The sequence below is a fragment of the Solanum lycopersicum genome, chromosome 1 (assembly GCF_036512215.1).
Source record: "Solanum lycopersicum chromosome 1, SLM_r2.1".
Lineage (NCBI taxonomy): Eukaryota > Viridiplantae > Streptophyta > Magnoliopsida > Solanales > Solanaceae > Solanum > Solanum lycopersicum.
Genome location: NC_090800.1, coordinates 77,275,033 through 77,417,063, shown reverse-complemented (window position 1 = coordinate 77,417,063; position 142,031 = coordinate 77,275,033). Strand labels below are relative to the sequence as shown.

Genomic DNA, 142,031 nt, shown 5'->3' with positions numbered 1-142,031 from the left:
TAGATCATTTTTTCGAAATAATTAATTTCAACCCAAAAAGAGCACGAAATTAATCAATTCGGTCAAAGATGACGCGTAGAAAATTCAACAAAAAAGCAAAGGGAAGTGATTCTCCTTGCCAAGCAAGAAAATAGACATGCGCAACTTCCGTTGCTTTTTCTTCATCTTCCTTTATTTAATTATCAATTATATGATCGAAATCTCGCAGATACATTTGCATAAGTTTTGTTATTCTTTTAAGTACTTTTATAAATAATATTTCGTTTCTTTTCAGTATACGTAACACTTTTTTCTAGCCCAACGAGTATTGATAATTTTGTAAAGCTATCTGGTTGATAGTACATAGGTCGAAAAGAAATAAATATCATCTATAAAATAAGTTTAACGGTAATAGAACCTTAGTATAGTATAAGTGTGTCTCTTAAATTTCAGACATAAATTGAAGACACTTATATATTTTGACGCGAAATAAAATAAGATATTTTATGATCTAATTTAAGATTAAAGTATTATTTCATTTACTTTAAAATATAAATGAATTTGCGGATACAACATGACAAAAATTAGACAAGACGTTTTGCCATTGAAATATCTATTACAAAAATCACACTATAATCACATTTTTAGGAAAAAAATCGTTTTTGAAACTTATTTCCTTAAATGATGTGGACAGCATTTTTTCTTTTAAATTTTATATGAGATCAAACTAACACAAAATAAATTGAAACAAACGAAAAGCATTGGTGAAAGTGTTTCAGTCTTAACGAGATATTTTCTGTTTGAACTTTGAGTATGGATAAAATCGTGTTGAGAGCGTCATTCCTGAATGGATTCTGCGGTACGTCATTCAATTCAATCGGAGCTTCAATATAAGCTCCGAATATCGGCCGGAAAACAAAAAAAAAATCAAATATAACCAAAAGTACAAAAAAAATTGTGAAGGCAGTAGGAAGCACCAGAGGGATGATAGAGACTGATGAAGAAAAATGGACCTAGCTCTATCATTCATGCATTTTTTAAAATTTACTTGGTCAACAAGAAAATAAAAGCCACATAATTAAGTGTACATTTTTAATTAATTAATTAATTTTCCTATATATAGTTCTTCTTCTAGTGGTTCTATTAGCTAAAAACTCTCAATAGAATTTTTTTAAAAATCTATTTTATTAGCAAATAGCTAAAGAAAGATTGATTTTTTTTTTATAAGATATGACATTTTTTTCAAGTTTGTTGAGTTGTTTTAGTAGCAACAGTGTGTCTTCAAGAGTTTGTGATGATGCAAACAAGTCAAATTCATCAGTTGCAAAGACCAAAAAGAAATCATCATCAAGTGCTCCAATTATTATTTCTTATTTCCCTATAAACTCACAATTTTCGCGCTTGTAGTTATAATCAACTCCAGTTGATTAAATCAATCGCGATTAATTAGGGCTGTGCAAATGGATGGATTGGATCGGATTCAAACTTATCAGCTAAGAAGTTTGGAATATGAATGTTGAATTTACGTGTTAAATATTAATCTATAATATGATTCATATTTGACCAATTATTGCAGCGCGATTAGTTTAAATGAGTGAGCAACTTTTTCTAACAACTACAAGAGATTAATCAGTAAATTATCATGATTATTTTATTCTTCTACGACTATCGTAATACTATAATTTAATTGTTTGAGAAGAAGTTATTTATCATTACGTTAATCAATATATATCAACTTCTTAAATGAGTCATTAATTCTTTTTATGATAAGAAGGCATAATTTACAAAAATGAATAAAAAAATTAATGACACAATTAAGCAAAAGGAGAAGAAAAACATAATATGAGTAGATATGTTGAAGGAAATGAAAGATAAATAAAGTGAAAAATATATATATACAATTGAAAATGAAAACAAAATTAAGAGTGAAAATAAAGAAGGAATTAAAAAAAATCAAAATATTTAAACAAGTAACAAAATGGAGTAAAAAAGTAACTTGGAAAATACATCATGTAATTATTAATAATTCTCGATCTTAATAATTGAAAAAATATAATTGCTTTCTCTTTATTATATATTTAGTTACATATCGATTAAATATACTTTATCAAATAGATATATATGTAGAATTGTATAACTATATCTAATTATATTTTCAAACAATTGTTAATCATAAGCATAAATAAAAAAACTTTAAAGGTGTTCATAAAATTGACATCTTCAAAATTTTAATATTGTTTAGGAAAATAGCGTCACAAAATCACAAAAGACACCAATTTGTCACGACAGGAGCAAGAAAATGTTGATAATTTCGAAATTTTTGTGAAAAATTGAGGGTGATTAGATAATCTCATTAATTTTTTATACTCAAATTACCCTCAAAAGTAAAATCATAAATTTTATATTGCCCAAGAAATTTGATTTATATTTAATTTCATACTCTTTTACAATTTTTTTTTGTAATGTTCTTTTATATTTCTACTAATTTTGCGGTTACCGAGTTACATATGCATTGTAATTTTAACGTTTTCTTTTTTCAAAATTTTGAGAGGAAATCAATTCGAAAAAGAAAATTAATATTATTGTTATAATTATCATTTTTAAGTTTTTGTGACTTTGATAATAATACTTTTAATATTTTATGTCAGTTGTATTATACTGTACAATACAAATTATTGTTATTATTGTGTATTTCTTCCATCTTCATCAGTTAGAAAGTGAAAAGTTTGTGAAATGAATGGCCGCTGAAAAGTAAATGTAACAAAAAGTAAAAGTTCTATATTTAAATGGCTTTGGTAGGAACACGATTTATTTATTTATTTATTTAGGACAACTTTCACATATAACAAATAAAAAATTCATATTTGTATGCTATAACAAACTTTGCATAATTACGTTCCATAGCAAACATAAAACTGTATAATTTGCTGTACATATACAATTGTATAATTCACTGGCCTAAATTGTATAATTCGCTGGCCTATTTCGCTGCAATTGTATAATTTGCTTTGCATACAGTTGAATCGAATTAAAATGTATGTATATTGCATAATTATAAGTGTATAACAAGAAGATATATGTTTTTCTCGCTTTATACAAAAACAGAAACACAATATATACACTTCTGTTGTATAAAGTTAGAGAAAATTGTATTTCACTGCAATTATATAATTCGCAATTGTATAATTCGTTGGCCTTTTTCTCTGCAATATTTGAAGTAAAATGTTTGTAAATTGTATAATTAAGTGTATAACACGAAGATATACATTTTTGCATGTGTATATACAATTTTTTCTCGCTTTATACAAAACAGAAACAGAATTATACACTTCTGTGTATAAAGCGAGATAGGCGAGTGAGAATGGAGAGTGGCCAGCGAGATTTTTGGGAGAGAGACGCTAGCAAATTTTAGCTAATGTTTACTATAGAGCACAATTAAATCAAACTCTAGCTATTCCATTTAATTTAGGTTATTAGTTTGCTATTATATATAATTTTATTCATGTAGAAAATGGGATAATGGACAAATTATATCAATAATCAATGAGGTTATTAGCAAAAGCAAAAAAATAAAAAACATGGTCCAGTTTGTACGTAGAAAAAATGTTTTGGCTTAAGGTCTTAAAATTTTTAAAAACATCCGCTTTATTATATTTAATAGACTTCAATACGAGTATAAGAGAAGTTGTACAACAAGTTCCTTTAAAATTAGTGATTAAAAAGATAATTTTTTGATGTAATTTTCACATATCGCCATTTAAAAAATAACTGTGATTATGCTTTAAAATTATAACTTTTAATTACAATTCGTAGATGTTTGAGGGAGGAATGTGACGAGCAAAATTGGAAGAGTAAGTAGAGAGGCAAGTGAGAGAGGGTAAAGAATGGAGAAAGCTAAATTATATATATATATATATATAACAAACGATTATAGATACATATGTGATAAATCTATCAAATAATTATAAATTCAAAGAAGTAAAGTAAGAGAGAAAATAAATAAGAAATAAAAAGTCAAAGAGCGATTTTCTTTTTGGGAGGTTTTGAAGCCAAAGGGCTATTTAGTCATTTAACTATGTCTTATCAATTCATGCCAAAAAGTATCTTGCCATTTAGCACTACTCTTAGTTTAATATGTACGCCACTACAAGTCTGAAAATAATTTAAAAAATTCTGTTAGGTACTAAAACTTTATAATAATTATCCTTTTTTAAAAAAATTTTGATTCTTACAAATATTTTTTAAAAAAGATTAGTCAAATACAATTTGCTTATGAAATGAATTAGTCAAACATAAATTGTTATTAACATAATTATAACTTATACCTCAGTGACTCACACCTTATTAAAAAGATCTCCACTTCCCTAGTCAATATTGCTATAATCAACCAACAACTTAATTAGTAAGTTAGTAGAATAATTCATGAGAAAGACAAGTTGAAATTTAGAATTGATGGAAGGTTGAAAACACATGGACCTCATCATATATTTTTATTTATTAATTTACTTGGTCACCAAGCTTATCAAACAAGCTAAGACACCTTTTCACTAATATAAATACTTGTTGTATGGTTTATAATATATTATCATTATTTAACAAAAAACATTCATAATATGGCTTTATTTTCAGGTTTGTTCAGTTGTTTCACTAGCAATGTTCCTTCAAGAGTTTGTGATGATGAAAACAAGTCAAAATCATCAACTAAAAACACCAAAAAGAAATCATCATCAAAAGCTCCAATTCCTATTTCTTACTTCCCTATCAACTCACAAGTTTCGCGTTTGTAGTATCAATAACTTCTTACACTATCAAGTCATTCAAATAATATCTACAAAGTTAGTTAATTTCACGAAGAATATAGAGATCCAAGTTGCTGTAATAGCTAGCTAGTTAGCTCTGTGGAGCAACAAATAAGGTCTATCTATGACTCTCATTTTGATTCTAGTGGTAGTTGTGTAGAGAAAGGGGAAATTAATTTGTTACTTTTACATAATTTTGTATTATTTGATTTGATAAATTTGAGTGGTTAATTTATTTTTGAAGAGCTATAGAGTACTATTTGATGAATTTTAGTACACGAAATACTCATAAGGTTAAATTTAAGTAAAATATGAGGTAGATGCATTTGTTGATCTATTAACGTAAAGGATATAAGTATTTCACTTTTTAGAGGGCAAAGGACTTTGGTGTCTTAATAATATAACAAAGGGTATTCTTCGTCCACAATTGTTAGTCATGTTAAGATCATGCATACTTCTGTAGAAAAATTTAATATGAGATGTAATTGATTAATATAATCTTACTATATCAAGAATATCAAAAGTCGGCATAACTTTTCAATTGAACTATATTATCCTTAAGGGCAAATTTGAAAAAAAGTGACTAATTGTTTATTGATTATTTAAATTGTCAATTAATGTTTGCCGTCTATTTTTAGTATACCTGCCAAACAATTCTGGACGGAGGGATATTATTTCTGATAGTTTAAGAATATTTTTATCGTTTTTTCCTTACTAAAAATAGGTGCATACTTCAATTTATGTGTTTGAGTTAAAAAATCAAGGAGAGTTTTATTATATTTTTATCTTTTTTACCCTTACTATTAAATAATTATATAAAATAATAATAATCAATATAAAATTTTAAAATTTCACTAATAAAATACGCATAAAATTTCTTTTATAAATCAATGTAAACCAAATAATATGATATAAGAGGAAGTATTAGAGTTAATTAAGTAGGGAGAGGACGATGACTTGGGATATGATTAAAGTATAGAGTCTTTTTCATTTTAGTCAATAATATACCTTTAAAATACAAAGGGATTCCAAATACAAATTAATATACAATGGAGTGTGAGTGAGTCGATGTAAAGTTTGCACAATTATATATAAAAAAAATTATTAGAGTTTATTGACTAATGATTATTTGCAAAATTGTACACAAAAACCTATTGTCATTATCATACATTCACCTTTATATTCATTTATTTGAGTATACGAGACGATGATAAATGAAGGTGTTAAAAACGATATTAAATAATTAATTTTAATTATAATCACAAGAAATGATTATTCCTAAATTAACATACATAATCTCTTGAAATGTGTTTAATTTGTGGAGTATTTCATTTCAAGAAAGTTAGACATAGATGAAAAAAAATTCTCCTTTTTTCCTCCATTGAAATTTCTGGATTTTCTATAGATTTTGGGATAATGCACAAGTACCCCCTCAATCTATATTCGAGATCTCAAAGATGCACTTATACTATACTAAGATTCTATTACCTTCGGAATATTTCTGACATAGATTTATCGGTACTTGTGCGTTTTCCCATAGATTTTTATCACACTTCAATTAGGACTTGGGAGTAACAATTGGATCGCACCTATATATGTGAACCTTCTATGGAGAATAAAGCCCAACAACAAAAAAAGGTGGTACATGCTTTCAATGAAATAAGTTGGCTAGCCTTTTTTAATTTTTGAGAAATTTTTACATATAGCCACTTAAAAATAGCTTAATTACTCTATATAACTATAGTTTGATAATTACAATTCGTAGCTACATGTTATAGGAAGGAGAGAGGAGAGCCAGATTGGGAGAGATAGGAGAGAGGCGATTGAGAGGGTAAAGAATGGGAGAGAGGTGAATTGTATATGTATAAGGTTAGATAATTGTATATCATCCATATATATTTGTATGTATGGCAAGCGAGATTGGGAGAGGGAGGAGAGAGATGAGCGAGATTGGGTGAGGCAATCACGAGAGGGCAGAGAGTGGTAAAAAGGTGAATTGTATATCGGTTAGATAATTGTATATGATACATATATATCCGTGTATTCTAACGAATTATACATATATAAACGTGACTAATTTATACAAATTCGAAGTTAGCCCACGTAATTAATGTATAATATTAGTCACAACTCACAAATGATAATATAGCAAAACTATAACTAAACTGAGTAATTATGTAGTATAAATTTGCTTAACCACGTAATTTTTTCTTTTTTAAACTTTTTCAACCTCTTCTTTTTTTTACATTCTTTTTCTATTTAAAAATGTACCTTAAATTTGAGATAATAGTTCGGACTTTGGATACTTGCTCAAAAAATTGTCTACGTAGGTATGTTATTTGTCATTATAAAGTGGTTCCTAGTTTATGATGCTCATCCTAATTTCTTTTAAATTGTTTTTTTAGTTGAATAATATAAATATCAATTAATATTTTAAAATATATTCTTGCTTATATTAATATGAGAAAAAAATTCCTAGTACTATTTGTATTTTTTTTAATTTTAAAATTTCGAATTAATTAAATAAAATTTAGATTTTAAAATTAGTAAAATTTACTTTCGAACAATGAAATATGATAACTATCTTCAAACGGAGAATGTATAATCTAGTACTCCCTCCGTTTAAAAAAGAATTTCTATATTTTCTTTTTAGTTTATTTTTTTAAAAAATGACCTCTTTTCTTTTTTGCAACACTTTAACTTTAACTTTTCACATAGGATTATTAAAGCCACAAGATTAAAGACATTTTAATACATTTAACATAACTTTAATTTAGAACCACAAGACTAAAAAGTTTCTTTCTTTTTTTTAAATTTTGTTTCAAATCAAACTAGATTAATTTTTTTGGAACGAAGGGAGTATCAAATTCGAAATTTGCAAGATAGATCTCATAATTTTAATTTTTAGTTGAATGCATTTGGTCGACATTGAGGCCTTCTTCATAGTGAGCAAGTACAAGTTTATTTGCCTCGTCTTACCCACCCCCCTCGCGCCGCCTCCTTCCAAAGGTCAAGATATCCTGGTTGGGGCTTTAAGGGGCTCAAGTTGGCTCATTTCTTGATTTGTTTTTGATGGTTGTCTCTTTCAAACCATCAAAAGCTACTGAAAATTGCCTTCTCATGACCCTTTAAAGTTCATAAATTAAAGGTTGTCCCTTTTTGACACATATATTATTCCCTCTGAAATCTACTCTACATTTTAGAGAAAAAAAGTTTACACCTTTAACTCTCACTGGGGTGTGTGTCCCTCATCTTCTTGAAAAGAAAAGGGTATGGCTCTTGTGAGTAGAATTCCTTCAATTTCATCTTCTTCTGGAGCAACCCAATTGACAAAAATCAAATCTTTTTGTGTTAATCCTGTTTGCTGTATTAACTATGCATCATCATCTTCTTCTTCCCCTTTTACTGAGAAGCATTCAATTGAGAGATACCAAAGGGATAGTTGGATATACAAGAATGAATTGGAGCAACAATCTAGTTCTTGCCCAATTTTACCTGATCCTAGCTACGTGAGGGACTATGACATAGCTTTGCAGCTGCCTGAACTGAAGAAAATGCTTCAGGTTTTGAGGGAGAAGAGAGAAGGGGAAGGAGGGTGTGATAGAAAAGGGCCTGGGAATGTGTTCTTGGTGGGTACTGGACCAGGTGATCCTGAGTTGTTGACTGTTAAGGCTTTGAGAGTTATTCAGAATGCTGATCTTTTGTTGTATGATAGATTGGTTTCTAATGAAGTCTTGGATTTGGTTGGTCCTGATGCTAGGCTTCTCTATGTTGGTAAAACTGCTGGTTATCATAGCAGAACTCAGGTTTGTGCAATTTCTTTGGTTGTTATTGAACATATCTGCTTATGTTTGTTTGATTTGAGGATTTTAGATTCCTTAAAGTGGACTGAGTTCTAGATTTATAGTTGAAAATGCATCATAAATTTGAGTGATGTTGGTCCTTGTATGGACAACTTTAAGTCTTTCATTGATGCATGAATTTCCTTCAAGTGGAATGATGCTTTTGTTGTCAAACTGGTGACATTTGGGCTGCTAATAGTGGGAACTTAATCATTTAGAAAATGCTTGGGATGGTTGGATGAAAACTATAAAGAACTTCTATGTGAAAATTGGCTTTCCAACCATTGTTCTCAGTGCTGGGGTATTCTCAAAAAGAATATATATAGTTCTGAAAGGCAATAGTGGGATTGGCTTCTATGGTAATGGTGGAAAAGCTATAGCCTTTCTACTTTTCTGTGTGTTTAGCTGATACCTGAATTAGCCTAGATATGATATCTCATGGCTCAAGTGGTATAATTTAGTCTATGCATTATTGGTGGCATTGATGGTTGAAAATCTAAATGCTACAAGCTTCTTAATTTGCTGAATATTTTTCTTCTGCATGTGATCATGTTAACAAGTCAGCTTGCAATTTGCTTATGACATCTTTGTGTATTTTGCATTTCACAGGAAGAAATTCATGAGTTGCTTCTGAGTTTTGCTGAAGCTGGGGCCAATGTTGTGAGACTAAAAGGAGGTGACCCATTGGTATGTCTCTGGATTAGGTGTTTGGTGTATGCTTATACATTTCTATATAGTGGGTTTTTTAATAATTACAGAGTTGAAAGTTTGGAGCATTTGTTGGAATATCAGGTATTTGGACGAGGAGGAGAAGAGATGGATTTTCTCCAACAAAAGGGAATTCAAGTTAAAGTTATTCCAGGTATGATAAGTTTGTGAATCCCGCAAAGAACTTGATTGAGCTGAAAACTGCAGATCTTCCCAAGTGTCACTCAGTTGGCTTGCAAACTCTCACTAAGAATATCTTTTAATGATGGAAGATGTTTCAATTTAGAGGAGTATGTACATACTGGTCGAAGAAAGCAAGTTTTTGTCAGTATTAGTTTAGGGAATAAGAGGCAAGTTCTCTCCGTGATAAACATAGGTTTGCAACTTCAAGTAAATCACGTCTTTTTTTCAAATTCTATCTGTCTTTGCAAGATTTTCCATTTAGTTTAGATGTCAACATTTAAATCTTGGCCTCTGTTGAAGAGGACATTAGTTTTTCTGAAAGAACTTTACAGATTCTCCCTTGAGAAATCCTATATCTTTACTTATTATAAGCCGATTCATAAGCTAAACTATGTGTTCTCCGAGAGGCAGCAATTGCTGCATCTGCCAACATTCAAAATCACTTGTGCAGTTAAATGTTTACCAATATTTGGGTCATGGGTAGTCCCTTTAGTCTACTAAAGGATTTAATTTGCTTTCAGACTCCACCTGCACTTTCAAGTGTAAATTTTTATAGGTGAGAGTGGGCTAGTTATATGTTGTGTGTAAGTAAATATATAATGGAAGAAGTGTGATATACTGGTCAAAGTCTGATACTGTCATACACAACTGGAGGTAGGCCTCATTCTGGTCATTTCATTTCAGGTATTACTGCAGCATCTGGGATATCGGCGGAGTTGGGAATTCCATTAACCCATCGGGGTGTCGCAAATAGTGTTAGATTTCTCACTGGTCACTCGAGAAAAGGAGGAACAGACCCACTTTTTGTTGCAGAGAATGCGGCTGACCCTGACTCTACATTAGTTGTTTATATGGGCTTGTCAACGCTTCCTTCCCTGGCCTCAAAGCTCATACATCATGGGTTGCCAACTGATACACCAGCTGTTGCCATTGAGCGAGGAACAACACCTCAACAACGCATGGTAAGCGAGCCCAGTTGCTTATCTTTCACTTTTCCCTCGTTATTTGGCTGGGCTGCTGCTTTTGTTTGCTACCTTTGAGAATAAATCAATTGTTATTTGGTTTCTGCAAGCGAGAAGTTAGAACAGTAATTCATAGACATGCATTTATGGAGAGGATGTTTAAATGAATATTTCCTTCTTTATGAAACATTTCAACTCCCTCCTCTCTATAAATTAGATATGTTACTTCAGTTTATAAAAAAGTTAGTAGAACAGAATGGATGTTGCAACTAAAGGTCCTTCTGCCAAATGGACCTTTACTTTTCCCCTAGGTTTTGATATTTTTCTGATGTTAACCTTCCAAATGAGACTAAGCACTTTAATTTGCACAGAGATCGCAACAAAATAGTGCTAGTATCCTTGGTCCCTAATGGGGTATATTGACATCATTAGAATCAATTTGATGGCCTCTTTTAAAGATGTAGTTAAGCTTGACCTTACATGGTATACAACAGATTTTTTTTTCCGTCACATGCCACTCCATTGATTTCAGAGCTCTAGGTTTTTAGGAATACTACATTCATAGGCTTTGCCTTAAAGCTACCACCTCTCTCACATCATGTTCAACTTCATTGGTTGGTATGGTCAACATTGTCGTGAAAGCAGCACTTGCATAAAGTTTAGAAATATGTTGAGAGGTTGTTTCAGATCTCTAACTTGGAGAAGCTATTTGAAATAATGCTTGTTTTTTTTTTCTTGGAAAATAGCGACTGTGCATGTAGTGTTTTATCACATGGGTAAGCAATTGGACTAGGGGTAACCTTCACAATTAGACCTGGTCATTGTGCTTATTACTGTAATATCCAAAACAACCGGAGGGAAGTGTATTATTCTATGCTAGTTTAGCCATGTTTCTTTTCTGCCTAGTTAAGCATTCAGCATGACGAGGATGTGGGATTGCATCACTGATACAGTTTCCATGTAATTCATTCAGGTGTTTGCAGAACTGAAGAATCTTGCTGATGATATTGTATCTCACCAGCTAGAGTCGCCAACTTTGATTATCATTGGGAAGGTGGTAGCTCTTTCACCATTATGGCCACACTCCACTGAAGAGTCTCCTGTCTTGGTTGAGACCAAATCTTCAATCAACACATTGCAATAGGCCAGCCTCACTGAATGGGATGATCATTTGTGATGCCAAAACCTCATCTCTTTCCTGCAGCCAAGCTGAATACTGCTGCATGCTAAATGATGTGCAACTATATCAATTCTCTTTCAGATTGTGCAGTGAAGTCTAGTACAATAAAGGTGATTTTACTTCGTGATGCTAATGGCGATGCGTAGAGGAGAATCTTCAGCCAGCATGGACTCAACGGGGCGTATCTTTACTCTCATTCCAGTAACTTGACAACTCTGGCTCTATTTTCAAGAGCCAACAAGTGAACTAAGATTTTGACAGTGTCCGATTCTTTAAGCAAATACTAATCCGTAAGCATTTATCAAGAGGCGCGATATGTTTTATCGAATAATTGATAATTTTGTAAAATGAGTTGGAAGGATATTATGTTGATGGTCTTCTTGGTGGTGTATTTTTTTATATATAATTTGCCTATTTCTATTTTAGTTTGGTGCCATCATTGCCATTGATTGTTGAGCAAAGACTGCCTTTGTTATGAGGTGTTTCAGTTGATTTCTTTATACAGGGAAAAAATGTGTTTTTATGTTAAAGCCAAGTCCAAGCTCCCATTGTTAAGGCCCAATGTATATTTAGGCCTAACTCGTAACCTATCCGATAATGATCAATAATCGATACTATTTTTATTTTTTTTAGCTCTTTTAATGGTTTATAGCTGTTTTACCAACTGCTGCTCCAAAAGTTAAATCGACTGACCGATACACAACTCTATTTGGTAGTGTTTTGACTTCTCTTAAGAATTGGAGATTGAAATTAACCTTTTAAATTATGCTTAATTTTGTGTTGATTAAGTAATTACTTTGACCAAACAAATATAATTAGACCAAATTATATTAAAATCCAAGTATAAGATATGATTTTGCAAGCATTGATTGAACATCACTACTTTCATTCAGATAGGAACTCAAGAATAGGTCAAACAACATGCTTCCAAGCTCCTTTGTTGATAATGTACAACTGGAAGTCTATCTAAACCATAATTATTATGATTTAAATTCTTATTTGCAATGATTTGTCAATAAAATAAGCTAATTCCGTAAGATAAGCCTGAAAGAGAAGTCCAATAAGTAAACATTAAACAAATAGGATGTAATAATAAGTGAATTATTCTGTCTCCTCTTATTCTTATCTTGTTTGATGGAATAGGATTTCTTAAACTGAAAATAAAATAAAATAGATTTTAAAGAATGTATGTACTTAGCTCAGAAAGAAATACAACCAAAATGGCATATATACCTCAAAAATTTGTATGATTATATACATTATTAATACATATATATTACATATACATTGACTATGGTAGATTACATTGATATTTTCTAAAGAATGAATTGAATAAAATGAAGCTGTGGTTCATTTAAACATTATTAACATACAGTACTAAGAAATAGGATTGGACTTGTATAAGATGTTGCTTTTGTATTAGAGATTCATTTTCCCAGTTCTGTTGCATCAGTCTCATGTTACCACAAGTTATAACCACCAAGGATTCACCTCTAAACATAGTCGAAAAAAATTGTATTGCACCTCTACCAACCCCGTCTGCTCGTCTGAATCACAGTGAGGCTTAATCCAAAGTTCTCAGGATGTTGTAAGAATGTATGATTAGCTGCAGGGGTGCTTCATCACATGTTATTTCACCGATATGGAGTTATGTCGATGAATGGTTCATAGTACCATTGCACATGCACTCTGGGACAGGGTACTTTGTTACATCCCTTCCTGGTTTCCTCAATTCTGGCTGACCTAAGGAATCTCTATGCAAGTCCAGTATTATTCTGTTGAATTCTGTTTCAGAAAGTGATGAGTTCAGAAAATGTCGAAGCATCTGTCTTTTGTTGGGAGTGATAGTCTTTTTGTGCCCTGCATAGGCCCTTTGTCCCTATTGAAAAAGTAAAATACAGCCAATAGTTAGAGAAAAGCTCAGACATGTTCAGATAATCCTATTAGCATTATTCTGTTCAAGAAAGTGAAGTATAGTGGAAGGAGAATCAATACCTGGAGAGCATGTCCCATGTTTCCACCATGAGATGGCATGAAAACATTGCTATTTTCGGTTACTATGTAGTCGAGAGCAGCCATAAGGGATGCTTTCTTGGAAAATGGCTCAAGTTCCCCGGGCAACGCAAGATCCTCTTTGTTAAAAAAGTGAGGGAATTCACTTGTCAATGGTTGCAATGCTTCTTTTCCACCCAAAGGAATTCCTCCAGCCCAATAGATTCTTGCTCTCTTTGGTGCTCCCAATGCTTTGAGCAACCTAATCAAAAGAACGTAAATTTGTTAAGTAGGGAAGTATTTTCAAGTGCAACAACAAAACAAGGAAATACATGAAGGCTAATATATGCTAACCTTGTAACCTCCAAAGCATTCAAAGGGCAGAGACCAGCAAGCTTTCTGTCATGGTAGGTCATGTTTGAACGCGAAGTTAAGAGCTCAGGCCTTTGCTTCCTCTCATTATTTATCATCTCATCAATCTCATGGCTTAAACCAGGAAGACATCCTGTTCTCACCCACACATCCTTCTCCATTCTCAAATGAAGAGCAACATATGGTCCCTTGCTCCTCATTCTCTCAGTAAGTTTGTTACCAAGTTCTAAGATTGATGGCGAAAACCTTAAAGCATGAAACGCCACCTACAAGATCACAAATCAGTATTTTGTCAAATTGAATGCTAATGCCAACAGAAGGAATTAGGTGGGGTTCCTATAAAAATTAGTAGTGGGTATAAATAAATTAGTTATACAACATAAAAAAGGCAAAGTTCCTAAATTTAGAGAGCTGTTTTATTCGAATAATTACATATAACAACAAAGCATTAGACAGAGTTAGTTAAATAGGACCAGGTTATTATTGCAAACAAACTTTGCCCTATTTATAGAAAGTGACATGTCCTAGACTGCAATACATGGTATGTCCATGTCTACGATTAAAAAAAAAAACATCCGATGACAAATCAGATAATCTAGTTATTATTGTTGCCGTATTGCATTTCATGTATCACTTTCTCGTGAAGCAAATGTCCCATAAAAGATTTAGTTTTCATTATTCCATTAAAAACCATTGCGTAATCTTTGAGTGGTCTAAATTAAACTCAGTTACAGGACAAGGAGGATTAAATTTACCTTGCAACGAAGTTTTTGAAGATCAGAAGGAAGATCCTTAGAAAGCCTTGAGTCAAGGCTTCGCAAAAGTAGAACACCATCCCTCCTAAGCTGCAAGAAGATCAATTCAACAATCAAAATAAGATCCTCTGTGATATCCCAAAACTTGGTTCAACTTCAATTCACCAACCACTCCTCTTAGATAAAAACAAACAACAACAACATAATCAATATTTTCCCACAAGTGGGAATGTACGCAAACCATACCCTTATCTTTGTGGGGTAGAGATATTGTTTCCGAAAAAACACAAGTAAATATCCTTATAAACAAGTCTAGAAGAGTTGAGTTGGTATTTGCATTTTTTTGGTTTAGGTATCAATCAAAGAGTGTAGAAATTAATTCCAGCTGCCATGTAGTCAATTTCAAGACTTTGTCCAACTTAAAAGATACTATTTCAATATCTTCCAAAGATATCAACTTTAGTATTAACCAAATAAACAAGCAATCTTGATTGTCTCTAACCACAATAGAAATTTCAATAGCCATCAAGTTTAACTTGAACATGCTAAAGAGTAAAGACCATCCATCATACAATGAACATCAATTCCCAAAGAAAATAAAACCATTTAATCATTTTCACTTCCCATTTCTGTTCTCTTGCTTTCAATTATATTAGGCTGTTGGACCATCCATTAAAGGAGTGGTCCTTATTATTGAACCAAAACCAGGAAAGTAATAACTTCATAGGTTAATTGAATTGATTCCTCTTTACCTTTCTGGTATAATGTGAACGAATCCATTCGGGGGAGGCATGGAGAGGAGTCCTTTTCTCCTCCACAGGTCTAGTCATTACGTGCGTTGACGGAAGTGATGAAACTATTCTTACATCATTTGCTAATACTTCCTTAAAGTGATCCAAGTCAAATATATCGGAGAACTCACTGCAACCAAAAACCAACAAAGAACATAAGCTAAGAAATCAAAAACACCTTAGAATAGCATAGAGATCTAACTTATTAAAACCATATACAATGTTACACTAAGTAAATAACAAGTTATCCACCAAACTATTGAAACATTTCTATAAATTGATGTTCTCAAATAGATGAAATTGGACTAACTAACTATTCAAACTCCAAAATTAGAAGTTAAGTCAAGTTCAACAAGAGTTGCCTAAGTACAGATAATTAAACAGTAATAACAGAACTTGTGAGCTGGAAATAAAGAAGAATTCAAGAAAAGCCAAACCTTTCATCACCCCAGATGACATTAACTTGCAAAATGGGAACAACAAGAGCAGCACCAAGAATCCTAGCAATCACCACAGCATCAACAATCTGATTTCTCTGCTGATTCATTCCACCAGAAACCACAACCATCAAATACCTAGTCCTTCCTTTAACAATATCCGAACTTGTTTTTCTATACTCTGAACTAAAATCCAAACAAGGCTTATAACCCAACCCATCAGGTTGTTTCCAAAACTCATTCTTTTCATCCCCTTCTTCTTCTTTTTCTCCATTTCCAAGATTCAGAGCTCCAATACTGAGCTGAGAAACTTGATGGTCATTTAAAAATGAAGTCTTTTCTTGAAAAATCCCACATGGGTTTGGTGCAAAAGGAAGTAAAGTTTCAAAATTGAACCATAACTTCAACATACCAACAAACCCAAAAACAAAAAGAAACAAAACCCAGAATCTTGGATTATTAAGCAAAAGTTTGAGCTTTACAGAAAAAGATGGGTTCTTTTTCTTTGGAGACAGTAACAGAGACTGAAGCCCTGAAGAAGAAATTGAATTTATTATTTGAGATGGTACTGCTATGTAACACTGCTGCTTCTTCTTGTTAGTTTTTGACACTGCCATTTCTTCACAAACAAATGGCTTCTTCACCTCAAGAAACACAAAAATAGTGAGAAAAAAATGCTCTGTTTTTTTTGTTTATTTAAAACATGATTTTCTCAGAGACTTTCTAAGAAAGTTTCTGAAAAAGAAATGGTGGAAATGATCGGCAGAAACACGAAATACAATGATCAATGCGCGTTTAGTATTGGATGAAAAATGGTACAAGTCAGAGAAGGTGTGTCAGATGGCTAATGGGTTCTTTTTTGTTCTTAATTTTCTCTCTGTGGAAGAACATAGGGTATTTATACAACTTGTTTGGAGTAGGGGAAGGAATTATTTATAGCTCGTCCAGTTTCAAAATAAATGAACTTTTGAACTATGTCATGCGATTAAATATGAGATTACGAATTACTTATTACTTTCTCTATTTCAATATAAATGAACTTTTGAAATTGTCATATGAGTAAATTTGGAAATATGAATTATTTATTACGTTGTTCGTTTCAAAATAAATGAACTTTTGAAGTATGTCATATGAGTAAATTTGTGATTAAGAATTATTTATGACTTTGTCCGTTTCAAAATGAATAAACTTTTGAATTGATTTTTTTTGTATTTTTTAGTAATGAACTCGTATTTTAATTTCAAATCTACTCGTATGATACACTTTAAAATGACGATGAAAAAAATTATATAACCCTGTGTTTGATCTAAGTGTACAGTAGTGTTAGGAAATATTTATGTATCTAATTTTATGAGAGATAACGAATTTATATGCCTCGTATTTTAGTTTATAAATTTATCTCGACACACCTTACGAAAGTTAATTAAAAGATAATTTGTTAATTTAATCATTTTTCTTTTCTTTTCTTTTTTATTTTAAAAAAAGAATTAGATATAGTTTAAAATAGAATAAAGAATGAAATGGGAAAAAACCAATATATGTTCGAATATTAAATATTTTATTTATTTTAAATTTTTTTAAAAAGTGACAGAAATTTAATTCTATATTAAAAAATGGAAGGAGTAATGTATTTATGCTAACTTCTTGTTTTTTAATATTGTGGAAAATAATTATAGGCGTGTCAAATGACAGTATTGCTCTTGGTCAAAAGTAGAATAAGAATAATAAAATAAGAAAATCTGAGTCCATGAGAGAATTTGATTGTTTTTTTTAAAAAAAAAATTATTTTTTTAATTTGAAGTGGACTAGTATTACTCGTGAAAAACGAATAAATTTTGTAAAGCTTTGATAACGATATCTGTCTTGATTTAATTAAGAATTTTCACATTTGTTCCAGGTTTAGAACAAAATTTTAGAGTTTATTTACCTATTTAAATTATTACTCTATTTATAAGAGTTGAATAAAAAAATTTATTTTGTAATAATAAAATATACACGTGAAGAAATTAGGAAAATTTAATATTTACTATACAATAAAAATAATTTTAATTTTATATATAGATAAAAATATAAGGTAACATTTTAACTATATAAATTTAAATGAATTCTATACGAATTAACGTATCTTACTGAGCTATTAATTACGAAGCTATTGATGGAACGAAATTTTTCTTTTTTTCTTATTTTTGGTGGTGGAATTTGGATTCCTAAAATTCGAACTGTTTTGGATGGTCACATTTGGAAATTAAAAGGTAATTCTAAATATGCAATCATCACCTGAGTATTTCTGAAAATGCATCATCACCAATTTATAACTAATTTCTATGACATCCATCCACCACCGCCCAACATTTTATTTAATTATTACTTCCCCGTTTAAAAAATAACGATCTAATTTAATTTGAAATGGAGTTTAAAAAAAAAAAAGTTTTTTTAATTTTGTGATTTTAAATTAAAGTTATATCAAATGTATCAAAATACTTTTTAATTTTGTAATCTTAAATATATATTACATGAAAAATTAAAGTTAAAGTATTGCCAAAAGATGAAAAGAATCATTCTTTTATAAACATATTAAAAAGAAAATAGAATCATTCTTTTTTAAACGGAGGGAGTATTTTTTATAATATAGTTATTATGTGTTGTAAGATAATTTGGTATAAAAATTTTAGTTATAAATATTTTTTGTAATATTTGTGTGGTTATTAAAAAATTATAATTATTAAATGAAAAGCTTAAGATTAAATCATCTTTAAATATAAAATATATCATTGCTCTTAGAACATGACGATAATAAGAATATAATATTATTAAATAAATAATTGTATTATTTTAAATTCTTTTTTCTTATTATTGTTATGTGTGGAAAATAAAATGTCAATCAGATAAAATAAGAAAGAAACAGCGGGGTACACCATCTACAGGACATTCCATGCATTTTGAGTATTTAGTTTTAAGTCAAAGAAAATGAAAATTTATTCTAAAAAGATAGTTCTCAATATAAATTTCTCATAAATGTAATTTAAAATTACTAGTTTTTTCTTAATAATTTTTTGTACGCATATAAATATTGAAACATATTTATGATTATAATTTTAGATGATTTATAATTAAATAAATATGATACTATTATATCAAAATAAAAAAATAATAAATCCAATGACTAAAATGCACGTTGATGAAGTCAATAAATAGTAAATCCTAACCAAACAATTTAATTAAAACAATTAAATTCACCGTAATTCGTAAGGTAACGTGTGGGGCCAAGGCTTTGTTGCGTTGCCTTGTGGGCTCGTGGGTTTGGGGAGAGAAGACTTTTATTTTTTCACATATATAGCATTATTTTAGTTTATTAATATTTTTATTTTATATGACACGATATAATTTTAGTTTATCAAAAAAATAATGATATAAATTAGATTGTTACGAATATAAATTAAAAATAGAAGATTAATAGATAGTAACGTAATATTTAACTATTCGTTCGTACTAGTGGTGGTAGTATTTGTTTTCGTAGTTTTTTTCCCCTTCAAATTGTGTTACTTCTTTTACTTCTAGTGTTGTTTTGTTATAGATACTGTTAAAAGATACTCACTCTCGTATGCTTTTATTTTTGTTAATTCTTTTTTTCTTCTTAATTGCTTTGGATCATTTTATTGTGTATAGAGTCTCTATCGAGAAAAAATCTTTCCATCTTTTTAAAAGGTTTAACAAAATTATCAGCTATAAAATATTTATTTCACTCTTAGAAATAATAACATGGAATAAATAATTTTATCTCAATTTATGTGGCATATGATAGTTGGATAATTTAACCTTAATTGTGTATTTGCACAAATTATTTTTTATTTTTAAAAATACATAAAGTACTATAAATTATTATTATAATTAATAACTCAAATACAAAATTTATAGAAAAATATAATTTATGATATAAATTAAGAAGAAGAAAATAATAATAATATAGATATGAAAAAACTTATTCACATCAGATATTTATATCAAATCAATATAATTTCTATTATTGTGTAATTCAATAAAGTAGAATGTACTATAACTTTAAACGCATGACATACATGTATTAATTTAATATAGATATTCGATACAGATAAATTTTATCTACGTGAATATTAATATAGGATGGAGGGAAGGAAGTACTATTCAAAATTCAAAAATGGTGTTGAAATGTCACGAAAATAGGATAATGACCATCTCCAGTAAGAATTGGTGTCGTGTAATGAAATGGCCAGCTGGACAATATAAACAAATCAGGAAAAAGCCTCATGTGACCTGCCGCCTTTGCCAGCCTGTTTCTTCTCTTTTGCTTTCCTTTCGGAAAGGAAAAACCCCGCAGCCGATATCCTACTAAATCTACCAATTATATTCTAAAAGGTTCGTAATATTGGTATAGGAAATAAGAGTAAAATATTTTAAAATTAAATTTATGAACATATTTGATTTTAGTTAAGATAAATATATAAATTATAATTTTGAAATAATTTAGCGTGCGATCCTTGATAATAGTGATTCGCTTTTGTATGCCAGCTAGACGGTAGCAGTATCTCACACGCTGGCATTCGGGCCACCGTGTACGACACTGACCTTTCAACATCGTGCCACGTTGGAATTAAAAGGCTAATGATATAGGTCCCTTTACGCATTCAGTTTTGTCTTTGTTTTAGGGTGCATGGCAGGAGATGAGGCATATTTAGGGACTACAATTTCAAGAAAAAGGTATTTTACCTCTCGATCACCGAGCGGAGGAATGTATATGAGAGGAGATAGGATATTCGAATATATATATAAGATGGAGAGAGGAGGGATTTATCAAAAAGGAAACAAAAAAATTATCCGATAAAAAGCTTTTGAATTTTTCTTAATGGTAGAAAATCATAGAGATTATTATAAAATAAGGCATAATATATAAATATATATCCTTTAACTTGGCTTCAAATTACATTTATAAAATGAGATACTTAAACTTGTATAAAATTGAATAAATAGACACACATGTCATCCTACATGTCATTTTTTGTCTTACATGTACTTTGTTATGTAGGACTCATGTGTTTATTTATTAAAAAATTGGATAGTTAAAGTGTCTCTTTGTGCATTATAAAAATTACAGGTCAAAGTTAAAATTTGAAATTAAACTTAGAGTCCAATATATGTATTATGCCATAAAATAAATATATATTTAGGCAACTTTTCCATACTAAAAATAAATATTCATTTGTATTTGTTTAGATTTAAGAGTTATAATATTTAATTTTTTAAAAATTTGATCCAGTACTACGCTAAAGGCCTAAATATGAGTGTAATTTGCAAATTATTAGGTGTTTTTGGTTGATGTAGGACAAATTAGTCAGTCGAGACCAACAACAAGTGTTCAAAAAGTGGGGCTTATTACTCTCTATTATTGAAAAATCACATCTTTAAAACCAATTATTTTTCAGAGTTGGCTAAATCTATGAACTATAGTAATCTCTTCTCTCTTGGAACTACTAATAAAAACAAATTAGGTTTTACATTTCTATGGCCATGCTAATTAAAACTTTTTTGATTCTACTTGTATGAGATTTTTTTATATCTCACAAATTGGTAAATCAAAATCTTACACCATCGAATTTGTTATAGTTTGTATGACAAAAGAAAAATTCACTCGACTTGTTTTAATTGTGTATTTTACTGGTATAATGTATAAGTTTTATGATCTTGAAATTAGCAATAATTGTTGTTAGTAGAAATGGTGTGCGTTTGAAGCAAAAATCATTATTAATTTGCTGTCACACAATTGGTTAAGAGGATTTAATACGTCCCCTTCGACATGTGTTTAATTATCATATGCTCTTGTTTCTTTTTCATTTTTTTTCTTGGCCCAAAGGAGGGACACTCTACACTGTGTATTGTGACATTCCTAGTGTCTTTAATGATAAGATAAATTCGTAACATATCAGTATAATACCATAAGTAAGGTCGAGAAACGATTTATAAAGATTACAAAAGATAAGAATATATAAAGATAAATTATGTTTACAAGATACTTATGAATTCTGTCTATAAGAGATTTTGGTATATAAGTTCAATAGAGTATGTTCTCTTGTTAAACAGAACGCAGGGTATAATTTTTTCGATGCCTTTTAATTTCTCTTAACCAAAAGAAATCCAAAACATGCAATAGTATGTATAATATCGCAAGCATAGTCTAAAAGGACGAGGTGCACGCATATCTCATCTCAATCCCGTTATTTTAGATATCTTGCAATATTATAATTGGAGAAAAAAAAAATCTAAGAAGAAAGAGTAAGGACATTTGTGTTACTTTCATAAGACTGGGTAAATATAATTAACAAATAATAACCTCAATGTTTAAACACTTTAATAATTGTGCTATCTAAGTCATCTCTTTTGTACTAGCAACAAACTTTATCATAATTTTGGATTAATCTAGAAGTAAGATTCTGATTAGACTAAGCCAAAAAGGCACAATCCATTTTTCTTCCTAAAAACTCAACTATGAAACAGTATTTTTAATTTTAAGTTGCTTTTATTTTAATGTATATATGTATGAATTCTAATGATGTTTCATATTATTCAAAGTGTCATTATTTTAATTATTGAAAATCAGAAACTCTTTGGCTGCTTTAAGGCTCCAACAGGGACTCCAGTAGGTCCTATGCTGACCAATTTCCAGTGTTGGCCTTACCCACTTATAGGCCAATAAGAAAAGTAGGCCAATAATTATTATTTTTATTTCCATCTCGCATTTATTATTTATTTGGATTTCGATCCTAACTATCATAAGGCTCAAACTCGAGATTTCTGATAGGGGTGAGGATAGCGAAATTATATTTATCCTATAACAATCCTTGAAATTCCATTCTATGTAATTAGAATTTATACTAATGGGAAAGATGTATACTACATTATTATTACTACTATACTTGTAGACATTATTGATTAGTTGCGTTTACTTTCAGAAAAGCACAAAAAAAAAAAAATACAAAAGGATTTCACTATCATGAGACCACATTTTATATTTCATGTTTATTTGAAAACGATTTTTTTTAAAAAATAAAATAAAATAAAATAAAATCAGAGAAGCAATGTATAATTAGGTTCAAGGAAAATGACTTGCTACTTTACCACAATTATTTTCAATATATGGTGATATATATTGGTAACTAGAAGTCAATTACAATATAATTTTGAAGTGGATCATTATTCATGGTAGATTGATTTTTATTCAAGCAATTTCTTTTTTATAAATTTGAATTATTATGACTGAAAATCATGAAGATCCATTAAAAAAGCACTCAATATCCAATCAAATTGTAAAATTATACTTCCTTTTTGGGACCAAAATGCATAAAAGTTGGAGTAATATACAAATAGTATTTTTTTTTAACTTTTACGTTTCTCTTTTTGCAAAATTTGCTTAAACTAAAAGATAATGTGGAAATTATTATTATGTAAATAACTTCTTTTTATTCCCATGATTGAAAGATTACACTATCTTATAAAACTAGCAATCGAACAAGTTTTTTCTTTTCTCCGATACTGTATTTGTTTCAATTTATATAATTTATATACTTTTTTGTTCGTTCCGAAAAGCATAACATAGTTTAATTACTTTAATTCAACTTTCAAAATATATTTATTTTATCTCAATTTTTTTTAAAAAAAAAACTTCATCTCAAATTAAACTATGTCATGTAAATTAAAACGAAGAGCTTAGAATATTTTTTTTTGAGTTAGAAGAAATGATATAACATATTAAGATTCCCATAGCTACATGACTCGTGAGTAGTAGCTTAGTTGAGGGCAACAACATCTTGCATGTGATAATTAACTTCATCCATGCAAATTGTAATTAACAAAACCTGAAATTAAGGTGGACAAATATTTTCTTCCTTTTATTTTTTTTTAAGTAATTATTTAATTTCAACTTTTCATGTGTGATATGCTAAATATCACAATATTTAATTATTTTTTTTAAAATTTTTATATCAAATTAAAAGCAGACAATCAAATTAGAACGAAAAAAAAAATATTTTCCTATTTCATGGGTTCAATTCTTATCCTTAACTAGACGCATGCTTTGGACGTGCAGAATTATTCCGTCGAAATAAAATAAATTCAAAAAACTGTATCTAAAAGTAAATTTCATTTTAGAGGTGGCAGTCTCAATAATCACCAATTATTCCCTTTTCTCTTTTATTTCATCAATTTTAATTTATTTTATCAATTTTGTAAAAATTCGTTATAACTAAAAAAGATCTCCTTTTTTTTTAAATAAAAAATATTTTATAAAAGTCAATTTTTCATTCTTATCTGTATGTCTAGTCAAATTTCGTCACATTATATAGTAGATTCTTTCATTTTATAAAAGTAAGAGAGTAAAAAATGCCTTTAAATTATGTGAAGGAACAAAAATGTCTCCGTTTATAGCTTGACTCAAAAAAATATCCTTACCGTTAATACATTGGCTCAAAATTATCCTTGTAGTCAATACTTAGGTTCATAAATGCCCATATAGTTATAAAATGTGTCAAAAATTGTCCTTTTCCCGAATAAATATATATTTTTTTTCTTTTTAAACACATCTTCTTTTTAATTAAAATATTATCAAGGAACACTATTCTTGTTTTCTTTATTCTAAAATCACTTTAACAAATAAAATGTAGGAAATATTTTTTTCTTCTTAATCTCATTTTATCAATTAAAATAGAATAATTTCATGCACCCTTTCGATAGATAATATATGCCATATATATATAAGATTGTAGTATATCCATCATTAATTTATATAACGATATAAAATATTTTCATTTTTTATTTTTTGTGAATTAATTTTAGATAAACATTTGCTAATTTTAAAAAAATATTAATTGAAAAAAATGTGTCAAAAAGAAAATAATAATATGTTTATTTGGAAAATGAACTTTTTTGACCTATTAAATAACAATAAGGGTATTTTGGACAAAAATATCGATGACGAACATATTTGGACCAAACTACAAACGAGGGAACATTTTCGTTTTTTTTGCATAGTTTAAGACATTTTTGAATCAAAATACTGACGATAAAAACATTTTTGAGCTAAATTATAAACGAAAGACATTTTTATTCCTTTTACATAGTTTAAGGACAATTTTAACTCTTTTTCCCTTTATAAATAATAGCTTTTGCAAACAACTCAGGCAAACACAATTTGATGCCTTTTTTTGGCAAGTGTGTTCGTTTTAATTATAACAAATATATATATATATATATATATATAAATACACACACAAAAGTACAGCCAAATTATGCCTTAACCACTTCAATAATCTGTGGCTTTTAGTTGTTTAATAAAATAAATTATTTAATTAATGTTGAATAATATTCTCCAAATTCAAATAATTGACACCTAAACTTAATTGTTTCATGCATAATCCCTTTTCTTAGGTGGATGTTTGGTGTGTATATGCTTCAAATTGCTGGCCAGCGACCACACCAACTTTTACATATATGTCTTATTAATTAAGTATTAATAATATTTTTAAGCCACCAATTTACGAAAGATTAAGTGATTAATTTACTTAATTAACTTGATGATATTCTGTTTTTTTTTTTAATTCATAGCATTTGAAATGTAGAATTTATACTATTTTTATATTGGAGTTCTCTTCAAAATTCTATATTTCAAAAGCTCTAAATTCAAAAATAATAATAACTAGTGTACGAATAACTTTTTTTTAATGATCTAATTTTTGACCCCAATTACTCAATTAAATTATTGTTGAAAATCATAACGAGTAATTATAACTAGAAAATATTATTCAGTTGTCATTAAAATAAAACAACACTCATAGTACTTTTCTTGTTCAATCTTTAGATTTAAAACCAATACAAAATTAGTTCTATACAAAATGTTCGAATTTTAATATTTAAGAAAATTAATTAATGAGTTTACCAACTAAAGTTTTAATATTTAAGTTCTACAATTTATCTAATTTAGCTGAAGAAATTTACAAATTATTACTACCATTATAGAGTTGATTTGGTATGGACTACGTCAACAACCATTTGTTTATATATTAATTTTATTTTTTTTTGCATATACATCGAGAGTAGACTAAGATCTTAGTTTAACTACTTTTTTTAAAAAAAAATTAAAATGAAAATTTGATCGTAATATATAGAAATAATTTAGAAGGCGTGTTATAATCAAATATGTAGTTGTTATATTTGTTACGTATGAACAATCGCATAAATAATTACTACTAAGACACCTACCTAATTAATATTTTGTATAATCAATTTACCTAAAAAATATATTTGTATGTTCAATGTCTACTTCAAATGATTTCATTTGTGGACTTTTATAGAGTATTTTTCCATTCATTGCAAAAAATAAATAAATTGATCAATAGTGACATTTATGATGATGACCTTCTAATTTTTTTTCCCATAATGTCAACTTAGAAAAAAAAAAAACTAATAAGGTGGTAAAATTCTAGAAGAAAATGATGTTAACAAATGAACCAGGACCATTGACGGCAAATAAATGGTCTAATATCAAACCATGTGAATTTATTAGAATTAATTAATTTAATAAGATGAAAAAATGTGTTAATTAATTATGATTAAATGCTAAAAGGTTAATATACAACTACATCCACAATATTTATTGAATTGATATAAATATTACGAATTTTGCTGATTAGACACTAAAAGGAGAGAATAAACTTTTGCGATAGATTGATTTATTTGAAGTTGGAGTTTTGCGATAGATTGATTGGTTAATATACAATTTAATATTTTTTAAAATCATATTTTTTTCTTATAAACTTAAAAGCTCCACACCTTGTGAATACTATCAAAATTTTCTCGATTCATATATAATCTTACCAAATGAGCAAATCATAGTTCATAAATTAAACATCGCAATATCTCAAAGCGCGAGATTGATAAATCACAATATCTTCATTTTTTTTATAAAAAATATTTACAATTATAAACTTTTAATCTCGTAAAAAAAGCTTTTTATTTTGTGTAATGAATCATTTCTCTTCTTTTCGTGGAAAGAAATTATGTATAAGTAAGCAAATATGTCATGGTTCCAGGAGTCTATGTATCGCGTATAGACTTCAGGGGCGTGGTGGCCTAACCATCGTGGTGAAGTCGGGACCTACACACAATTTTATAAAAATCTACTAGTTGACTATAATAGTAACTAAATTTTTTTAAATATAATTTTCAGATAATCTCTTCATGTCGAGCATGTGTGTGTGTTTTTCTTTTACAAAATTTTAAAAAATAAATCTTATATTTATTTTTGAAATTCAAGAAAAAGTTAGTAAGAAGCAACCAAAGAGGGAGTAGCTTTCAAGTTTTAATCATTGGTGAATTTTATATGACGAAAGAAAGATTTTTTTTTTTAGTGTTGTATTATGATTTTATATTGAAGCCTCAATTAGATTCAGATTGCGCATTGCATAGTTTATTTGCAGATGACACTATAAATAAAAAAAATTTTACTCTCAAAATTTAAATTTAAAATTTCTAATTAAAAGTATAACAATTTTAATTTTTATCATTGCACCATACTTATATTTGTGAGTAATGAAAGACTTGCTAGTAGTATTTGTGAGCACTCAATATATAGGTTGAACTATGTAATACTTTATAGTGATGACTTGATGTAGAGCTAAGCAATTGTTCCATTGGATCTTGAAAACTGACACATAAAGGATAAGGTAATTAATACTCCTAAATAAAATATTTTATTTACTGTTTGTCTTTTAAGTTGACATAGTTATCATGAGTCAAGTGTAAGTTAAAATAATTTAATTATTTCAGACCAATTTTTATAGGTTAAAACATTAATTTATTTTGAACTAAAAGGATTAATAAGAAAGGCTTTTTTTATTTTATTATTATTATCGTCTTATTTTATATAAAAACAAAGTTGTGTTACTTTGGGAAGTAGGGAGTAACAATAATGAACATTACCCTCAAAATGAAGAACCAAAGAAGTGTTCTTTTGTGGCGACAAATATTTAAATTGAATCTAATATCGTGACATTTATAAAGAATATTAATTATTTAAAAAAATATATATTTAATAATAATTAAATTATTAACGCTAAATATAATTAAACTTTAATACAACAAAAGTTAGAAAAATAGAAACCACGAAAATTATCACTATCTTTTGTCTCATTTAATTTATAGTATTAAATTAAAACTAACTAATAATGAAAGGGCAATAGATTTGACGGTTATGAAAATGTCAGAGTCACTATCTTTATGGATCAAAGTAACACAGGCATGTGGATGACTGAACAAATAGTGTAAAAAATATAGTAATGTTTAACTACATTCAATTCCAAAAATAATACTTATATATATAAAAGAAAAGAAAACTGAAACAAATACTAACTAATTTTATACATAAATAATGTTTTTCTTATCTATCTATCAAATATCGTATAAATTATATGGATTGTAATATATAAATAAGATTTGTTTTGTATAACTATCAAACGACCCCCAAGAGTACAATCGATTTCCTTAAAGAATAGTAGGTCTTGTTTTTTATCAGATGGATAACTTGATTAATAGTTCTTCGTAGGGGCGTTAAATAGGCTAGTTGATTGGATTGAAAAGATTAAAATTGGCTAAACTACGTTGGTCTAAAATGTAATAAAAATTGATTTGATTTAAATGATGATATGTTTAATTTAATTTACTTAGGGGTCGTTTGGTAGAGTGTATAAGAATAATGCAAAATAGGGTGTATTAGTAATACTTGCATTACTAGTACTTGCATTAGTAATGTTTGCATTAGTTATGTCTGAATTATTTCTTATACACTGTTTGGTTTGATGTATTAGAAAAAAGAAATCTTGCATAATTTCTATTTAAAAGTGTGTGTTTACAAAAATATCCTTTACACTTTATTTTTTTATACACTTCCTTTACAACAAGGTTCTTTGCTAAAACATCAAAAATGATTTTTTTGCTAAAACATTATTTATTCCTATTCTTCTTCTTTTTCAAATATAAAATTAAAAACTTCTTATATATTGAAATAAGACTAAAAAAAAAAAAAGAAGAAGAAGATGTCAAACAACTTCACAAGTTTGCCACCATATTTTCCAAACTAAACTTTACCAGCAACATTCTATTAAAACCCAATTTAGTGGTAGTTTTTCAAGAAAAAAGCTAATCAAAAAGTGAAATGTATTTACATTCTTCATATTTAAAAATTAACAGACTGAGTAATGTAAACTGATGTTAAAATAATTTCACAATATAAATTTTACTTTAACAAGATATGCATCAGTGATTAAAATAAATCCTTTCTAATTTTGGCCGATGAGGTTAATTAGTGGATTATGGACTATATTTAAATATTTTAGAATAAGCCTATTTATAAGCAGTTTTATTAGTTCAAATTGAAGTAGCAAAAATACAAAAAGTGTTGTGGAACAAGTACTATGAAAAATGTTTTTTTAAAAGGGCTTTGAGGGTACTTTTGTAATTACATAATCTAATGCAAGTGTTAAAATGCTATGTATTACTAATACCTAGAATTTCTTGGTATTAGTAATACACAACTTAATACACAATGTTGTGTATAATTAATGCTTGCATTAGTTATACATAACCAAAAAAATATAACAAACAAGGTATTATTAATACACACACCTAATGCATGTATTATTTTTCCTAATACACTCTACCAAACGACCCCTTAATCTAAATAATAGTGATATAATGATGTTTCATATAAGAAAAAAAGATTGATTTCTATGAAAAAAATAAGAGATTCGAGATCGGACTCAAACTCAAAGACATTGGATATTCGGGGATCCGAAGTGCAAAACCTACTAGATGGATGAAAAATATTTGGGCAAATTTATGTGATTAACAAAGATAGAATAGAAAGCGAATTAAAATGAAAAATTTAACTGCGCATAAGCTCACGATCATTTTAAAAAGAAGGGATAAGGCATAAGTATCCTCAGAATATGATCGAAATCTCAGAAACATACCTTAACTAAACTAAGATTCTATTACCCTTATTTTTTTTTTTGATAATTTTATACACCTTTTAACTCAAGTAAGATTCAAATAACTAAGATTTCTATGATTATACTTCTGGTATTCCAAGAATAGCTTTAACAAATGCAACTAATAATTTAAATCATAAGTATCACATATAACCATCAAATTAGAGATTGAAGCAGAATTTAACAAAACAAAAAATATCACATCCTTTTTTAAATGTCCATCTATTACGATAAATATAATCATTCTTATTTTATTTTCTTCTTTCAAGTCAGAATTTTAATAATGACCTAATAATAATATGATTTGATTAAGTCTTTTTAATATTTTTGTGTGACTAATAATTTGGAATGATGAAGTGATAAGATAAGGAGAAGACAGAAACAGGAAATGCTATGAAAATAGGAAGCAAAGAAAAGAAAATTCCATGTTTATTTACATGTGAGTTATGTCCCCTTCCCATGTGCATTTATGTACTCCTTCCAAATACTCCTCAAAATTTTCTTTTTATCACAAAATTTCACAGCCTTATATTAATTTAATTAATTAAATTTAGAGTTATGACTTGGAGATTGGGCCCTTCACTTTTATCACTTTATTTGAAAATGCTTTTTCTCTTAAAAGTTGTGTGCCTTTGGGCCTACTTTTTGTATGCTTCATTTAAGAATGAATTTTTCATTTATTTAAATCATGTCAATATTCCTTTTTCTTCCCCTTTTATTAATTTTATTTTAGCCAATCATATGAGAACAATATGATTGCTTTTGGGGTTCAATTGGGAGAATATTGACTTGGATTTTATTATATTTTTTAGGGAAAATTGTATATAATAGCAAACTAATAACCTAAATTAAATGGAATAGCTAGGGTTTGATTTAATTGTGCTCCATAGCAAACATTAGCTAAAATTTACCAGCGTCTCTCTCCCAAAAATCTCGCTCGCCACTCTCCATTCTCGCTCGCCTCTCTCGCTTAATACACAGAAGTGTATAATTCTGTTTCTGTTTTGTATAAAGCGAGAGAAAATTATATATACACATGCAAAAATGTATATCTTCGTGTTATACACTTAATTATACAATTTACAAACATTTTACTTCAAATATTGCAGAGAAAAAGGCCAACGAATTATACAATTGTCGTGAAATACAATTTTCTCTAGCTTTATACAACAGAAGTGTATATATTGTGTTTCTGTTTTTGTATAAAGCGAGAAAAACATATATCTTCTTGCTATACACTTATAATTATGCAATATACATACATTTTTATTCGATTCAACTGTATGCAAAACAAATTATACAATTGCAGTGAAATAGGCCAGCGAATAATACAATTTAGGCCAGCGAATTATACAATTGTATATGATAGCAAATTATACAGTTTTATGTTTGCTATGGAGCGCAATTATGCAAAGTTTGCTATAGGATACAAATATGAATTTTTTGTTTGCTATATGTAAAAGTTGCCCTATATTTTAAAGAGAAAATTAAAGGTAGAAAGAAGTAAAAATAGGAGAGGAGAGATTCACAAAAGTGGAAAATCAATTCATTATTGATAAGTTTAAAGTTTTAATAATTAATCAAGTAAAGTATCAATTCTTCATATTTTATCACAATTTTTGAATTATGGATGTTAGTTACTAAAATTTGTTTTATATCATTGGATTGAATAAAAGTGAATGATATATAAAATTGAAAAGGTGCATTAATCATTTTATGCTATTTGTGTGGTTGCTAGTGTTAATAAGAGAAATACATAGAAATATCAAAATTTTAGAAGCTAATTATTTAGATATATTTTAATTTACAATATTATGAATCTTATTCAATTTTGATTCATCCAAATACGTGTAGATACACGTATCTTAAGATATATCATATTGAAATTAAGTATAATTTATTCTAGATAACTTTATCCAAGTAGATTCACACATATGTGTATATATATACAAGTATATTATAATGTGTATCAATTGTGTTTCACATGTATATGTGATATGTGACTACTTCCTCTCCATCTCGCTCGTCTCCCTTCCTTTTTGAATGTATCTGGCTGCAAAAATATATGTATCTAGGTGTATTTACTTCTAAACATATGATAGAAAACTCTAAATTAATGATAAAATACGTAATTATTTGAAAGTGTGAATAGAATTAGTATATATGATATGAATATATGTTCAATAAAATAGTCTTCCCCGTTAATAATCCTCCTGAAAACCAAGATGAAGCGATATCTAAAATGAAATTTTCGTAAATAGCCACTATATATGATAACATTTATCGTTATGATGGAAAAATAAAAAAAAAATGATGATGAAGTTATTTACGAAGAAGTTTTTTTAATTTCTTATTTAATCCAATAACATATATTTATGAAATGAAAAAGGAACTAATTAGCAACTGTAAGTAGTTTGTCGATGAGAAATTTACCGGCACACAACAAACAATTAAAGGAGTATATTCGAAATAACTATTATGATAAATTTAATTATGCTCCAATTATAGAAACGTGTGAATTGTACAAACTCGAAACCCAGCCCACATAATTATCCCTCAATATTTGTTGCGAGTGGTACTAATGTTGTTTATCTTGTATTCATAAGATATTTAGAACAAAACTTTGAAGAACTTTGTAAGAAACAAATAAAAATTTCACGATTAGAAAATTAAAACTAGTAGAGAAAATAGAATAAAAAATAATATATAAAATATTTTTCTTAAAGAAGAAAATTGAGCTCACTGAATACACAGTGTCCCCTTAAGGAAATTATTTCTTTAAGAAAATTATTTCCCTCAAGTAACCAAGGTTAATGGAATATATCCTCTCATGTAGGGGTGTACATGACTGAGTTGGTACATGTTTTTCAAATATCAAAGCAATCCATTTGTGTAAAATTTTTATATTTATAAACCAAATCAAATTAATAAAATTTATTTTTTTTGGGATTTTTCAATCATGGGTTGGTTCGGGTTTTCAAATACTAAACCAATCCATTATGTCGAATTTTAAAATATATAAATCAAACCAAACTAATAAACTTCGAATTTTTTCAGTAAAGCTCGCATACAAACATATTATTAACTTGTGCTCCAAATATTTTTTCAGTCCAACCAAAATACAATTATCTAAGGTGTTTCTTTAAAAAAAAAAAACTCAAATATGAGATGAGTTTTGATGACACAAAAATATTTAATAAAAAATAATAATGAAATCATCATATAAAATAATATTGTAAAGTCATAATGAAATTAATCATAATTTAAAAGTACTAAATCATCCTAAAATAAGTTTAATAAGTATTAGTGACAGTACTAAATATTTAAGAAAAATTAAAATTAGATTGTGTATTTTAATTGTCTAAAAGAATGTAAAATTAAAGAACAAATATTCAATATTATTGCATTCTTAGTGTTGAATTGATTTTCTTTTTGCACTACTATTAATTTGATTTAAGTTTTATTATAATTATCAACATCTATAAACTATAATATTTATTGGACCATTCCAAATTTCTAAGTTTTATTCTTGAAATAATATATTAAAAGATAAAAACTATGAAATAGTATAAGAAATATTTTAAAATGTTATCAAAGTAAATATTTTATATATTAAAATAAAATTTTGACATTACATATATAATGTCAGGTTGGTTTGGTCTCGGGTTGATTTTTTTTAGTTAAACCAACCCAACCCAAATATAATCGGATTTTTTTTTCCAATACAAAACCAAGTCAAACTGAATCACTAGTCGGATTTTTTTCCGATTTGACTCGATTTGCAATTTGATTTGATTTTGTACACCCCTACTCCCAGATAGAATCTTACTCACCGCTGTATCAATACCTATAATAACGGTGTCAGCGAGTCACTCAACAACAGTAAAGTACACTTAGAATACTAGATTTAGTAGTAATAGAATAAGTTCAGAAAATTCTGTTCTTAAAATGAGAGGAATCCCTCAATTTATAGAAAACAAAGGATAGTGTGAAAAAGTACTCATTGTACCTTACCGGAAAGGTCACAAACATTTGGAAAACTCACAATCTTACGGAAAAGGTATACCTTTCATAAAAGTCACAACTTTTCATAAACGTCACACCTTTTAATCAAAGTCACAACTTTTCATAAAAGTTGCAACAACTCTTCAGAAAAGTCGCAATTCTTCATTTTTCATTCACATTTTTTAAAACCCAACAACTAATACTATAGCTATATTGACTAATTAACTAGTATATGTTTTCTTAATCATGTAATTTTCCCACCAATTAATATTGCTAGGCAGGTTGAAATTTCTTTGCTCATGTTAGAACTCTTCTTCGAAAAAGGGAAAATGCATAAGTATCCCCTCAACCTATGCTCGAAATTCCAGAGACACACTTATACTATACTAAGGTCCTATTAACCCCCCAGAACTTATTTTATAAGTAATTTTCTACCCCTTTTCGGCCTACGTGACACTAACTTGAAAAAAAAGTCAATCAGCGTTGGACCCACAAGATAGTGCCACGTAGACAAAAAAGGGATAGAAAATTATTAATAAAATAAGTTTGGGGAGGGGGGGGGGGGGGAGGGGGGGGGATAATAGGACCTTAGTATAGTATAAGTGTGTTTCTGAGATTTTGGGCATAGGTTGAGGGGATACCTGTGCATTATCCCTTAAAAAAATATCAAATTAGATATATATCCATATCATATTTATTAATTCTATTTATGTTTTAAAATAATTAGATATATCACCACAACTTAAGAATTTTCTATCATATATGGAGAAAGATACAACTAATATATGTATTTTTGATAACAGATACTCATTTTGTTCCTAATTACTTGTCTACTTTTGAATTGACATGCCTATATGAGTTTTCCATTTATCCTATTGATTATGAAGTGGATGAATTAAAAATTTAAGAGTTTCAAGAAGTTTTATCTTTTTCAAAATTATTAATTGAGCATATAATAGATAAAAAAAAGGATCATTTCTTGGTTTGTCAAAATAGACAAATAAAAAAAAATATTGAATAAGTAACTAGGACAAAAGGAATAGCAGATACACTAAAATAGGAAGTTACGTGAGCAAAATGGCAGGAAGGTGAACTAGATAGTCATGGTATCCCATATATATTGTAGCACACTAAATACATTTACCTATATTTGGTATGACTCACATCACATATACATGTGAATCTACTTAAGCACGGTGTATCTAAAACAAATAAACATAATATTAACTTCATGTATCACGAGATAACATTTATCTGGATATAATCAGACGCATCAAAATCTAATAAGATTCGTAATATTGCAAATTTATTTTTCTACATAATTAACTCCTATACTAGTAAAATTTGATAAGTTTCCCTTTTCCATTTTGTTGATTTAAGTGAAGTTTAACTATCGGAAGTTCTACTTGTTTTTTTTTTTTTTTATATTCAAATGCTTATAAAATAAATAAGTAATTATTTCTGAAGTTTTCCCCAGATAACAATATAATACAGTAATAAAATTGTAATGCACGGCATAAACTCAATATGTTTGTTATTCTTTCTTCGCTTTAACTTATAAAGATCGACATTAACTAATAAAAAATATTGATAAAATTAAATATGGATCCTAAAATAATTTAAATTTTACTTAATTATCATAGGGTAGAAAATGTGTCAAAATGAAACAAAATTTTATTTTCTTTCCTCAAAATGTGTAAAGCACATTAGTTTGGTAAGTGTGATGTGCAATTATTCTATGTAATTTTCGTCGAAACTAATTTAGATTTTTTTGAATGTAACAAAATACAAAATCTGAGCATGATTTAGTTTTTAATATAATTGGATACTACTCTAAAATAAAATAAAATTCTATTTTTCTTTCCTCAATATCTATAAACGCAATAGTTTGGAATTTGGCTCCTCTCAATTTTTCCTAAGTTTCTATTTGGATTAATGATACGTGTGATGAGTTAAAATAAATAATTAAGATTTAATTTTTCAAAGTTAACCTCTAATCATGATTTAGTTAATAAATACATTATATATTAAATATTAAAATTATTATAATTTCACAATCTTAGCAACATATTATCTTGTCCATAAATATAGAAAAAAAAGTTTTCTTCCTTTTTTTTTTTTATCATAGGATCTTTTTTTTTCCGTTTACCTATTATTTTTATTGTAATCTTTTGTTAAAAATATATTGATCCGTGATTAATAAATTACCTAGCAATAATCCAATGATTTTAACAAACTAATTTTAATTTCATAATAAGATTACAAATACAATTATACCACTACATACTGTAGTTAATTATAGTTTCTATACTTCTATTCAGTTAATTAGATAAAAAGATAATTTAAAAGAAAATTTTAAAAAAATATTACGTATAAAAGAAATTTAGGAAGAGAATTTGTTCCCCTATATTTATGGACAAGATAATATGTTGCTAAGATAGTTGTATTATAATTTTTTTAATACTTAATATATAATTTATTTATTAATTAAATCATGGTTAAAGATTTACTTTGAAAATTAAATCTTAACCATTTACTAAATATGATTTCTTCCAAAATTGTAAAAAAAAATATAATGTGCTTTTATAAGCACCGGAAACGGTAATGATCATACAAATATTCAATAAATATTTGAATTTTAATTAATTTGTATTATATTATTTAAATATTTATGAAATTAATATTTCAATTTTTTGGCCAATATTTCAATTTTTCAATTGTTTCAATTTTTTTTTTTACATTCATAAATAAAATATACAACTTTTTAGACAATCTTTACAAAAAACATTCTTAATACTCTATGGTCATCTCTGATAGATAATACTTACCTAGATTTAAATTAATTAAATTATTTTTCTAATAAAAAAGTTTGACTCAAAAAGATTTATTCAACGTAAGACTAGAGTCATGACTACATTTATGTCAAGATGGTGATGATCTAATTTGATATCAAATGTACCTTCATTTATTCTACTGAAAGGAGAGTCATATAAAATACGAATAAAGAAATTCTTAATCAAGGCTCGTGAATTCAACATCCTTTGCGATGTTCAATTGACTACCATAATCAATAGCCCTTACCTAAACGAACCGGGGATGTTTCCAAATCATGAAGCTTCTACTGACATATTAAAAAGTTTATCAATCTTCCAGAGGAGGATAAATAAAAAAACATGAAAACACTAGAAAATCTAATCATGAAAAGGATCAAGAAAATTGAAAAGGAACTTGACAAGGTGAGGAAGGAAAACAAGAAAATAGAGTATACAAACCAGATATATGGTGAAGAGATGTCCAATAGTAAGCACCTAGAATATCTCAACGATCTATGTTATGTGATCAAAATAAACCTCAAACTTATAGATGACAAAATCAAAGCAAAAACTCACGAAGAAGGTTCTACATCGAATGTTCCTCAACCTACTGTTGGATAGATGGATTCTGGTGAGACCAACTTCGATAGGTCATGGGCTCCTCTTTTGGTCCATGCTGATGTTCCAGTACTATCCAAAGAGTCCTTCATTTTCTGAGTTGCTGAGCTTCACTGATAATAAGATACGAACTTTAATTGACGATACATCTTTCAACACTCATGTTCAAGATTCAAATCCCCACCACAACAATTGAGAAGGATCTAGGATTAATTATTAAAATAAATGTCTGTACTTTGGTTTCATTTAAAAAGTAGAATTTCTTTTTGTGTGTAATGTTAATTAAAGTATGAGAACATTATAATATACTTGTCTTAATATTATGTGTTTTACTATTAAAACATTGGATAAGTTATGAATTGCTTCTCAACTTTTATTATGACTCTTAACATTTAATTGATCAGAATTTCTTTGAATTGAGTTGTATGGTTGCGAAATTTATAATTAAAATAAAAAAATAAAAACTAAATTATGATGAATGAATGTTTACGTGAGAAGATTATAATTTTCTTAAGAAAATTAAAGAAGATATTCAATCCAAATATTGATAGGCAGGTTGAAATTTTTTTACTTTAAGATTTTTTTAAATAAATTCTCCTTCTTTGTTCGTTATATTCAAATTCTATAAAAAAAATTGTCCTGATAACTGTTTTTCTTGAAAAATACAATACATATGAAAAAAAACATAAAAAGTTATCCCCACATATATATAATTAGATCAACATTTCTGTTTTTTTTTTTCTGGAAGAGAGGAAATATGTTAGGGAGAGAGAATTCATTTTTTTTATATAGTTAATGATAAAAGATTCAACTAGACTTTAATTGTGATCTTTGTATGTTAAGCTTAGCTTTGCATCAAGATATTGTATGACAAAAACTTACTTATTATGGTACATAAAATAAGATAAAAGAGATAACTATGTTTAGATTATGTTTGGCGGGCAAAAGACACCCTTCTTTGTTGAATGAATTCAAACCACAATTTTGATCACAATTTTCAATTAACTTTTTCCCAAGCGATAAGGGCAAAAGAACACTTTAGAAAATACGCTTTAATAGCACTGTACATAATGATTCTTCTTGTATTAAAATTAATGTGTCCAAATGGTAAACTAATGCATTCGAGAAGTATAATTTTTAAGGAATTGTTATAAATAGAAAAAGAGTTAGAATAAGATATAATTTACTCTTTACAGTAATAAATTTATGTAAGTTATATGCCAAAATAGTAATTATGACAACTAAGTATCCTCTAATTGAAATTTTTCATATCAATTTCATTTTACAAATAGGAATCAATCCTAGGGAAAGTAACACACAACAAAAACAAAAATTCATCTGATCCACCATTTTCCCCATTTTTAGTCACTAGAAAGAAGGTAAGGTCAGATTTCTTGTAAAATATCACTTTGAGGAAAGCCTCATACCACAAAGACAAAAAGAATTCTTAAACAAGGCTCGTGAACTCAACAGTCTTTGTGGTGTTGAATTGACTGTTGTCATCTATAGTCCTTACCACGAAGAACCAAAGGTGTTTCCAAGCCATGAAGCTACTACAAACACCTTTACAAATTTTAAGAAGCTTTCAGAGTTGGTTCAATAAAAAACATGGAAACACAAGAAAACCAGATCACAGAGTTAACAAATCAAATGTATAAATTATTGACTGGATAACATATTCCCACTATTATGCACTTACACAATCTCAATGATCTTAGTTACATAATCAATATTCATTAAATGGATTTTAGAATTAGGACTCCTGAAATGACCCATCAGATCTATCCAACAACAATGACCTATTCAATGTGTTTATTGATGATTGCACCTCTAATGTATAATTTAGTGTTTACTCTGATGGCACCACAAGTAGATCATTCAATGAATGTTCCCTCCATGAGTGCGTCATTTCCAATGGATAACAATGTTAATGACTCATTTGAAATTTCACGGAGCCCTTCATTTTCTCAGTTGTTAAATTTGAATGATGATGAGATAATGACTTTACTAGATGAAACATCTTTCGATATTATTGTTCAAGATTCAAACCACCCCACCACCACAACTTATAAGGATCTAAAATCAATGTCTAATTATAAGTAGAAATGCTTGCACTTTAGTTTCATATTAATTTTTATGCATGAAAGTAGTACTTTTTTTGTGTGATAAATTAAAGTATGACTCAGAGGCGAAACCAAGATAATGAGTTTGGGGATTCTACATTAATTTATTTGGGGGTTTAGAAGTTAATATATATATATATATATATATATAGAGAGAGAGAGAGAGAGAGAGAAAATAGCCAAAAGCCCTCTCAAGCTATTATCGAATTCTCAACTACACAATTATTCTTTACGGGGGTCCTATAGCACCTTCCCCCCCCACCCCTAACCTTTTAAAAGTTAAATATTTATCTCCCTACAAATTCAACCCCAAATTTGTATTAGATAGTAGTCAACACGTGCTGCCACGTAATATTACACTTTTTTACATTAAAAAAATTCAGTATTCTTTTATATTTTACTATTTTTTGTTTTATATTTCATCTTCTCCTGATGATAATATGAAGTGTGAGTCAATTAGTTAGTTATGTACAGTGAAGATTCCATTAGTTAGTTGTGTACAATAAAGTTAGTTAGCATTAAGTTGTTAGAGTAAAGTTGTTAGTGAGTTAATTTTCCAACTTACATTCACTTAGTAGTAGTATATATATAGGCTCATATTATAACATTTCTCCTTTAATTCACATTCAATACAAAACACAATTTTCTCTCTCAATTCAGTTACTCTCTAGTTGAGTACATCTTCATTAACAGAGGAATGAAGTTCATCAATGGTGCTAGTTTTGTCATCTCCCTTTCTCTTTCTTTTTCATTCCTCCAATTCTTTTTCCTCGAAAGCTTCTGCATATTTGATGACTACCCCGTCGGCGACCTTCATCGAAATTCTAAACACAAGGAAATCTCGTTGTTTAAAGCTAGAGATGAATGAAAAAATCTATCACTGAAAATTGCTTCTTTCTTCGCTATTATAATATTTCAATAAGTGAGTCTTCTTCATCAAAGGATCTGTTACCAAATATTCTTTTAATGAATTCTTTTCCATTAATTGAATCTATTACTCCCTTCGTCCCTATTTAGTTGTCCACATTAAAAATGACACACATATTAAAATAACAATAATTAACATAGTAAAGTTATAATTTTACCCGTATTAATTATGGTTTCAAAAAACATGAATTAAAACTTAGAAATTTTTAAGAAGTTTAAAAGAGGGTATAATAAGAATTTTTATTTGTCCTTTCTTGATTTGTGAAAATGGACAATTAAAAGAGGAAATATGGACAAGTAAATAGAAATGGAGGGAGTACTTAGTGAATTACTACATTAATGACTAGCCTAAAGTTCAATTCTTCTAACTTTCATGTTTTATTTTGATTTTGAGCAACTAATAAATATTCAAAGATTTGAAAAGTGGAAATCTGACGAAAAGTATATGATTTGATTATTAGAAGATGAGACTTAGTGACAAATAGTTGAGGAGGGCGGTGACCTTGTGAATGAGTGTGACCTACTAATTATATCTATGGATCTATTAAAGGGAAAAGATAAAGAAGATAAAAAGAATTAAAAAGAAATATAATTTCTTTTAAAAGAATAAAAGGAAATATAATTTCTTTTTTTTAAAAGTAGAATATTAATATGAATTAAATTAAATATTTCTAAAGATAATATTTTAATTATCTTTTTATCTCTCACTCTCCCAAAGAGAGTGAACTACATCTCTTTTGCCACATGAGCATTTAGGAGCAAATAATTCCACTTTAAAAGCATCCAAGGGGATATTACGATCCCCCATGAAGTATGAGTGTGTATTTGGGAATTAGGCTATAGATTGGGAGGCTTTTAGCCATTTTCTCTACATATATTTATTTAATTTTCTAATACAAATATAAAATCTACGATAAAGCAAATAGGTTCTTCCGAACCCATGAACCGTCACCTAGCTCTGCCTCTGAGTACGAGAACATTATAATGAACACTAAATATATTACTTGCCTTTATTTAAGTTAGCACTTATGTTTTTGATTTCTAACCCAATTTTATGTGTTTTACTATTCGATTATTGATAAGTTTTCAATTGGTTCTCAGTTTTTAATGTATGACTTTGATGTTTAATTGGTGAGAATTTCTTTGAATCGAACTGTATTGTTGCCAAAATAAAAACAAAATGGTGATGGATGAACATATAGAGGAGAAGCTTGTAAATTTATATGAAATTGATAATATATTTAATCTAAGACACATTGAAATTTCTTCGCTCAGTGAAGATTTTTTCTTTGTGACTTAACCATCATAAGTGCTACTTGTTTCTTCATACATACAAATTCAAACGCTTACAAAAAAAACTATTCAATTATTTCGAAGATTGTTTTTCCAGATAATATTTTCATTTTTGAAAAATATGTATGAAAATAAAAGAAGAGATTATATCCATATATAACAATTCAAGATCAAAATTATTATTTTTTACTCCTTAAATAAAGTGTATTTCCTCTAATTTCTGAAAGAGAAAGAAATAGGGTTAGGGAGAGACATTAATTTTTCCCCCCTTTGCAATGAGTTCAGTGGTTTAAACAATTGACTTTTCTTATAGTTAGGGACGAGAGATTTAACTAGATTTAAATTATGATATGTGTGTCAATTAAGTTTCATTACCTGCAATGAGTAGTGTATGTTATAAATTTGCTTATTATGATTCATAAATAAGATAAAAAAAATAACATAGTTTAAATCATGATCTTTTGTCTTAATCTTTTCAACTCGCAAAATATATATTTAATATGACATATTTACTTATAAGGTTAGCAAATGATAAAAAAAATTTAACTAAATTTAGATTGTACCTTTTAACCTTTACATCTCCATTCACAAATATTATAATATGACATATTCTTCTCATAATTATAGCGAGTATATGAAAAGATTGAACATTCAACTAAGCTTAAATTGTGACCTTTTCAGCTCGCTAAATTTATTTTACAAAAAAAAATATATGCGATAATTACACTCTATATATTTAAAAGAGAAATTTATTTATTCCGAAGTAATATGTATTAGTAAAACGAAAATGATTGAAATTTTTCTTGCACGTAATTTCTTAGGGTAGTGATTATTACTATTAATATACACAATCAGATACTAAAACTGATAAGTTTTTCTTGGCAATACAAGATTCATCATTTTCAGCCTTCAGATATTCTAAGAGAAACGCGATGGAACTTTCCATTCCACGAAAAGGTGTTGAATTCAGATTTTTTCTCAAAGGGACCGGGTTTAAGGTATAAAGAAGAAGTTCAGGTGATAATGTAAGTACGCGGTGAGTGTATAGTAGCTCTTCGGCATTGCTCTTTCTACATTGGTTCATTGAGTAAAGACTAAACTTATTAAAGATATCGACGTAGATACATTGATAAGAATTTTAATGGATAGACTATATTACATAAGTTAATTCTTAAAACACGTGAAAATTATATAATGAAGAAAGGAGCGAAATGTGGAAGAAAGATATTTACCTTATCACGCAAAATTTAACTTACTTTATCATACCGTATTAAGCATTTACTTCTACTTTTATCATGCTTCATCAAACATTTTAAAAATTTCTTGTACTTTTTAACTTTTGTTTTTTAATGTTTAACTTCATTTTCCACTTTTAAATTTTTTATATTAGTATCCATTCAGTCACATATAACAATGAAAATCGTCAAGATTTTCTAAGTGTATAAAAATAGAGTTACTAACATTATATTGCATATTCAATAAATAAATAGCATCTTCATTTTTTCGATTCATATTAGTTCAATTTAACTTGGTTAATCATAATTTTTTTAAAAGACAATTATGAATAAATTAAATAAGCTTAATTTTCATTTCTCTAAAATAGAATCACAAATATAAAAAAATTCATGAATTCTATTAAATTAATAATTCTAAAAGGATGTTGCACGTTAGTTTGGTAAGTGTCATGTGCGATTATTTTATGTATTAATTTTCATTGAAACTAATTTATATTTTTATAATGTAACAAATTACAATATCTGAGCATGATTTAGTTTTAAATATAATTGGATACTATTGTAAAATAAAATAAACACAATAGTTTAGTAGTTTTCTTGGAACTTTTTTTATGCACAAATTTGCCTTTGAAACAAATTTAAAAATATTTTTAATGTTAAAAAAACAAAAAATTGAGCTTAATTTGATTTTTAATAAATTGAAATCAATATAAAATTTCTTCCAAATATGGTTTCTTCCAAAATTGGAAAAAATATAATGTGCTTTTATAAGTGCCGTAACAATAATACTCATACACATATCTTCATTAAATATTCAATAAATATTTCAAATTTACTAATCATTAAATTAATTTGTATTATATTATTTAAATATTTCTAAAATTAATATTTCAATTTTTTGGCCAATATTTCAATTTTTCATTTGTTTCAATATATTTTTAACATTTATTTATGAATAAAATATACAATTTTTTTAGACTTTCTTTACGAAAAAACATTGTAATACTCTATGGTCATCTCAGATAGATAATACATATCTAGATCTAAATTAATTAAATTATTTTCCTAATAAAAAATAGTTTGACTCAAAAAGATTTGTTTAACATAAGACTAGAGTTATATTTATCTAGATCAAAATTAATTAAATTTTTTCCCTAATAAAAAAAGTCTGACTCAAAAAAAGTTATTCTTAAGGCTAGAGTCATACTTACCTAGATTTAAATTAATTAATTTATTTTCCTAAAAAGAAAAATTTGACTCAAAAAGATTTGTTTAACATAAGACTAGAGTTATACTTATCTAGATCAAAATTAATTAAATTTTTTCCCTAATAAAAAAAGTCTGACTCAAAAAAAGTTATTCTTAAGGCTAGCGTCATACTTACCTAGATTTAAATTAATTAATTTATTTTCTTAAAAAGAAAAATTTGACTCAAAAAGATTTGCTCATTTATTTTTATACCAAAATAGTACTCTTGACAACTAAGTATCCTCTAATTCAAAAACTAATTTTCCACCCTATAAATAGGAGGCAATTCTTAGCAAAGTAATACACAACAACAGTAAGAATAATAAATTCATTTCATCCCACATATCCTAATAAACACATCTCTCCTCCTTTTTCTCATTTTCACCATGGGTAGAAAGAAAGTGAAGTTAGCTTTCATTGAAAATAACACTGAGAGGAGAGTATCATATAGAAAACGAATAAAGGGTTTCTTAACCAAGGCTCGTGAACTCAACATCCTTTGCGATGTTGAAATGGCTACCTTAGTCTATAACCCTTACCAAAACGAACCGGAGATATTTCCAAATCATGAAGCTTCCACCGACCTCTTTACAAAGTTTAGCAATCTTCCGGAGGAGGATAAATCAAAGAACATGAAAACACAAGAAAATGTAATCATGAAAAGGATCAAGAAAATTGAGAAGGAACTTGAGAAGGTGAGGCAGGAAAACAAGAAAATGGAGTATACAAACCACATGTATGGATTGTTGAATGGTGAAGAGATGCCCAACAGTAAGCACCCTGAATATCTCAACGATCTATGTTATGTGATCAATAAGAACCTCAAACTGATAGATGACTCGATCGAAGCAAAAACTCATGAAGAAGGTTCAACATCGAATGCTCCCCAACCTTTTGTTGGACCCATGGATTCTGGTGGGACCAACTTCGACATATCATGGGCTCCACTTTTGGCCCATGTTGATGATCCAGTACTATCTGAGATTCCACTTTTGGCCCATGCTGATGTTCCAGTACTATCCGAGATTCCACTTTTGGTTCCATCTACTGTGCCTGGAAGGACCAACTTCGAGGGACCAAGGGCTCCCCTTAATTTGGTTCCTGATGTAATTCCAACATCGATGGTTACTCTGAAGGCTCCATTGATGGGTCCTTCAAGCGCTTCTGCTCAAGTGCCTGAATTCATGAAGACTCCTCTTCCATCTGATCTTTCGTTGGTTCCTTCTTCATCATCTTCACAAAGGTATGCTGAAATTGCCTATACAATGGCTTATCCAATGTCTTCACCAATGCTTGTTCCTCCGGTAGCACCACAACTAGACCAGAATATCCTCTCAATGAGTGCATCAGAGCCAATGGAGAATAATGTTAATGACTCATTTGTCATTCAAAAAAGTCCTTCATTTTCTGAGTTGCTGAGTTTCACTGATGATCAGATACAAACTTTAATTGACGATACATCTTTCAACACTAATGTTCAAGAGTCGAATCCCCATCACAACAATTTATAAGGATCTAGGAATGTTGCAACTTTTATTTCATATAAATTTCGAAGCATGACAGTAGTACTTTTTTTGTGTAGTGTTACTTAAATATATGATACTTGTCTTAATTTTATGTGTTTTACTATTAAAACATTAGATAAGTTCTGAATTGCTTCTCAACTATGACTATGACTCTAATATTTAATTGATCAGAACTTATTTGAATCTAGTTGTATGGTTTCCAAATTTATAATTATGATAAAAAATAAAAACAAAATGATGATGAAATTTAATTCAAATATTGCTAGGGAGGTTGAAATTTCTTTGATTAAGATTTTTTTATGACAAGTGTTGCTTCTCTGTTCTTTATATTCAAATGCTATAAAAATGTTGTTCTCCCTTATTTTTTCTTGAAAAACATAATATATGTGAAAAAAAACAACAAAAGGTTATCCCCGCATACATAACATTTCTAAATATTAAGGAGTGACAATTCATTTCTTTATACATAATAAAGGATAAAAGATTCAACGAGAGTTTTTAATTGTGATTTTTGTATGTTAAGCTTACTAAATTTCAAAAGATATTATTCTATGACATAAACTTACTTATTATCGTTCATCAAATAATAAAAAAATATAAATTTGTTTAAATTGTGTTCTACAGACACAAGCCATCAAGAGTAGTCCCTTCTGTGACGAATGAGTCTTCAAATCATTATCTTCATACCACGACTCCGATCATGGTTTTCGATTTACTATATCGAAGTGACAATGGAAGGAAACTACTTCACAAAATGTGCTTTGACAGCGAGCGAGATTTTTGAAATTCAATCAGAACAACATTGGGTGGGTAACATATAGAATTCTTGTCTAAGTCGCGTGGAACAAAAAATGTGCTATACTGCAAGAATATATTATTTTAACCACGGGTACTTGAGGGGAACAATTTTCTTGAGGGGACACCGTTCATTCGGCGGACTGAATTTTCTTCTTTAAGAAAAATATTTTGAATATTGTTTTAATTTGTTTCTAAGTTTATTTTCTCTACTGGTTTTCATTTCGTAGTTTTAGAAATGCATTTAAACTTTATTTTTTCTTATCAAGTTCTTCAAATTTTTTGTTCTAAGTATCTTATGAATACATGACTAACAACAATCTTAAGGAAATTAATATATTATTGGTATTTTTTTATATTCTACTAACTGAAGCAAAATCATTGAAGTAGAAGATTAATATACTACTTCTTCAGAAGTCGGTACCTTGTTTAGCAAGATTGAATTGAGAATATACTAAAAAATTGGTGGCATTCTAATTAAAGATTACACTAGGTAACCTTCTTATTATTTATATAAGGAGGAAAATAGTATGTAAAAATTAATTCTTTTGATATTTATCACGTGTATCTTTGGAAAAAGACCTGCAAATCATATGTTTTGAAATGAATTTTTCACGAAAAACAATGATGTCTTTAAAAATCTTTAGCTTGTAGAATGAGAGATGCGCATTTTTGTAGTTTGCAGAATGAAAGATGCACGTTTTTTTTATATAATAGTATGTCAAAATATTATAACTGGAAGACTATTTGAAAAGGAAAACATTTCTATGTGATAATATAAGAATATATTTTATTCTGTTTGCGGTAACTTTTTTATGGTCTTGTACTCATTGTGAATTGATTGTGTTTGGTTTCTGTAGAGTAAATTTTGTTGTAGCTTTCTACTCAGGATAAATAAGACCTTGCAATTGGTTTGAAGAATATGAAAACTTCATCTAATAAGTCACTGTCGTACCTTTTGTTTTCTATAAATTTCACTGTTAAATAGAAAAATTTATATAAAAGTTTTTTCTTTATTATTAATATTCTAAATACTTAGTGGTGTGTCTAATTGTGATAGAAGAAAGATCAATGGATTCACGTGTGTTTTTTCGTGTCTATAATAGGTTCCTCTATGAAATGAATTTTCACACAGTGTAAAGATTGTCAAAAAAACTGAAGCAATATAATTCTTTCGTAGAATAATATTTCCTTTCATGCTTCCATTGATAGTCTGGAAAAATATGTTGAAAAGTTATTTTGATTTTTTGCTTATGAAAAAGTAAAATTAGATTAAGTGTCGAATTTAAACTTGGACTACAAGATATGAAATTTGATGATATTTTTGTATAATGTTAATTAGATCCAAAAAATTCTTGGAGTATATTTGATACTGTGATCGTTGAGTTTCTCTTTTACTAGCATATGGTATGACAAGTATGGAACAACCAAATCATATTTATACTTGTTAAAAATGATTGAATTTTTTAATGAAAAAGTGTCTTCAAAATGTTGTGATTTTTCATGAAAAGATATGTCTATTAAATATAACTATTTGTATAGACATGAATATTGGTGAATAACCATTTGTCATGTTTTGTAAAAGAAGCATTTAGACTATATTGTCTTTATTGGACCCAATGAAACTTTGTTCATGGGTAGTTCTATAACACTCAATTAAAAGTTATGGAAAGGTCCTTCCAAAAAGGACGTTTGACAATGTGATTACTCTAAACAATGTTTATATTATACGAAATTGTAAGAAATAGGAACAAATATTTGTGAGGAAAAACTACCTCGCGGAGAGCTTTTCAAACTCAATACTTTTATTTGTTCTTACTTGCTTGAGTCAAACTGTTTGTGACATGAGCACTTGGAATATGTCAATTAGGAAAAACTAATAAACTTAGAAATTTTGTTTTACTTTGAGTGCAATAGAAAAAAAATGTCAAGTTTGTGTGGAATATAAGTATGTTGAGCATTCTTATAAATGTGTCAAAAGGAATTCTATTTCCTTAGAGTTGATTTACACTGACATATGTGATATGAAGTAAATACCATCTCGTGGTGGGAAAAAAACATCTCATAACTTTTATCGATAATTGCATTTCATACGGTTATGTCTTGCTGTATGGTAAGGATGAGCATGAAAAATGTTTTGGGGTATTTAAAAAATACTCAAAACTATATCTTGCATTATAACAATATCAACCATTATTGAAAGGATATAGTAATGCAAATTGGATCACCGAGATTAAATAAAGTAAAATTCACGAGTGGATATGTATTTATTCTTGGTGGATGAACATTCTTTTGAAAATCTTCCAAAAATAAATGTATCACTAGCTCTACAATAATCTCTAAGCTAGGTTCTCTAGATAATGACGGTGAATAAGTTGAAAGACTCCAAAATTTGTTGATATATATTCTTTTTTGGCCAAACCTTTCGCATCAGTATGCATACACTATGATAGTAAAGATGCAATAAGTAGGGGATGAATAATGATATATAACAAATTGTCTTGTCATATAAGACATATATATTATACCGTTAGAATACTACTTTATAAAGAAACCTATTACCACTTACTGATCTAATTATGAATTTGATCACATATCTACATAGCTAAGACGTTAAGAAATCCTTACGAATTTAGGAGATTGAATTAGGAGAGTAGAACTCTCAAAATTAATCTTAGCATGAACTGGTACTTTTTAGTGTCATGGGTTGAAGATGTGTTGTCAAATGAGGTTTAAAATTATTAAAGTTGCTCAGTGGTTCAGCGCAAGCCGCTAAGGCGAGATTTTCCTGGTAGGACAGGTCCACTTTAGCGGGGTGAGGACCGCTGTGGCGGAACAAATACAACTTAAGTAAAAAATGAATCGAAAAAATATTCTATTATGCACTTTTTCACTTTGAGAGCTAGGATATGACCCCAGGTGTTTTCTTGATAGCTTTCCACTATTCTTAAGGCTAAATATAAGGTTTTAACTCCCTGAATTCGACCTTTGATCCATAAAATGTAAACTAGTGGGTAATTATAAATGATCAAGAGTTTTGATGTGGAAATTATGGTAAAAAAATCTCTAATTTAGGTATAGGAATCGCGGGTTTGATCAGGGTTGATAGATTTGATTGTAATCTGGGTGATTAGACATCGTTTATTGATTCTCTTGTTATATTGATTATTTTGTAGACCAAGAACAAGCGAAAATGATTCGAAAAGGTAAGAATCATGTTTTTAGGAGATTCAAGCTTTGTTTGAGGTAGTTGATGGTCTAATATCATGTTGTGTGTTATATGTTTGTTATTACTTTATTATGATATATGTATTTGTGCAGATATTGCATTTGATGATCACACTAATCGTAAATGAGGATAGACAGATAATTGAATGTCATGAATCATGACTTGATTGTATAATTAGGAGAATGTACTTTGTGATTGTGATTGTGACTTGTTGAATGGATTAGGTGTTGCATTTCGACACACTAACTGGAATCGATTGTCACAGACCCACATAAACAATGTAACATATATCACGATCTGACATGCTAACTTAGAACATGCACCACGTACCGGTACACTATTAGTTAGGGTTTACGTTCCATGAGAGGAGCAATAACTTGCCATAATATTATATCTTGAGAATTGTAAAATGTACGTCGTTCATAAGTGATGTTGATATTGTATATGTTTGGTATATGCATGTTGTTATTATGTTGTAATGACTTATGTATGTTGCTCTAAGTGGTTAGACTCGTGATCCTACCAGTACATTATGGTTGTGTATTGACACTACATTTGTTCTTTCTTTGTTAAGTACAAGGCATATTCAAGCAACTAGGTTAATCCTAATTTTTTTAAAAGACAATTACGAAAAAATTAAATAAGCTTATTTTTCATTTCTCTAAAATAGAATCACAAATATAAAAAAAAATCATGAATTCTGTGAAATTAATAATTCTAAAAAGATGTTGCACGTTAGTTTGGAAGTGTCATGTGCGATTATTTTATGTATTATTTTCATTGAAACTATTTTATATTTTTTTAATGTAACAAATTACAATATCTGAGCATGATTAGTTTTAAATATAATTGGATAGTATTGTAAAATAAAATAAACACAATAGTTTAGTAGTTGTCTTGTGAAATTTTTTTATGCACAAATTTGTATTTGAAACAAATTTAGAAATATTTTTCATGTAAAAAAAACAAAAATTTGAGATTAAGTTGATTTTTAATAAATTGAAATCAATATAAATTTCTTCAAAATACGGTTTCTTCCAAAATTGGAAAAAATATAATGTGCTTTTATAAGTGCCGTAACAATAATAATCATACACATATCTTCATTAAATAGTCAATAAATATTTCAATTTTACTAATCATTAAGTTAATTTGTATTATATTATTTAAATATTTTTAAAATTAATATTTCATTTTTTTGGTCAATATTTCAATTTTTCATTTGTTTCAATATATTTTTAACATTTATTTATGAATAAAATATACAAATCTTTTAGACTTTCTTTACGAAAAAAACATTGTAATACTCTATGGTCATCTCAGATAGATAATACATATCTAGATCTAAATTAATTAAATTATTTTCCTAATAAAAAATAGTTTGACTCAAAAAGATTTGTTTAACATAAGACTAGAGTTATACTTATCTAGATCTAAATTAATTAAATTTTTTCCCTAATAAAAAAAGTTTGACTCAAAAAAAGTTATTCTTAAGACTAGAGTCATACTTACGTAGATCTAAATTAATTTATTTATTTTTCTAATAAGAAAAATTTGACTCAAAAAGATTTGCTCATTTTTTTTTATACCAAAATAGTACTCTTGACAACTAAGTATCCTCTAATTCAAAAACTAATTTTCCACCCTATAAATAGGAGGCAATTCTTAGCAAAGTAATACACAACAACAGTAAGAATAATAAATTCATTTCATCCCACATATCCCAATAAACACATCTCTCCTCCTTTTCCTCATTTTCACCGTGGGTAGAAAGAAAGTAAAGTTAGTTTTCATTGAAAATAACACTGAGAGGAAAGTTTCATATAGAAAACGAATAAAGGGTTTCTTAACCAAGGCTCGTGAACTCAACATTCTTTGCGATGTTGAATTGACTACCTTAGTCTATAACCCTTACCAAAACGAACCGGAGATATTTCCAAATCATGAAGCTTCCACCTACCTCTTTACAAAGTCTAGATAAAAATTATTATTTTTTACTCCTTAAATAAAGTGTATTTCCTCTAATTTCTGAAAGAGAAAGAAATAGGGTTAGGGAGAGACATTAATTTTTCCCCCTTTGCAATGAGTTCAGTGGTGTAAACAATTGACTTTTCTTATAGTTAGGGATGAGAGATTTAACTAGATTTAAATTATGATATGTGTGTCAATTAAGTTTCATTACCTGCAATGAGTAGTGTATGTTATAAATTTGCTTATTATGATTCATAAATAAGATAAAAAAAAATAACATAGTTTAAATCATGATCTTTTGTCTTAATCTTTTTAACTCGCAAAATATATATTTAATATGACATACTTACTTATAAGGTTAGCAAATGATAAAAAAAATTTAACTAAATTTAGATTGTACCTTTTAACCTTTATATCTCCACTCACAAATATTATAATATGACATATTCTTCTTATAATTAAAGCGAGAATATAAAAAAGATTAAACATTCAACTAAGCTTAAATTGTGACCTTTTCAGCTCGCTAAATTTATTTTACAAAAAATTATATATGCGATAATTACACTCTATTCGTTTAAAAGAGAAATTTATTTATTCCGAAGTAATATGCATCAATAAAACTAAAATGATTGGAAATTTTGCTTGCACATAATTTCTTAGGGTAGTGATTATCACTATTAATATACACAACCATATACTAAAACCGATAAGTTGTTCTTGGCAATAGAAGATTCATCATTTTCAGCCTTCAGATATTCTAAGAGAGACACGATGGAACTTTTCATTCCCCGAAAAAGTGTTGGATTCAGGATTTTTTCTCAAAGGGGCCGGGTTTAAGGTATAAAGAAGAAGTTCAGGTGATAATGTAAGTACGCGGTGAGTGTTGGATTCAGGATTGTGTTTGGTTTCTGTAGAGTAACTTTTGTTGTAGCTTTCTACTCAGGATAAATAAGACCTTGCAATTGGTTTGAAGAATATGAAAACTTCATCTAATAAGTCAGTGTCGTACCTTTTGTTTTTTATAAATTTCACTGTTAAATAGAAAAATCTATATAAAAGTTTTTTCTTTATTATTAGTATTCTAAATACTAAGTGGTGTGTCTAATTGTGATAGAAGAAAGACCAATGGCTTAACGTGTGTGTTTTTTCGTGTCTATAATAGGTTCCTCGATGAAATGAATTTTCACACAATGTAAAGATGGTAAAAAAAAACTGAAGCAATATAATTCTTTCTTAGAATAATATTTCCAAACGAGGTTTCATGCTGCCATTGATAGTCTGAAAAAATATGTGGAAAACTTATTTTCAACTATATGAAAAATATTATTGAGATCATATTTCAAAATCTAGGGAATTTTTTGCTTATGACAAAGTAAAATTAGATTAAGTGTCTACTTAAACTTGGAGTAAAAGATATGAAATTTGATGATATTTTTGTATAATGTTAATTAGATCCAAAAAATTCTTGGAGTATATTTTAAACTGTGATCGTTCAGTTTCTCTTTTACTAGTATATGGTATGACAAGTATGGAACAACCAAATTATATTTATACTTGTTAAAAATGATTGAATTCTTTTATTAAAAAGTGTCTTCAAAATGTTATGATTTTACATAAAAAGATATGTCTATTAAATATAACTATTTGTATAGACATGAATATTGGTGAATAACCATTAGTCATGTTTTTTAAAAGAAGCATTTGGCCTATATCGTCTTTATTGGACCCAATGAAACTTTGTTCATGGATAGTTCTATAACAATCAATTAAAATTTATGGAAAGGTCCTTCCAAAAAGGACGTTTGACAATGTGATTACTCTAAACAATGTTTATATTATACGAAATTGTAAGAAATAGGAACAAATATTTGTGAGGAAAAACTACTTCGCGGAGAGCTTTTCAACTCAATACTTTTATTGTTCTTACTTGCTTGAGTCAAACTGTTTGTGACATGAGCACTTGGAATATGTCAATTAGGGAAAACTAATAAACTTAGAAATTTTGTTTTACTTTGAGTGCAATAGATAAAAATGTCAAGTTTGTGTGGAATATAAGTATGTTGAGCATTCTTATAAATGTGTCAAAAGAAATTCTAATTCCTTAGAGTTGATTTACACTGACATATGTGATATGAAGTAAATACCATCTCGTGGTGGGAAAAAACATCTCATAACTTTTATCGACAATTGCATTTCATACGGTTATGTCTTGCTGAATGGTAAGGGTGAAGCAACAGAAACAACTAGGCAATATAAAATTGAAATTGAAATCAGTTGAGAAAAAGATAAGAACTGATAGGGATGAGGTTATAAATCTCATTTTGCATACATATATTTGGAAAACGGATTTATCCATCAAACTACTGTCTTATTCACGAAAATCTAATGGAATTGCAGAATAAGAAAATGAACTTTGAAGGAAATAATGATTGCATTACTTATAAGTTTAGGTTTGCCACAAAACTTGTGTGGATAAACTAATCCTTATTGCAAAAGGAAACAACAAAAAATTTTGTCTTTTCAGAAAGAAAGCAAAAGTGCGGGGGTGTCTAGCCAAAGTCCAAGTTCATATTCCTAAAAGGATTAAAATAAGACCTAAGAATTGTGAAATGTAAAATTAGGCTTGAGTAGTTTAATGAAAAGTCCAAAGGACCTTGTAAAGAACAAAACGAAAAACGAGAATGTACTTAATAAAGATATCCAGACGTGTAGTAAATGTCAAATGACATCTACTATCTTCAGAGCTGATTTTTGTAACATTTCATGTCTTATGTGGACTCCTCCTTTTGGAACAATGGTATCAATAATAAGATTGGTTCAATCTTGAGCATCATATTGAGAAGTATTATATATATCATGAAGTGTACGTGATCAAATATAGCATATGCTATTAATAAACTGTGTCGGTTCACAAGTTATTCCAATTGAACTCATTGGATGAGCATGAAAAAAGTTTTGGGGTATTTAAAAAAATACTCAAAACTATGCCTTGCATTATAACAATATTAACCATTATTGAAAGGATATAGTAATACAAATTGGATCACCGAGATCAAAAAAGTAAAATCCACGAGTGAATATGTATTTATTCTTGGTGGATGAACATTCTTTTGAAAATCTTCCAAAAATAAATGTATCACTAGCTCTACAATAATCTCTAAGCTAGGTTCTCTAGATAATGACGGTGAATAAGTTGAAAGACTCCAAAATTTCTTGATATATAATCTTTTTTGGCCAAACCTTTGGCATCAGTATGCATACACTATGACAGTAAAGATGCAATAGGTAGGGGATGGATAATGATGAATAACAAATTGTCTCGTCATATAAGACATATATATTATACCATTATAATACTACTCTCTCGGGAAATCTATTACCAATTGGAGTTTTAATTATGAATTTGATCACATATCTAGATAGCTAAGACGTTAAGAAATTCATACGAATATAGGATATTGAATTTAGGAGAGTAGAACTCTCAAAACTAATCTTAGCATGAACGTATTTTTTAGTGTCATGGGTTGAAGTTGTGTTGTCAAATGGGGATTTAAAATTATTAAAGTTGCTCAGTGGTTCAGCGCAAGCCACTAAGGCGAGATTTTCCTGCTAGGGCAGGGCCACTGTAGCAGGGTGAGGACCGTTGTGGCTGAACAAATACAACTCAAGTAAAAAAATGAATTCAAAAAATATTTTATTCTGCACTTTTCAACTTTGAGAGCTAGGATATGACCCCAGGTGTTTTCTTGATAGTTTTCCATTATTCTTAAGGCTAAAGGTAAAGTTTTCACTCCCTGAATCCGACTTTCGATCCATAAAATGTAAACTAGTGGGTAATTATCAATGATGAAGATTTTTGATCTGAAATTATGGTGGAACAATCTCTAATTTGGGTATAGGAATCGTGGGTTGATCTAGGCTTGATAGAGTTGATTGTAATCTAGGTGATTAGACATCGTTTATTGATTTCCGTGTTATATTGATTGTTTTGTAGACCAAGGACAAGTGTAAAGGATCCAAAAATATAAAAATCAGGTTTTTAGGTAGAAAATGCACAAGTATCCCCTCAACCTATGCCTAAAATCCTAGAGACACACTTATACTATACTAAGGTCCTATTACCCCCCTGAACTTATTTTATAAGAAATTTTCTACCCCTTTTCGGCATACGCCGCACTAACTTGAAAAAAGTCAACCAGCATTGGGCTCACAAGATAGTGCCACGTAGACCAATAAATTTTGGGGGTTAATAGGACCTTATTGTAGTATAAGTGTGTCTTTGAGATTTCAGGCATATGTTGAGGGAGTACTTGTGCATTATCCCCTTTTTAGGAGATTCAAGCTTTGTTTGAGGTAGTTGATGATTTGATTTCATGTTATGTGATATATATTTGTTATTGTTTTATTATGATATATGTATATGTGCGGATATTGCATTTGTTGATCACACTGATCGTAAATGAGGATAGACGGATAATTGAATGTCATGAATCATGACTTGATTGTATGATTAAGATAATGTACTTTGTAATTGTGATTGTGACTTGTTGAATGGATCGGGTGTTGCGTTCCAACACACTAACTGGGGTCGATTGTCACAGACCGACATAAACAATGTAACATATATCACGACCCGACATGCTAACTTGGAACGTGTACCACGTACTGGTACACTAATAGTTTGATTTTGGGTTCCATGAGAGGACCAACAACTTGCCATAATTTTATATCTTGAGTATTTTAAAATGTACGTTGTTCATAAGTGATGTTGATATTGTATATGTTCGATATATGCATGTTATTATTATGTTGTAATGGCTTATGTATGTTACTCTTAGTGGGATAGCCTCGTGATCTTACCAGTACATTATGGTTGTGTATTGATACTACACAGAGTACAAGGCATATTCAAGCGATTATTAATGGACCTTGCTTAGAAGATTAGTGATTAACGAATTCAAAAATGAGTCGGTTTCTTTCAGGCTGTCGTGAGTTTTATTTTCATATATGTCCACATTCCGGGCTTAGACTAGTACTTAGGATTTCTTATGTTTAATTTGGTTGTACCCATTTTCCTAGACTTGTTAAACTTGCAATTTGGTACATTGAATTTAAGTTCTAGGTGTTATTTCGCATTTATTTTGGTTGTTAGACTTTTGTTTGGAGTTTATGAGAACTCTTTATTTCTTCCTTAGTATTTAAATTTGCTTTCGTATTTTTAAATGTCTTTATTTTTTATTAAGTTGCTAGTTTGCGTTGTAGTAGTGGTGCTCTTATTGGAGAGTTAGTGTGGGTGTTAATCAAGATGGTTTGGATCGTGATAGGAATTATCACAATTGACTATGTAAACTCAAAGGATAATGTGTCAAATTCACTTACAAAAAAGTCTAACTAGAGAGAAAGTTGAAGGGTCATCTAAGGGAATGGGTTTACGGCTTAGGACAAATCATCATTGCGGTAACTTTACCTAGAAAACTGGAGATCCTAAGAGCTAGGTTCAAGGAGAAAAACAAAGTTGTGACTTACGGTTCGGCATTGTCAACCAACTCAATTAGTTCTCATGATGAAGAACAATGTTCAGGAACAAGGATATAACATGAAGGCTTGTTAATGAGTTAATAATGCTTAAAATTTTAAATGATTTTCTAAGTTTGGGAGACTTGACCAAATGGTGTATCTTCGCAAGTAATATGATTAGAAATCACCTATGTGAGTGTGAAATGTAAGTCTGTTCAAATAGGATGATTTTCAAAAGTCCATCTCTTTATACACTCATGAAACTAAGGTGTTTATGGCTTAAACAAACACAACCGTAAAAATCATAAATGATGAGGGGTTAATTGTGTGACATATGATTATCTACGTATACGTAAAAAGTTGATGGTTCAAAGATATCAAATCTATCGTTGATTGATCGAGTATCCAATATATGTTTATGAGTTAAAAATACTTAAAATTTTAAATGATTTTCTAAGTTAGGAAAACTTAACCAGATAGTGTATCTTCGCGATAACACTATTAGAAATCACATGTGTGAAGAGTAAGTCGCTTCAAAGAGGATGATTTTCAAAAGTCGTCTCTATATACACTCATAAAATCAGGAGGTGTTTATGGTTGAAACGAACACAGCCGTAAGAACCATAAACGGTAAGGGGTTGATTGTATGACATATGATTGTCTAGGTATACATAACAAATTGATGGTTAAAAGATATCAAATTAACCAATTGGCCGAGTATATCCGATATATGTTCACTACAAAAAGTTCAAAGGAAAACATATTCATCCAGATGAAATTAATTCTTGCTTGTAAAGTACACACGTGTCAATTTCTTTGTCTTGGAGTCATTGTCCATTCATGCGGGGGATTGTTTGGTTATAAAAAGTATGAATGAAAAATAAAGAATTGTGACTTTTATGAAAAGTTGTGACTTCAATGAAAGGTTGTGACTTTTTCAAAGGGTTGTGACCTTTTCGGTAAGAAACAATAAGAACATTTTTTCATACTACCCTTTATTTTCTATAGATTGAGGGATTTCTTCTCATTTTAACTGAACCAATTTTCTAAATTTCTTTTACTACGTACTACTAAATCTGTTATTCTAAGTGTACTTTGCTGTCGTTGTATGGTTTCCTAACACCGTGAATTTTAGGTTGCGATACAGCAATTAGTAAGATCGTTCTATCCTGGGAGGATATATTACATTAAACTCATGTACTTGAGAAGAATAATTTCCTCCAGGTAATACGGTGCATTCAGTGGGATCGATTTTTTTCTTTAAGAAAAATGTTTTTTATATTGTTTATAATCTGTTTCTGAGATTATTTTCGAGTAATTTCCCTAGATAGTCACTCATGTTTAGAACATTATCTAGGAATATCACTTATGTTTGTTTTAGGACTACAATATCACCAAACTTTACCTATTTTCCTCAAAATATATTTAACACAAAAAAAATTTCTCTTTCCTAATGAAATTTCATATTACATTACTCCTTTTTTTAAAAAAAATTATTATTAACAATTTTTCAAAAAAATTAGACAACTCATATATTATGCCCAGTAAGAAAATGACATAATAAACTGTAATATGAGCTCCTCCGGTTCTTCAAGGAATAAACTAACGAATTTGCGTAAGAAATTGTCTCCTGAGGTGCTATATATCTTTGTTGTCGACCAAGGATATCACCACGAGGTGAAAATAAAGTTTTCTCCTAATTTTTTTACTTCTTAAGCGTAAATTGTGAAATAATTTGAGTACCATGATATTGGAGTAATTTTCTTAGAATCTAGGGATTTTTCGTTTGCTTATTTTTAAATTGGATATTTTATTGTTTGAATCTGGCTAAGCTTTGAACAATTGTTTATAGTTTGTGTACAATGAACAAAAAACCTTTGATTTTTTACCTTGGACAAGCAACAAATTTTATAGTTTGTGTAAAAATCAATGTTCCTAATATCCAGTTTATCTCTAAATATCCAACTAAATCTATTGTCTTCTTCATGAGCTTCAAGAAAATAGTTTAATTTTTTTCTCGACAGGAATACTAAATTTTCGTATGGATATAACTGCAAATCTCATAAATGAAACATAAGATAAAGATTTTCGCTATAAAATTGAAGTAACTAGATTTTCATAGAAAATGAATTAATGTTCTCTCATAGATTACATTAAACAAGTTGTCATTTAAAAAGTAAAAAATATTATTAATAAATTAAAAATGTGACATGACATCCTAGTAGGAGAGAGATAATGTATGTTTTGAGGAAAATAGGCAAAGTTGGTGATATTGTAATTCTAAAACAAAACCTAAGTGGAATTCTAGGTAATTTTTCAAACATGAGTGACTATCTAGAAAAATTACTCATTTTTTTATATATTGATTTTGATTTTCTAATTTATAAAATATTTTTTAAACTTTATTGTTTCTCATCAAGTTTTTCAATGTTTTTGTTCTAAATATCTAAAGAATACAGGATGAACAATATATATATGACATAACTTACAAATAGGTTTTAGATAGAAGAGTAATCGAAGTTCAACTAAACTTAGGTTGTGATCTATTGTATGTTAAATTTTTTAACTCTCATAGAAATATAATTAGTATGACATATTTACTTATAGGGTTAATAAAATAAATAATGACGAAAGATTCGAGTAGGTTTAAATTAAATTGTCCTTTTATCCATTAAATCTCCATTTCCAAAAGTCAAGACTTTTTTATTTCTTGATAGGGAAACTTTATTGATTGAAACTAAAAAAAAATGATTTGGACAAAGAAGAATTTACTAATTAAGTTTAAATTTTGACCTTTTAACTGTTAAACTTCATGACAAAATCATAATATACGACATAAATTCAATACATTTATGTTTTCATCTTTCGTTTTGGTTTTATACAGATAAAAATTAGCTAGAAAAGATAGGATAAATTTAAATATAGAGCCTAAGATAATTAAAATTTAACTTAGTTAACATACTTGAGCATGATTTGATTTTTAATTTAATTGAATACTACTCTTAAAATGAAACAAAATTATTTTTTTTTTCTTTCCTCATTATGTGTAAACACATTAGTTTGGTAGGTATTTTGTGAATTTTTTTATGTATTGCTTTTTCATGAAACTAATCCAGAAAATTTTTTAATGTAACAAAAATCAATTTTTGATGTTTCAAATAATTGAATACTATTCTTAAAATGAAACAAAATTCTCCTTTCTTTCCTCAATATGTATAAACACATTAGTTAGGTAACTTTTGCTTGAATTTTTAGAATTTTTTTTAATATAACAAAAACAAAAAATTGAGCATGATCTGATTTTTAAATATGATTGAATGGTATTCTTAAAATGAAACAAAATTCTGTTTTCTTTTCTCAATATGTTTAAATTAAATGCATTAGTTTGATAAGTGTCTTGTGCAATAATTTAATGCATTGCTAGAATTTGCTTGAAACCAATTTAGAAACTCTTTTAATGTAACAAAAACAAAAGTTCAGCAAAATTTGATTTTAAATATAATTGAATAGCATTCTTAAAATGAAACAAAATTCTCTTTTCTTTCCTCAATGTATGTAAACAATCATATTAGTTTGATAACTGTCTTGTGCAACTATTTTTATGTATTGCTTTTGCTCGAAACTAATTTAGGAATTTTTTTATTTGAACATGATTTGAATTTTAATAAAAGTGAATATTATTTTTAAAATGAAACAAAATTCTCTTAATTTCTCGATATGTGTAAGTAAACACATTAGTTTGGTAAGTATTTGTGCAATTATTCCTCCAATGTCTAACTTCAAATGGCACCACAAATAGACCCTTTGATGAATGTCCCCTCCATGAGTGCATCAGTGCCAATAGATTAACAATGTTAATGGCTCATTTGGCACTCCACGGAGTCCTTCATTTTATGTATTGTTGAACTTGAATGATGATGAAACAATGTCTCTACTAGAAAGGAACTTTTTGAGCCAACGAATCGAACGTTTAGGGTATTTCTTTAAATTATCATTATAATCAACATAATTAATTCCATATCTTTGTGTGTAGCCTGAACTCCACTCAAAACTATCCAAGAATGACCATACGAAGTAACCTTTTACATTTACACCATCCCTGTTAAAAAAAAAATTGATTTATATTTAAAAAATGTATATTCAAATATATACAATGCACTAAAAGGACAAAAAGAAGACTTACTGAATGGCATCCTTGATAGCCAATAGATGTTGACGAATAAAATCTGGTCTTTGCAAGTCATTTACTCCTTCTACTATTGTTACATTAGAATCACTCATTCCTAAGAAAATAATTCTCAAGGCAATTTAGTCGGGATATCAGACATTGGATGAGAAAAAAATATGCATATATAATTATTGTAGGTAACATTTCTGGTTATGTAAATAATTGGATTTTTGTATTTCTCCTTTGTATACACTAAACAATTCCAAAAGTCCTTCTGGGACAACGAAAACAAAGAAAAATATTCTAAGACAAGGTCTAAAGAGAGAAAAATGACATAGATTGACAAATCATAAGTGTATACACGTTCGCCAATAGGTATTCCATTTTTTAGGCCATACAACAAAAAGTTACAAACGTTGTTACTGTTGAAAATATAATTAACTAATAAAAAGTAATTAACCTGATTAAGATACTTGATAATCTTCAGGGTAGGTAATATTGACAGTGTCAGGGTACATAATATTGGCTGCATAGGATGAAGTGTAGTAATTTAACCCTAAAAAATCATAGGAATTTTTCACCATCTCAGCTTCCTCAATAGTAAATTTTGGTAATCGATTTTTTACACGTTCCCGCATACTTACTGGATAGTCTCCATATGTTATTGGATGCATAAACCTTAATTTCCACACAAAAAAAAACTATTATTTAATTCGTTGTACGTATGAAGTTATTGTAATGTAAAGAAATAAATTCGATTAATTACATGTTGGGTTCACTATACAATGTGTAAATGGATAATGATACATTATAGAATAAAGATTGGTGAATATAAAAATGTGAAAGTGCATCAAGTATGAATGAAGTTATTTTATTCAAGAATACTCATGACAGATGAATGCAATCTTTCATATTTTTAGGCTACATTTTCACATATCGTGCATGAATTATAGTGTTCACCTATAGTCTATAAATATTTGAATTTTTCTCGGATATTGACAAAACTTTTTAAGTTAACAAAAAGATAAACACTACATGCACTACAAAAAAACTGTGAATTACATTAGATTTTCTTAGGGATTAGTATGAAATTTTATAGGAAATTTACTTTTCTGCAAATTTTATATTGATTCCAAGAAAAATCCTCATTGTAATTCACAGTTTTCTTATAATGATGGTAAGAATTCTGTTTTTCCAAAAACTTCAATTGTGATTACAAGTCATTGAGTGGTTTGCTGGACAACAAATTTGAGGTACCGCTATTTGTTTGTCGTGAGTCATTCTATCCTGAAAGGATATATTTCATAACCTCAACTACTTGGGAGGAAAAATTTCCTTAAGAAAAATCTGTGAATTCAGAAGACTTAACTCTTCTCCCTTTCATCTTATATGATTTTTGTTTCCAAAATTTATTTAACTTCATATGGTATATTTCATCATTTGTATGAAATTTATTTGAAGTGGAAAAACAAATTTTGCACTACGAAAAGTTAACATTACCATCCGAACATGAAATCAAGAGTTTACATCTTCCTTCTTTATAGAGTTTGGCACAAACCAGTAGCTTATTAACGATATTCCTATCTTGCCTTTAAATGAAGCGTGAGCAATTAAATAATATCAGATAAATTGAAACGAAAGGATGTACTTAACTTTTAAGAGAAGAAGAGATGATTAATTTTACCTTGTATTTGTCTCTATATAAATTAACTGCCTTTGCATGGGCTAAAAGCATGTGGTGACCAACCATGTAAGGCTCAGTTGCTGCATTTCCAATACCACACATATTACATCTGCCTGGGGCATAGGACCCCGCTACATACCCAAATAACGCATATGAATATGGTTCATTAATTGTGATCCAATCTTTAATTCTATCTCCAAATTCTTTGAAGCATAATTCTGCATAATCTCCAAAGTCATCCCTTATAGTTTTTTAAAAAATAAAACGTTCGTCAAAATATAATATAAAATGCACAAGTATCTCTTCAACATATATTCAAAATTTCAGAGACACACTTATACTATATTAAGATCCTATTACTCTCTGAACTTATTTTATAAGTAATTTTCTACTCATTTTCGACCTACATGGCACTAACTTGAAAAAAAAAATCAACCAGTGTTGGGCTCACAAGATAGTGTCACGTTGGCCAAAAAGGGATAGAAAATTATTAATAAAATAAGTTCAGGAGGTAATAAAACTTTATCATAATATAAGTGTGTCTATGAGATTTCACGCATAAGTTAAGTTTTGTGCATTGCCCCTATAATATAATATAATATAATATAATATAATATAATAAGTCAAACGGTAAAGGGCTGTGTTAGTTACACAATTTGTGGACTTAAAAATCCTTGATAGTCTTGTTCAAGGGCTTAAAAATCCATGATTCATTCATTCTGATTTTGAAGAATTTGTAATCTAATAAGAACAATTGATTATTTTACCAAAAAAAAATATGAAAAAAGGTAAGAAACACAATACATATACAATTATTGAATAAGGAAAAAAAATTATACACGACTAAATTTTAGAATTACCTGCGAAAATCGAATTCAATTTTGGGAGGGATAAATTGAATTTTTGCCAATTTGAAATTCCAAATCGGATAGAAATATTGATTATAGGAGAAAAGGTGAAATATGAATAAGAGAGATAATATTGATTTGTATAAAATTATATACAAAATTTAAAAAAAAAAAAGTTTTGATACTATTGGTTTAGGAATAGGTGGTGGACCCCATTAATTATAGAAAAAAAAACTATAATTATAGAAAGTAAATAAATTAAACTATACCAATATAAAAAAAACTATAATTATAGAAAGTAAATAAATTAAACTATACATTTATTATATAATTACTTAGGGATGTTTGTCATCCCATGTTATTTTCCCTTATTTAATTACAATAATATAATTGTCGTTCAGTTATATTTAGCGGCAATGATAAATATGGTATATATAATTTGTACTTTATATAGACATTGTTAAAAGCTTCTCTAAATATGATGTCATTAACTTTATTGTCATAAAATATTTTTACGAAAATAAATATTATCATTAAAATAAAAATTTATTGCCGACAAATTAAAGTATCTCTTTTGTTATTGTATAGAATTTAAAAAGGTAGAGAAAGCTTTAAATCTTTTATTCTTAAACTAAAAAATACCTGAAATATTTCAAAATATCTTAATCTTAAAACATGCAAAATAATAATAACAACAATTAAAGAATTTTTAAAACTAATTAAGAAAACGAAGAAAAAATAAACTGAACGGAGTACAATAAATGAAGACATTTAAAAAAAAAAAAAGGTAGTAGGTGAAAAAAATTATCCATGAAGCACAACTAGTACTCCTAGTGAAGTGAAGATTATTTTATTGGTATTGTATTCTGACACATGGGATCCCTATTTTACTTAATATGGACTAAAAATAATATTAAATAACTGTGTAAAATAATAATCAAAGTTAAAATTCTGAAAAATTACTAATAATGGAGTTAATACAGTAAAAAGCTTTTAATTATTTTTTAAAAAAGCAATTTGCCCAAATCTGTCAAATAATATAAAAAGGAAGTGAGTGATTTTTCTCTTCTTATCCAATTATTGGGGCTGACATCTATCGCCACATTTCAGATTTAACCGCATATTATATATTCGTAGTTGCAGGATTTGAAGAAAAAAAAAAAGGGTCGTTGGTTTATAATTCCCTCGTAGTCGTTATTATTAGTATATTTTTTTTGGTATTACAATGGTGGGAGGGGAATGGAATCTCAAGCCAATCATTGGGCAATCATGCCAATGATTGGCAATTAAGGGAATTCCTTGAAAAAAAAAAAGAAGAGAAAAGGGATTTGGCACATTGCAGTAACGTTTAGGAAGGAAAAAAAATGAGGAGGTCACGTTGGAGCAGGGGTTGTTGATTCTTACTTTATATATATATAAAATTAAGATATTAGTTTGATATATTGAGATAGGTAATTAATTATTAGGTGTATATTATATAATTTAACTTTGAATTCAAGGGTATTGGGAGATGTAAAGTTAAGTTCTTGCTTGAAATTTAGCAAGTATGAAAAATTTGACATACCAATATATATTAAGATTTGGAGTTTGGTTGAAAATATGAGTGAGTTTTAGCGTCTATGAAAGACATATAATAATTTGAATGTCTACAAAAATTGCTTACTTACGAATATTGTAAAATTGGTAGATTGGGAACGTTCCGAAACCTTGCGAAAAGGAAAGGAAAAATCTTAAAAGATTCGTGGCACAAGTTCGGCATCTAAGGTATGTTAAGACTTTTTAAACTTGTTGAAGGACGTTTTCCTAATTAAAGATTAAAAAATGAAAATAGACAAGGGGTTAGGGGGAAAGATGGTGGTCTCGTATCAATGGTGTGACGGGCATTGGTACGAGTACCGGTGTTATAAAAAGGAAAAGTACTATTATAGAATGTGGATTGAAATTTGAGAATGTCAAAGCATATGGGCATTAGCTGATATATTATTGACTTGAATTCCTTATATGTTTGTGTTTTATTTTATTTCACCCGTATAGTTGAGATAATTGAGGTGGTTATATATTATATTCATATTGATTGATTGAGATGCATCATCATTCCCTCTATTGAAACAATATTGTGCACATGCATAGAGATGAGACTGAGTATAAGTTGGGCACGTGGAGATCGTCCGTGCTGGGGATGGTGAGATGTTAAGATTGTAATTTGGGCACGTGGAGACCGTCCGTGTGAAAATTGTTTGATATTATGATAGTGCGTTGAGATCGTCCGCACAGACACGTGGAGATCGTCCGTGTCGGTATATGGACCTCGCGAGTCCCCCATGGGTCATGAACTCTCGATGTATTTCCGAGGAGTATCATGTATATACGGTTGAGTGAGTACTGGGTATTCTGAGACATATCATTACATGGCATCATATTGCATTGCATTTCATCCCATCATTCATTCTTGATGACTATATGTTTCGTTTGGTGTTTGGAAAATATTAAATGTTGATTTCCTTTATTGATGAAACTTAAATAGTAAGTGTAATATATATATATATATATATATATATATATATACACTTGTACAATCTAAGAATTTATTTTCTTATATAACTCCCGTCACTACTTCTTCGTTGTCGGTCAATGAGACATACTGGGTACACGTGGTTTCGTACTCATACTAAGCTTGTTGCACACTTTGTGGTGCAGATTCGATTCCGAGTAGGAGCACATCTCGTGGAGCAAATTGAGTCCGGCTTAAAGTTTTTGGAGTTGTGGTGAGCTGCTTGGCTGTTCCGTGGCCCACAACTCCCTCTATCTTTTATTTATTCTGTTATTAGTATTCAAACAGGATATCCCTTATGTTAGATTTGTCATTTAGTTTCAGACTTGCATCGAATTTTAGAAGCTCTTGTACTTAAGACACCAATTCTTGGGGTGATATATTTTATCTTCCGCATTTCGTACTTATAAGGAACTCAATGTTGGAGATTCTTGCTCAGCGTTGGTCTTTTTTACTCATTTGTTGGTTTAGTTGGGTTGGCTTACCTATTGGTTGGGAACATAGGTGTCATCACGACTTGCAAAATTTGGGTCGTGACAACATCTATCGCCACATTTCAGATTTAACCGCATATTATATTGTTACGCAAATATTTTTATCATAAATGTAAATATAATTTATTTTATAATTTAAAATAATTATATATCATTTTATTAATTAGTAAAATAATTTGTGTCAAATCTTAAGGAAGATACCCCGCTTTTCAAATACATTCTGAATATATATATATATATATATATATATATATATATATATATATATATATATATAGAAGATACCCCGCTTTTCAAATACATTCTGAATATATATATATATATATATATAGGATGAGAGGTAAGCGATAGGGATGCACATCGGTTGATTCGGTTTGATTTTATTGTTTATTATTTGATTTATCAGTTTTCAATTTGTAAATACGTCAAATCGATAACCAAGCCAATAACATATTTCTTATCGATTTTTGGTTCATCGATTTATGGTACTTAATGGTTCTTTTTTCGGTTTAAGCAATAGAAAATACTCATATATATTAATATTCACAGATAAGAAAATTTTCATATAAATCATATGATTTTTTCAGTATTTGGCATGAAATAATAATCATAAAAGTAATAATCATTTTTCTTACAAGTTTAGACATTGCACACATTAAAAGGCAAAAGTGCGAAATTAACAACCGTCTTTCAGCAAGTCTAGGTAATTGGCACATTCAAGTTTGAAGTGTGCTTGAATTACAGAATGAAACAATAATTAGGGTTTTAAGTTATACTGAGATTTAAAGTAATAGGGTTCGTAAAATGTTATATAACTAGGGTTTACTAGTGTAGAGATACAATAGTAAATTTAGCATAGTCTTATTAGGTTATGGTTAGACCATTACAAAAATCTTAAAATCGAATATCAAACTAATAACCCAATGAAAATTTTTGTAAAATCGTTTAAAAATTGTTAGCCCAATAATTCAATATCAATAAATCAATAGTGTTTTTCGATTCAATTTATTGGTTAAATCAGTTTTACACACCCTTAATGATTGTGATAGAAGAAAAGTGAGCGAGAGAGTTAATATATATTAAATATACGTAAGTTGCACGTTAGATACATCTTTAATACGAGATACAATCTAATGTACAAATACTAAGTGAATGAGAGAGGGATAGACACATGTGAGAGGACGAAGCCAAGTGAAATAGGAGAGAGGTCAACAAGAGAATTTGTATGAATCACACTGGAATATATGTGCATGTGAATAAGAATATATATATAAGACCACAAACTTCAAATGTATATTTTACTTTTCAAAAATATTGTGTCAAAACAAAACATGAAAGACAAATTAAAACAAATGAAAGATATATATTTGTAAGTTTAATTGAAAACTTGTTCTTTAACTTTTTGAATTGTAAATTTATATATTTGTAAACTATGTAAAAAATATTATGAGTCACAATAATTAACAAATTAAAATATTTTTTAAAATATATAAAAATTTTACAGTCAAAGTCAGGCTAGTTTAAATTTCAAAATTTTGAAAAGCGTCACATAATTGAGACCAAGGAGTAATAAATAGCAGTATGTCCTGCATTCTACCACCTCGCATGCATGATCCACTAATATCAAACAGTCAGGATCGTTTGATTGAGTATATTTATAACTACTCAATCGGTCATTCTCAGCATTGGACATTTTTTGACTCTTAATGTAAATTTTAAATTGTAATCTTGAATTATAAATGTAACTAATGTTATTTAGTAGGTGGATATTTATTAAAGATTTATTTTTTAATTATTAGTTGATTTTATATTTTTGAGTCATTAAGGGGGGAGAGAGGTTGGCAATTTCAGGTAAGCATAGATAATGCTCCAGTTTCTTCAACTTTAATTGAATAGTACTTTTGTAGGTTGTAGTGTATTGAAACGATTGTTTCTTCCTTAATCATAGATTTCAAATTCAAGTCTGGTGTATGGAGAAAATCTTGTTGGAAGCGCCACCCCTGAATTGGTCCTACATAGCATGATCTAGATTTAGTCGAAACACCAATAAGAACTTCAGACACCGAATTAAAAATAAAAAAAGAATTAAATAATATTATTTTATGCTTATATTATTATAATAGTATTCCTCTTAGAAGAGAAACATGAATCTCTCTTTCTCTCTCTATATATAGAGAGAGAAAATTTAAGCAAAGATTTGAATAAATAAAGTTTGCACAAAATAATATTGCGGATTCTTTTGTGAATGTTCAATGTGGATCATCATCATCATATTATATATATATATATATATATATATATATCTTATTCACGCGAACCTATAAAGATGGTCAATGATAGTTAAAAGCAATAATCTATATATTTATTTCAATTTGATGAGATTCAATCATGTGATTAGTTGTGTCTTACTAATATTATCTTATAGACGATATTTGTTGTGTATTATTCTAGTCATCTAAACAAATGTGTTTTGCACACGTATTTCACATTTATATAGTTTAGACATCATATGAACATATAGAGAACAACTACATTTTATTTTTTAGAACTATTTTTGTATACTAATTTTTTATAAGTTATAACACAATAGATGACGTTCTTGTATTGGCTCTCTCATTTGACTTCTCAATTGACTGTATACTTAAATCACAAATGATTATTTGACTTTCCATAGTTAACTGAGAATTTTTTTTTTTTTACAAAAAATTAAAAATAAAAATTAAAGAATATATTCTATCTGTGAAATTATATATATAATCACATGTTTATCTTATACCCAATAAAGATATAGTTTATATATTTGTAAACAATTTTAAATCTATTAAACCAAGCATGATTCTTTTAAGGAAAAAAAACAACACCATATTATCACATATATAGGGACAATATGATAATATGAAAAATTATTGGCAAAAGTTATTAAAAGAAGATGAAAGATATAAATAATTAATATAATAACTATGAAAATTCATAATATTATAGCTAAAGAATTAATGTGAATTAGATGAATTTCTAATGAATTTTATACTTACATGAATATATAGGTCATTTAATTAATGTTGCTATTTTTTTAATAGTTATTAGATTTTAATTTAGTGCTAGGACTGAATGAAAATGTTTATATTTCAATATTAATGAATATAAAATTTAATTTTTTGATGATAAATTTTAAATAATTCATATATATTTACACATTTTCACATATGCTCTGATATTTTTTTTAAAAGAAAAAAATCGGAATATTTTAAAATAACATATTTGAAGTTAAGAAATCTTTTTAACTTGATAATATATTCCTGACATATATAAATACCTAACCAAATATATAGGATAGATAGACTCGCATTAACGGAAATATAATCTCAGAAAAATTAGGTATTAAATAATAATAGTAAAAATTAAACTAATACAAACTTCAGATCGCGTTATTTCAAGTCATATGAACTTTTCATAGTAGAAAATACTAAAATATTAAGAAATAGTAAATCAGTAAAACTAAAGGACAACGTTTATATAGTAATAACTATTTTGATGCAAACTTTTTGATAATCTAAATCACATAAGAAGCATTTATGAATAAAGTCATTCTTTTGTTAGGAGCATAAAAAAAACAAATCGCTAATTCTCTAACTCTTGAGAAGTTTAATAAATTTGGAATAAGATATCCAGAAGCATATATCTACATCATAAGAGAAATTATAAACATAAGAAAATCAATTTAGACGACATCATGTTAACTTCATATATTGAAATAGTATATGCTAAGCGAAAAAATAATGATTATATCTCAGAAGTAGTTTTATTAAGTACTCGAGGTTAAGAAATAGTGGTATCTTATCTCCGCTTAACTTCGAACTCACTCAACAATAAACCACACGAAATTTTTTTAAAACGCAAGGAGAGGCGTCGAATATTTAAAAAAATATGGTTGAAAAATAAGAGGGATCCCCTCTATTTATAGTCAACAAACAACTGCTTTTTGTATCTAATCTGAAAAATCTTAACGTTTTTGAGAAGTCACAACCCTTTGATAAAGTCACAATAACTTAGTGAAAAAGTCACAATTCTTTAAAAAAGTCACAACTCATCGAAAAAGTCACAACCTATAATTAAGAATATTATATATATATATATATATATATATATATATATATATATATGAGATTTTTTGTATTAGAAATTCTCAAATCATGTCTTTTTGAAATTTCTTAGCTACATGAAAATGCATGTTTTCACAATGAACGATGATTTCATCTCATAATTTCATATTGCGATATAAAATCGCAAGTCCAAACAGAAATATTAATAGGAAACTTGGTCCACATGATGTAGATATGATTTGACATTTGCTAAAGTCTTAAATTTTTCTCATTATGAATATTTTTTTATGTCATTTAAATCTTACACTTGTTAATTTTATATTTAATTAAGAAGAAATTTCTTGAGCCAAAGAGCAGAACGTTTTGGATATCTGTTTAAATTATGATTGTAATCAACATAATTAAGACCAAATCTTTGAGTATATCCTGAACTCCATTCGAAATTATCCAAAAATGACCACGCAAAGTACCCCTTTACATCAACACCCTTCCTGTTAATGACAAATAAAATTAAACATTAAAACATGAATGCATTAATCTCTATATGAATATACATATTTCAAATATTAGTATTAGCATAAAAGAAAGGAAAAGATAAACTATAATTAGAGCTGTCAAAAAGAATCGTTTCAAACTCATCCACCGCAAGTCTCGCGGGCCAATGAATTTGAAGAGCTAGCCGGGCCGGGCCTTCATTTGGTAGGGTCTTAAAATGTTCAACCTAGCTCAATCCTAGAAGGGCCGAGGGCTGAGCGGACTAGCGTATTTTGACGATTCTAATTACAATTAATTAAATTAAGAAGATAATTAATTACTTACTTAAGGGCTGCTTTAAGGGCCAACAAATGGCGACGTAAGAAATCCACTCTTTGCAAGTCATTCACTCCTTTCTCAACCATTGTAACATTTGCATCACTCATACCTTTTTATGACCAAAAAAAAAAAAATTAAATTTCTACAAAAAAAAATAATTCTGTAATTAATTAATCATAGTTGTAGAAAAATATTTATTATCATACCATTCTCTGTTATGTAAATTTTTGGATTATTGTACTTTTCTTTTGTATAGACAAGAACTTCTAAAATTCCTCTTGGGACAACATGGAAAACTGCCGATCCTGTCTGTATCCAAGAAAAATTTTTAAAAAAATCACTTTATATTATTAAAAAGATTAATCGTTGAAGAAAAATAATTATAATAATTAAGATTAAGAGTATAAGAACATGCCGGTTCACCAATAAGCTTTCCATTTCTTTCCACTACAAAAGAAAAGAAAAACAAAAGATGAAGTGTTAATAGTTTTGTGACTAAAATATCATCACGTTCGGTTTTATTTTTTTAGAATTAAACGATATGAACTTTGATTAATATTTCAAGCTATATTTTCATCATATTAATATATATAAAGAATTGCAACTTATGAGTATTTTTCATATAGCTTTCAAAACATTTGTATTTTAAATAGAAGATGTTAGAATTATTTTAATTCGAGTTAGTTCCAAAAATTAGTGTGAAGTGAATTATCACTACGTTAGAAATTATCTTTAAGGGCTGTTAATTAATGAAAATAGTTTAATTACCGTTAAATATGTATTTTAGCGATAATTAGCACTCTTTATATATTGGATCTGATGACAATTAACTAGTATAAGTAAAGAGTTTACCCCTCTTTATTAATGTGTATATATTTATTATCGCTAAAAAATATTTTTATTGTAGTCTGTGATGTAAAAATGATTACATCCGTTAGTCTAATATACACTAATTCATTCCAAAAGAGTATATTTTTTTTATATCATATATCAATATACAATAAGAATATAAGATAACAATAGTTATCGACTATTTGTTTCAATTTCTAAAATAATAATAATAATAATAATAATAATAATCAATTAATTACCTGTTTGATTTACTTGAAAATCTGATAGGTAGCTAATATTTTCTTTATTTGGAGTAACATTAAGATTTGCTGCATACATTGTTGTATAGTAATTTAGTCCTATGAAATCAGAGGAACCCTTCACCATCTCAGCTTCTTCTATTGTGAATTTTGGTAAACGATTTCCCACGATTTTGCACATAATTTCTGGATAATTACCATATATTAATGGATGTATAAACCTGAAATGTAATTTATCGATGTCACGCTTCATTTTGAACTATTGAAATTCATAATTCGATTTATTTTTATCTATATGGAGATTGTACTTACCATCCGAGCGAGAAGTCGATGGCTCGTTGTGTTGCGTCTATATCTTTCATCCTCTTGGAATAGGGCTCGAACCAACTAGCCACTAGTACTATCCCAATCTCCCCTTTCTGCGATACCTATATATAAAAATTATATTTTGATCATATATAAAATAGTTTTTCAGATGGTAAAAAAATAGAATAATCTCCAATTATGATGATACATATATATATATATATATATTTCTTTTATGATAGAAATGACTAAATTAAGAATATTCATAATTCAATATTTAGGAAAGAACCAAACAACAATTAAATATATTCATTATTTTACTCTGCCTCAAAACAAAAGTTGTCTTTCTATATTAAGAAATAATTTAACTTTAAGCTTCTCATTTATCCTCATATAATGATTTATAGTCAAACTAGTTTCAGACCGTAATTTTAGAGGGTTTTTTTCGGTTTTCCACCAAATATCCAGAGCATACTTTGGAGCTCCGACTAAATCTGAATCGCGCATTACAGAGCCTATTCAGAGGTGACTCTCTCATTCCGTATCTAGAGTTAGAACACGAAACACCTGGTTACGGGTGAAGCAGTTCTACTACGCACCACAACCTATATTGGTTTTGGAGGTTTTTCTTGATTGTACGTACCGTCCAATCAAACAGTACTATATAAATTGAGACAGAGCGAATACCTGATATTTGTCTCTGTATAATTTGGCTGTTTGTGCATGAGCAAGCAGCAAATGATGGGCAACTATGTAAGGCTCAGTGGAAGAGTTACCAGCAAAACAAGCAGTGGTCCTCCAAGAAGAGCATCTCATAGGAGGAAAAATACCAATGTCATAACCAGTAATTGCATAGCCACTTGGTTCATTTATTGTGGTCCAAAGTTTAACTCTATCACCAAATTCTTTGAAACACAATTCTGCATAATCTTGAAAATCATAACTACAACAAAAATGTTTTCTATACATTAACAAAAACATGAGAAAAATTGCTCAAAAAAATTGTTTTACACTTACATAATTTGTGTGTTTAGAAAGCCAAGATACTCATCTTCAAGGACTTGGGATAGATCCCAATGGAATAGGGTAACCATAGGTTGTATACCTGGATGAATTTTTAAATATAATGTTACGTATTTTTATCCTCGATCGAAATAAGGAAAATAAAATATTAAAAGATAATTAACCTTTAGCTAGGAGCTCATTGATAAGATTATTATAGAAGGCAATGCCTTGTTTATTTACTCCTCTACAAAGCTTCCCATCTGAGATAACATAGTAAAACATAAGTATATAGCTTTTAAATAATATTAAATAAAATAGATAAGTATAAGAATATTACTGATATTATAAATGTCATGATTTTGTGTGTATAAAAATATTAATATCATAATTTATTATGTATAAAAATGATATTGAATAAAATTTATAAATAATATATTATATAAGAATAATATTAAATAAAATATTAACTATGTATACAAGATAACATGCAATTTTTTTATAAGATGTATTTTTCTTGTAACTTAGTTTATGTTTTTCACTTAAATTACCCATAATGACCTTAGCTTCACAAAAGGCATAAAACGCGTTTCTTTACGCGATTTATAGTCTTTTTCATTTTGATTTTTGAGTTTTCGTAGAGGTAAAGGTGTGTCAACTTAATATAACACTATCAAAAAATTATAATTTCTTTCATTGAAATTTTTCAATGAAAAATGCTTAGCTGTTCGAATAGATATTTTGATTAAAATAGTGAATGGAAAAAAAATATTGTCATATGAATAAAGGGTAAATTAATTAAATTGATCATTTTATTAATAGTTTCTTAAGTATTGTGTAAAATAAAAAGTGATCAGTTATTATGAGATGGGAGAGTGATACATATAACCTTTTATCGTATCTAATACTATTAAAAAATTATTTTATATATAAATAGAATTCATATAATGTCCCCCCACCCCAACCCGATGTCGTTGAATCAAATATCTTTGACTTTTCGATGTATTGTGTTAAATAAATATTATGTTTGAATGACTTCTATTGTTCTCTATTGTTACATAATGTCACACATCAATAATTTGAATGATAAATCAATATCAGTATAATAAAAGAGATATTTAATGATAATATACTTTTAAAGCAAGTACTATCTACTGTCGCAAATATATTTAGCAACAATTGAGTTAATGTCAGTGAATTTAGAGTTGCTAAATCCTTTAGCCATATTTATATAAATTGTTAGGTTGCATATGTCATATTTATTATTACTCCTAAATATATTATAACCGATAATTATATTATTGTCTTAAAATTCTTTGTTTGTTGCAATGCGTTCTTTGATAGTATTATTTATTTGTGGAGGAACTATAGCCCTCAATCATAATTAACCTTTGTGGCATAACATAACCTTTTGTGGAGCTGACCTCTAATTATGACAATTTACGAATTGAATAAAAGAAAAAAAATCAGATTTTTTAATTGTAAAATCGAAAATATCTTACATAAAAATATAAAACTAACAGAAGAGTAGTCTTACATGGTAAAACTCTTGACCAAGATATGGAAAATCTGAAACCATTCAATCCTTCAAATTTCATTAGCTTTATATCATCCTAATTAGGAACATTGAAGAAAAGTGTAGATGTGTAATAATTAGAAATTAAGAACCATAGGCCAATTAAATATTTCAATTTTTTTTTTACTTTTCATAATATATAGAAGTACTTGATATATACATTAAATTAAAATACCTTGTAACGATGGTAAAAATCAATCGCTACGTCACCATTACTATGGTCAGCTATCCTTTCTACAAAATTAAACATCACATAAATCGTAAAAATAAAAAATAAAAATATTTTCCATAAAAAATATTTTTGTTTACTAATCGCCATTACCAGGATGGTTGTGGGTAAAGGAATCCCAAATACTAGGACCTCTACCATCTTCAGTAGCTGCTCCTTCATACTGTAAAGTGTAAATCAAAAATAAAATATTTGAAACCTCGTTTGATTCGATACAAAGTTTAAGAACGGGATACATAAATTTGTGATTTAAAATATGTTGTAGACATTTTATACGATTATGTAATCAATATGCATAAAAGTAAAATTAAAACGTTTACGGTTAAATTCTTTTAGGATATATAGAAACATAAAATTCTCGGATAAATTAAAAAGAAAAGTGTGTTTGATAAATTAAAATTGAGGGAACAAGAATAATTATAGAAAAACCTGATAAGCAGCAGAGGAAGATCCAAAAATGAAATCTGATGGAAAACTGGTTTTATTAAATGGGATTGAGACATTATTATAATAATAATAATAATAATAATTAGGCACAGAAGAACTTATAATTGGTAAAAAAATCCCAATTAAGAGAAGTAAAGAGATCTGAATTAGTAATCCCATGGCTTAATTAGAGTATTCTTTAAGAATTCCATATTAAGTCCATTATATAGTAGATTGTACCTAAAAAATTCTAATTTTTTTCGTTTTCTTTTAACAATTTTGACAACGTCAAATTATTATTATTATTTTTGTTTTAAAACAAGTAAAAAATGGACAGACTTGCCGTCTATTTGGATTAGAAAGGAATCTTCATAGTAAAATTTTAACTAATTTTCCTAAAAGATTTATAGCCAGTCTGATCCCTTGCCGTCCTCTTTATTATACACACAAGCAAATTCAAGATTTGAAAAAATTTGATATATTAATATTAAAGCTAAAAATAAGTTTTTACTTGGGCCTGAACTATGGTCGTGGATCTAATAACTTGTATCATTGGTACAAATTACAATTTTATAATATTATGAGGTCACTATTAATTATATTTAGTTTTTGTCAATTTCTCAAGGTATATATAAATGATTTCTTTCGAAGTTAACGGATGCACGTGTACCCCTACAATACTATGTGGGTCTTCCTCTGAGTAAGCAATTTTTTAATTCTTAATTATATATTTTTGCTTCGAGTCATGAAAATGAAATTAACTTTAATAGAAAAAAATGCAACAAGAAGGACCGAATATATGATTCCCCTTGACGATTTAGATCTTTTTTAGATATCATCTATTAAAAATGGAGCTTATGATTTACGATAATCCAAACTTTGAGCAATTGACTTTTTTAACCTTTGATGAATTATCGTAAATCAATCTAAAACCATATGAAACATTCAACCAAATTATTTCAAATTTCAAATTGAACTCCCCATTGATGTTTCAATTCTTTTGAGATATCACTAAATCGAAACAAATAATTAATTAACACTTTGAATATTCATTTTCTTCAACATTACATGTTGTTGTAAATCGATCCAAAAACCATAAAACCTCAACCAAATTGCTAGGCATTATATATTGTTACAACAACTTTATTTCTTCTCTTTTTATTACAAAGAGAACACCCCCTTAATTTATTCCATAATTAGTAGTTGCTACTTAACAAACAGATTAATACTGAATTTAAGGAGAATAAGCACACTTGATTAGATTCTACTCGTACATGATATTACAAATAATTTTATTTGAGAAGGAATTTCTTCATCCAAAGAGCAGAACGCTTAGGATATCTCTTGAGGTTATTTTTGTAATCTACAAAATTGATACCAAATCTCTGTGTGTATCCTGATCCCCATTCAAAATTGTCATAAAATGACCATGCAAAGAACCCCTTTACATGTACTCCCTCCCTGAAAATTAAATTAAAACACAAATAGTAATTTACTCAGATGTCAATCGACTTCGCTTCGATAAGAATATCAAGCATTGATATATAGGCCCAATGAGGAGTAAAGTGTGCTCCAAGTCCAAAAGGTCCAATATTTTTCGAGTTCAAACCAAAACCTTTAGTTATAATGAAAAATTTTCGTATCGATAAAAAAAAAAGCACTAACCTAAAAGCCCTATAAAGAGCCTTAATATGGCGTTGGTAGAAATCAACCCTCTGAGCATCATTAATACCCTTTGCAACATCATCAATATTGGATTCACCCATTCCTAGTAACCAATTTCAATTTAATTAGCAAGTACTATAATTAAGTATTAATTCAAACACATTAATTAGTTTATTATTCAACAGTTTCACTTACCACATTCTGTAATGTAAACAATTGGATTCTTGTAAAATTTCTTAATATAAACAAGAAGCTTATAAAGTCCCTTTGGAGCAACATAAAATATGCTCACACCAGTCTGCATCCAAATATCAAAAATTACTAATACTATCATAATTTATAACAACCTTTTAGAAAAAAAGTAATTGAATGAAATGTATATACTTACTGGATCACCAATTAACTTTCCGTTCAGCGATGCTACAAAAAAAAACATAAATTAATTAAATAATGCATAGTAATTAGTTACACATATTAAATGATGTCACGTAAACTGAGACGATATACAACTTACTTGTTTGATTGACTAGATTATCAGTTCCTGAACTAATATTGACAGTATTTGGTGGTTTAGAAATATGAGCTGCAAAATTAGAGGTGTAATAATTCAATCCTATAAAATCACATGAGTCTTTCACCAACATTGATTCTTTTGGGGTAAACTTTGGTAATCTCTTGCCAACAAGTTTTCTCATACTTGTTGGATAATCTCCATAAGTCAATGGGTGCATAAACCTGTCAACATAACAATAATAATAATATATTTCACTTTTTCTTTTTTTAGTTTATATAAGAAAAATAATATACTTACTACTTTAAATTAATTTTTTTTTAAAATTACCATCCAAGCATAAAATCAAGGGCTCTTATAGATGCTTTTATATCTTCTGGTTTGTTGGAGGCAGGCTCAAACCAATGTGACACTACAATTGTTCCTATTTGACCCTTTTGAATTGGCTACACACCAAATAAAAACAAAGTCAGTAATAATAATAATACTTAAAATAAGTCGATTCAAACAGAGTACCTTATATTTTTGCCTGTATAGTTTGGAAGCAGCAGCATGAGCAAGAAGTATGTTGTGTCCAGCTATATAAGGCTCAGTGCCAGAGTTACCGATTGTGCAATTATTGTTCATCCAGGCTGAACACCGCCCAGGTGCTAAAGAACCAGAATCATAACCCGTTGATGTAAAAATCCATGGCTCATTCATTGTTGCCCACAACTTCACTCTATCTCCAAAATTTTTGAAACAAATCTCCACAAAATCTACGTAATCATCTCTGTAAGCAGAGACGGATTCAGAATTTGAACATTTTATCTCTGTATTATTGGTTCAGAACATAGTAATTAATAGGGAAAAAGAATAAATATACCCCTGAACTATCGTAAATGGTATACAGATATATCCTCTTTCATATTTTACGGACATTGATTCCCCTGTCGTTAATACCTAGAGCATATATACCCTTTCTACTAATAGAAATACAATCTTATCCACCGATGGATAATATTGTGTCACGTGTCCATATTTAGTCTTCTGTTGGAGAGAATAACATATACGCTAAAATATGACAGAAGGTATCTGCATACCATTTACGATAGTTTAGAGGTATATTTATCATTTTTTCGTAAGTACTAATATATCAATATTTTTCTCACACACATATATTAAAAATACTGGATTCAGGTGAACGTGTGATACAATAATTATAGTTTGGAGTAGAGTACTTACACGACCTTAGGGCTTAGAAAGCCAAGATATTCATCTTCAAGGGCTTGAGGAAGATCCCAATGAAAAAGTGTCACGAGAGGTTTAATACCTAAAATTGCAATTTATAAACTTTAATTAATTTTTTATAATTCATTTTAATTTTGTAAATTAAGATATAGGGAGAAACAAGTAGAGTAGAAATTTATTTTTTTTTACCAAGGGCTACAATCTCATTTATGAGACTGTTGTAGTAGTCAATACCAGCTTGATTTATTCCCTTTTTAACCGAACCCTCTGGATAATAATATTAAACACAAAAAAAAATTAAAAATTAATTAATCAAATTATAATTAACAAAAGAATAAATAATATGAATACTAAATTATCTTACTTGGTAAAATTCTCGTCCATGCAATAGATATCCTGAAAGCATCCAGTCCTTCAAATTTTGCTAGTTTCACGTCCTCCTACATTTGTTTAATTTTTTGAAGTTAGAAATTAAAATTAAAAAAAAATCGTTTAATTTCTGTTTAACCAAATTAGTAATTAATTAGTAGTAGTATATACCTTGTAACGATGATAAAAGTCCAGAGCTATATCTCCATTGCTACGGTCCAATATTTTTTCTGCATATAATTCTCAATATTATCAGCTAGCGTTTAATTATAAATTTAATTAAGTTATAACTTGAAAAAAGAGTGAGAAACATTCTAAAAATTACTTAATTACTTGTAAGTGATGGATAAATTACTTAATTATATAACTTTAACATAACATAATTTCTGAAAATTTCTATAATTTGAATTAGTTAGAGAAATTCTTTTTTCCTTTTATCTCTTAATATTTGAATATCACCCCACTCTATAAAATATATTAGTACAATTTTGTTTGCTCAAAGGGATGAGGATTGTCCCAACCTTATAAAGAGTCTACCCATCTCATTAATCACCGATGTGGGACTTTTGTCATTCTTTAACACCCCACCTCACGCCCAGTGCTTAGCATATGGTGCGTGGGTAATTTTAATTTTGGGGACCCCAACATCGGGTGAGACAGGCCCTGCTCTGATACCATGTGAAATTAGGTCTTAGGCCTAACTCACACCTTAAAAGCTAGCTCAAAGGGAGGAGGATTGTTCAAGCCTTATAAAGAGTCTACTCATCTCATTAATCACTGATGTGGGGCTTTTGTCATTCTTTAACACATTTGCAAAGTGTCGAGCAAATGACCATATATCCATAAGCTATGAGAAATCAAAATTATTATAAATTAAAAAATAAAACATAATTAGCTTTTAATTTATTATAATTTCTGTACTTTATACGATTAATTAGTAGCTTAAATAGGATAATACATATATTGGATTCTAAATTTGACTTTAAATTTTAACTTTGACCTTCAATTTTCATAATGCACAAACAAGCACTTTAACTATCCAACTTTTAAATAAATAAACACATGAGTCCTATATGACACAATACACGTAAAACATCACATAGGATAAAAAATGACATGTAGAATAACATGTAAGACATGTGCATCTATTTATTTAACTTTATATAAGTTTAAGCGTCTATCTGTTCACGTTCAAAATTAAAGGACATAAATATAATTCAAATTCAAGTTAAAAAGGCATATTATCTATTATGCCGTTAAGTATACTGTTGCTTAAATATAGTGGGGCTGTAGTCAGAGGTCCCATATTTTCTACTAATAAATGAATATGTCCAAAGTATTAATTATCCTTTGTTGTATTGAGAGTAAGTGGGACCCAAGAGGGAACTAGATATGATTATTTTAACCAAACATTATTATTCCGTGTCAATCAATAATATTTTGAAAATTAAGAGATTCATCAATAATAATTCTATTATATTATATTAAGGTATTTAATAATATTTATTTACTTTATGAATAAATGAATAATTTTATGTTTAGTTTTTAATTTATTTTTATTATTAATAATAGTCATTTTTTTACTAGAATTTTTAAAATATTGTAATTATTATATTTCATAGCAAAATTATTCTTATATATATAGTTTTTAAGAAATGTGCAAAGTAATAATAGATAAGTATTATTGAACAGATAGATAACACATTTTTCATAACATTAAATTTAATAAAGTCAAAGGATAATTTAGTAATATTATTTTTATTATTTTTTATTTTTAAAAAAATATATCAAGTTAATAGTAAATAATTTTTATTGGATAATAGATAATTATTGTTCGACTTCAGTAATTATTTTTCAGGATGGAATTATGAATTATTTAGACTAGAATTTTTTTTTAAAAGGTCCTTTTTTTCTTGAGAAGCTTGACAAGTTGAATAAAATGAAAGTACTATGCCAATTGAAATTGTTTTCGAAAATGGAAATTTTATTTTATTTTATAATAATACGTGAAAAGATAAAAAAAAAAAAAACGTCAGTTGTAAATAAAGAAAATGAAGAAAAGAAAACAAACCATCACAAATAAATGTGTTGCCAAATGTTATCACTGATTCACTATATATCAAGATTTTTAAAAAAATTAATTATATGTATTTTTGTGTAAATCTCATGATGAAAGATTTGATTGAAAAATAATGCAAAGTTAGAAACTGAAATTGTTCAAACACCTACCATATTTGTAGTTCAAGCTTTTTAAATAAATAATTTTTGATAAAAAGTTAAAACTATTTAATTAACGTTATAAATAAACAGTAATATACTTCGTCTGACTTAACACTAGGAAATATGAAGGGAAAAAAACGAAATTAATAAAAATTAACGTTGAACAAGTACATTGTTGAATAATTTTTAATAAAATCGATGTGAGTTATTAACTGGCCCCTAGATCTTTACTCAATTGTTGCTTGATTTCTAAGGTGATTGAGCTAAGTCAACTCTCTTATATAATTATATTTGATTTTGATACGACTATTAGAAAAATAACGATTGATTAGTGAGTTTATTAAATCAAAAGTGATAACTAAAAATAAAAATAAGATAAGTAATTAAAGAACGAGGAAGGAATTAAATGAAAGACAAAAGGTTTATTATAAGAATTGATTAAGGATCAAATGACGCAGTCTTTAAAAATGGGATGAAAATGCATTAAAATTTAAAATTTAGCATCTGTTTTGATAATAAATTTTGAATTACATTTTGAAGATGTATTCTCAGATATTTGTTTGGTCATAAATGTGATTTTCAAGTTATCAAAAATCTGACTCAAATCGTTAACGACTTGTGGTAAGTATTTTTTTATCATTAATAAGATGTTTTGGATTTGAGTCTCATTGAATACAAAATCATCATTTTTAGAAAGCATTTTATCCGTTAATGTGATACTTCAGATGAGGGTCTGAATTAAATCAGACTTCAATAAAATTATCAGACACCCCAAATTTTGACTTAACAATTTATAGACGAAAAGAGAGTTTAAATAATGTAATCAATGTAAATAATTGTTATACCATCAGATTATTTTCCCATAATGTAATGAATAACATATTAATTTTTTAAAGTTTCCAAATCTCACATTTTAAAAAAGATTTACCTAAATATTTGTTTGGATAATCTAATGATATTTCTTTAAAAATTATTTAATATCAATTATGTATAGAATTTAAACACTAAAATTTATGTGTGTGTGAGAGAGAGGGGATATAAGAGTTAGAGACCAGGATGAGTGTGAACGAAAGTATCCACAATACTTGGTCCTTTGCCATCTTCATTCCATGCACCTTCATACTGTAAATTAACCCAAAAAAAAAATATTCTTTTTTATTAAATATGAATGAACATATTAAAAAGCAAAAGCAACCAAAAATTACACCAAAGTTAAAAAGTTAATTTTCTTTTTTATTGATGTTCGATATTCGTATTAGAATTTTAAATGCATACTACAATTGTATTAATTTGAAGGAAAACGTTCTATATCAATTATTTATCATGTCCAAAGCTTTAACATGATGGTAAAAAGGGTAAATTTATTACTTAGTTACTTAGGTGGAAAACATTATTCCCTATCTCCCTCCATCTTGTACATATTACCTCAAATATATACTTGTCAATGTACAAAATCGAAACACAGTTATTAAATTTTACCCATTTTATTCTTAAACTTAATTCTTTTCAAAAATATAAATATCCTAATGTTCCCAAAAGAAGAAACCCCCCATTACTAGTTTTATTTATTATTTCTTCGAAAAAACGTATAAATAACATTGATAGTAGACAAATAATATGAAATGGATCGGAGCGGAAGGAGAAAATTACCTGATAGGAAGAAGTGGAAGCTCCAAAAAGAAAATCAGGTGAAAATATGGTACGATTAAATGGATTAGATATAGTATGGCTTGGCACTTTTGCATTTGCAGCCTTAGAAAACTCAATCATAGACAAAAAATTGGCCAAAAATATCAAAAGGCTAATTGCCCAAAATGAACCTTGAAAAGCCATAGCCAATTATTATTATCTATATCTTTTCCCTTTCTTTGTAACCCTCTATATATAGTGTTCAATTTAATAATTTGAAGGCCAATAATAGACTAAGGGGCCGTCGGGTTGGACGGGGGTAAAATCGGTAACAATATTGTGAGGATCAAAATATTTTATGAGATTATTTTATTTTATCTTTCACAACAGATAATTTATCTCGTTATTTATATTAAAATGGTGGGATAAAATTATTTTGGAAAAATAATATTCTCCTTTTGTTCAATAAAATTAAAGTTGTTAATTATTGACTTGACACACGGATTAAGTAGCAGTAAATTATAGGATAATTTTATTAAACACAACTCATCTAAACATTGAAAAATGAACAGTAGTTAATAGCAAGAGTAAAATAGACACAAAATAATAAATTATTCATTTAATTTTATAAACTGAAGAAATATTAATGAACATTTCAAAGTATAATAGGCAAGTAAAGATGAACAGAGAGAATACTACCGATTACCAAACGCAAATAAAAATAATATCAAAAAACATCATAAAAATTATTATTCTCATTTCACCCGTCAAAAATCATTCGTACCATAATATTTCTTTGTTTTTCTGTTTCTCTAATTTATTTATTTTCAATTTTGCAATCAATATGGACCAACTTTGGTGTGTTTTGGGTTTGGGGGTGGGGGAGTGGGAGGGGGGGGGGGTTATTTATTTAGAAATATTTTATGGCTGTAATTTAGCTGTATTTGTCCATCATTCAAGCATTAACCTACGTGTCCCAAATGAATAAATTTCATGGTCATTTAATTTATATAATTATTTCATAAAATTTAGTTTTTATTTGTTTTCTCCTTTGTTACCATATAAAACAAAATCTATTCAACTTTAAAATATAGAACACGAAATTACTTTTTTTATTTTTTTCCATCACATAAAACGTTTTTTTCATCTCAAATAAAAGTCATAAAGCTTTGGCTTAGGACCAAAAAAATAATGTTCATTTAACTTTTCACATTACAGTATTCACACTACTTAATTACTGCATAGTCGTCACTTTTTTTAAATAAACTTACAAGTATACATTTAATTTTGCAAAAATAAACAAAAATTTGCCGAACAATGATGAAATCACCTCAACTATTTAGCAAATATACTAGATAAACTTATTAGTTATTTTTCTATTCGTTTTATCTGTTATATTTAAATTTTATATTAAAAAATAATTAAGATGACTATTTTATTAGTATTTTTAAAAAATGTTATAGTAAAAGTGAATCTAACCAGGATCTGAAATGGTCCACTTTATAATATTTTATATATATATATATTATATATATATATATATATATATATATATATATATATATATATATATATATATATATATATACGAGTATGACAACTTGGTGACTTGTGAGTTTTTCACCCACACATAAAAATAAATACACCCACTTCAATTTTACAATTCAATTGTCACAATCATCATTTTAATTATAATTAATAATACAAGCTAGTACAATCTCATAAAGTCCAAACTCAATCAAGATTTCATCTTCACAGTTTCACCAAGGTCATTATTTTTGGGGAAAATGATTTTATATATTTTTTAATTTTTTTATTTATAGTTTATATATTCTTCGTTACGAAGATAACTTATATTTGCATCTTATATAGATAATATACATTTACTCTATATCATTAATAGAAGTGGAATTTTTTTACTTATTTTTAGAATGTATGTTTAAAATTTTCATAGATGCCGTATTATTTTTTTGCAAATAATAAAACTAAATTACAATATAGCCATAAAAAAAATAAGTCTTTTAATTGTTTTTTTCTTTACAATGATAATCAGAAAAGTTAGAAAAATAATTTATGTATAAAAGAATTAAAATACACCTTAAGTTTTGCTAAAAGAATCATGTACACCCCTACATGAATTTATTTTAAATTTTAAAGTTAAAATAAATTTAAAACTAATTTTGTTACTTCCGTTAGATAAAGAGCAATGTGAACTCCTTTTGTAAGAATAACATATATATCAGTCATTTATATAACAGTAACGACATATATGAAATATTTTTATAACGAAAATTTTATCTTATTCTAAATGGTAAAATTGAGAAGTATATATATGAGATCATTTTTCCATTTATTGAATGGAAAAAAATAGCAAGCTAGAACAAAAATGTGTAATTGATGTCATGATTTGCTAACCAGACAAGTCTAAACTTTGTTCAAGTGGTTAAAACTTTATTCATCTTCTTGTCTTGTGTAACATATTTTTCAAAAATAAGTACTAAAAAAGAGTTTAATGGTTGGAATATATCAAATTTGTTAATTATATTTTAAACAAAAAAAGATATGAATTTAATGTTAAAATATCTCACCGTATGAGATCAGAATCTTTCAAGTTTGAACTAATTGCCAACTATTAATTTGGATTTGCTGTATGAAACGTCTCTTTAAAATATCATCAAGTGTTTGAAAGTTTCAAAATTATCAAATATTTGAAAATCTTTGAATCCACCAAATTGTGTTAAAGTCAGATTAAATTTAAATTCATATCAAAAAAATCTCCACATTATAGTGTTAATCGTAAAATATTTCATAATAAAGAAATTTCGTATAAAATTTGAATCCAAAACTTCTGATTAAAAAGAAAAGATATGAGTAATTCTATGATAAAATATTTTAATTGATTTATTTTGATTCTACATTATGCCATAATCACAATACTTAGCATCAAATTTAATCACAGTTTGTCTTTTCTTTTAACACACACAAGTCTGCACGATGTATATATTAAGCTGACACAATCAAGTTTAATCATATTAAATTACGTGGCATGATCTGTGCTCACGTTGTTATGATAATATTAGTCAAATACAATTGTATTAATCATACAGATATGATAATTTGCAATTATTGTTAATCACTAAGATTAAAATTAATTCAGAGAAGTTACTCGAGATTTTTTAAAACAAAATTCAAATGCTGATAATTTTTTTTTTTTCAAAACTGGCCCTTTTCTGGTCTTAAATTATTGGATGGTATTGTTTTATTATGTAAATATCTTATCAAATCTTTTATTTTGTTTGTGTCGGAACTCTTTAGAGTTATTTTAAATAATGTTGGGTTTTGAATCTTTAAAAATAAAGTTTGATGTGAATAAAAAATCGAGAAAAAATTGATTTTTTTAGAAAACAAATTTTAAGTTTTTGTGTAATTTGTTATTGACTTTGAGTTTTGATGAAATTATTAAAGTGTGAGGTATCAATAACAGATATTTATTTTATCTTGAGAGAAGTAATTCATAACCAAGAAAGAATTAAAATTTTAAGGATACATAATTAATTTTTGTGGTTGGAATTTTTGTTTTCCTTAAAACAGTTTCTAATTTCTATATTTTTTTCCCAGTTACTAAAACTTTTCTAATTTAATTAAAAAAAAGCGAAAACATCAAACAAAAATCTTAATTTTTTTTTTTGGTATATATGAGATATGTTTTTTAACACTACTTTTAATTATTAATGTGAGATACAGTGAAATTTTTTCCATTCCGTCGCTCTTTTAGAATTTAATTATACTAGATACGCGTCAGCGTATGCCTAACGTATATTAGTTTTTTTCTCAATTTATGACATAAATGAAATTTGAAAAAGTGAACTAAATTTTTATATGTATTTTTAAAAAAAATATATTTTAAATTGTTAATTTATATAACTTTTGTATCATTTTCTAATAATATATATTACTACATATGTTTTATTTTATGTGATTTTAGAAAAGTCAACGTAATTTCTTATCTCGCATATTTTTAGTTGTCATTTTACTGTGATTCATATTTCATAGTACTTTTTTAGTTCTTACTTATTTTCAAACAATATATGCAACTTTTTTTTTCCGATTAAAATAAGGGAATCAACCAAATTTCATTATGTTTTTTAACTATGTTTTTCTAAAGTATCTTAAATTGTTACATTGCGTTTTTAAGATTCTTCTTTATGTATTTTTTAAACATGTAACAAATTAGAAACTAAAACGAAAAATTAAAGTTTTCAAATCATTATATTTTTATATTTAAAATGTTTAAATCTATAAAACTCCTCATATATGCACAAATTAATAGAAGGAAGACAATCAATTTTTTTTAAAAGAAAATATATGAAAGCTCATTTAATTATAACACACACTCACTCATGTATGCAGGCACGCACGCGCACACACATTTTTGATTTATATGAACTTATTTTTTATTTTATTTTGAAAAGGAAACAACTTCTGAATTTTATATTTTTTTATATAGTATATTTAAGATAAAAAAAAATTTAAAAATATTTCAACACACAAAAATTAAACATACATATAAATTTTAGTTTTAATTTTGACTGGTTCCACCTAATATTATACTTAATATGTAATTATTAAAAGTCAAGCGTAATCATTATTTACTTACTTCCATATAATAAATAGATATCACAATAATTCATAAAAATGAAGAAATAACAAAATATGAGGTAATACTATTCATTGTTATTTGTAAAGTTACTTTTTAACATTTTTTTCTTTAATTTCAATCTAACATATATTATTAATTTTATCACACTTATTTATTTTCAAGTATATTAATCAGAGTCAAATATAGATGGAAATAATTAATTCATGATAAGTTTTTATATAAAAAGTAGACATTTTTATAAGCATAATGAATAGAAAGAATATTAAGAATTAAATTAAAATAGTAGTAAAATAGATTAATAATAAAATAGATATCACAATAACTCACAGAAGAAAAGAAAGTGAAGTAATAATAAAAATAAGTTAATGATAATAACAATAACTTAAAATATTTCTAGAACTATTTAATTTTTTTATTATTAATCTTGATAGATTTTTGTTAGCGTGAAATTATATTTTTGGTCTTGATCATTATTCACTTCATATATGAAATATGTTTCTAGAATTATTTATTACCTTTTTAAATAAATTTTTATTAGCGTAAAATTATATTTTTACCCTTAATCGTCCTCACACTTCATTCTTCTATATAATAAAATACTAGTGTTCTTAGGCCCTACTCAGTACGATTTAATGTGTGTATAATTTACACATACACATGTATAAATAAAAAGGAATATGTAGATGCACATTTAAAAATTTATAACTACAGACCATATATATTTATAATTTGTAGAACTTTTTAAGAAAAAATTAAACTAGGATAGACATTATTATTATAATAATAATAATAATTATTATTATTATTATTATTATTGTGGTGGGGTGGGGGGTGAGTCAGTGAGGACTTCAATGAAAGATTTTAGAGGGACCCCTTTTTAGTAGGTGGGCGTAGGCTACACCTATGCTATATTTTTTAATTACATGTTTCTCATTAATTAAACTCAAATATAAAGAATTAACTTTAAATGATATTTAAGCCATAAAATAAAAAGTAAAGGGGGGAGAGGATCCGATTTATAAGCTTATTTTAAATTATTTTTAACTTAATTTATTTTAAGTTATCTTTTAATTTATTTTTATTTATTTTTATATTTATCTAATATTCTTAAAAGTTTTTATCGAACTTAAAAAATAATTTTAATCAATTTTTAAGCCAATTCAGATAACTTTTGAGAAGCAAAATAGTAAATCTTTTTAAAAAGAATAGTTGAATTAAATAAGGCCTTTGCCCATTTTGTGCAAGTGGAACCCAAAATCCATTTAACAAAGTATGAGGGAATTTTACTAAAATATTGTCTGCCATGTAATAGATATGCCTTTCGTACTGAGACAATTTTGTGGAGCAGCGGTGGAACTGTTTAACAATTAATAAGAGATTTTATATTCAAACTTTGAATATAAAAAAAAATTATTGAAAATTGCATATTCAAATGAGCCTTATAATGCGTGATCTAAATTTATTCAAAACTCCATTTCAAATTTTAAACATCAAACCGAAAGAGAAACTAAAATATACATTTATATACATGCGTCTCATTGAAAAAGATATTTCTTTTTCACCTATGAGAAAGAAAAATAAATAAAAGATGTTTTTGTAAAAGTTGAAGGCTGAAGTGAAAAGTTATTCAAGAATGGCCTACGGTGATTCATGCATATTTCATGTTGATAAATAATTTTCAAGGCGCAATCAATGGATAGTTATCAAAAGTTGCTATACATCAACTTTTTACGTAGATATTTTAATTAGACTTTTATTATTTTAAATACGATATTTATATTATTTTAACATTTTTTCACAATCAGCTGTTGACCTCAAAATGTATATTTAACAAAATATGTCTAATTATTATTATTAAACGATCAATTATTATCATATCAATACAATTTAAAAGATAATGTCGGCGTGAACAATAGGCCATAAGCTTAGAAAGATAATAGGAGAGGTAGGGACTGGAAAATAGGGAGAAGAAGATAGAAAATAAAATAAACATGATGAATAAGCTATTCACCCGTCATCGATGAGTGTATCACACCCACTTTGGTACATCAACAAAAATAAGTTGAAATGACACAACGTGACATGACATAAGACGAAATAAAAAAATTTAGTTACTATTTGACCATAAATTTTAAAATATTGTTGGAAAATATTATTTGTGTTAAAATTTGGGTGAAATTTCATAATGTGTTTAGCCATACTATTTGAGAAACATATTTCATTTTTTTACGAAATATGATTTATATCCATAAGTTTTAAAAACTATCAAAACTAACTATAAATTTGTATTACAAGTCAATTTGATCTTCATTGTAACAAATAACAAGTAGTGCTCATGACACTTGAGCAATATGGTAGTTCGGACTGAGTGCAACAAGGATCGTTAATTCCATACATTGTGAAGTAGATAAAGCATATGATTTTGTTACCATGAGCCCATTTTTCATCATTTTCATCAATAACAATATCATCACTTTCATATTAACTGAATATTTATCACTATTTTGGTGTTTACGTAAATAATTTATGTAACACACGCAATAACTACTATATAGAGGGTGTTGTTATAAAAGATAAAAATTTGATGTTAGAATTTAATTTTTCAAAAGATTTTAAATAATGAAATTTGACACAAATACTATTTTTTTTAGTATTTAAGAATTTAATTTATTTATCAAATTATATAAACAAACACTATATATCAAATTTCCTCCCAAATTTTACTTGAAAAACTATAGCCAAACAGGCCCTTAGTTGGGGTGTTTAAGGTAATTGCAACTTTACATTGGGCCCGTTTGGATGGACTTAATAAAAGCAGCTTTAAAAAAGTACTTTTGATAGTGCTGAAACTTATTTTTAAAAAAAGCAATTATGCGTTTGGATAAAAGTGCTGAAGTTAAAAAAATTTGTTGATGTATTTGACAAATAAGGGCCCGTTTGGATGGGCTTAATAAAAGCAGCTTTAAAAAAGTACTTTTGAAAGTGCTGAAACTTATTTTTAAAATAAGCAGTTATGCGTTTGGATAAAAGTGCTGAAGTTGTTATGCCAAACGTGAAAAGGGAAAAATAGAAGAAAGAGATGTTAGGGTTATATGGATAATTTGGATATTGTATAAAAATATTAAGGGAAAAAACATAAAAATATGGTCAACTTAAAACAGCTTATAAGCTAAAAAAAAAAGCACCCCTACCCAGCTTTTAACTTTTGGCTTAAAATAAGTTTTTTTTAACTTAAAATAAGCTGTTTTGAGTATTGCCAAACAGTTAAATAAGTCAAAAACCAGCTTTTAAGTCAGTTTGACCAGCTTTTAAGCTGAGCCAAACAGGCTCTAAGTGCTGATAAACAGCTTTTTAAATCAAAATGTCTGAAATACCCTTAAAAGTTGTTAACATAATAAAAGTTAATTAATTTATATTTTACAGCCATAAATAATTATATTTTGCTATCATTCACATATTTCTTTCTCATTACAAATTATTTATAAGAGGAATATAAACTTATTATAGATATTAAAGATATATAAAGAACGATTTAAGATTTATTTTAGTTTCATCCATAGGTAATAATAACTGTCTATCATTCACATATTTCTTTATTATCATAAATTATGTATAAGAGAAATATAAATTTTTATTGAAGTTATATATGCAACTTATTTTACATTTTAATAATATATAATTTGAATAGATCACTTGAAAGATTTACGATTTATTTTATTTTCATTCATTAGTAATAGTAATTGTCTATCATCCACATACTTCTTTATCAACAAATTACTTATAAGAGGAATATTAATTCATATTTCAAAAATAAGTTGTTTGATTCAAATACAAATATCAAAATGAAAGAGAACACTTTACTAACATAAAAGTGGAAAAACTAAAATAATACAAATGTTAGGGTTATGTGGGTAATTTGGAGATTGTATAAAAATATTAAGGGCAAAAAGGTAAAAATATGGTCAACTTAAAACAGCTTATAAGCTAAAAAAAGAAGGGAAAATTGTATATAATAGCAAACTAATAACCTAATTAAATGGAATAGCTAGGGTTTGATTTAATTGTGTTCCATAGCAAACATTAGCTAAAATTTGCCAGCGTCTCTCTCCCAAAAATCTCGCTCGCCACTCTCCATTCTCGCTCGCCTCTCTCGTTTTATACACAGAAGTGTATAATTCTGTTTCTGTTTTGTATAAAGCGAGAGAAAATTGTATATACACATGTAAAAATGTATATCTTCGTGTTATACACTTAATTATACAATTTACAAACATTTTACTTCAAATATTGCAGAGAAAAAGGCCAACGAATTATACAATTGCGAATTATACAATTGCAGTGAAATACAATTTTCTCTAGCTTTATACAACAGAAGTGTATATATTGTGTTTCTGTTTTTGTATAAAGTGAGAAAAACATATATCATTACAAATATGAATTTTTTGTTTGCTATATGTGAAAGTTGCCCAAAAAAAAAAGCACCTCTGCCCCAACTTTTAACTTTTGGCTTAAAATAAGTTTTTTTTAACTTAAAAAAAATATTTTGAGTATTGCCAAACAGCTAAATAAGTCAAAAATCAGTTTTTAAGTCAGTTTGACCAGCTTTTAAGCTGAGCTAAACAGACTCATTGTCATCAACAAGTTTTGATCTATTTTCAAGTATATATCAAATAAAGTATGACACAATTAACTATTTTATACTATTTAATGCATGTTCATTTGACATAAAATAATTTTTGTTAGGAGTTATATTACTAAAGTATTTTATTAATAATACTTTTAAAATCACAAATATTTCTATTAATTCAACTTTTATCTCTCTTAAATTAATACTCTTTATATAATTTATGTTCTCATCCATCAAAACCTATATTAACAAATATTTCATCCAAAAAATTAATTTTAACGGAAAAACTATAAAGTTCAAATTAATTTTATAAATTCAATAAAAAAATTTCAATAATATGAGTAATCAAACAATTTATCACATGAAAATATTCTTGTATGTGCCCATGTCATCATGACCTTTTCAGTCATATAATACTCTATAGAGTTGGTAATATTTACGGGAAAACTATAGTAATAAAATATGACATTATAATATTTTATTTAAAGATATAATTAAAAATTTAAAAACTATTTGGAGTACAAATTATATGATTCATATAGAAACTTTATCAGTAAAAAACTTGAGACCCTTTTGATTAAAATTACAGATTTAAGAAACCGACATAATTGGTTTAATTTGGTAAACCTTCTGCTAATCTTAAAATTATCAAATATTGTGAATGAGAAACTTTTGGCTATAGTTTTGTTTAAATACAATGCTCAAGTGATATCATCTAGCACCAGCAACGTTAAATGCTGCTGCTAACTGAACTACAATGGGTACACTGCTTCTATGAAGCTGCATTCTGTATCTTAGCTTGACAGATTCCTAACCTTTTCTCCACGTTGAGTTGAGTCGATGGTCAAGCCACTCTCCGGTGGATCTTTCACATCTCGACGGGAGAAACCAAAACTCAAGATACTGGAGCTTAAAGCAAACCATTTTACTCAACACTTAGGGTAGACAACATAATCAGCTTAAGGCAACGACGAATTAAAGTGGAGCTATCTCTCCTTCCTCTAATTCATCTTCCATTGGTAAAATGTCACCCAGCAATGACCAATACTTTTCTCCAATCGGGTCCATCTCTTTCGTTGACATAACTTGTGAATCAAAACTTATCAATGTATCACCAAGTACAGATGCAGTGTCCTCCTCGACAACTGATAACACGTCTGATGACTTGTTAGAGGTCTGGAATGTTGTATTTAACCTGTCAAAACTCAAGAGATCTGAAATGTGTGGGTCTGATGATCCATCATCCCCTATATCCTCCTCCCTGAACATCGCTCCCTTGGGACTTGGACTATCACTGCAATGCAGCACTTTTCGCTCAACTTTTTGAGGAACGGAAGATTTGATTACTTCAAAATCATAGTTGTGTGATGGCAGAAAAACATGAATCACAGGGTACTCCAGAATAGCTTTATTGGCTAGTTGCTCACGCAATGGAGCTTTTGAAATCAACTCACAAAAAGGTGATTTCGACCCCTGCAATCAAACAAATATTAACCTTAGACATTTCCTACAGCGTTATTTACTATAAATAGTTCATTCAAGGATCATATATACCAAAAAACACAATACACATCCACGAAAAAATATTGTACCCACAAGAAATAAATGAAGAGTAAGCAGAATCAAATCACCCTTAACAAACATCCAGGATCATGCAGCACGTGCACTGACAGATGTCATTGTAATTCTAAAAACAGGACTAAGAGTCAAATCTAATCAAAAAGTAAAGGCTCTTTAAGAGAAATTACATGAGCAGCTTTTCGCATCAAAACTGCATGCAAAGAAGAACAACATAATGGTTTTACACACAACACAAGCATCAACTAAAATAGAAGATGATACGCTTCCTATTGTAACACTTAAATAAATGCACTACTTACAGAAGTTATCACGTCTTGAATTCAGAACAGAAATCACAGAAGGCGAGAGGATTGTCTCTCTAAATGTGTGAATTTTATCCAGAAGTTTGAACTTTGTACTTAAATATATGTAGAGAACAGATTTTATAAAGCAATTTTGACCATGCATACTCAAGAACATCATCATATCAAACAAGGTTTAAAACAAAACAAAGAGAGAGACCTTTGAATGTTTGCGAATGAAAAGTTTAAGACTGTCCAAAGGCTCTTCACAAAATTGCTTCAGTGGATGATTCCACGGGCCAGGTTTCAAATGAGTCTCGAGCACAGAGATGAGGCTTGTGTTTTCATGCACTCTGCAACGATAGCAATTATATAACTACTAAAGCTTCTCAAAGTGATACTAATAGTATGCAGATCAATACTATTTAGATCAAAATAGAGAATACCAATACTCAAAAGGGATAAAGTTGGTCTAGGACATTTACCCGTGGTCAATCAAGACAACGTCTGTTGAATTAAACCGCCATTCAATTGTCCAAGATATGAATTTATTCCTGCGGGAAATACATAAAAGTGCTGTGCATTAATATTTCTGAAAATATACTGATTCATACCAACATAAGATAATGGATGCTCATATCCTTGGTTCACAAAGAGCAGGGGAAGAGACGTCAATGAAAGACAAAGCAAATATACTAATACTTAAACATAAGAATGACGATAAGTCAACAACCAAGTTTGGACTAAAGCTTAACTGTAGCAGAGTTCTCCATCACCTACAAGACAGTCCTCCCTAAAATGTTAACTTGAGAGAGAAGTTACATGGGAATCAGCCATTGCCTCAGCAACAAGAACTTGGTAGTAAGAAGTTGATCAAGAGCTCATCCATGTAACTCGGGAGAGTAACTAAAGATATCTTTCAGAGGACATTGGACAAGCTATAATATGCATCTTACTCCCCTATCAAACATTAGTATGCATCTGACTACTTCTCAAGCTGTCACAAGCATAGTCTTTCACTGTGACATTGCCGCGTTCACTAAAAGTCCAGGTAGAACAGCACCCTCTTCAGGCTATGCAATGTTCCAAGGACACACTTCCACCAATGACCGACAACATGACTCATTGACTTTCCTTTGAGACAAGAATCTTTTTTTGAAATTGGTAACTATATATATATAGTTATACCATAACAGTGCAAAAGACTTTACAAAATCCCAAACAAGACTTTGAGACAAGAATCTCATCCACTACCGAGTCTACAATACTATCAACACACACTAGCAGGAGCAGCTGGCCATGACTGGATGCACAAGAATATATTTATCAAAGCCCCTCTAGGAAAGGCCTTTTCCATCGACAAATGCTATCTGGCCCAACAACTGTAAGCTTCAATCACAAATTTGCACCTAATACTAATTCTGCTATGCATGCTCTATCAATCACGTACATGTTCTAAATACAAGTGTTATGCTGCATATGCCAGAGAGTAACCTACAGATGCACCTCACCTCTGGGCAATGGCACCCAAATGTATTATTATGTCATGCGGAGGTCATTTAGCAAAAGCATATCAACTTCCATTAAGCTAAGCGAGTTAGAAGATAAAGTGAATTCTTTTTCTCTGCTTTCACCGCAATTTTCTTTGGTTTTCCTCTTTGGGAGTACTCCCCCCCCCCCCCCCCCCCCCATAAATTTAGGTGGCACCGTTTGACTAGGCACAAAGTTTAAGAAAGAACGGAAGATTTTTTAAATTTGTGGTCTAAAACAAATCTTAGACATTTGTGTGGTTTTAAATCATTTCATTTAGGGTATTGGAGAATTTTAAAGTTAAGTTGTTTCTAATTATAGAAAGATGACATTCTTATGCGCCAAAACCTAATCAATTACAAATTGTGTTTACATTAGACTAAAAAAATTATTTTATTTATTTTTTCCTTCTTCTTTCATCGTAGAGACTCCCATCAGACATAAAATTCCTTCCATTTCGCCTTATACCGAGCATTCTCATTAATTTATTTATTTTTCTGCACTTCAACAATCACTACTTGGTAGTTTAACAACATTTCAACTACGTTGGAAAAGGATCTTAGTTTTTTTAAGGTGACAACTCAAATAGAACTGTAAGTTGCATCCATACCTTAGCGAGAGGATCAAGTCATTACGTAATTCTGAACAAGTGAGATAAAACTATTTCCACAGATACTACATTGCTACTACAGTGACTCTAAACAAGGCGAAGTGATATGACAAAAGATGGAAATGGAAGAGAGGAAAGGAGAAAACGATGTCAAATGCTAAGGTAATAGTTAAACCAAAAGGCCATTTGCAAACTTTGTACTTTTATGAGAAGATGAGAACCTCTAGAGTTTCAGTTTTTTACTATTAAAGTATATACAAATTGACACAGGAAGGGGTTCTCCATTTCCTCAGTTTCTGGGATCCAAAATCAAGTCATTTGAAGGGATTCGTTCCACAAAACTGGTAATGTTATAGTCAAATCAGAGATACAAATACCATAAGCATGATGGGTTGACCAAAGAACAGAATATCACTGCAACCTTATGCATTTGAGATCAACAATTACCTGTTGTTGTAATAAGTTTGATTTTTCTCCCTCTTTGACATTCCACTGGACAGAAAGTGTATTTTAGTTCTGCGACTGTCTGCAGCTCTACGAAGGTTTTTAAGAGGGAAAGGAAGCTTAAAACGAGAGTAGCCACATAGCCTCTGTCTCATTCTTCTTGCAGATTCAGCAAACCTTTTAACATCCTCAAGCATATTATAATCTGCAGTAGGAAGAGGTTCTCAGATAGCACATCATTATCAGAAAAATAAAGAGAGAAATGCAAAGTAATACTATTGTTCCATTGAGTACAAATGAATCTAAAGTAGGAGCACTGAATAGATAATAATTATAATAATAAAACACCTTGAGTAATGTTACAATGACATTCTCAACAATATTTGATTACATCTGATGCAAGTCATGTTTCAAGAAAAAAATATCAAAGTAAAGCAAAGGTCTTTTTCATCGATCAACGAGAGAGAGACTTGGATAAAAATGTCAACAACAAAGCTAATCAATCTTTAGACACTAGTTTCACCAAAATGGTCAAAAGTAAAGAGTTCAACAGAAAGCATTACATGGGGAAAAAAGGCGGGAAAAATCATTTTGAAGAAGATTCCACGAAATTCGAGTCAAGTTTGTGTTTCAAGATTTTGACTGGTACAGCAGGTCACGGAAAGAAAGGGAGACAAATTGAGAGTAAATGAAGGTCCTATTCCTCAATCAAAGAATGCAGCTATCTTGAAGAGTAAAGACTTGAATCCGGTCATTCAGAGGGCAGTGAAGAGGTTAGCAGCGTGGCAGAAGAGTTGTTTGTCACCAAGGAGGGACGGAAGTGCTTATTAAGAGCAATTTATCAAGTATTCCTACATATTTTTGAAATTGGTAACATGAGTATTCCTATATATTGCATGTCCTTTTTGATGCACCCTCTGTTGTTATAGCAAAGTCAGAAAGGTTGCAAGGAAACCTTTTTTTGGGATGCGGTAAATGGGAAACAGAATTTTAACTTAGTACGATGGGAGACCATGAGAGCTCCTAATGGTGGGGGAAGGCTTGGGGTTAAAAACTTCAAGGTTTTGAACAAAGCACTTTTGTGTAAATGGTGGTGCAATTCGGGGTAGAGGGAGAAGCTTTATGGAGAGCGGTGTGACAGTGAATCAATATGGAGTAGCGGAAAGGGGATGGAGAACAAATGCGATTATTATGTCTTTCGTCCGTGGTGTGTGGAGAAATATAATGAGGGGTTGGGAAGCCTTTAATGATAGCATTGGTTTTAAGGTTCAGGTTATGAATGGAGATAGATTTGGGAGGGAAAAAGGTGTGTTGGTGTGGTGTTAAAGGATAAATTCTTGGTACTGTATAGGACCTCTTGCTATAGAGAATTGTCCATTAGGGGAACACAAGGGGGATGGGACTTTTTGGGTTTCAGGTTCACGAGGAATTTCCAAGACTGGGAGGTGGTCGAGCTTCAAAGATTGCTATACTTTACAAGCAATGTGAACCAATTGGCAAACCCAATCCTTTGAGTTGGGAGGTGGGATGAACAAAATATTTTGTGTCAAATCCTTCTACGAGAAGTGTCTTGTTAGTGTGGAGGATAGTTTCCCATATGATTAGGTCAGTGTTGTAGAAGGTGGTGCTTCCAGATGATTGGTAACTATAGAGGTGATTTTGACAGAGATTCTTATAAAATGAAAAGTTGTTTGCATAAATTGGTGTTTCGTATGTAAGGAGTCCAGTGAGGTACGTGGATCCATCTTGTTACATTGCAAACTAGCCATGAGGTTATGGTGGGATACTTCTATGGTTTGGTGTTTCTTGGGCTATGCCAAAATTCAATAAGGAGTTAATGTTTAGCTAGAAAAGTGGAGCTACGAGACGAAGGCACAAGGCCTGTAACCGTTACTCCTCTTGCTTTGCCTCAACCGAGAAATAGTCTCCGATACCTCATTTTCTTTTAGTTAATGTTTGTATACAGGACATGGAATTTCCAATTAACTAATACCACCAAGATGGTAAAAACAAGAATCTTTATGCTCAAATATCACCAAAAATCCTCCAAAGCAACGAGTTCCACACAAAGCAATTAAAGGGAAAAGATGTGCAGTTTCAAACAAAATCCACAGATAAACAAAACAGGAATTGATTGATTTCAAAAACAATAAAAATTCAAACTTTTGGACGAAATAATGACATACCTGATAAAAGGATGTTATCGTCGAATTGAGAAAGAGGGAGAACTTCAGTGAGGGATTTTTTGCCATTGCAAGCAGTCCTTTGCTTGTGGGAATTGACGCAAGGGAGACTACAAGTACGTATAGAGCAACCTGGGCATTTATACTTCCATGGATTTAACTTGCACTCTTCACATTCAACTGATGAAATTGGGTTAGGGTTTGATTCTTGTTCCTTCTCCATTACACAGCTTACGGTCGCTCTTCAATTTTTTTTTTGAACTTTTTGGTGTTTGTCTGCTTATTCTTCAGTTTTCTGCTTTCAGGGTTTTGTATTGCCGCAAGGGTTTCATAACGCCAGTTCTTTCATCATTGCAAGATTATATTAAAATTTAAAAATAATAAAAGTAAATAATTACAAAAATTAAAAGTACATATTTTCTTTGAGCATCACAATTGACAAAAAAATTAATATTATAAATTATTAAAATAATATTTGACAAAAAAGAGAATCTATCAATTTTAATGAAAAAATAAATAAACTTATAATGTCAAGTTTCAAGTCATACTATTAAAACAACTTGAATGAAAAATATAACATAAACTCTAAATTCAAAAACAATAAATTTAGCATATATGTTTATGTCAAATTTCAACATAACATACATAAATATATTGATTTAAAAGAATAGGAAAATGAAAGTTTATAATTTTACTCAACAATGCATTCTACTTTGATTTAAAAATTATAATACTAGCAAAATTATACTAATAAAATAAACAAACATGACATAAACATATAAATAATATGAAAAAAAATCCATAAAATCACATGAAATAGAGAATGCAAATGAGAAAGAAATGAAATATAAATAATATATACTATAAAAATAATGGGTTGGTGGGAAGGAAAATAAAAGATGACACATTTTCACCTTTTGGATCAATAACTATTTTTCCAATATAGTTAGAAAAATAATGTTGTCTAACTGAAATATATTTTCATAAGCATCAAATATAGATTTAAGATTTAAAATTTATTATATTTTAATAATTATAATTTTAATATATTATTTATTAAAATTTTAATTAATTTTCACACACAAATTAATATTTCACATAAAAAATATTAAATTTAAATGAACACAATGCTTAAACACTATATCCACCAAAGTTGAAAGGTTTTCCATAACATAGACCAAGCAATAAACATAAGTACCACTAACAAAATATTTATTCAAAAACACATAAGTAATTATTAAACTCACACAAAACTCAATTACATTTCTTGACTTTTTTAAGCACATTATCAGTAACTACACAAACATGTTCTAAGACTCTTAACAATTAGAGAAATATTAATTTAATTGTTAAAAAGACCATTCAGATAATCTAGAAAAAAAAAGATATTACGTAATGATATTTTTCATCAAATTACTAAATCTTTTTTTTATTGAACATAAAAAGAAAAAAGCAAAACAGATGTCTTGATAGAGTAAAAAATGGACTAAGAAAGATTATAAACATCACCATTGGAAAAAGACATCACCAACTATTTTTTCTTAGTTGAAGATTTTGATTTAAGCTCGAATACGAATAACTTTTATAAAAAGTGTTTACTTCAAATACACTCATACTTAATATAAATTAAAATTAATTTGATTTTGATGTAAATACCAACAATAAAATAATTTTTATTTTATTTTTTTTAAAAAACCCACAAGATAGAAAATCAAATACTATATAGTATAGTCGGAATAAAGTTATTCCTTTAGAATAAAAAGGCATATAAGCCAATTGGCGAAAACGCGATCCATAGAACCCCTCAAAGATTACTGTACACTTCTCTTAGATCTCACCAGCATTCCCCTGAATCCCAAGAACCTCCCAAATCTTCAGTCTCAGATCTCATCAATTCATCATCAAAGCTCTTTAAATGCAGTTACTGTAGGAAATTTTCTTCATTTCCTGATCTGGGGTGTCTTGTTTTCTTGTGCTCGATCGGTAACTAACAACATCAAGGTAGAATTTTTACAATGTTTTTGGTCGTTTCTTGGATTTATTTGCTATTGGGTAGTGTTCATTTACTGTAAATTTTGATTCTTTAATCTTGCTTTATTTCTGTGGTATCAATTGGTTGTTGTAGGATGCTATCAATTTTGAGTTTTTGATTTGTAAATGAATGGCCTGATTTTGTTTTACTTGACCAAAATTTGATCATGTGGAGCTGTTATTGGGTGCAAATGAATCTTCTAGCTTACTGTTTTGGTTAAAGATTAAGAATCTTTTGTAAGAGTTTGGATCCATTGCCTGATGAGACATTATTATCTTTGATTTCAACATCTGAACAAGTTATATCTTCATTTTTGGGCAATTTCATGTTGTCAATAAGAAATCATCCTAGAGTTTTGGGGAAAATGCGGAGGTTAGTGCTATGGATGTTCTCTTAGAAAGTAGTATAGCGCTTAAGTTTTAGTAGATGGTCAGGAAAGAAAGCTAACTGCATTATCTCGCCTCAGGTCTGTATTTTTGTAAGCATAAACTTTCAGAATTTAATAGTTGCAACAGCTTGAATTTTGTTGGACCTATGAAAAGAAAAAAAAGTTAGGCAAAGCAAAGATGTATCCTTATGAATCTTTTTGTATGTAAACATAGAGCAACATACATACTTGAATGAAATTGTATTCCCTTGCTAGTCTTTGGTGCAACATGGCCTTTGTAAAGGATGTAGATTTTATGTTAGATATGATCTGGGCTTTGCAACTTTGTAATTATTAATGCATTGTCCTAAGTGTTGTTATACCATTTTTAATATATCATTACTTATCAAAAAAAAGAAGTTTACTATATTTGAAAACCTGAATGCAGTTGTAATACTGTAAACTGAAATATGTTATGTTTTAACTTTTATGTGATTGACTTGAATCTGCGTGTAAATGGCGTGTTTGCGTGTGTTTCGAGGCTAAATGGGCGCCATAGAGGCAAACAGCTGCTGTATGCAAGTTTATAATTGTACAAATTTAAAAAAATTAAATGAAGCTCAATGTTGCATATTTGTAAATTGGAGTACTGTACTATTAGTTTGAAACTTTAAATTAATTTTTCTTTTCATACTTCCAATATAATCTGGTGTAGACATCTCTGCTGATTGTCATTACCATATAATAACCAATTTTATCTGCTTATTCTGAAAAGAAGAGAAGAAACCAACAAGTTTGATCACACTTGATACATTCGATAGACTACACCATAACTCCTTTACACTAGGCCAAAGGGCAATCAATCAGGCTTATAATAACAGTACTATGTAGATTGTACGGATAGAGCGGTTGTCGTTGTGTTCATGAATCTAGAATCTTGCTTGTCTTTAATTTTGGAGTTCCATTATTCCTTGTGTCAGTCCAATTGTATCATTAAATACACAGCTTGTTTTCTCTCTGTATGACATAGTAGAACATTCTCGAGCATTAAATGGAGCTCAGAATCTATTATTTTAGTAGTGGATAGATTTTATGATTATCTTTCTATGATAAAGGCTCTTTTACCATAAATATCTCTTTACATTAAAGGTTATTTATGGTATTGGATATATTTTGAAACATCTGTCAGAAGTAATATGGTGTAGCAGGTCTCATCGACAGTAAATATATATTAGTGAAGCGGTATTTTTTTCTGATTGGTCAAGGCTCTTGAGTTTTCCCATGTGTCATCAGTCCCCAGTATTGATCTGGTTCAAAGGCCTGCAGCTCCAGTCCCTACTTCATTTGTTTAGCTAACTCACTTTTAAACATGGTCTAAGTTTGTAATTGTTCCTGATCTGGTGGAAGTTTAAAATTTTGATCACCTTCCTCCCCCTCCAAACGCAAAAAGAAGAAAGATTTATTTCTGGAAATGTTCAACAGTTTTTTTTTTTAACATTTGTAGGAGTGAAGTTTTGGCGGTAATATTGTTGTTTGTGCCTCTAATGTAAATATCTGCAGTCTTCTACCTATAGGTGTAACCATTTCAGGGTGATCATGAATTAGCAAGCTGACGTTACTTTGAGGTTTTCAAAAAATTAGCTAAAGTTTTTGAGTTTTTGAGATTTCCAAACTCAACTTTTCAAATCTTCCTAAAACTCAAAAACTGAGATTTGGAAACTCAATTTGGAAATTTTCATAAAAAGTTAAAAATTTGTTCCAGAAACAAGTCAAACAAACACTTAAGTAATGCTGAGCATCTAACTCAGTATTTTGTAGAACTCCAAACATATACCACCTAAAGAACATGTGCTTTACTTTTTTTCATAGTGGTTGTACAGCTAATTCGCTTTACTGCATGCAGATTCTAATTTCACTGTTTATATTGCTAAATGTTTTATCTTTGCCATGATTCATAGTGGTTTTCTCTCTTCTGATAGAATTATTTAAGATGTGGAGATTCAAACCTTTTATGCCCAAGGAACAGACTGGGCTTGAAGGTCGTAGCATTGATATTGGCAATATCAAAGTTCACGTACGCAATGCAATTGCAGAGGGAGGATTCTCTTGTGTTTATTTAGCCCGAGATATCCTACATGGTTCAAAGCAGTATGCATTAAAGCATATGATTGTTAATGATGAAGAATCACTTGATCTAGTATTGAAAGAGATTTCGGTGATGAAATCGCTTAAGGGTCATCCTAATGTTGTTACACTTCACGCGCATACCATCTTGGATATGGGTCGTACAAAGGAAGCTCTCCTTGTCATGGAATATTGTGAACAATCCTTGGTTAGTGTCCTTGAGAACCGAGGAGCTGGCTTCTTTGAGGAGAAACAGGCCCTCTTAATATTCAGGGATGTGTGCAACGCGGTCTTTGCTATGCACTGCCAATCCCCACCAATAGCTCACAGGTAAAGACAAAAACTCTTAAGCCCGAATAGTTTTCTAAAATGACGACGAACTTTCTTTAGCACTAATTTCAGTTGAGGTTAGGCTTTGTTTATAATAGTCCTCACTATGTTTCATCTGTTCAGTGATTTAGGGCTTCATAAATCATAATTCCTCTTCTTTGCTTGCACAGTATTTTTCATTTTATGTGAAATATGTTGTCATGTAATCCACATCTGTCTTCAACTCTCTTTATATTTTTTTCCAGCTTAATTTTGTTCATTGCCTTGATTTTTCGTCTATTGCGCTTTCCCTTGTTTGTGGTTAGAGCTATTGAGTTATCACTTTTTTAAAAAAAAATGTTTATATTGTATTCTTCAGCATTAAGAATATGCTGGTGACCTTCAAAAAATGAAGGGGGACAAAAGAAGAGAAAAAAAACACTTGCAACTATCCTAATAATTCTACAATCTGTTCTGTTTCCATTAGACCTTTCTCTTTACACCAAAAATATAAAGATACAGTACAATTCCATTAAACCTTCTGCTTAATGGTTCTGTTGATTCCATATACAATCTATGAGTTTGAGTTGTTTCAAGTTATTGACATAAGCAGCTAGGAATTTCAATGCACAAAAGTGAACAGTTAAGAGATCCAATTTATTGCAAAACCGTGACTGACTAGGCTGAATTTATTCACATAAGTTTGTCTTCTGATTTTATTATTCTTTCATTCTCTACTGTTTTTCCTGTTCTACAGAGATTTGAAGGCTGAGAACCTTTTGCTGGGTGCTGATGGATTGTGGAAGTTGTGTGATTTTGGTAGTACTTCAACCAACCACAAACGTTTTGAGAAACCTGAGGAAATGGGAATTGAGGAGGACAATATAAGGAAACACACGACACCTGCATATAGAGCTCCTGAGGTTGATTGAGGACCTTGTTATTGATTATTGTTATATTCGATGGTATTGATTGCTGACTTCTATATCCCTTCTTTTCTTGCCTTAGATGTGGGATTTGTACCGAAGAGAACTTATAAATGAGAAGGTAGACATATGGGTAAGTTTAGCAGACTGAAGGAACTTTAAGATGATTTCAGAAACAGCAAATCCTTTACCTAGATTTTATCTTTAATAATCAGAAAATTTAATTCTTCTACGTAGATTTATGGGGTTTTCTTAGAACACAGCGGCACCTTTGTCTTGCAGGCCCTTGGCTGTTTACTCTTTCGGATATGCTACTTCAAGTCTGCATTTGATGGTGAATCAAAACTTCAAGTTTTAAATGGCAATTACCGGATTCCAGAATTACCAAAATACAGCACTTCCATCATAGACCTAATAAGAGATATGCTTCAGTCATCACCAGATGCCAGACCAGATATCACGCAGGCAAGCGCTTTGCTTGATTGGCCATTCATCTGCATAAACTTAGGTTAGTTGTAGAGTGGTGCTGCCCATAGCAATCATAAGGGCTGACCCTACTCTAAAGCTTTCTAACTCGATTTGTTTTATTTTATGGCAGGTGTGGTTCCGTGTTAATGGTCTGTTGCCAGATGAGCTTCAAAAGTCGTTACCCGAAAGACCCCCTGAAATGCAGCAACAGGGTATTGATGGGCATGAAGGTGAGAAACGTTTTTTCCAGATCTTTTGTTTTTAGTGTGAACTATTTATAGGAATTTCTCAGGTTTGTGATTGATTAACGTTTTATCCGTGAAGTTCGTTGGAAGATAACATTGATAATAAAGAATCAATTTCTGTCATTTAAAATTCTTTTCATCAATTGTACAAAATCTTAAAAGTTCCCTTTTCTGGTTCTGGTCTAGAAGTCGCCTGAAGTTCCTTAGTAGTCATTTGAACAATATTCGGCTGAAGTTGAAAAAGAAAAAAAGAGTATTGGAAGTTGAAATTGACAGATATGCTGTTTTATATGGTTCCATGCTTACTGTACAATTGAAATATTTTTTTGATGCTTGTAATGTTACATATGAATTACACATCTTTCTTCTATTGTGGGGAGAGAGGTATGGGGGTTTTCATATGGGACGTGACATCTCTACTATGTTGCGACCGGAGACACTAGTAAGATACAAAATCCTGGCTCCACTTCATTGAAATCTAATATCTGCTGGATTTTCAGGATTTCCAAGAGCTGCTGGTAAGACTAGTCCAATGCCTCGCAGAAATCCTCCGCCACCTCCTTCGGCTGCTGAACCTAATCATAATGCATCGCCTGCATCACATAATTCAAAAGCCGGTGGAGCTACTGGTCCAATCGGTGCATTCTGGAATACTCAGCATGCAACCAATGCCTCTGTTTCTGAGGAGACAAGCAGACCCAAATTTGACGAAGAGATAAGGCACAGTTCCTCAGTCCATGACAAGAGTCATCCCAATAAGGTTTCTGTTTCTAATCGAAATAGCCCTTTGAAAGAGGAAAGTCTCAGCTCCCACCCGATGCAAAATAATGTGCGACCAAAACTAACCAATAGAGCAGGGGAAGCCCCATCAAGGGATTTTGAGATAAACTTTTTCCCGGATGGTTCAGGTCAGAGTGTTGGGAATAATAAATCGTCAAAGTTAGAGGGGCCAACTGCCCCCCAAGGTGAAGGATTCAATTCTTTTGTTGCGGAATTCTGTATCAATAAACCTAGCCCTGGAAATAACACTAAACAACCGGAGAAGAAAGAGCTCATGGAAGCTGAGGTTGAGAAGTTGAAGCAACAGCTGTCACGAGCCAACATGGAGAAGGCTGAAATAACATCTAAATATGAAAAGCTATCTGCAATATGCCGATCACAGCGACAGGAGTTACAAGAGCTTAAGCAAGCTCTTGCTGCCAGAACTCCATCACCACATGTAGACACCACGAGGGACCACCACGCATCTCCTGGAAGTCAACCATCCAGTACTCCACCGGTACATCCTTTGCTATTAAATTTTCATTGTTAGTAAAAATTATAATTGATTATTCAATAATTATTAATTCAAAATTGATTTTGATACAGAAAAAAGATAACATTGAAGGAACAGTTTGGGAACTTCAGCAAGGATTATTTGGCCAGAGTCAGGTGAGCTCAGATTCAAAATCCTGGCAAGCATTTGCGGATGATCCAAAGCAACAAGCTACTCCAGTTAATTCTACTCCTAGATCTGTCAGGACAAAAAATGGCCACCAGAACAGAGAGACATCTGAAACTAATACATCAGCATTTGGAACGGATAGCTTTAGAGCTGTGCCGGCTTCCAGCTCTCAGATAAAGGCCACTTTCAATGAGTCGAAAAATTCTCAGCGTTTTGGTGAACCAAAGAATATTGATAGCAAATCAGCGTCCCAACCTGCTGGATGGGCAGGTTTCTAAAAGATGTTATAGCTAAACTTAGTACGTCCGGCAAGGCAGTCAATTTTACAATTTGAGATTTCCTTTACAAGATACTCTTCCTATTATGGAAGAATGAATTGAGGGGGATGTAAAACATACAATTGTCCAGTTGTTTTGAGCTCTTGGTTGTTTTGTGTAGATTTTGAACCTATTATATCATATCCATTAGCTTCTGGTGTAGCTTTGATTTGTTATCGCCAATTGATTATTGTGATCTATTGTTATTATGTTGATCAAGCATATGCGCTCTTGCAGATAAATTTGGATCAAACATATAGAATGAGCTTGTTTGTAAGTGGCACCAAAAGGTATGACTTCGTGACCAATGAAGTAGGTGATAAGCATGAGACACTCAAGTTCAAATCTCAATAGAGACAAAAAATAGCTAGTAAGAATAGCACGTTGCAGCTGTTGATTCTCCAGCATGGCGTTCATCTCCATAAGTTTGACATGGGCATCTACTAGTATATGTTAGCCCTATGTTCCTCGCACTCTTCAAAAAGGATGCATGCATCAATGTAAAATACGCTAGTGTTGAAGAATCTGTGCGGAGCAACAGTATATTACATTACTTATTTTTTGAGCAAGACACACAAACAGGTCCAATCTCATAATATGGGCTTACCATCTGTAACTTTGGCCCAAAACAAGGACAGGCAAAGGCAAAAATGAAAATCCACGTGGCGAACAACCATTTGTTAATAAAGTAGCACGCGGATTGGTATTTACTTGTGAGATCTCTACCGTTAACACTGAAAATTTTTATGATCCAACGGATGTTATTTGACCTCCCAAAATTTCATAACTCCCTCCCAAATTTCTTATGATTCCCGCTAAGCTTCACTCCTATATTATATCTCTCAAATTCACCTTCTTTTGCACAGTCAAAAGCATTTCCCAATCTATCATACAATCAAAATGGCTCGTACCAAGCAAACAGCCCGCAAATCCACTGGTGGAAAAGCTCCAAGGAAGCAACTAGCTACCAAGGCTGCCAGAAAGTCAGCTCCGGCCACCGGAGGAGTGAAGAAGCCTCACCGTTTCAGGCCAGGAACTGTGGCCCTGAGAGAAATCAGGAAGTACCAGAAGTCCACCGAGCTGTTGATCAGGAAGCTGCCATTTCAGAGGCTAGTGAGGGAAATCGCTCAGGATTTCAAGACAGATCTGAGATTTCAGAGCAGTGCTGTGGCTGCGCTACAAGAGGCTGCTGAAGCTTACCTCGTTGGGCTCTTTGAAGATACCAATCTCTGTGCAATCCACGCAAAGAGGGTTACCATCATGCCCAAGGATATTCAGCTTGCTAGGAGGATTCGAGGAGAAAGGGCTTAGGAACCTTCTTTTATGTTTATCATTCATTTGTGTTCTGTTTTAGGGCTTTGCTTGCTTCCTCTGTTAAATGTTTGTGTAGATCAAATTATATAAACCTCTGGTTTAGTACTATTTTGAGATCTGATTAATGAAATCTGTAGTTCATTTTATCACAATTAAAGGTGCTGCTCATGCTATGATTTGGAGTTTATATTGCGTTTATCTTCTTTATTGCTTCTGTCTTTTGGTAGTGTAGAGTGTAGGGCTTTCATTAATTGTTCTATTTTGCACAAAGTTTCATTCATTAGCTTTTTGATTAGTTGTTGCATTGTATGCTGCAATTGAGGGAAGAAATATAAGCTGGTGCTGGCACTTGTGGTAATCCGTATCATATATTATTATAAGTGGGGAAAACTTAAATCAAAAGTTGAATTATGATTTTACTTTCCTATAAATTAATTAGTTTAATTAAATATTAATAACTTTTGTATTATTATTAAAAGTGAAAAGCTTTTAGCTTCAAAATTGATTACTTTTTTAACCCTACTATAAGTTAAAATGTTATAAAATATTTAATTAGTTAAATATTAGAATTCTCAATTAGTTTTTTCTAATATATATTTGTATTCATAATCGAATTTCTACGTGACTCACCTTTAGGGGGCGTTTGGTAGGATGTATTAAAAGAAATAATTCATGTATTAGATGTGGTATAATTTAATACTGTGTTTGGTAGGAATGTGAGCCTATGTATAATTAATCCATGGATTAGTTAATACATCCTACATGGTATTATGTGATGTATTACTAATACCTTCCATTTGGAGGTATTAGCTCTAATACCATGGGATTATTCTACGTAAAGACAAAAATACCCCTCAAATCCTTTTAATATTTTATTTATTTTTTTGATTTTATATTTTATATTTTATATTTATACTAATAAAGTTATTTAAATAAATTAGCTTACAACTTTTATTATTTAGATATAATTTTTTGTTTCTAAAATATGAATTACTTAATCTATTTATTATTAATATAAAATATTATAATCCGATTAATATGTTAATGTTATTATATGAATTTAAGAACAATTCATAAGTAATATTGTCTCTTAATGAAAGTTCATTAAACATTACACAAGTAGTCTAAAACAAGAGTGTGTGTATATATATGCACACACACATCTCAAGTATAAAAATAGTTTAATTTATTTTTGTATTTTTATTTTATTTTATGGTAAAGTGTTTCTTAAAATTTATTGATACAAAACAAAGTTCAATAAATTTTCTCTATAATCATTATAGTTGTGTAACCTTTTGAGTTATTAACTCTAATTTATTAAGATAACAATTATTTACTCTCAAATAATTTAAGTGAGAAAATAGTGAACATGACAATAAAAATTTAATTCTCCTAGCTAGTTAAAAATGTTATAAAAAATAATATTCTCTGTTAATTATTTACTTTGACTCAATTACATGAAATACAAAATCTCATAATAACTCTAGGGTATAATTGGAAAGTTTTTTTTAAAAAAACTTTTAAACCACACACAAAATTAGATAAGAACTAATGAACCAAACACTTGATAAAAATAATTCTTGCATTGCTAATCCCTGCATTATTCATTTTTGTACCAAACGACCCCTTAATGTAATAAGCTAATATCCAATTACTCTCTTTGTTTATTTTTACTTGTCATGTTTCGATTTTTGAGAGTCAACTTTAATCAACATCTTTGTCATACGAAATAACAAAATAATAAAACGTTACTCATAATAACATTATATACTTTAATTTACCGATTGATCATTAAATTTTTCTTGTTAGAATTAATGAATAAAAAGATGTAAATCTTTAATTCTTTCTCCGAACGATCATTAACTCAAGAGATTTGCTTTATTCTTTTATCAAAAAGTTGTAGTAAAATCCTATCACTAAAAATTGATTTGTCGGTCATTATAATATTAATTAATAAATAGTAACAAAAGATGAATAAATGAATATAAATCAGCATTTCACTGACATAATAGAGAGAAAAATTCAACCCCCTAAAGAAGGGGAAAAGATATGAAATATATTCAAATGATTGAAATTGTTGTAACGATATTAAACTTTGGAAAGTACCTTTTATACCCTACAATGTTTAATAGTGTATTTTAAATATATGTGTCCACGTAAATATAAAAAATATTGCATAATTATAAAATGCGATGTGTCCACTTGAACACATGTATACCTTTAAAATATATTATTGAATATTGCATGGCTAAAAGGTTCTCCATAAATTTTGGTATCGTAACAACAATTACGACCAAAGTTAGAGTATTTGTCAAACCCTCTTCTCCTAAGGAATGATTAAAACTTTTTCTCTTTCTAATTTTTTTTTTATCTTGAATGGACGGAATACTTATTGCAACTCACCGCTTGGAGATGAAAGACTTATTGATTTGCGGATAACATGCATATCAACGTGGAAATAATTGAGCTTCTGTGTGTATTTCTTTCTTTTTTTTCCTTCTTTTAGCCGTATAAAGATTTTTTTATTGGCACGAGCTAGGGCTTGAGCGTACTTTGATCTTCAAGTATAACTAGCGAATTTTTTAGGCTTAAAGAGCATGGATTGAGTTCGTCTTTGTCAACATAACAGATCGCCCCAAATGTAATTGAACTTCATTTAACTCATATAATCTAACTATGCATAGATGAAAAAGTGCACAAACGTACAAACAGAGAGGTTGCAAAATGCAACTCTGAGAATCCACAAAACTCTTCTAAACAAATTACTGAAAGTTGCACCATATTACATACACTAAGTTCACTCTTGCAATGTAAAGAAAACATAACAAATTTATATACACTGCTTATTACAACAGGAAAAGTGAAGTGATGAAGGATCAGAGAGAGATTATTTACAACAGAAATTGGAAGGAGACTGGAGCTCTACGTCCTTCAAACGACTTAGAGTGAATTTCGCCTTCCATAGGTCCTAGTCACAGCTCCAGATGGATCAGAAATGTGATTGTTTTCCTTTTCCTTTAGTGAATGTACCATCCAACAACCGTCCCTCCAATATGTATAGAATACTTCACGGATATGTGAAACTTTCCAAGCATCAGCACCTAGTTTGTCTGGACGCAACGTCATGATAAATTCATCAGGCATGTCAAAGAATTCAAGAACCTTCAGATTTAGGAGGCACTCTATTCCAGTTGGCACGGTCTCAAGCAAAGCACATCGCTGGATAACCAGCTTCTCAAGATGAGGTACTGCACCTTCCCCGATTGTCACCTGCCTTAGTCCTTCCAACATGTCAAAATTTAAAAGCTTAAGCCTTTGAAATTTGCCTTGCTCAAAGTACAGTTCCCTTCCGGTGTATCCTACAAGAAATTCAAGATTGGGCAAATCTTGGAGATATTTCAGTGGATCTTCTGATAAACGGGTCCACCTGAAGTAAATTTTGACTAAGGAATTAAGATCTTGAATCCACGCAGGCAACTTAACAATGTGTCCTGTCAAATACAGGCGCTGAAGAAGAGGCGGAGGAGATGCCATGTAAGAAAGATCAAGTATCTCATGCTCTTCCACCGATTTAAGATTTAAAGACTCAAGCTTGCGGAGCTTTTGAATTGATGAGCACACTGTCCTCCCATCTTCTTTTCTCAACTTCAGAATACAAAGTCGTCTCAGTTCACCCAACATTCCTACTTCTCTAAGTATGCCACTGCCAGGGGTTGCCTCAATATACACAAGTTTCTGCAAGGCTCTCAAAGCTCCAATTCCTCGGAAAGCCTTAAAACCTGGTGAACAGTTGTAAGGAAGATACGAATAGGATACATGGCTATAGACTAAAAGGTGACGGAGATTTTCAAGTTTTAAAATCTCCACAGGCAACTCAGTGACATGTGTCTGCTTGAGATCTAATATTTCTAGCTGTTTGAGTCTTCCAATGGATCTCAGAGGTACTTTCACATTGGTATTCCTCAAGCTTAAATACCTTAAGTGAAACAATTGGAAGACTGTCTCTGGAATCATTTTTAGAGGAGCTCCTCTCAAATCTAAAACCCTTAGCATCCGGGAGCGACCAAGCACTTGACTTATGCAAGACAAGGACTGTGGTTCTGCTACACCAAATGTAAGCAAAGAGCGAAGTTTAGTGACTGACCTTTTCACTTGTAGGTTCCCCAACATGCCATGCATTGAAAGCCGTCGAGTTTTTTCAGGCCACAATCTATTATGCTCATCAACTGTTGCAGTAAAGTTATCATCTCTTGATTCTGATAGAATAAGCTCGTGGTACAGATCATGAATCCTACCCAATTTCATGCTACTGTCATCACTGTACTGCACAGGATGGATCAAGCTTCTGTTGATGAGCTCATTGAGATAGCAGTCTGCAACGTCTTCAACTGTCCTCCGATCTTTTTGTTTTACAAATCCTTACGTTATCCACCGGTAGATCAGTGTATTGCGCTCAATTAGATAATCCTCAGGATAAGTGCTCAATTACAGGAAACATGGCTTAAGATAGTAGGGGAGATCATTGAAACTGAGTAACAAAACTATTCTCATACTCTCAAATTTGTCATTGCTATCCAGTTCAGGGCCAAGGCTGTGATTAAGCATTCCCCATTCCCTAATGTTGTTCCTGTTCTTTGTAGCCAAAACCCCACCAACGGCCACAATAGCCAGCGGCAATCCACCACATTTTTTCAAGATGTTCCTTGAAATGCTCTCCAAATGTGAAGGACATGAAAAGCCATGAAATGCCTTTTGGCAGAAAAGAATCCATGACTCTTCAGTAGACAAGGGTTTCACCTCATAAACATAGCCATTGGTCTCTATGCTACAAAAGGAAGCCACATCCAAAAGACGTGTTGTGAGGATAACACGACTTCCGTCATTTACATCAGGCAATGCATATCTGATAGCTTCCCAAGCTTGAATGCTCCAAACATCATCAAAAACTAGCACATATGTTCTTGATTGCAGGAATACTTTCGCAATTGTTTTTAGTCTGTTACTACTCATGGTGTTTAGACCTTCAGGTGCTGGCTGCTTCACTTCATCGTAGAGCTGTTGAATCATATCTTTCAAAACTTCCTCAACCTTGAAGGACTTGGAAACTGTTATCCAAGCAAGACTATTGAAGTTTTTCTTGACTGTTGCATCCTCATACACTTTCTTAACCAGGGTGGTCTTTCCTGAACCTCCCATTCCCACCACCGAAACCACCTTAAGTCTAGGATCATCCTCCACGAGCCAACCGATTAGCTGCTGTGTGGGATTTTCAATGCCCACAAGCTCAGCTTCTTCTAACAATAATGCATCACCTCTGCGATCATTTGCAGCATCGTAGGCATGGTTAGAATTTGAACCTTGCTCCGGGACATAAAGTTTGTAACGATACCTCTGATGGCCCATTGCAATATTGTCAACTCTTGATATTGATGGCTTGGATTTCAACAACAAGTTTATGGCGGTATTTGATGTTTCTGATTGAGAAAACCAATTTAGCAATTAAACAACAAGATCCACGATAGTGATGATCATACGACAAGAGCATGGACTCATCAAGAACATCCTCAATGTCATTAGCAACATCTCTCACTTGCCTAACCCAGACTTTGACCTCAGCATCTCCCTCTTTGAAAGCATCAGCCACACCAAGAAAGGCTATCATTCTTTCCAATTCATCTTTGATATACTGGATATTATTCTTGACTCCCTGAAGCAATATTGCTTCTTCAGCTATTAAGTTTGTGAGTTTGTCAAGTACGAAAATGACAGCAGAGTCTGCCATCTCTACCTGATCTTCACAAGTGTCTATGCTTATCTCTTTTTGTAATGAACATAAGAACAGCCCCATCTTCCTGGTAAATTCTTATGAAAGAGGCAAAACTCAAAACAAAAACAAGTTATATTGTGGTCCCCTGATTAGGCATCATGTTAGTCACTGAAACTAGACTCCTTTATGCATTATGAGGACCTTTGACAAACTAGACTAGAAATTTCAGAACAATAACTCAGAAAGTTTTAGCAAACACAAGTGAAGTCAAATTAAAAGGAACATCTCTAGAAATTTTGGGAACTCTTACTAAACTAATTTCTTAATTTACTCTGGTTGTCTTCTACCAGAGTTTGATTCCACAAAAGGATGTATTATATTTGTTCAGTAAAGCTATCTAACAAACGCATCTTCGTACCAGGAACTCAAACTCGAGACTTCTGATTAAGGATAAGAGAGTACTTACCACTCCACTATAACGTAACGAAAAGATATAGAAACTAAAGATGAAAACTTACTTAATCTGATGAAACAGCTCTTCTTCTAGGTTACCAAAAACTACCACTGTGAGAAGAGATAGCAGACATGATGATAAGTATGTGGCTCCAAATGTTACCTTAGTTGGTATGTGTCACAAAGCCAATAAAGTTTCAAGTGAGGAAGAACATTGAAGCTTTTCACTTGTTGAGTGGGAAATTGACTCATCACCAATTAAGTGAGGAAGAACATTGAAGCCAATAAAATTAGTCCACTTAATATTGTCATAGTCATTAAATTTATTCAAGCAACTAAAAAAATAAAGTTTGGTTTTAGGCCTTTTGCAATGACACTATCGTCATCCAAATTTTTTGAAACTGACACTACCGTCCCCGAGATTCAACTCGAATAAAAAAAATCTATTATATTTAAAATAAATTTTACAGAAAGATTATCTTCATAACTTTGAACTCAAAACCATCTAACTATATAACACCAAACTTTATTGTTACCGAAAATTCCCCACCTTGAATGCATTTATTCCTCTCCAAAGTTACCTGGCAACAACGAGGAATTAATGAACAAGTGCCGTAAAGGAAGTTCATACCAAAAAATCACAAGGTAAAAAATAAAAATAAAATTTGCACCGTTTATTTTGGAAAAATCAGCTTTTCGAACTCACCTTCGAAAACTAATAAAAACGGTCATCATCGCCATTATGTTTTGAATATGAATTGAATAATGCTCAAAAGAATAAAATTTGAAATATATTGAAATTTTATCAAAATTATTGTAATAATAATTCTAAATTTTGGATAGAACTATTAATCTGTTCTATTTAATAGTGTATTTTAGAGATATATAAATATTCAGCTGGACAAAATACTATTTATAATAATGTAATAAATATGATGTGCACAAGTGCACCTATATATCTCTAAAATACTATTAAATAGTGCACGAATAATAGGTCTTACCCAAAATTTGAGATTGTTACAATAATCTCAGTCAAAATTCGAATATCTTTCTAACTACTTTCTCAAAAACAAAAATAGTGTTTACAGTTACTGTGAAAAAATTGTTTGAAAGTTGTAGTTTTCTCTCTTTTTTGCTTTTAGATTCACTCGCTAATTAAAAAGGAGTTACTAAGTTAGAGTATTGGTGCGAGGCAAGGCCATAAATATCTTTATCACCAGATATTGCATTACGAACTTCTATTTCATCAATGATGGAAATGTAGATTTGCCCGCCCCTATTCATCTTTGTTTAATTATGAAGTTGAAATTTTATAAATTTGTTACTATCTTCTCATGTTTAAATGTTCTCTACATAATAATAAAATATAATAGACTTTTAATCAATTCAATCAGAAATCTTAATTTAAAAAATTGAACTATAATATCATAAAGTTAAAGAAGAACTCAACATGCGTATTACTTTCGATAATGTCTAAAATTAATGAGAAAAAAAAATCATGTGAAAGTCGATTAAAACTAGTTTTTCAAATTAGAAAAACTCAATTTCAAGTTGGGATGATGTGTATGTCTATTTAAAACCAATTAGATCAATTTGATTTTGGGTCAATAATTGACCCAAAAATCTATTTTCTTGCCTATAATCTTCAAGTTATCTATCGAAATTAAAATATCTCACGGGCTATAATTTAGCCGGAAAATATTATTGATGTCTTTTGAATAATTAGTATATCTAAAACTAAGTAGAGTATTTTTAAAATTTTATTTTATAAAACTATTGTGGTCTTTTGAGTGCATTATGTTGTTGAATGTCCTATTTCTGTTCTTCCTCAAAGTGCACAAGATATATCTTAATTTTTATTTTTCCTGAGTTATTGTGACAAGGGCAATTTTTTTTAATTATATTGAATAGACAGTTATATTTGATTGGCTGAAACATGTCATTTTTACGTATCATGCATTTTAATACTTAATATGATTATAGTGGCTTCTTAAATAAATTTGACGTGTCATGATATTTTGCACGTAACGTCAAACTAGTAACTTTATTATTTACAGCTCAATTAAATAGCTAATCCAACAAAGGATGACCATTTAAAAATAATAAAGAAAAAAGGAAAACTACATTCAAATATTCTTATTGTATTTATTAAATCCCAATTAAAGTATTTATGTTACATATACATTGATGAATGTATCCGTATCACCATATGTATTTTAGCACTAAATATGTGTATTTTCGATATCATATGTTTATTTATGCACAAAAACACTAAATATTTAATACAAGATACACTGATGAAATTGATTATGGACACAGATATTCATAAAATTGATACTAAATATCCAAATATAAACATTTGGTTACTTAAATGCATTCTAAAATAAATATACAGATGCGAATGAAAGAGCCAATATAGTTTAGATAGTGTAATTTATCCTTGAATACACTACAATGTATTTGAAATAAAAAATTATATCTAATTTGACTCAAATGTTCCAAAATATATTAATATTTTTGGCAAAAAATTGTAATTAGAATTGTTGTTTCAACATGTAATTAACATCAATACTAGTGTGCTTTGTGTTGTTTCCTCTCAATAAAATTTAAAATGATTAGATTCAAATAATCAACTAATTGTATTCCTCATTGTATTTATTTGGATAGTATATTTTGATTATTTTTTAATTTTATATCATCTAAATTATAATGATAGACAAATTAATATTAGTGATATGATTTTACTAAAACTTTTTCATAAAAGAATAAAGCAAAGCTCTTGAGTTGATGATTATAAAGGGAAAATTAAAGGTTTACATCTTTTTATTCAAAAATTCTAACGAAGAAAATTTAATAACTGACGGGTAAATAAAAGTATACCATTAATAACATTTTATTAATATTTTTATTTAGTATGACAAAGATGTTTATTAAAGTTGACTCTCAAAACGTGAAATATGACAAGTAAAAATAAATAAAGAGAATAACTAAATATTAACTTAATGTTAATGTGAGTATTATACATACAGCTGTCAATATATGCTAGTCCACCCTATTCGGGCTAACCCATACAGGCTTCGACATTTACGGGTCAGGTCGGCTAGCTTATTTTTAGTGTGGGCTAAAAAACGGCCGGCCACCCACAAGTACGTGGACTACAGGCTTGCCAGGTCAGTCCACTTTATTTAAAATTATATTATTTTAGAATTATTAAATTAAATTATAAATTATAATTTAAAAATATTGTCATAAATATCGACAAAACAATATTACATGATGTTAATGTTACTAATTTTTTATCATAACTAAAATTATCTTTATAATATTTATTAAGTTTTTTTTCAAGTAAAAGTATATTTAAATAGAAATATTAACCTAATTGTTTTGAGTTTGAACTCTCTTTAATTTTAAATTTTAATATTATATTATACTTTTTAATTAATTTTTATTGGCCCACAAATCGGCCCTACTGATATTTCTCAAGTCCCACAAATCAGCAAGCTTATTCAGGCCGAGTCAAAAAACTCTTTTCTCAAATAGGCTCCAAAAATCATAACTCAGCCCTATTAAATCCCGGATTAGACCAGATCGGTCAAACAAAACTAACCCATATTGACGACTCTAATTATACAAAATTAAAGTGAAAAAATCTGTTAAAATCCAAGATATTAATTTATTTATATAAAAAATAATAACTTAACAATTAAGTTTTATCTTTATAAAAAAAAAATCACATTTGAACTATGTATGATAACATGTGAAATGGTAATTTTTTTTGTAAATGATTAAAAAAAAAGGATCATTAAATTTTATGATTACTTGAGGTTGAAGAAAGTAAAAAGTTATTAAATTTGTGAGTTACCAAAAGAGGCTCTCCAACCTTGTAGAAAAAATGGAAACCCGTATTCGAAAATACACAAAATTTCTAAAAAAAATTTATTAAGGCGTAGAGTTGCTAAATCATATGGGAAAAAGTTTCTAAATTTGTTGTGGCCACTCCTAAACAATATTGGAAAGGGGGAATAAGTTTCTAAAAAATACTAATCCTAAAACTTACGGTAAAAGGAAAACAAAAAATTCCAAAAAATGTTATAAGAAAGGGCTTGATGAGTTAAAGTTTCTTGTTACACTTTTAACAAATTACTTTCTTTTCCTTTCATAATAGTTGTTCTTGTTCGAGTGAGAAGAATGGATATTGAAAGAGTTTTCATGAGTTGTTACAAGATCCAGGAGCAACCTGATAATATTTTCAACTTGATCGAATTAGCTCTACGTGTTGGTGCATTCAAGTATCAGCCGCAATTTGAAAAACGCAAAGCCGGGATCATCAAGTTCCTCATGAATCCCTCAATGACATCAACTGATGATGATGATGAAGGGGAGGAGGAGGTTATGGAGGACAATGTTGGTGATCAAGATAGCGTCGAAGAGCCTGAGAAAGAAGAAGGGGATGGGTTAGGAACACAACAAATAACTGCAGAAAGCAACAAAACCTTGGCGAGGAAGATTAAAATAGTCATCCGCAAGTCTGTAAAAGTTGCTCCTGCGGAGAAACAGAACAATTGCAATGCAAAAACAGAAAGTAGCATGGAGTTGAAGAAAACTGACTTGGTTCAACAACGGGATAAACCACATTCCCATAATACTACTACTATGCCATCAAGAAAGAGGATGAACGCGTCCACCAAACGAGTACAAGTTGCTCCTCCTCGTGTGAGACTTCTTTCTGATTTATCTTTTGAGAAGCACCTTGACAGAGAAAAGCAGAGCCACAAAGGTTTCAAGAAGATGGAGAGTGATCATCACATAGAAAAGAAGAGACAAAGAGGAGCACAAAAGACCCCTTCCCAATGCAGGAGAAAAGGGTGCACTACCGGTTCAACAAAGAGCATGTTGCCGCCATTGATGAAGATGAATGTACAAGTTGCTCCTCCACCTAATCCAAAACAAAGCAACTGCAGTTCAAGTACAAGACCAATGCAGAAAACATCACAAAGCTCTGCAGTTGCAAGACCAATGCAAAAAGAAACACAAAGCGACAGTGATATGAAGAAGAAATTTGAATCAAGCAAGAGGAAGTTTGAGCAAAGGTTAGCAGATGAAAGGGAAGCCAAGAGACGGATTGTATTGGTAGACTTTCGTCAAATGCCTAAAGATGCTAATGACCCTCCTGTTCCCAAGCGCTGTTGGAATAGGAAAAGGTGTTGAAGATTATGATGATTCGAGTTGTTATAAATTTCTCACCAGAATTTTTGTTCTTACTTTTTGTCTTGTAATTTTGGAGAGTATCATCAGTATTCACTTCATTTTTTAATCTAGTGTGGGGTAATGCCCATTCTATATATGAATGATCTTTTACTCTGAAATAGAAGAAGTACATTCATAAAAATAGCTCGAAGGATCAATCAAGTATTCATTCCCTTCTCCTATTATACATGTTGATTATTTGGCTTTGATGCGGTTCCTCATTACTATTTGGGCTCCAAAGGGGTCGGTTGCCCTCTTTCATTTGAATAAATGCATTACTTTGCATGTCATCCTTTTTCTCAGAGTTGCTTCATTATTATCTTTATCCTCTTAAAAAATATCAATAGTTTTACTCTTGCTATTAGTAAGTTCAGGTAGTTGCAATTACAGGTGAGGCTGAGAGCTGAAACCCCTCATGATTTAGCACGTCTTCCTTTGTTTATTTTTATTAGTATTTAGTACTTAAATAACTACAAGTAGATTTCATACCTCTGCGAGCAGATTGGTTTCAAATTTGAGAAATATTATAAGCTCAAGGAGATGTTTAACAGGCAAAACCATTTACAAAGTTTAGATCAAATTTCCTATCCCTAATTGTAGTTCGTGGAGTTTGTGCAGCATCAAGGATTATCAGAACTAAAAGCTCATGAAAGCTGGCTCCTCTGAGCTGACACAGTGTTCAAATAGTTCAGCACCATTAAGATTCCTGATCATAAGAAAAAGCCAGGCATGCATACTTCCATAGCACAATATGGTTGAACTTCCCTGTGGATGAAGATATTACTTTGAGGACATGTCCCAAGGTAAATTATCTTTTAATCCGAGTCTTCAATCTTCTTGATGATTAGGAATTTAGGTATTGTAAATTTTTATCTTATGGTTTAGTCACACTCTCCCTTACACTAGTACTTATGCAATCAGGATGGTATTGGATTCTCTGGTCTCACCATCTGCTAACCTGCCTGAGTTTAAAAGTTCCAATCTTGAATATACATAAGGCTGCTCAATTTACAAATCTTGTAATAGCATACATATAGATGTTCAGGTCAGGTGAATATTGAAGATTTGTAGCAAGTATATGACTGTAACACTACTTATCCTAATAGATTAAGTTTAATGATTCCATCACTTCTTTTCTTTTGGCATAATATCAATATCATTCAGCAAAGTCAAACAATTTCGTAGTTGCACTTTTTTTATCTCTGCAGAAACTTAATTACCTATTTAAGCAACAAACAGTTAGAAAGGGCTTTCTGATCGTATAAGACTGTAACTATTAACCAACACATCCCTTTATATAGTCCTACATTTCACAAACTCAATCAGCTCTAAGTTCATATTCAATGTAGAAAGACTTGCAGGAGACAAGATATCTGAAAGTAGATTGGTTCACCAACACCTAACATCACAGCACATTTTCACTAACAAAATTCTAGCTCTTAAATTTAATAATCATAAATGAATATATACATAATCCATACCACAAAAGCTTAAATGAGTTTAGCAACTTACAACTTTGTGGTCTATATTTGCTATCCTTGTGTTTGCTGGAGATGAAATCTGGGGAAAAAAATAGCTTAGTCTCAGTTTAAATGCAACATCTGCAGCACATCAAATTAAACCCAAATGTTTTGATTAACAGAACAAAATCAAATTCAATTTCAAAAAGATAAAGGATCTGCAGAGTTTCAACCATGATAAACAGAGACTACTATTAATTCGTTGAATGGGGTTCCATAAATGATGTACTTTTCCATATAATGTATTAACAAATGTGTCAACACCAGTTGGGAATCTTCTTGCAGTAATTGAGATCTAAATGCTTATATTTCTTCCCTCAATAGCAATCGTACAAGGCAGCAAATAATTCAACAATTGCAACTTTGTGGAGAAGAGAAACACATATGAAAACTGTACACTCTACACAACCAAAAGGCAAAAGCAATAAAGAAGGAAATGAAAATTACTATAATCCAGACCATAGAATGAGCATCAGCTTTAATTGAAACAAAATGAACTAAAGATTTCATTACTCAGATTCCAGAATAGTACTAAACCAAAGGTTTACATATCAAGTAATTTGATTTACATAACCAATCCTAACATTCAACAAAGATTCCTATGCCCTTTCTCCACGAATCCTCCTAGCAAGCTGAATATCCTTGGGCATGATAGTTACCCTCTTGGCATGGATTGCACAGAGATTAGTATCTTCAAAGAGCCCAACAAGGTAGGCCTCCGCAGCCTCTTATAGAGCTGCCACAGCACTGCTCTGAAACCTCAGATCTGTTTTAAAATCCTGAGCAATTTCCCTCACTAGCCTCTGAAATGGGAGCTTCCTGATCAACAACTCGGTTGACTTTTGGTATTTCCTGATTTCTCTTAGAGCCACAGTTCCTGGCCTGAAACGGTGAGGCTTCTTCACTCCTCCGGTGGCCGGAGCTGACTTTCTGGCAGCCTTGGTGGCTAGCTGCTTCCTTGGAGCCTTTCCACCAGTTGATTTACGGGCAGTTTGCTTGGTACGAGCCATATCGATCGTATGCTAAGATGAAGTAAGAATTGAGAAAAGCTTTGAATGTCAAAAATGGTGAATTTGAGGGATATTATATAGGAGTAAAGTAGGAGGGAATCATTTGAAATTTTGGGCTGTGAAATTGTAAGTGAATGATAGCCGTTGGATTATAAAGATTTAGTGTGGGACGGTCGATATCTCACAAGCAAATGTTTGCTAGGATACCGATCCGCGTGCTATTTTATTAACAAATAGTTATTTGCCACGAGGATTTTCTTTTTTCGCTTTATTTTTTGGCCAACTGGTTAGTGCCAAAGAGAAAAAATAAAACAAACGCTTTCAATTATATATGTTAAAATAATTAATTTTTGTATAACAAATATAAGTATATTTTTATTTTTAAAAAAAGAGTCAAAATACAAAAAATATATATTGACTATATATTATTATACATACATACTAGAAATATATATGATAAATCAATATTATAAATCGTATTTAATACATAAAATTTGAATCTTTAAGTTTATAATTATAGTTAGCAAAACAATAGTTGTAAATTGACATGTCAAATAAACAAATGAAATCAATTTTTTTAAAAAGACCTTTGACCAAAAAAAAAAATTGTTTGGTTATATGGTGTAGCCAATTTGAAAAATCAGTCTTTTAATCAATTTTGTAAATGGATTTTTTCTTATAAAATTGTAATATTATTTCAACTGAGATGCATGTTAAATATAATTTCATGTTTTAAAGAATTTTTTTAGAGTAATTCTAATTACTATATTTTTTCATGTATTATTCAATTCATGTCTAAACATTTGCCAAATGTTTGAATTGTTTAGGTCAACTTTAGACATTTTTTTGTGACTGTGGATTTGTTTAAGTTTAACTTCAAACGTCTTTAATTGAAAGTATGATATTATCAAGTTCACGTTTCATAAATTTTCACATCAAATATGAAAATTTAGTGGCGTAATCAAAAAAATCTTAAAGTCTATTCATGTTTTTATATGACATTTAAATCCATAAAAAATTATAAAATTAATAAATATATATATTATAAATCATTATACAAAAGATGAATAAATGAATTCTTTTTTAATCTACTTCTTCACGTGACATAATAGGAGAGAAAATTTCAATCCCTCACGGTGTGTTTGAATGAAGAAAAATATTTTTCAATTTTCTCATGTTTTATTGAGTTGAATATTTTGGAAAATGTTTTCCAAATCAACTAATTTTCCTCAAATTTAAAGAAAATGATTTTCCTTCAAAACTTAAGAAAAATATTTTCCAAAACTCACTTTCCACCACGTCCACCCACCCTACTGGTCCCCCTCCCCCTCCCCCCACATTTTAGGGATAATCCCCAAGTACCCCCTCAACCTATGCCCGAAATCTCTGAGACACACTTATACTATACTAAGGTCCTATTACCCCCAGAACTTATTTGATTAATAATATTTTATCCCTTTTCGACCTACGTGGCACTATCTTGTGGGCCCAATGATGACTGACTTTTTTTCAAACTAGTGCCACGTAGGCTAAAAAGGGGTAGAAAATTACTTATAAAATAAGTTCAAGGGGGTAATAGGACCTTAGTATAGTATAAGTGTGTCTCTGGAATTTCGGGTCTAGGTTGAGGGGATACTTGTGCATTTTCCCTTAATTTTATAAATATTTTCAATTTCAAAATTTCATTTTTCTACCCTTACCCTTAACCCGTCACCCACCCATCTACCCCTCATCCCTAAAAAGAATAATTTAAGTTTGTTTTTATAAAAATACTTTCAATTTCAAAATTTCATTTTTTTCATCATTACACTCGCCCCCCACCCCCCAAGAAAAATTAAGTTTGGTTTTAACAAATATTTTCTAACTTTAAAAAATTATTTTTCACCCCTAACCTCGAATCCTCAAAAAAAAAAGTTTGTTTTTTAAAAATATTTTAAACTTTAGAATTTATTTTTTCATCCCTATCCTCGCTCTCCTACCCCCATCCACCTAGTGACCGAGCCAGAAACTTTATCGAGGGGGTTCAAAAAAAATTAAGCTCACTAGTAATATCAATGAATAAACGGGTCAGATCGGATCATATATGAACAGATTAAATAACAAATAGATTGAGAAAAAAAATTCTTAATTCAAATAACTTCTTACAATTATAACTTATCTTAAGAAAAAAATTTAAAGTACATATTCATAAAATGATAATAAAGTAGCACAACTCATTCAAAAATTCTACAAGTTCTTCAATTTCTTTAGAATCTTCTTTAGATTATGAAAGTGCAAATGGAAAGCAAGCACAAGTTTAACATTAGAAAGAACAATAAATCAAAGCAAAAACACTCATTCTTACAAAATTCTTTTTGGCACACTGCACGTAGAATTCTAATTTTTTTTAGGAAAAATGCATAAGTACACCTTTAAAATTATGACTGAAATTTCAAAAATACACATAAATTTAACTATAATTTTGTTACCTCCTAAACTAATTTAAAATAAAATAAATACACCACAAACGCTGACATATCATAGAGTGTAAAATTTCAAAAACACACATAAACTGCTATTATAAAAATATATTTATTATTTTATACTATTTATATTTTATTTCCTTCTCATTCTCAACCTTTACTTCTTGTAATTATTTGGTTACACAAGTGTAATCACAAAGTTATATTGCATTTTAAAAATAAAATTTTTACGAAAAATGCACAAGTACCCCTCAATTTATCTTCGAAATCTCATAGACACACTTATATTATGATAAAGTCCTATTACCCCCTAAACTTATATTTTAACCCCTTTCGTCTTATGTGACACTAACTTTAAAAAAAATTAATCAATATTAGATCTACAAGATAATGTCACATATACTGAAAAAGAAATAAAAAATTATTAATAAAATAAGTTCAGTGGATAATATATTAACTACTTTTGTGAGTTCAAGAGGAAGAACTCAAAGTTACTTCTGAAGTCAATTTTGGTCAAAAAAAAAAAACATCATAAAAATTTCCAAATCCTGCGGATTCCAAACATTCCAATAAACCAAATTCCATAGACCTATTTTACGTCCGTTTTTCCCTATGCTGATACGCCTTTGGTGATTCTCCTTCTCATCTTCGCCTTCAATTCTATCATAATCACACAATCCCCATTCCATTTACTTTGTATCGTAAATCCAAACCCTAAAATTTTTCCAGAAAACCCACTCGGATTTTGGGTTTTGCTTAATTTTCTGTATATTAACATAATTGCGTTGTTTTTGGGGGCTTTAGTATTATTGTTTGTGTCAGGTTTTCAAAGTACCCTTTGAAGCCTTGATTTGGTTTTTCTTCATCTGGGGGTTGTTTCACTTTGCAAGCTGGCTATGGACTACGAGCCGTATGACAGCAGTGGTTAGTGTTTTCAAGATTGCATCTATTTTTCTTTAGTTTGGTGAAATTTGTAGCTTAATTAGGGTTCAGGGTTAGTGATATTAGCGTTTACATTGTGAAAAATTGGATCTTTTTGGATCCCGCTTTTGTTAACTTGGAATTTTGAGCTGTTGGCGATTGAGGTACTGGGTATGTGCTGTTTGAGGGTTTTTTCTTTTGCCTTCTTGTTTAAATTATGGGGTTAAAATTTTTCATGATTCTGGGTGTTGTCAATATGGGTTCAATTTCTTGGTCTTTTTTTGGGTCTGCCTGAGCTATTTTGCAGTGAAAAGTTTAAACTGAGAATTATCGGGTTTTGTTATGAAATGATGAAAACTTGCTTGCAAAAACTGTTATTTTTTTGTAGAGAAGCAAAGTGTAAAGTAGAGTTGGCAGTTAATTATCCTGTTTGCAGCTTTGGGACAGTCTTCAAATGCTTGTAGGTCTGCCGCAAGATCTTGATACTGAATAAAAGTTTAAATCTCATTTTAGACCTATAAAAGTTGTCACTTCAGCTGCAATTTTGTTTTTAGTTTTCCATTGAAAATGAGAAATTCTTTTGTTGGATTAAAATCCACAGTGCCTCTTGGTCCTTACTCCTAGTGCTTTTTTCTCATCTGTTTTTATGATTTTGTTAGTCACACAGTGCTGATATGGGTTATTGTCATATATTCTGTTGTAGTATACATACTCCAGGTGTTCGTTGTACTTTGATTTTCTGAACCTGTTGGGTGATTGCAGGAACAGATGATGACCTCCCCCCATCACATCAAAATAGGATTCCAAGAGGTGGTGGCCGCATGAATGGAAATGGGAGATCTGCTGTAATGGCTTCTGTACCCTACCAAAGGATGTATGGTGAAACTGACATGGAGGCTCAAATCCATCAGCTTGAGCAAGAAGCATACAGTTCGGTTCTAAGAGCCTTTAAAGCTCAAGCTGATGCCATTTCTTGGGTACCTTTTGTCATACCATGAAATCTAATATGTGCATTTGCTTGATCAGGTTTAAATGATTGCTCAATGAATATATTTTATTCAGGAGAAAGAAAGTTTGATAACGGAGTTAAGAAAAGAGTTAAGATTGTCCAATGAAGAACATAGAGAACTTCTTGGTAGAGTTAATGCTGATGATGTCATCAGAAGAATAAGGTTAGCTCTTGGTCACTTTGTCTATCTTGAATTTGTTTAGCGAATCTCCTGTATTCTAGAGTTTGTCAAAGTTCTAAAGGCTAGCTTTTGATTATTGGTTGAAGGGAGTGGAGACAATCAGGGGCTCAGCAACCTGGTATGCTTGGCACTGGTCAAGCTATTCATGACCCATTACCCAGTCCTTCTGTCTCAGCTTCACGGAAGAAACAGAAGATAGCTCCACCTTTACCGTCACAGTCCTTTGCTGGACCATCTCCTACTTTCCACCCACCTGCTCTGGCTGCTGCAAACCAGCCATCTTCATCTGCTGCCAAGAGAGGGCCTATGATGGGGCCTAAGGGCAAAAAAAGTAAATCTGTATGTCTGATGTTTTATACTTTATCCTGTGCAGTCCACCAGTGCATGGTTTACTATTCTCTTACTTTGAATAATTTCCTGTTGCACATCTATTCATAGGGACAGATGATGCCTGGTGCATCTTCAATGAAAATGCAGTATCCGCCTTCCGGCCCATTTGGAAGAGGCCAACTCGATAATCGGGTTTCTGAATCTGCTAAAGCACCAGTTGATTCATTGATTGGAAGGAAAGTAAGGACTAGATGGCCTGATGACAATAATTTTTATGAGGCAGTCATTACTGACTATAACAAAGCTGAGGTATACATGATTTTATTGCTTGAAGCTTTACTTTTTTTTTTCTTTTCGTGGTTGAATATATGAATCTTGTGGTGCACATTTTCAGGGTAGACATGCTCTTGTTTATGACATGAGTACTGCAAATGAGACATGGGAATGGGTCAATCTTTCAGAGGTAATGGATGCTATGTTCTGGTGCCATGGAGCTTTTGATTACCTTTTTTGCTGTCCTGCTGGAAAATTCTTTTTTCTTATTGGTTTGTGAGGGTGGATGTACCAAGAAATATAGCTTTTATACCGTTCTGAACACTGCATGCGTTGTTTTCCTTGGCTTGATGTGGTCAAGCGTCCTCTAAAGTATCCATTAGAAGTTTGAGTTTATTACGGAACAGTTGCAAATAAATTCAAGGTATTTCTGTATTGAAGTTAAGGATGATTCCAATTTTCCAATCTGAACCTTTTCCCTTGGGAAGAGGGCAAAAACCTGTATAAGGATGACTTCACCTTATTTTTTCTTGAAGGTATAACTTCCCTGCTTTTGATGTGTTCTACGTAGAACCTCTTTTCCATAAATGTTCTTATAGCTTTAACTTTTTGATGCATACCAAGGCTAATATTTTACTGCATGTACTCTTGAAGATACTTTATAAATAAGTTCACACCATGCATTATGAGAGATGGTCCATTATCAAGTCTTCTGGAGTATGCACTGAAAGAAAAATTCCTCTATATAACAGAATGGGAACCAAAGGGTCTAATATATTGAGGAAGAAGTAGAGAAACCAAGAACATTTTGCTTATGCCTAATTTTCGACTTATGTATGAGACTATAAGTGGGCTGACATATAATCTGTGGTGTACTTAATCTCAAGAGGATGACTATCAAACTATCAAGTAGTTCAAGTCTTTAAATTAAATTTCTCTCTAATGTGTATCCTCGTGAAATTTACTTTTCGTCATCCATATTTATCAGTTCAAGTCCTTATATTTGCTGCTTCTTCAATAAATAATTTCCGGAGTTACTCTAATGGAGTAGGAAAACTTTAATAAGGTGTAGATTTTGGCTGAATGGCTTGCTCTGTATATTGCAAGGACTTTTTCAAACTCATTATGCAGTCTGTTATTAGCATGATATCCATAGAAAAGCTATAAAATACCTCTTTGGTACATGCATGGTCCAATGTGAACTGAAGCTGGATAACCTCCTCTATATAATTCATTTTTTTTTCTGTTACCCTTACTTGCATCATTTGGTTATCAGTTTTCGTCTTCCAGTTATCTTGAAAGGATCAGACTTATATATCTCCTTTGACAGATTTCTCCAGAAGATATTCAGTGGGATGGTGAAGATCCAGGAATTTCTCGTCATGGAAATTATGGTGGATCTGGCCGTGGTGTGAATAGACCTGTAGGGCGTGATAGTGGTCCAGGTGCAGGGAGGGGAAGGGGGTTGGCTAAACCTCAGTCCAGAAAAGGCTTTCCACCATCACAGAATGGAGGAAGGAAAGGATCTGATGATATCCAGTTACTTCACACAGACACACTGATTAAAGAGGTGAGCACAGTAGTTTAATATCTATTGCGCATTTAGATGTTACACTTTCTATATTTGTTCATACACTGGCAAACGTCATCAGGTGGAGAGGGTCTTTGGCGCCAGTCATCCAGATCCTTTGGAAGTTGAGAAGGCGAAAAAAGTACTAAAGGTTAGAGGCACAGTCACCTGCCCAGTTATGCTTACTTCTAGCTCATTTGTGCCAAAGGAAATTAAGTATAATAATATGCAGGAGCATGAGCAAGCACTTCTGGAGGCTATCTCAAGACTCGGAGAAATCTCTGATGGAGAAAGTGGTATGCCTATGCCAAAACATTCCTACATGTTCTTTTCATTTTATCATCATGATTAGTGCATTTCAATTGGAGAATTTAACTCGATGTTCCTTCTCAACTTATAAACAAAAAACACTCTTTGATTCTTTCGAAGTCTGAGTTCCTATTAAGTCCTAAAAGTTTACTTGTTTGGCTTAGGCTTATTTCAATTTGAGGTCAAATTCAATTAATCCCCAGGAGTACCATATTTACCTCCCGTGATTTAAATCCAAAGCATTTTTGAAAAAATATCTTTCCAAGACAGAAAATGACACAGAAATATAATACTAGCTTGGTAGACCTTCTTCTTTCTGCTTCCCTTTTACTTTATGTGGATTTTGGAATGATCTTTTTCTTGATACCTTTAATACCATAATTTGAGCTGGACTTTTTACGTTGTTAGGACAAGTGGCCTAAATTCAATACAAGGACTTATGATTTCAGATAAGCATAACTTGAAGGACTTAAGACAAGATCTTTGTTTAGGAATATCAGTGTACTTCCAAAATTAGGGACATTGCCATTCCTTTTTTTTTTTTCTGAGAGAAGGTAACATAAGCAGAAAGGTTGTGTTAAAGCCATATTTACAATTCAACAAATGTGTCTCTTCGTTCTATCTTACAAGGAGTCTAGATTGTCAAGTAGAGGAATACAGCCTTATACAGTTGTCATTTTGTTGGGACTAGAATGGATTGTTTCTTGTCTATGTTCTTGTGTCCTTAGCCCTCAATACTTCTGACTTGCTGTACAATTTCCCATTTGAATGATGTTGGATAAGTTCCCTTGCTGACAGTAATGGCGTAATTTATATCAAAGTCCTCGTATGTTTCTATAACTTGTGTCCTTGGAGTGAATGAAAATTGAAATACCCTGCTGGACATAGTTTTGCATTTTCTCTCCATGGTACTTGATATTTTCTTGTTGTTTCCTGTCTAATTGTATCTTTAGAAAAGTAAGTTTCCCATTTCAATCATCATAGGAAAGTATGATATCTAACATCATATTTTTTTGCTTCACTCCTCTAATTAGAGAAGATAAAGGGCGTACATGTTTTAAGAACAAATACGTATCTGACATAGAAACATATTATTTCTTTTCACGTTCAGGTTAATTAGAGAAGATAAATGCGACATGTTTTAAGAACAAATAAATACATATCTGACATAGAAACATATTAGTTTTTTTCAAGTTCAAGTTACGGACGCTTTAATGTTACATATTGACATAGAAACATATTAATATTTTGGGATAACCTTGGTGTTCGGACAAGTTTGTTTGCACCTTGACTAATTTTATAAGATACATGCTACCTCCTACTAGCACAGAAATTGGGTTACTCTGTCCACTAAGACTTGGACAGATAGGAAAAGATCACCTAGTTTTGTTTGCCTCTGCTGGAATTGAAGTCTTAGACTTCATGGTTCTCAACCTACTTCATTGACCCTCACCCTTGGAACTAGAAACATATTAATTTGATGAAATAAATGACATGGAAAAGAACATTTACACAAAAGCACATAAAGACAGATACTATTTATCATGTACTAGAATTATATAAATTTGAAACAGTTAAAGTTGAAGCCCAATGTGTTAAATGGTATTATAGCTGTGTTGCACACCATAGCAGGAATTAGGTTCCGGTTGACAGTATTTATTACACTAGTGATTTTTTAGAGACTGAGAAGTGTAAGATGGAAGAGTAGGGAGTAAAAGTTTAGCTCTGTATCATGTGGAATGCATGGACGAGGATTTGATTCGTCAACTTTAATTTTTCTGTTGGCTTCTCTTAGTGAAGCATGAAAGCATGCGATTGTTGTGTGTTCCCATCAAGGTTACATGGAAAATAGTCTGTAATCACTATTGGAACACCTCTTACGTAATAGCAGTGCTATACCGATTACAACTGATCAGGTTGTAATAAGTATACTTGTAACAAAAAAAAGTGCACTTGTAATTAATATTATAACAACAATCACTGTGTATTGGGAAAAAAGAATGAAGATTAATGTGTTTTTATCTCTCAGCATCTGCTTTTTACCAACTTCATTGACCTACAAGTCACCTCCTACCGATAACTGATCCCCATAATCCCGTTCTCTATTGATCTGCGTTTCTGCTGCAGATGAGCATTTCATGCAAGCAATGAACCGGGAATGACATGACAGGGCTACCATTATTGTAACTGAGTGGTATATAGAAGGTGTGGCAAGAACCACTGCAATAACAGCTAAATGGAGCTAAGGGGGCATACATGTATTCTAGATGGGTTCGCCATATGTTATGAAACACAGAATGACTTTAGGTCAGTTGTAAAATGTCATGCTGAAGGAGAAGTTATGCTAACATTATATTATTGCATTCTAGTTTTTGTCTGCATAGGCCCTATTTGTAGTTGGATTATTGTTTCATCTAGTGGCAGCTTAGTACTCTTGTAAAATTAAATGTTAGCAATTTAACGTGTGATCATGTAAAAAAGAAGGTTTTATTGTTGGATTTGGGAAATTGAACAGCTTAACTATTCTTAAGTCGTTCATTTCATTGTTGATTGGTGTTAGTTGTAATAGTATTATTTGCCTTGTATTTGAAATTTTGAATAGTCTAAGAGTAGTTAATTATAGAGGAATTTCTAAAGACCAAAACAGAAAAGTAACTTTTTTTTTTGTCATATAACCAAGTAGAAATGGAAGAGAGAAGGAAAAGGATTGTCATTGATCTCAATTATGCTTAGAAACTCCTTTTCAAGATTTCTCTAGGAAGATTGACTCACTCAACTCTTAGATTTTTGGGGAATAGCTTCACAGGACATATAAGAAAGTATTGATAAGCTTTGCTAGAAAGAAGTTTTTTCGATAAATTAAGGAGGTTAATATTAGGGAAGCCGGTTTGCCCTTGAATGGAAGTGATAGGGTCGAAAAGAGGGAAATAAGGGGCTGGTTTTAACCCTGTCTCCTTGTCATCAAGTGGTTGAACACCCCCAACTACTTATTTCGTTTGATTTGAATGGTGAATAGCCCCCCATTCCCCCCCTCACCCCCCAAACTAATTGTATGAGGGTGAATCTTGCTATCAATAGATAGGAATGAATATTCGATACAATATATAGGATCCACTGTTATTTTAAAAACTATTAACTCGATGTCACTCTTCTACTTGACAATTATACATTGTTATGAATTTTTGAGTTACACTACAATCATACTCTTTATCCACAGTAAATCCTGACCCTTCCACTCTGATAAAATCCACAAATAGATGGAGGGAGGGAGGAAGTTAGAATATGAAGTCCCAATATTACTTGATAGAAGAATTTTTTCTGTTGATGGTAAATACAATTGAAGTACTGAGAGAATAATAGGGCAGTTGAAAAGGTAAAAAATAGGGCAATGAGTCTCTCTCTGCCCCCTTTGAAAAGTCATTCACACGAGCCTAACCGTACATTTGGATTAACTTAAAAAAAGTAGCTTTTACATCAAAAAGCTTCTAAATGACACATTGCATAGGTTAAAATAAATGGTTAAGATTTAATTTCCAAAGTAAATCTCTAACCATGATTTAATTAATAAATACATTATATATTAAGTATTAAAAAAAATTATAATATAACTATCTTAGCAACATATTCTCTTGTCCATAAATATAGGAAAAAAAGTTTTTTTCCTAAATTTCTTTTATACGTAAGGCTTTTTTAAATTTTCTTTTAAATAATCTTTTTAGCTAATTAACTGAATAGAAGTATAGAAACTATAATTAACTACGGTATTTAGTGGTATCACCGTATTTTTTAATAAAAGATTACAATAAAAATATTATATAAACGGAAAAAAAAAGATCCTACGATAAAAAAAAGGAAGATAACTTTTTTTTCTATATTTATGGACAAGATAATGTGTTGCTAAGATTGTGAGATTATAATAATTTTAGTAGTTAATGTATTTATTAACTAAATCATAATTAGAGATTAATTTTAAAAAATTAAATCTTAACCATTTATTTTAACCTATGACACGTGTCATTAATCCAAATAGGAACTTGGAAAAAATGGAAAGAAGAGAAAAGGAGAGGAGCCAGATCCATTTTTTATCTTGCCAAACATGTTGTATCTTATTTTAAGTCATTTTTTACTTATTTTAAATTATTTTTTATAAAATTAAACATGTTAATACAGGTATAAACTTATAATTGTATAAAAAAAATAGTTTTACGCTATCAGCATATGTAACTTAAAAATTTAAATTTGTAGTTTTTCCAAATAAATTATCAATTTTTAACACCATAAACCAAGTTATTTGTAAGTAATTCAATACACAGCTTAAATATTTTCTGAGATACATGGATTTACATGGGGTGATCTGTTTGAGGTCCATGAAAGTATATTGGGACTCTATTTTCAGAAAAAATCTAAAGTGTCTCTGTCTATTTTTGTGTGTTAGGATTAAATGAGTTCAGAACCTAAATAATTCAAAAAAATAAAAATGATTGAAATAAGTTATTATATTAGAAAGTAATTAAAATAGATTTTTTAATGGATATTTTTTAATATGTGACGAAACTATTTCTTACACTTTATAAAATGTAAGTTTTTCTTACACTTTGTAAAGTAGAATATTTTCATACACTTTACAAAATGAATGGGTCATAAATAGTATTGATTATAATTTGATTACAGTAGAAAAATACCTACTTCATTTATTACAAGGATAAGTAAATTTTAGAGAGTGGATTATTTGTAATGACAAAATTATTGACGGACTTTTTGAGGGTTCCAAATGATTACATAGATTAAATCAAGTTAGCAATACTTGAAATGTATGTTAGAAAGGAATCTAAGACTAGCCAACAACGTTCTCCTTTATCGGTCGATGTCTATCCACAATTAGAAAATTATGATAGCGTTGATGGATTTCCGATAACTCAATCCACAGATTTTTCTAACGTGACTCATTATCAAAATATTCTTACTGATCGATTTGATTTTGATTTGAACGAAACTATCAATGAAAGTGGTTGGTAATGCTCAATAATTAATTTTGATTATTATTTGTTCATTTTGTCAATTATTTATTAATTTTATATGATTTATTTCTTATTGTTATTATACTTTTTGTAGCGGATTATTTCAACAAGATAGAAATATTGCTTCAAGTTATGGACTAGATAATTATTTTGGTCAGTCTTCACAGTTTGAAATGACAGAAAATGTTGGGTCATTCTCAAATTTTCATATCTCGACTATTTTTTTTGCAAATGATTATCAGTATGTCCGACACACTTGATATTTTTTATTTAAGTAAGTTGATATGTGTGATAAATATTTACATTTTTTTGCATATATATGAAAAATATCTCAATTATATGACAAACAGTGCAAGAGCTTCATAAAGAGAGCAAAACGTGAATTATTCCTTTTTGTAAAGTGCAAGTTTTCCTTTCACTTTATAAAATGTAAGTTTTTCTTTCACTTTATAAAGTGTAAGAAAAACTTCCACTTTATAAAGTGCAAGAAATAATTCCATTATATATTAAATAGATGTTATGGGATTAACGAAAATCGTTTAGAAAATTGAAAAAGTGAATTTTTTTCTTTCACTAAACCTATTTTAATTACTTTCTAAAATAATGACTTATTTTAATCACACTTGTTTTTTATGGCTTATTTAGATTTCAAACTCGAACTAAATTGAGTATAAAATAAAAAAGCAAATAAAATAAATAACTAGAAATATTAAATCTCATACTATTTCCACTTATGTAGAAATTAAAATTAACTGCGAAGATGATTTTGATAAAATATATTATAATTTCAACTAATTGAGAATATGTCTTTATGGAAGGTATAAATATTAACATTTGGATGTAGAAAATTAGCGCGTAACAGTATTTATCGCACGATTAGTAATATGATTTAGGTATCATACAATTTTTTTTCTGTAATGTGTATTAATAATTGTTGCTTCAAGCCTACAATCAACATTAGTTTTTTATATTGTTATTTTGTTGTTCCTTTTTCTTTTTTACTTTTGTTTATTTTTTTTGTAGGCAAAGAACTATGGAAAATAATTTTTTTTTCTCACAAAAATAAAGATAAGATTTAAATATATTCTAGATTTTTTAAATTGTATTTATAAAATTACACTGAATATCTTGTTTGCTTTATTCGTATCGATATTATAAAAAAATTAAAACAATTTTATTTTAATCACAAACAATTCATAAAATAGACATGAGTAAGCCGAGAAATTAAACGAGACCTGCAAATAAAGTTTATTGTCATGTTATGACTAGACAAATCACTTTGATATCTTAATAACACCGATAAAAATCATGATTATTTATCTTATTTAACATGACATTTAGAAAAGTAAAAAAGATTTTAAAATTTTGTAATTATAAATTAAAGATAATCAAATATATATATACCATGTAGATGAACAATTGAAATTAAAAAATTGATAAAAAAATATATATATTGTTTTCAAATATACTAAAATGAAATAATAAGATAAATAAATTAAAACGAATAAAATATCAAATCATTAATAGCCGTCTAATTATTAATTCTTCAGACGCTTGTTTGCAAAGGATATATTGTGCTATAAAACAAATCTTAATTATTCACTCAACTAATTCTGTCGGTTGGCTACACTATAAATCTTAAATTTGAAAAGGGATGATTATAAATGGTTTTAAAAAAAAGATCTATCAATTTGTAAACGATTTCATAAAGTAATTTTTATTGCTCTAGCTATAGTTTAGTAGATAAGTATTTAATTTGTAATGATTTAAGTTTTTGGTAAGGATTTGAGTCCTAGACGTTTATCCAAAATAAAATTATTTTGCTAACTACATAGTTATACTTAACTAAAAAAAATGCGATGTGCCATAATATCTTATTTGCTAACTACATTAGTTTATAATAAATTTCCTATTTCAATTATTATATTTTTAATAGGCCAACTTCAAAAGCAGACGTAACAAGTATATATCTGTGGCGGAGCTAGAATTTTATTTAAGGGGTGTCAAAATATTAAGAAATAAAATCGTGTAGAAGTTAAGGGTGTCAATATGTAATATATATATATATATAAAATGATTTTTATTCTCACTACACAATGTAATTTTCCGACGAAGGGGTGTCGATCGACACCCCTTAACAATATCCGATATATATATATTATATATATATATATATATATATATATATATATATTGAAATAAAAATGAAAGAAGACACATTATATCCTTCAATAACAAAAGAAGTACAAGCAAGCCTACTTCCACTATTTTCATCTGTTTATGCGGTCATATACTCCACCTACTGAAAGTTGGAAATGAATATATTGAGATATGAAAAAATTAAATTAGAAATGAAGATATTCAGGATAAAGAGAAAATATACGGATAATTTCGTGTGTGGATGACAAAAGTTGAATATTGTGAAGGTAGGTGAAAAGTATTCAAATGAAATGATTAGAAAAAATATGATATAACTTTAGCTTATTGAGATCGTAACCTTAAATTGGAGATTATGAACTTATGATAACTGAATATATTGTTATTACTTTCTCTATCCTAATTTATATGACTAATTTTTTTTTTTTCTAGTTGGTGTGAAAGAATTAAACTTGTCTATATTCAATAACTATTGATCTTAAAATGACAATTTTAGCTTTAGAAATAGTCTGATAGAGATTATTAGCAAAACTAATATATTCATTAGCTATATGTATTATTAGTAGTAGAAGTACCTTATCGTTTACACTTTTTCGAATATTAATTATACATTCTATTGCATATTAAGATATATATTTTTGATATCATTAATTTCTAGATATAAAAAAAAATTAACACTTAGATTAAATTAACTTATGACAGAACTATCCTCAAAACATTTTCCAATATTTTTCCACCATAAAGTGATATACTAATCTCAAAACTTAGGTCAAAGCTCCTTCATCAAATCTAAAACTTTGCCAGCAATATATGCACAAATTGGTAAAGCTTTGCCAACTTTCCTCAAAATGGACGATACGTTTGGTTGGAAAAAGAAACTCATTGGCAACATTCCTCAAAAATACTCTTAAGGCAATACTAACAATTATTGTTATTTTTTGGGGGGAAAAAGAGTCGATGACATTTTAAAAACTAACTCTATTGTAATATTTTAGCAAATAACTTTGTAAAAGAAAATATACAAAGCAAAAAACATGAAGGATATTTTATGAACAAATATATTATAATGAAAATTATACAAGATATGTTATATATTAAATCAACTAGTGCATATGAAATAATGTAAGTATAATTAATACAAACATTACTAATATATCATATTTAACATTTACTATTGTACACTTTATCAAACTAAATAATCATTCTTGTTTAGAAATTTACCCTATAATATCAATTTTGTTTCTTGACCTTTAGCGAAATGATTTATAGTCACACAAATATATATGACTTTATTTAGACTATAAATTTCAAGTCGATTTTCTTAAATTTTGTGTCGGATTAAATTACCTCGCATAATTTAAGTGGAGGAAACAAAGTATTTTCTTTGTGTACAATAATACTTGTCGCTATTGAATTTACACATTTTAAAGAAATTATTAATAGAATGATAATTTTATTATATTACTTTTTGAATATAATAAACACAGTGTCTTGAAAAATATAATCAAGAAAATCAATGATAGCAATATTAGGAACTAAATATAGGTGAATAATTATTATTGAACGGAGAAAAATATTATGTATCGTATATTTTTTGAGCTGGAAAAAGAATAATACAGGTATGTAAAAAATCAACAGCTCCATACAAACATGTTCACTTAAATCTTTTTTCTCTTTAGTTTCTTCCTTTTATTTCTCCTACAACTTTAAATTAATATTTGGTGACCAATGACATGGTTGAAATAGCATTAAACTAATTGAGAAAAAGAAAATTTCACTGTAACAAGGAAAAGGTACAAACACCAATAACATGTTACAGAAGCAAAAGATGTGAACTAATTCTAACATGTAATATTCCCAAAATCAAAACCTGACACTAAAAATACAAGATGTAAAAATATACACTGCAAAATGAGACTAAATTCCTCCTAAATTCATCATAATTTTACCTCCTTGACCGTTTCTTTGGCCGTTTCGTTGAATCATCTTTTTCACTATTTTCCCTTCCACGTTTTTCCTGCACAACTACTTCTCTACCACCTCTCTTCGGTGGTCGACCTACGCTCCTCTTCGACGGACTACCTTCATCCTTGCTAGCACCACTGCCTCCGCCACCGCCGCCACTTCGCCTCACTGGAGCTTCTCTCCGTTCATCAACTTTTTTCTTTTGCTGATCTTTACTATTTTTACCTTTAACAACAACAACCTCCTCTGGAGGATTATTCTTCAGCGCTTCCACCAACGTTCCTTTCGTAGGAGAATTCTTCTTTATCCTCTTCAAGAAGTCCGCTGCAGCTCCTCGTTTTTTGCCTTCTTCTTTCTTCTTCTCCGGTTTCACCTCTTCCTTTTTCTCCCCGCTACTATTGCTTTGCTTAGCATTCGTGTTTTGGTTGCTGTTGGATTGTGAAGCATTATTATTATTCGAACGTCCTTTGCTGCTTCTCCTCATACTTCTTACTCCAGTCACTGGCTTTTCTTTCACCCCAAGCTTGATTGAACTCTCTTCTTCATTCGAAGAAGATTTTACCGCAGGTGGCTTTGGGTTCAGAGGAGGTTTACTATCAGCTGGTTTTTCTGTCTTGTTAGTACCAGAAGAAGCTGCTGCTTTTGCTGAAATGGAGCTTCTCTTGCGACAGACTACTATAGGAACAGTAGACTTGTGTTTTGCAAGCAAGGAATCGGATCTCTCCAATTCGGGCTTGGGTTGGATCTTAAATGGTGATAGATCCTTCGACTGGGTTCTGGCCCTTTTTAATTCTTCCATTACAATGCCACGGAGTTCGTTCGCTGCAGTTGTCTCTGAGGATGACTTAGCGAAGTAGACGATGGCATTGTTGAAGATGAGTAGGAGGTCCAAGTAGAATTTGGATGGGCAAGAGCAATAGGATCCGTCGTCAATCCGGGCTTGAACCGTTTCAAGATCCATATGTTGTCGGATCATACTCTTGTACTTGTCCGTTTTCTGCATGAAGAAAACTTTAATTCAATTTTTTAATTAAAAAAAGAAAAACAGAATTGGAATTAATGAAAAATGATAGCTAGCGTGCGTAGGTGTGGCATAAATTCCATTCGTTCGACAGGAAGAGAAGGGAAATACATTGAAGTTGGCAAACCAGCGATTTAAAATAGTATTTTTTTTTCCCAACGCTACGCAAAAGAAAGTGGGGTAGGGTTGACCTAAATAACGCGCTCGTTAGTAAATAGCATTTCATCTCTTGGAAAAAATAAGATAACAGCAAAACAATGTCTTTCACACTCCTCGTTTTCCCAACACGAATTATAATAAAATGTCTAAAATATCCTCCATCTTAGTTACTGATTTTATATTAGCTTCACACAATTTTAAGAAGTAAAAAATAAAATGTTCACTATATTATTATTTAAATACAAAAAATTCAATATTTAGGGAAAGACACAGAAAAATTACTTAAGTTAAAGTGGACATATTTTGTTAATATAATATAGTGGACATATATAGAATACTATCAAAGGAACTTTTTAAAATCTAAGGATAACATTATTAACTGACTTGTTTCACGATATCCATTTTTTCATGAACACGTAAAACTTTTAAACTTGAACTATGTAATCTCAATATTGCAATTAAACATAATATTTCATAAAATTGTAAAAAATGGGCATGTCAAAAAATTTTAAACGACAAATAAAGAAGCAAGAACAAATAATGAAAAGAATAGAGATTTGGTTTAATAATTAACTACAGTATTATTATTATTATTATTTTCTATTTCAAAATATAAGTTGGTAGGATATCATTTCCAAGGGAACGATAGTGAGAGTATGTATTGGGCTTCTGTATATCATTTTAAAGGCCCCTTATAATATTCGTGGGCTGACCCACGGTATTCACCTGATCCATAAAAGTGATTTTTTTTTTCTTATTTTTTAAAGTAATCTTAAGATTAAGTTCTAGTGGTTCCAACGCACTGCGGCAAAAACGCATACTAGGCATCCTTGTTAGTGGGTCCCATTTTCCTTCAAAATTCATTTGTTCGGAAGTTTTAGTTGGTACCTATTACTTTACACTTCTAAATTAACTCTTA

The 142,031-nt window shown here is 29.6% G+C and overlaps 12 protein-coding genes across 12 annotated transcripts in view; 5 read left to right on the top strand and 7 right to left on the bottom strand.

Moving 5' to 3' along the window:
- Window positions 1–7,167: 7,167 nt before the first annotated feature.
- LOC101261158 (S-adenosyl-L-methionine-dependent uroporphyrinogen III methyltransferase, chloroplastic) lies at window positions 7,168–12,078 on the top strand. Its single transcript, XM_004229546.5, has 5 exons — window positions 7,168–8,584; window positions 9,230–9,307; window positions 9,413–9,482; window positions 10,196–10,473; window positions 11,447–12,078. The coding sequence occupies exons 1-5, from the start codon at window positions 8,051–8,053 to the stop codon at window positions 11,615–11,617; spliced, it is 1,131 nt and encodes a 376-aa protein (XP_004229594.1). The 5' UTR covers window positions 7,168–8,050; the 3' UTR covers window positions 11,618–12,078.
- An 803-nt stretch (window positions 12,079–12,881) lies between these two features.
- On the bottom strand, window positions 12,882–17,039 carry LOC101260866 (O-fucosyltransferase 20-like). The gene is made up of 6 exons (XM_004229545.5): window positions 16,001–17,039; window positions 15,525–15,693; window positions 14,773–14,862; window positions 14,000–14,283; window positions 13,649–13,907; window positions 12,882–13,532 (listed from the first exon to the last, which is right to left on the bottom strand). The coding sequence occupies exons 1-6, from the start codon at window positions 16,615–16,617 to the stop codon at window positions 13,302–13,304; spliced, it is 1,650 nt and encodes a 549-aa protein (XP_004229593.1). The 5' UTR covers window positions 16,618–17,039; the 3' UTR covers window positions 12,882–13,301.
- Window positions 17,040–44,561: 27,522 nt separating this feature from the next.
- LOC104645292 (agamous-like MADS-box protein AGL92) lies at window positions 44,562–45,943 on the top strand. The gene has a single exon (XM_010316656.3). The coding sequence runs from the start codon at window positions 44,715–44,717 to the stop codon at window positions 45,837–45,839; it is 1,125 nt and encodes a 374-aa protein (XP_010314958.2). The 5' UTR covers window positions 44,562–44,714; the 3' UTR covers window positions 45,840–45,943.
- A 26,155-nt stretch (window positions 45,944–72,098) lies between these two features.
- LOC101255827 (furcatin hydrolase-like) lies at window positions 72,099–76,949 on the bottom strand. The gene is made up of 11 exons (XM_069299744.1): window positions 76,658–76,949; window positions 76,322–76,391; window positions 76,175–76,233; window positions 75,961–76,036; window positions 74,609–74,686; window positions 74,439–74,526; window positions 74,109–74,364; window positions 73,428–73,543; window positions 73,116–73,336; window positions 72,440–72,471; window positions 72,099–72,333 (listed from the first exon to the last, which is right to left on the bottom strand). The coding sequence occupies exons 1-11, from the start codon at window positions 76,832–76,834 to the stop codon at window positions 72,199–72,201; spliced, it is 1,308 nt and encodes a 435-aa protein (XP_069155845.1). The 5' UTR covers window positions 76,835–76,949; the 3' UTR covers window positions 72,099–72,198.
- Window positions 76,950–77,781: 832 nt separating this feature from the next.
- Window positions 77,782–84,507, bottom strand: LOC100191127 (beta-glucosidase 01). The gene is made up of 13 exons (NM_001247483.2): window positions 84,300–84,507; window positions 83,702–83,771; window positions 80,601–80,659; window positions 80,425–80,500; window positions 80,250–80,327; window positions 80,055–80,142; window positions 79,347–79,602; window positions 79,161–79,276; window positions 78,834–79,054; window positions 78,708–78,739; window positions 78,515–78,617; window positions 78,320–78,422; window positions 77,782–78,115 (listed from the first exon to the last, which is right to left on the bottom strand). The coding sequence occupies exons 1-13, from the start codon at window positions 84,480–84,482 to the stop codon at window positions 77,947–77,949; spliced, it is 1,554 nt and encodes a 517-aa protein (NP_001234412.1). The 5' UTR covers window positions 84,483–84,507; the 3' UTR covers window positions 77,782–77,946.
- A 9,604-nt stretch (window positions 84,508–94,111) lies between these two features.
- LOC101253825 (uncharacterized) lies at window positions 94,112–101,021 on the bottom strand. Its single transcript, XM_004229310.5, has 5 exons — window positions 100,198–101,021; window positions 98,015–98,216; window positions 95,913–95,981; window positions 95,648–95,780; window positions 94,112–95,038 (listed from the first exon to the last, which is right to left on the bottom strand). The coding sequence occupies exons 1-5, from the start codon at window positions 100,415–100,417 to the stop codon at window positions 94,541–94,543; spliced, it is 1,122 nt and encodes a 373-aa protein (XP_004229358.1). The 5' UTR covers window positions 100,418–101,021; the 3' UTR covers window positions 94,112–94,540.
- A 916-nt stretch (window positions 101,022–101,937) lies between these two features.
- Window positions 101,938–108,588, top strand: LOC101253526 (uncharacterized). The gene is made up of 8 exons (XM_004229309.5): window positions 101,938–102,195; window positions 104,573–105,047; window positions 105,784–105,949; window positions 106,035–106,085; window positions 106,235–106,417; window positions 106,551–106,650; window positions 107,166–107,944; window positions 108,034–108,588. Exons 2-8 carry the CDS (start codon window positions 104,584–104,586, stop codon window positions 108,385–108,387), a joined length of 2,097 nt encoding a protein of 698 aa, XP_004229357.2. The 5' UTR covers window positions 101,938–102,195; window positions 104,573–104,583; the 3' UTR covers window positions 108,388–108,588.
- A 580-nt stretch (window positions 108,589–109,168) lies between these two features.
- Window positions 109,169–109,897, top strand: LOC101253224 (histone H3.2). The gene has a single exon (XM_004229308.5). The coding sequence runs from the start codon at window positions 109,327–109,329 to the stop codon at window positions 109,735–109,737; it is 411 nt and encodes a 136-aa protein (XP_004229356.1). The 5' UTR covers window positions 109,169–109,326; the 3' UTR covers window positions 109,738–109,897.
- Window positions 109,898–112,680: 2,783 nt separating this feature from the next.
- LOC138347203 (disease resistance protein RPM1-like) lies at window positions 112,681–115,143 on the bottom strand. The gene is made up of 2 exons (XM_069294903.1): window positions 114,294–115,143; window positions 112,681–114,158 (listed from the first exon to the last, which is right to left on the bottom strand). Exons 1-2 carry the CDS (start codon window positions 115,141–115,143, stop codon window positions 112,681–112,683), a joined length of 2,328 nt encoding a protein of 775 aa, XP_069151004.1.
- Window positions 115,144–123,186: 8,043 nt separating this feature from the next.
- LOC101252717 (histone H3.2) lies at window positions 123,187–123,804 on the bottom strand. Its single transcript, XM_004229307.5, is given in 1 exon segment — window positions 123,187–123,804. A coding segment is annotated over 1 exon segment (411 nt). The 5' UTR covers window positions 123,738–123,804; the 3' UTR covers window positions 123,187–123,326.
- A 2,872-nt stretch (window positions 123,805–126,676) lies between these two features.
- On the top strand, window positions 126,677–133,322 carry LOC101252218 (protein EMSY-LIKE 3). Its single transcript, XM_010323836.4, has 10 exons — window positions 126,677–127,123; window positions 127,883–128,097; window positions 128,183–128,292; window positions 128,397–128,649; window positions 128,749–128,949; window positions 129,035–129,103; window positions 130,244–130,483; window positions 130,566–130,634; window positions 130,716–130,779; window positions 132,920–133,322. The coding sequence occupies exons 1-10, from the start codon at window positions 127,096–127,098 to the stop codon at window positions 132,952–132,954; spliced, it is 1,284 nt and encodes a 427-aa protein (XP_010322138.1). The 5' UTR covers window positions 126,677–127,095; the 3' UTR covers window positions 132,955–133,322.
- A 6,402-nt stretch (window positions 133,323–139,724) lies between these two features.
- LOC101251918 (uncharacterized) overlaps window positions 139,725–142,031 on the bottom strand; it is a 4,493-nt gene continuing 2,186 nt past the window's right edge. The window contains exon 3 of the mRNA XM_004229304.5: window positions 139,725–140,929. Coding sequence (XP_004229352.1) covers window positions 139,913–140,929 — 1,017 coding nt within the window. The 3' untranslated portion in view covers window positions 139,725–139,912. The remainder of the gene's footprint in view (window positions 140,930–142,031) is intronic.

What these genes read in the sequence shown, in the direction of transcription:
- LOC101261158 (XM_004229546.5), top strand. Translation starts at nt 8,051, where the DNA reads ATGGCTCTTGTGAGTAGAATTCCTTCAATTTCATCTTCTTCTGGAGCA. An exon ending in GTTATCATAGCAGAACTCAG is followed by an intron (nt 8,585 to 9,229) that starts GTTTGTGCAATT and finishes TGCATTTCACAG; the next exon opens with GAAGAAATTCATGAGTTGCT. An exon ending in TAAAAGGAGGTGACCCATTG is followed by an intron (nt 9,308 to 9,412) that starts GTATGTCTCTGG and finishes TTGGAATATCAG; the next exon opens with GTATTTGGACGAGGAGGAGA.
- LOC101260866 (XM_004229545.5), bottom strand. Translation starts at nt 16,617, where the DNA reads ATGGCAGTGTCAAAAACTAACAAGAAGAAGCAGCAGTGTTACATAGCA. An exon ending in GTTCACATTATACCAGAAAG is followed by an intron (nt 14,863 to 15,524) that starts GTAAAGAGGAAT and finishes ATCTTCTTGCAG; the next exon opens with CTTAGGAGGGATGGTGTTCT. An exon ending in ACATGGGACATGCTCTCCAG is followed by an intron (nt 13,533 to 13,648) that starts GTATTGATTCTC and finishes CTTTTTCAATAG; the next exon opens with GGACAAAGGGCCTATGCAGG.
- LOC104645292 (XM_010316656.3), top strand. Translation starts at nt 44,715, where the DNA reads ATGGGTAGAAAGAAAGTGAAGTTAGCTTTCATTGAAAATAACACTGAG.
- LOC101255827 (XM_069299744.1), bottom strand. Translation starts at nt 76,834, where the DNA reads ATGGGATTACTAATTCAGATCTCTTTACTTCTCTTAATTGGGATTTTT. An exon ending in TTGGTCAAGAGTTTTACCAT is followed by an intron (nt 74,687 to 75,960) that starts GTAAGACTACTC and finishes ATGTTATCTCAG; the next exon opens with ATGGGAAGCTTTGTAGAGGA. An exon ending in TTTTCAAGTAAATCAAACAG is followed by an intron (nt 72,472 to 73,115) that starts GTAATTAATTGA and finishes TTTCTTTTGTAG; the next exon opens with TGGAAAGAAATGGAAAGCTT.
- LOC100191127 (NM_001247483.2), bottom strand. Translation starts at nt 84,482, where the DNA reads ATGGCTTTTCAAGGTTCATTTTGGGCAATTAGCCTTTTGATATTTTTG. An exon ending in TAATCTAGTCAATCAAACAA is followed by an intron (nt 78,740 to 78,833) that starts GTAAGTTGTATA and finishes TTTTTTTTGTAG; the next exon opens with CATCGCTGAACGGAAAGTTA. An exon ending in GAAAGTTAATTGGTGATCCA is followed by an intron (nt 78,618 to 78,707) that starts GTAAGTATATAC and finishes ATTTGGATGCAG; the next exon opens with ACTGGTGTGAGCATATTTTA.
- LOC101253825 (XM_004229310.5), bottom strand. Translation starts at nt 100,417, where the DNA reads ATGGAGAAGGAACAAGAATCAAACCCTAACCCAATTTCATCAGTTGAA. An exon ending in CAAACTTATTACAACAACAG is followed by an intron (nt 95,982 to 98,014) that starts GTAATTGTTGAT and finishes TATTTCCCGCAG; the next exon opens with GAATAAATTCATATCTTGGA. An exon ending in TCATTCGCAAACATTCAAAG is followed by an intron (nt 95,039 to 95,647) that starts GTCTCTCTCTTT and finishes GTTTGATTGCAG; the next exon opens with GGGTCGAAATCACCTTTTTG.
- LOC101253526 (XM_004229309.5), top strand. Translation starts at nt 104,584, where the DNA reads ATGTGGAGATTCAAACCTTTTATGCCCAAGGAACAGACTGGGCTTGAA. An exon ending in CTGCATATAGAGCTCCTGAG is followed by an intron (nt 105,950 to 106,034) that starts GTTGATTGAGGA and finishes TTCTTGCCTTAG; the next exon opens with ATGTGGGATTTGTACCGAAG. An exon ending in CCAGACCAGATATCACGCAG is followed by an intron (nt 106,418 to 106,550) that starts GCAAGCGCTTTG and finishes ATTTTATGGCAG; the next exon opens with GTGTGGTTCCGTGTTAATGG.
- LOC101253224 (XM_004229308.5), top strand. Translation starts at nt 109,327, where the DNA reads ATGGCTCGTACCAAGCAAACAGCCCGCAAATCCACTGGTGGAAAAGCT.
- LOC138347203 (XM_069294903.1), bottom strand. Translation starts at nt 115,143, where the DNA reads ATGGGCCATCAGAGGTATCGTTACAAACTTTATGTCCCGGAGCAAGGT. An exon ending in TAGCAATGACAAATTTGAGA is followed by an intron (nt 114,159 to 114,293) that starts GTATGAGAATAG and finishes GGATAACGTAAG; the next exon opens with GATTTGTAAAACAAAAAGAT.
- LOC101252218 (XM_010323836.4), top strand. Translation starts at nt 127,096, where the DNA reads ATGGACTACGAGCCGTATGACAGCAGTG. An exon ending in AGGCGAAAAAAGTACTAAAG is followed by an intron (nt 130,635 to 130,715) that starts GTTAGAGGCACA and finishes AATAATATGCAG; the next exon opens with GAGCATGAGCAAGCACTTCT. An exon ending in AATCTCTGATGGAGAAAGTG is followed by an intron (nt 130,780 to 132,919) that starts GTATGCCTATGC and finishes TTTCTGCTGCAG; the next exon opens with ATGAGCATTTCATGCAAGCA.